We start from the raw sequence: 134,849 nt of genomic DNA, 5'->3' as shown, positions 1-134,849 counted from the left end.
GCTAATGCAGTGAGGATGGAGCCAAAGTACAATATTACATGAAGCTCATGAGTTTTGAATTGGTGCTTTTATACTTAGGAATTTTGCATTTATTATCGCTAAGTTATTTTACCGTAGAGAAATGATGCCTTTTCCTTTTTGGTTCTTTATAAATGAAATCTCTCTTTTTATGTTTTAAGGTATAAGAGACGATGATCTCCTCTCTTCATTTTGGGTAGTTGAGGTGAAAAGCACAATTTTCACCAACACTCACAATAACACTGGCTTTCCCATGTTGCCCTTGCACTAATGACAGTATTAAACGTCCCTCAGAGCCAATCAGCATGGGGACATAACATGCCTCTCCAAAATGGAGTTGCTCGATTAAAGGAGTTTGCATATCCATTAATAATAGTATGTAGAAGTGAATGATAGTATATGAAGCAAAATATAAGAAGAAAGAGAATAAAGGGATCTTCAAAACTACCAAAAATCCATTTAGAGGAAGTTTTTTTCCTCCATGATGGGAGGGTAAAGAATATTCACTTTTTCTAAGAGCTTGTGAATACCACCCTTGGCATTGATGCTCATCCATGCCTAACAAAGGAAAAAAACCTCACCACACACTCCCTTATTTGAAAATAAAGGGACATAGATGTTCTCTGCAAACATGGAAGATATTGTGTTGACAATGGTTTAGCGCATCTCCATAGCTACAGAAGCATGCGACATAGTGCATAGCTAATACAAGACCACACATTTATCAAGGATTTAGAATCTCAAGAATTAGAGAAGACAAATAAAGGTGAAGTGGTGGAATTGTTTCTTAGGATGGAGTAGGAGCTTTCTTGCACTCCATCATATAGCATGGAGATCATCGGAGCATCAAAATCTTGAGTAGCCTTGTGGGCTTCCTTGGATTATAGCCCACACCATTTCTAAAATTGAATTATAAAGTGAAAGACACAAATCTTGTGCTACACCACTTAAGGGTAAGCTATTTCTACATGGGTTAAAGGGTTAAATATTAATAGTGATGAATGTGTAATAAACAGGTGTTAGATGGTTGCGTAAACTGGCACCAAATAACTTAGTATTCTAGGTTTAAAATAAAGCGGTTCTAGTGTGTGTGAACAATTGCTAGTGTGCGGGTTCTTTTGTGTGTAGGAACATGTGGCATATGTGGTGGTAGAATATGTACATACCTTGTAAGGGGGTTTGTAAAGGGGTAAAAGGGCCATCATTATAATGTTGTGAGTACGTTCACATGGCCTCTTGCTTAATCACTCTTGTTAAACCCTTATGATTAACTTCTAATCCCAACATCTAGCATCAAAGCTAGCCTGTCACCTCTCCCCTTCTTTTCCCTACTGTCCTTCCACTTTTGTGCATGCGACTCCAGTCCGCCTCTAGTTGCGCCTCTACTGCCAGTTTTCGCCACGTTGATAGTTTTTTTGTCCATAGAAAAATCCCCAAATGATATGTCCACCCTACCCCAAATTCTCTCTTCTAACATAGGTGGGATAGGCAACATTGATGGCATATACATCCAGGTTCTTGCCCAACCCCTCCTTTGCTAATGCATTTGCAGCTTGATTCTGCTCTCTCTTCACATGCAGTATCTGTACTTCCTGGAACCTGGGTAGCATCCTCTTTATTTGAAAATTCCATTTCTTTAATTTAGGATTCTTTGCTTTCCAAATAGCCTGCAGATGTCTAATGATCAACAAGCTATCTCCCTTGACGATAAGCCTTATGATTCCCCTCTTGATACATTGTTGCAGACCATACTCCAAGGTAGCATACTCAGCCTCATTGCTGGTCTGCACCTGTAATTTAATTCCTTCTTTAAATACTTCCTTGACTTTTGGGTTCAACAAGACTACCCCTCCATTGGCCACACCTGAGCTTCTCTTGAAAGCCCCATCAAGAAACATAGTCTAAGCATCTGACAGCGGGTCCTTCCATTTGGGCACCTTCTTCTTTGCCACCACTGTCTCTTCCTTCAACACTACTGGATTCTTCCTATATGTCAGAATGTCAACTAGTGTAGCCCTAGTGCTGTCCTCCACCATGCAAGTAAACTGAAACTCCTGTAATTCAATCAACCACTTGGACAACCTCCTAGAAGGAATGTCAGACTGGATCAGATGAGGAAGCAAAGAATAGTGAGTAAGAATAGTAAAGGGCTTTGGGAGTAAGTAGGATCTAAACTTCCTCAAAGCAAACACTACAACCACCATCACATGTTTTACCTTAGAATAATCTCTCTCCCCTTGAGTTTTTGTTTTGCTGACAAAATATATAGGCCTCATGTAATAGTGTTCTTTCCTCTACTTCAAAACAGTACTGCTCCCACAGAATCCTCACCCACACTAGGGTTTACAAAAAATTCCCTGCTCCAGTCAGGAGACATGACTACTAGCAAAGTACTTAAGATCTCCTTCATCTGCATAAAGGCCTCTTCCTCTTTGTCTTGCCAATTGAAAGGATCCCTTTGGGATGCCTACTGTAGTGGTTATAAAGCTTGAGACAAAAGAAAGATAAACCTAGCCATATATCTTACCTTGTGGTGGGTAAAAGTCAGCAATTGCTTCACATCTTGAGGAGCTTTCAATAAAAGCAAAGCTTTCACTCTTTTAGGATCTACTTCAATCCCATTCTGTGAAACCACATGACACAGTGAATCCATCTTCCACTGTATATACAAAAATCATCAATGAACACTCTGATAAAGAACCCTAGATAGGGCTCAAATACTAAATTCATAAACCTTGGAAAGGTTGCAGGGGTATTTGTTAGCCCAAAAGGCATAACCCTGAGCAAAACACCCCCAGGGGGTAATAAAGGTGGTTTTCCTCTAGTCCTCTAGGGCAATCGAGATCTAAAAGTATCCTGAGACATACACTATATCTTTCTCATGTCCAGCCACACTATCCAGATCTCATCTTGAAAAGTGTTATGTGAATATATTTTAAGCCCTCTTAAAAATATTATTCTACCCTCTTAGATAATTTGGGGACGCTTGGGGTCTCCAATGTTTGTTTCAGTTGGTTTGTATGTAGGGGTGATTCTTGGGTTACTTGCACCTGGCAAACATGTGTGTAAAGATGGTTTATATGCTTATGGAATATTTATTTCACCAATTTATTGTTGGTTATTTTATAGGTGAAGAGAATTCCGAGGATTGAAGAGAAGTCGCACAAATTTATTACTTGGCACACACCATTTTTGTAAACAAGCTTTGTATATACATGTGCTAGCTTGTGCACATTTTGATTTATTTTGAAAAAGCCATAGTTTATGAAGCATAGACTTGAATTTTAATATTTGGTAAAGCATGATATGCTTTAAAGCCAAGCCTCAATTTATGGGCACTCTATTTTTGAAGATAAGAGAGTGTCGTGCAAGAAAAGCATGCTTTTTGTATTTTTGGAGGCTATGGCCTAAATTGGAATAAAGTATCTCATAAATACTCGTGTGGGGAGAAAATAGGCCATACACACATGAGGGGGAATGATTGCACCCAATCTTGGAGTCTAGCTTTTGTGAGCTAAGTATTTTTATTTGTTTTTGAATATATTAATCATGATCATGTGGTGTTTGATGAATTGTTTGAATTTAAATCAATTCTTGCAAATTTATTTAAATTCTATCTTCCTAGAAATTTAGATCAATGTCATTGGTAAAGGTGGTAAAGGTTAGTAAAGGTTAGTGGTAAAGGTGGTAAATGTTAACAGAAGGGTGGTAAGGGTGGTAAAGGTGGTAAAGGTTAACAGAAGGGTGGCAAACCACTTGCAGAAAACCATGAAACCACTATATAATTGAAAAGCGGTTTTCCAGATTCTTGATCTCATCCTAATCCGTCTGTATGGATGAAATCTATAATTGATAGGGAATCCGGTTTAGCTTTTGGATTGCTAAACCACTGTTGGAGGGAGAAATCTATAATGGACGATGTTTGTGTCTCCATAAGTCAATTTGTGAGAAATTTACAGACTGGAGGGTTTTTAGAAAAATACGTTTAGTTAATTTTTTTTTCTTTCTTCCTTTCCTTTCTATCCACGGTGATGGGACTGGCAAAGAGCCTCCAAGAATATATATTTTCTCTTCTTCAATAATCAAGCCGCGCTGTGCGAATTACTCCAGGGAGGAGAAGGAGTCGACTTAAAGTGTAGCGATAAATAAGCTTTATAAAACAAGCTTTATATATATATATATATATATATATATATATATATATATATATATATATAAATCCACTTTACTTCTTTTTTTTGAGGGCTAAATCCAAGGAGAGAAACTCCATTGTTTTTCTTAAAGCAAGCTTTGCAATTAAACTTTGCCAATAAGCTTTAAAAACTTATAAAGCCTATCCTTAAAATACAATTTAAGAGAACTCATCACTCCCCACAAAAGGCAACAATTCAAAAAAAATCAAAAATTTCAAATCTTTTAGAGGACTGAATTGAGCCAATTATTTCGTGACTAATTCAAAGATTAAATTGTTCGTCTTAATTTAGTTGCAATGGCTACTTTACCCATTCCACCCACCACGGTACAAGAACAAATCTTAGCACTTCAAGAACAAATTGCTAGTGAACGAGAACTCCAACGCAAATTAGAGCGTCAAGTCAAGTGTACCAAATGCAACGCAATGCTTCTAATTCTTTTGACTCAGACGAGGAGGAAAGTGACCATGTTAGACACACTGTTAAAGCTACATTCATGCTCAAAATTCTAAGAAAGGTTCACAAATCAGTAGAAAGGCATTCACTTTCCAAAATTATGATGGCAAGTAGGATGCACGAGTCCTCATTGCTTGGATTAGCCAACTAGATGACTATTTCTCTGGCGAGAAGTTCTCAAAAAAGGATAAAATTAAATGTGCTTGTAATCACTTGATCGAAAGTGCGGCTTTATGGTAGAATGTGATTAAGCAAGGTAAACAGTGACCTTCAACATGGAAAGAGTTTTAGGAACTCTTAAAGAAACATTTTCTACTATTGCAGTACAAAGCTAAAATGGGACACTCTACTCCAGATTGATAAAGAGAATGTCCAAGCTTATATTGACAAATTTTGGGATATTCTTTTACAAGTTCAAGTAATTGAAAAAGTCTAAGGAAAAAGAGCAACGAAGAAAATTCATTGTAGGACTTAAGTCTACCATTAGGACTGACGTTGACATGTTTCATCCACATGACCTTAGCACTGCTATGGACCTCGCCTTAAATTCAGAACGTAAAACAACTATATCTAGAGATTTCAAGATGCAGGATAAATCTTTTACAAAATCTACAAAATCTTCTTCCCTTCTAGTACTTTTGATAAATCCAGGATGCAAAAGGGTAAAGATATGGATAAAGGAGGTACTCGAAAGGACGACAACAACAAACCTTCGAATAGACAACCAAAGAATCGAGTCTTCAGATGCTACAATTATCATAAGGAAGGACACCTTGCGCAAGATTGTCCTGACAAAAAGACGAATTCCATGTTGGATAGGTGTCATCTCCAGATGGTGTCACACTAGTGGCACACTCTTTAGCCTCTAGGCATTTTTGGGATTTATAGTATTCATTTCCATTTTTTCCTATTTACACACTTTTTGGGTGGAGGAACTTTCCTATATATATGAGGCATTGTAGTTCATTTCTAATGAAGTTGGCTAGTGGTTCATTGATGAGTTCTTGAGTACATTGTCTCTTCTCTCATCTCTTCTTTCTCACATGGTATCAGAGCAAGGTGGTGGCGCACATAGAGCCTCCTTATCCTTCTTCCTCTCTACCTCTAGTCCTCTTCAACAACCCCGCTTTCAATTGTATTTTTTCATTCGTGATTATCTGCTAAACGGATGCGTTTTTGAGGATTGTGCCCGCGTGAACCTACTGGAATCATCGTGGTCTACAACTTTGCAAAAGAAAGTTTTCGCAAATTCCTCACTGTTTTTGAGTTATTCTTCGCAGACTGCTTGCATGCAGAATTTCTGCTTGCGTTTTTTGTAGAAGCCCTTACATGCTTGATTATCTGCTAAACGGATGCGTTTTTGAGGATTGTGCCCGCGAGACCTACTGGAATCATTGTGGTCTACAACTTTATATAGGAAAGTGTTCGCAAATTCCTCACCGTTTTTGAGTTATTCTTCGCAGACTGCCTGCATGCAGAATTTCTGCTTGCGTTTTTTGTAGAAGCCCTTACTCATCATCCTTGCACTCATTCAATGATACAAGAGGCTTGAAACCAGCCCCTTACCATCCTCTACAAGTGTGCTTTTAAAGCACTTCAATCCGACTCCTACAACTCTACTTGCGTGGTGAAAACATTGCCACTAGTTTTCCCTACATGCGGTAGCGTTTTTTTGGAGGCTTCTTGTGGAGAGATTTCTTGGCAGCGTTTTCATCATCAACTTCAGCCCTCTTCATGGTGTTTTGAGGTACATATTCATCCTCTTTTCTACACCTTTCTACCGACTGAAAATTCCACTTTGCTACACACTTTGTGTTTGCGTTTTTGTGGACAATCAACTCCTCCATACTCCTTCTACCTAAGGCTACATTCTCAGCCCTCTTTTGGTGGTTTCTATGGAGTCTATTGGTTCATATATTGGCTGCGTTTTCACACTTTGTGCATATTTTGGAGATACTTCCTTGGTGGATAGCCCATCTATTGGCTGCGTTTTTTGGAGGTACGACACTTCTTCCCTTGTGTTTTCACACCCTCCACTCCCTATGGGATCTCGTAAGTCCTCTACTCCAAAAGACAAAGACAAACTTGAAGATACTATGGATCCTACATCTCCTACGACGGTTGGACCGGCAACTACTACAACGGAAGTTGGTGCAATTCCTTCTTCGGTAGGTGCTTCTACTTTCTCTTTTCCGTCGTATCCATTACCTTCTACGGATCCATACACTCTTTCTTCTTTGTCCTTTATGCCTTCCTATCCACATACTTCTATGCCCTCTATGGTATATCCCCCTACATCATCTATGCCTTTTATGGCAACTTCATCTACTATGATTCCTCCTTCTACTACTTCCACTACTACTCCTCTCCCCACTCAATCATATCAGCCCTTTAACCCATTCACTCAATCTTTGAGCCTTCCAAGTCTTTCCGATTCACAAAAGCTTACCCCAAACAACTACCACACTTGGTCCTTGTTTATGCAACTTCTTTTGGAAAGCGCCGGAGTGTGGTCTATAATCACTTCTCCTCATATGGTGCCTTCTCAATATCAAACCTATATGGATGCACGGGCCAAAGCTTTACTTGTGCATGGCATGTCTACATCGGTTGTGTCTCAATTTCTCTCTACAAGGAGTACGGCTCAACAATTATGGCACGCTATACAAATGCAATATGGAAGACTTTCAACGGTTAAGATGGCTAAGTTGGAAGAAGATTTGGATAAGCTTTCTATCTCCGAATCTGACAACATAGTGGAGAAGCTTGGAGAATTCAATCGAATCAAGCGGCAACTTGAAGAGTTTGGTACATTGGTAAGCAATCCGGTCCACAAGCTACTTGGTAAATTGCCTTCTTCTTTTGAATCGTTCAAAGATAACATCTTTCTTCGAGTTCCTTTCCCTTCCTTTGAAGAGACTATGGGTCTTCTTCATGATAAGTGCCTTACTCGCAAGCAAAACAAAAAGGACTCGGCTTTTGTAAGCCAAGGTAAGGGCAAAGGCAAAGGCAAGGGGCAAAGGCAAGGGGAATGATCAACGCAAAGGCTCTAATTCCAATGCTAAAGATTCTTTAACCAAAGGCGACAAGGACAAATCAAAGGATTCTTCCAAGGAGTGCACTTTCTGTGGTCGTAGTGGCCATACGGAGGATCGTTGTTTTGATAAGAAGGCGGCATCCAAGAAGGTAAAAGCTGAACTTGAATCCAAATCTAAGGGTTCTTCTACATCAATATCTTCTCACGGCAAAATCATTGATAGAGAGTCACTTTCTTGTGTGGCACATGGTTCTCAAAATGCTGGGCCTTATCATATAAGCTCTTTTATAGCACAGTTGCCACCACATGAGTCTTATCTTCATCAATTATTTGCTTCTCCTAAAGCACTTGTTTCTAATGAAGATAGTGATCTATGGCATTTTCGCTTTAGCCATGTTCCTCTTGCTACTTTTTGCAACATCTTGTCTCAAATGACATGGTTACAGGTCTACCAAAGCTTCAGAAACCTCGCCATCATATTTGTTCTTCTTGTGCTCAAGGAAAGCAACATCGGGCTCCTTTTCCAGAGGAGGCTACTCATAGGGCCACACGCATACTTGAGGTTATTCATGCTGATCTTGCAGGACCTATGGAAGTACAATCGCTTGGTGGATCCAAGTATTATATGCTTCTTGTGGATGACTTCTCTCGCAAATCATGGGTTTATTTCTTACTCTCTCTCAAATTTTGAATCACCTTGGATGTTCATCTACTCCGACACTCACCTACTCAGATTCACAGAGTGCTATTGCTTTAGCCAAAAATCCAGTTATTCGAGGACGATCCAAACACATTGATGTTCATTTTCATTTTGTTCGTGATTGGATTTCTGAAGGTCGCTTTCAGCTTGAGTATTGTCCTACCAAAGATAATGTTGCTGATTTGTTTACTAAGCCTCTTCCTCGACCTCCCTTGGATTATCTTCTTTAGCGCGTTGGCGTTGGTCCTCCCATCTGGACCTGAAGAGGAGGTGTTGGATAGGTGTCATCTCCAGATGGTGTCACACTAGTGGCACACTCTTTAGCCTCTAGGCATTTTTGGGATTTATAGTATTCATTTCCATTTTTTCCTATTTACACACTTTTTGGGTGGAGGAAAGGGTGGAGGAACTTTCCTATATATATGAGGCATTGTAGTTCATTTCTAATGAAGTTGGCTAGTGGTTCATTGATGAGTTCTTGAGTACATTGTCTCTTCTCTCATCTCTTCTTTCTCACATTCCACATCGATTGCTCGACTCAACGTTATTGAAGAAGATGACGAAGATTCTTTCAAGCAAGAGGGTAACTCTGATCTCGGCTATTTAGATCAAGGTAAGTCTTCAATTCATGCTTTATTGAAAATTCAAGGGAAAATAAAAGAAAAATTAATTTCTATATTGCATGATGATGGTAGTTCGCATGATTTTATTTCTCAGAAAGCATTGAAAGCACTTAACCTAGATGCATCGTACTCTAATTACAAAGTAAAAGCACCATTTCAAGGCATGAAGTACAACTGCACCAAGGAGGTTAAACATTTAGAATTACAGATGGGTTCACTAAAAGAAAAGAGAACATTCTTAGTGGCACCTTTACAAGGTGTGGATGTCATTTTAGGTATGCCATGGAGACATGAGCATAACCCCCATATTGATTATGACACCCATACCATATGGTTAATAAAAGATGACCAAGACATTTATCTTCAATGCCAAAACAAAGGTAAATTAGGCCCATTTTTGACTCATACTCAAGCAAAAAGAGCCGTACAAAAAAAGAAGAAATTTTTGATTTTTGTCAACCAGCTTACTGCCCAGAATGACTCCAAATCAAATATGTCTCATGACCCTTTCGTCTCTAAATTTTCTAATTGCTTCATAGATAATTTACCACCTGGCTTACCAAGACCTCATCCAGAAGACCATAAAATTGAAATAATTCCTGGTAGCTCACCGCCATGTAAAGCTCCTTATAGAGTTAACATGCTTGAGCAAAAGGAGATTTAAAGGCAAATCAAAGAACTATTAGATAAATAATTGACTCGACCCAGTAGTTCTCCATTTGGTGCTCTAGTTCTTCTCGTTAAAAAGAAGAATGGTACATATCGATTATGTATTGATTATCATGCACTAAACAAAATTACTGTTAAGAATCGATATTAAATACCTCGAGTGGATGACTTGCTAGACAAACTTAAAGGAGTCCAAGTATTTAGCAAGATCGACCTAAAGTCCGGTTATCATCAGATTTGAATGGACGAAGGAGATATCTACAAAACTATCTTCAGGACCCAAACTGGCCATTATGAGTTTTTAGTTATGCCATTCGGTTTGACTAATGCTCCAACTACTTTCAACACAATGATGAACATGATATTCTTGAAATATTAAAATTTTGTTGTAGGGTTTTTCGATGATATCTTAGTTTTTAGTAAGAATCATCAAGAGCATGAACAACATTTAGAAAAAGTATTCTCACTTCTTCAAGAGAATCAACTCTATGTCAATTTTAAAAAGAGCAAATTCTTTCAAGAAGAAATTGAATATCTAGGACATATTGTCTCTGCTGATGGTATTAGAGTAGATCCTAAAAAGATCGAAAGCATTACGAATTGGCCTAGACCATGTGATATTCACGAACTCCGATCTTTTCGTGGATTATGTAGCTACTACAGGAAGTTCGTTAGAAATTTTGTATATATTGCACATCCTTTGACTGAACTTCTTAAGAAAGCTAGACATTTTGATTGGACTAGTCGAGAGGATCATTCCTTCACTGAACTTAAGAAAGCATTGACCCATGCACTAGTTCTTACATTACCAGATTTTCAACGACCATTCTTCGTTGTAGTTACTGATGCTAGTGGACAAGGCTTTGGTGTTGTTCTTATGCAAGACGGACATCCAAATGCTTATGAAAGTCATAAGCTTAAACCAGCCGAAAGAAATTATAGTACATATGACAAAGAATTAGCGGATTGCCAAAAGTCATTGTTTCTGACAGAGATTCAAGATTTTGTAGTAACTTTTGGATCACATTATTCTCCAACTTAGGCACTAAAGTAGATTTCTCAACAGCTTTCCATCCGAAAACAAATGGAAAAACTGAGGTTACTAATAACTCTATCTTAGATCTACTCAGAGCCTATGTTGCCCAACAACCTAACTCATGGGAAAAGTACATTCATCTTCTCCAATTTGCTTACAATAATACTCCTCATTCAGCTACTACTGGTCGAGCACCTTTCGAAACAGTGTATGGAAAACTTTTGCCTATTTTGGCAACTAGACTTTCTCACAAAATCAAAGCTACTGATCAATTCGCTATTGATTTTACTACCATTCTAAATGAGATAAAACATTCTATTGTTCATGCTCAAGAAAAGTATGTTAAGCAAGAAAATCATAAACGTAAAGCTATATCTTTTGAACTTGGAGACTATGTACATTTGAAAATTGAAAAGCGTAGACTTAAAAGTGTTGACAAATTCCCAGCTGTTAAGCTTGCACCAAGATTTTATGGACCTTTTAAAGTGATCCACAAAATTAATAATGTTGCATATAAACTTGAATTACCTTCTCATTGGCATATTTATAATTCATTTCATGTTAGCTTATTAAAACCTTTCAAAGGACCACTTCCCACTCATCCAAGTATATGAAGAACCACCTCTTATTGAAGGAGACCAAGAAATTTTACTCTAAGATACTATCATTGACCATCAAATTACACCAACTTGTACTGGAATCCAATATAGCAAATATTTAATAACTTTCAAAAATCATCCTCGTGAAGATGCAAGATGGGTGCCTGAGAAATATTTTTGTGCTTTCCCTGAAATCCTCTATTATTTTCAACAAACCAGTAATTGAGGGCAATTGCAAACTCAAGCAAGAGGAAATGTTATGGAAATATATTTTAAGCCCTCTTAAAAATATTATTCTATCCTCTTAGATAATTCCGGGATGCTTGGATTATCTTTGCATCATGCCAAATTATGTTAATATCATGGGTGATACCATTATAAGTATTAATACGTTTGGTGGATATTGACGTATGCTTGGGGTCTCCAATGTTTGTTTCAATTGGTTCGTATGTAGGGGTGATTCCTGGGTTACTTACGCTTGGCAAGCATGTGTGTGATGATGGTTTCTATGCTTATGGAATATTTATTTCACCAATTTATTGTTGGTTATTTTATAGGTGAAGAGGATTCCGAGGATTGAAGAGAAGTCGCACAAATTTATTACTTGGCACACCATTTTTGTAAATAAGCTTTGTATATACATGTGCTAGCTTGTGCACATTTTGATTTATTTTGAAAAAGCCATAGTTTATCAAGCATAGACTTGATCTTTAATATTTGGTAAAGCGTGATATGCTTTAAACCCAAGCCTCAATTTATGGGCACTCTATTTTTGAAGATAAGAGAGTGTCGTGCAAGAAAAGCACTCTTTTTGTATTTGTTGGAGGCTATGGCCTAAATTGGAATAAAGTATCTCGTAAATACTCATGTGTGGGGAGAAAATAGGCCATATACACATGAGGGGGGATGATTGCACCCAATCTTGGAGTCGAGCTTTTATGAGCTAAGTATTTTTATTTGTTTTTGAATATATTGATCATGTGGTGTTTGATGAATTGTTTGAATTTAAATAAATTCTTGTAAATTTATTTAAATTCTATCTCCCTAGAAATTTAGATCCGTGAAAAAAAGGCAGTGGGTAATGATCTCTTTTGGTGGTCACTACATTTAGAGGTTTAAAATCAACACAGACTCTCCATTTTCCATTTTTCTTCGGGGTTATCACTACTGGTGCCTTGTTGGCCATAGTTTAAGTGTGTCAGTTTCTCTCATAACGCAATATACTCTCCCATTCTACAATAAAGTCTTACTCTTGTGCCAATCCTCTCTCTAATCTTCCTCTCTAACACATGCTAGTGAGCTTGTATGAGCGTTGTGATGTGAGAGGAGGGACGAGTAGTCTAACGTGTCAACGGCGACAGTGTGATGTTTCTCGCACGAGAGACGATGATGGAAACTGCTACTCAAGGAAGTGTGGAGCTTGGAGACCTTAAGGGTTAGGAGCTCGGCCATTGGAAAGATCCCCAGATATTTGTAGCTTGTCAAGGAAATATTTTGTGATTGTGTTTCTAGGAGAGGCCGAAGTGGGCAATAACATTATTGATGGTGTTGATGTTGTCAGAGGCCGCTCCAATTGGGAATGTAGAGAATAAAAAAAAATATAAAGCCAAATCTTGGGGGGCGTAATAGGCTCCCCTATCTAGAAATAAGAGAAGCATTTTCCTTGAAAAAAGTAGCGTAGTTTTCTCAAAAAGAGACTTTTCTAATTGGAAATAGGGAAAATTTATTGCTAATCAATGTACTTGGGAAAAAATCCCTCGTGCTTTTCCAAAAAATCTAAGACATTTATTTTGGAAAAAGAGCCCACATGTTTTACAAAAAATCTAAATGTATTTTGAGAAAAGAGCCCTTGTGCTTTCAAAAAAGAGCTTCATTAATATTTAAAGAAAATATATATTGAAAAAGAAAAAGAGCTTTGTTGCTAGTTAAACCAGGCTATGTATTTTTGGAAAATGAGTAAAGAAGATGTTTTATTCTCATGACGTTTTTAAAATTAATGTCATGAGTATAAAAAATGACATTTTTACTCATTTTTTGAAAATGAGTAAAGAAGTTGTTTTATACTCATGACATTTTTTAAAAATTTGTTTTATGAGTCGGGATTTACTAGGCATAAAATGTGTCACGTTTTATACTCACGTGAGTTTTTTAAAATGTATGCCAATGTATATATATATACCATGACTGCCAAAAAAATTTGTCACGATTATACTCATCTGAGTTTTAAAAAACTTGTGCCAATGTATATATATACCATGACTGTCAGCGTTTGGATTTTATTTATAGTATACGCTCAAGGGCCTTGGCCTAATTTCACTAAATTTTGCAAACTACTAACATCCATACTCTATATGGGAGATCAAGTCGTAATAAATATTCATTCTACTCATTGTGTTGGTGGATACGGTACATCATTTTTTAATTCTAATGTCTTTTTTGGCTTATGGGGCACTTTAATCTGTGTGTTTGATCCACTTCACTCTATGGATAACTTGTCATATGCGAAGAGAGTGTCATAGAGAGTCTTGGAGGTATCCTCTCTTTTCACATGGTGGGTCATCTAGTCCTAAAGATAATATGGGTAATTTACCGTGCAAAGAGAAGGCCCATGTTTCTCTTAAAATTCTTCTTTTTGGATGGTGAGACACCTTCAACAAAGAGATACTAATAATATATAATATTTGTTTGAAATGCAAGTGCTTCACATGATGTAGTCCGTGGATGTTGAAGAGTTAATTGAAGAAGAGACTTCTGGGGAGAAGCTATTCGGTTTTCTTTACAAAGTTGGGACATATTAAAGATTTACATCTATCAAAGAAATATTCAATCCCAAGATTAACCTTACCAATATAATATCGAGAACTTTTGATTACTACAAAGGCCTCTTTTTGGAATTTCACAGGATTACATATGGTCATTCGTTGGTTATTGAATCTAAGGAATATGTGAACATTAGTGATCTTGTGTCAACTACCAATGAGAAGTCAAGACTCACAAAAAGATATGTTTCCCTGGTAGAGGATATTAAGTGCACATAGATATGTACTACACATGGAGTCAGAAGGTGCCAGTTTCTATTAGAGGATGTTGCACTAATGTGCTACATATACTTAAAAGTTGACACAGATGACAACAATGATAGTAATAAAGGCCCCAACATGCTGCTAATATAGTATTAGAGATGCAATAGAAGATGAGAAGATAGAGAACCCTCTGGAGCTCAAAGTTGAGGTAGAGCTCAATAAAGAACTTGAAATTGTAGAACTCAAAGCAAGCATAGTAATTAAGGAGGAGAATGTCAGTAGAAAGAAAATAGAAAGACCAGTGAGCTTGCCATACTTACAATCATTTAGTATCAACGACAAGGACTTTGTCTTGCTATCAGATATAGAAATGATATTCTCCTCTAGGGAAGATTATTGTATTGCTACTATTGCGCAGGTGACTAAAGATGAGGAAGATTGGGTGGATTTTAAGACCAAATTCTCTTTTTGGGACATAGATACAAAAAATTATGTTGGTGTATCTACGGTCCTCATTATCTTATTCTAAAGAAGCAACACATTTTGCATGGTTGGGCAACCTCATTCTACCAAGCAAAGAGATGGCCAAGGGGTTCTTGGACACCTTTGTTTTACATGGAGAGGCTTACATAGAAGGTGCTCTACTATATGAAGAGGAAGTGTTAGGTCCCTTAGATGCCTCCTATCATGTAGAGGGTGCTCTTTGACCCACGGTAGGGAAGGTGCTCTAGCATGCGAAGAGATAACATTGGGGCCCCTTGGATGCTTTCTTATCGCACCTTCAATTTTTTTAATTTCATAAATTTCAAAATTAAATCTGATCTAATGAATTTTTATTTTCTCTAGCTTGAGATTGAAGATGCTAATGGGTTTCTTGGACAAGAGCTGGTGCAAACCGAGGAGGAAGAATTAGTAATGAGTCTCAGCTTGGTTATTATATATTGGTAAAATATACAAAGAAGTCCTTGATATTATATTGGTAAAATAAATAAAGAAGTCCTTGCCATTTTTTTCTTATAAATACTTCGATAGCCTTGAGGTTGCATTAGTAGCACTTAAGGTAGCTACAAGGTATCTACATTAGTCTATTGTCCCCTTAAATATATGAAAGAGTACTTGTAGAGGAATATGAAGGTATTGGGATTTTTTGGTATGCACTTGGGATTTGGGCTATGAGATCATCTTATTTTTCAAATTACACCACACATGCTTTAATGGTTGTGGTAAGATGGATATAGATTTCCAGGCACTTTTGATAAAACACATATTGAATATCCTAACATAAGTTCTGAGGATATCACTGAGCTCCAAGATTTTATGAAACTCCAGAAACCTAGCCACCCACCCCCAGTTCAGGTCATGGTCATCACCCACTACATGGTAAGAAATTTTTTTAACTTGTATAAAATAATATCTAAAATTACGTTAGTTTTTCTTAAAGTATAAAAGTGCTTACGATATGGACTTTACTTTGCAACACATTTTGGAGGCTCATGAACCTTTTCCAAGGAGGGAAGTTTAGCAATATGGTCTACTCAAGGCGGCATGGAACGATTTCATTGGCAAGCCCGACGTGGTTCGTTTATTTCCCAAAATACATCTTCATGAAAAGCTATGACCAATAACTCTTATGCTTGTGGTTTACAAACTGGTTACAAAAATGCTGGTTAACTGTTTGAAGAACATCTAATATTGGGGTCTACACCTTGCACAATATGGTTTAATGCCTAGAAGGCGAATAATGGATAACATTGCCAATGCTTACATTGGCATTGAATATGTGAAATATACTCAGCAGGATGTACTCATAATGCAGATAGACATAGAAAAAGCATTTGATATAGTACAATGGCAGTTTATTGCAAATGTTATGGAAAATATGGACTTGGGCCTAAGATGAGAAATATGATTTACTGGCTAAATGAAGGAGGCACTCCTTGATGTATATTACACAAGGGTCTTTCATATATTTGGTCTCTAGGCAAATATTGGGCTTTGGGCCTAAGATGAAAAATATTATTTACTGGCTCTATGAAGGAGGCATTGCTTGATGTATATTACACAAGGGTCTTGCATATATTTGGTCTCTAGGCAAATCAGTGCGACAAGCTTGCCTCCTCAGTGCACTACTCTATGTAATAGCCACTCATCCCATGCTCTTATAAATGGACAGAGAACAAGCTACATGGCATATAGATTTTGGATGTAAATCACTTTGTTAGCCAAGCTTATGTAGATGACTCATTTTTCTTTCCAAGGAATACTCAAGATGATGTTAAAATAATTATGGATTCTCTAGATCTGTTTGGTCTTGTGGCAGGCTTGAAAATTAATTTTGCTAAGCCAAGCTCCCATCGCTTTAAGCATTGTGATTGGCACTCTATTCTTTGGCCGGAGGGCCATAAAATTTCACCAAATTAGACGGTTAGACATCTTGGGTATCCTTTGGGCTGGAATGTCTGCAGCATTCACACAACCCCCACACACCCACACAACCGCCCAAAAAAAAAAAGGGGAAAAAATTCAACTCTCTATATATTTGCACAGGCCAACTTAACTAGTAAACCTGTACTGTCCTCCTACGATTCTAGACAGTATGGCCGATATCCACGACAGAAAGAAGAAGAAAACGAAGAAGGGTAGCAAGCTGAAAGGGCAGTTGGAGACTGGCTCCATCCCGTGGAAAAATGTCACTCCGGAGGACTCCATCGCGCTCCTTGCTGGCTCCAACGAAGGAGGTAAGAGCTTCTGCTCATACATCACGCTAGAAACACCCTTGTTTTATGATACAAAACACCATAGCTTCTTTGCATTGCTCCCTGTATATCCATGGACCCTTGTGCAGAAGCTAATTACCTTACCAAAGCACCATGTAGAAATACCCTTGCATTTTTATATTGAACCCTATGGCCATAGTTGTCAAAACTTGGAATTTGCAAGCTTCCAACCCCCTTCTCTCGTTTTTATGTTGCATGCTTTCGCCCTTGCCAACCCCGTGGAGTTATTTGCATCCCAACTTGGGAGCCAACCTTTCCTAACGCCATTGACAACAAGGCTAGAAAGTGTTCTTTTCCAAGTTGGGAAAGGCCATATTGGTTAGAATGCCTTATCACAATAAGCAACGATGTCCTAGTTGTTGACGAGGATACCGTTGTTGACGAGGATATCAAGAGTGCCGCCATTGGCTTGGTGGTGTACCTTCAACCAACTCTTCCTTGCACTGAAACCTTAACTTGATTCTGTGTCTGTGTGAGGTGCATGTTGACATGGTGCTGGGTCCATTTTCGTTTTCATCTTGTTGTTTTCAATAGGAAAATCCTTGTATTATCATATCAAGTCCTATGACCTTTGTGTATCAACATATCAAAACACCCTGTAGAAAAACCCTTGTATTATCATATATTAGCAAAACATTTTAAAGAGAAACCCTTCTAATATCATAAATTGCCAAAACATCATGTAAGAAACAATGTGTATCACCCCATGGCTTCCGGTATTATTGTATGCAACAGCATGGCTTCCTTTCTAATATTATCACAAACACATGGCTTTTTACAATGTCAAACCCTTTTGCATTTTGCACAGGATTCATGTGCTTGGAAGAAGTCAATGGAGACTTCTATTCACAGCTCAATGGGGATGCCATGGAACCTGCTGTAGAAGAAGAGCATGCTAAGCAGACACATGAGGCAACTCTACCTGATTCCTCTACAAAGCTCAAGGGTGCTAAGAAAAGGAAAAGGACCAATAAGAAGGGGGAAAAAGAAGACAGTACTAGCAGTGGTTTCGATGAAGCATCCACAAACAAAACAAATAGTAAGACAAAGAAGAGAAGAAACGAGCAAGCTATACAGGATGAATTGAATACTTTCAAAGCACAAAAGTGCTCTATGGCACAAACAGGTAAATCAACAGTTAATGCTATTTCCATATTCTTGTCTTAGGTGCAAGCAATTGTACTCCTATTTGAGAATGAGAGTCGATTGTGCTTTTTGTGTTTTCAATCGAGACATCTGGCTGGTCATAACTGTGTTTCACGCTCCATGAATCATTGTGTGCAATGCTACCTAAGCTTACTTAGCTCATGTACGCATCTATGTATGTGTATATATGCATATATGTTTGTGTATGTGTGTTTGCATGTAATTTGCACATTGTATGTATATATGCATGCTTTTATGTATGTATGCATGTATGTGTGCATATGTATCTGTTTATGTATGTGTGTTACTCTCTCTCTCTCTCTCTCTCTCTCTCTCTCTCTCTCTCTCACACACACACACACACACACACACACACACGACATTATTGTGTCTGCATGCTTTTTTGGCACGAGCAAACTTGTTGTAGTAGAAGCAGTAGACTTTGGGATCGAGGAAGGTTACCTTTGTAATCCTAACCATACCCTTATGTCCCCTTGCCCTTCAATTAAGCATTGATCACTTAACTTACCTTGTAAGTTATTTTTGAAGGTATTGGGAGAGTTCTGCACAGTTTAATGGGGTTGCCATGGAACCTTATGGATAAGGAAAATATATCAATTAGTCAGCTGAAGTCCCACCACCTGACTGCTCCATTTGTGGCTGGTAGCCTTCACTATGCTGATGATGAACTTGATAATCTGAAGCTTAATGAGTAGTGTTTGGAATAAAACCTGAACAGTTTATTGCTAGATAATGCGCACATGACGGCAAATCAATTGGTGCATGTGACATCCCATTTGCTTAACTTCGAGCACAGGGAAACATAATTCACCTTTGCTCCATTTCCACCTGGATCATCCCTCCCTGCTTGTGTCCTTAAATCTTTTGTTGGGTTCTCGAATGGTTCTATATGATGGCAAAGGACACAACAACCCAATCATCACAAAACTTACTGAGATCTGTTTTCTACATCATGTGGCTCTAGCTTCCGAAAATCTGACTATCCAAATCGACAAAACAGAGGAGTTTTTTTCCTCCCTGAGGTCAAACTGGTTACTATAGGCACTGCACTTTAGGTTCTACTTTCAGCTGTGGTTTCTGCTTTGCCAACTTCACTGGAATCGCTGACACAGGACACATTGTGGGCCTTCTGGCCCTTCTGATTCGTGCCTATCTGGCCTCTAATCTTGCAGACCATGTCCACTCATGCTTGGACTTCACTCCATTGGAGGATGAAGTGAGTAGCTGTATGGAGATCCCAAGACAAGGCGACCAAGTATGAACACCCCTCTATGGGGCTCTGTGGTGCTAGCAGACCAGCAGGACAGCCAACCAGCCTGCCCCAAAACAGTCGACCAGTGTCAAAATACGCAGCGGAAATGATAACCAAACTTGGGTCCACAAGAGCAAGTAGAGTGCAGAAAATAGACACCACAAGAGACACTGAGAGATAGGCGTGTAAACTCTTCTCTATACACAAGATCCCGTACAAGACTGGGTGAGGAGCATGGGGCCTATTTATATGCAGTCGGCCACAGTGCTTGATGGCTCTCCACGACTGCATAAAGCAGTCGGCCAGCAGAATATCTCCACGACTGTATAAGAACAGGTCGGCCAGCATAAAAGCCTCCACGACTGTATCATAGGCAGTCGGCCAGCCACCAGGAGCACATGAGGTGCAGTCGGCCAGCACCATGGGCTCCTGCCAACATGTGGCATCCATCCACACCATGAAAAAATGGGGAAAAAATACGGGGAGTGAGGAAAAATGATAAAACACCTATACAGGGCGGGCACACCCACAACAGAGGCCCTGGTGTCTGATTAAGACAGGAGATGACTTCTAACACCCCCTCTCAGCTCCTGGCTGTGCAATCAACCCAAGGGAGCTGGAGTGCCGCCTGAGCGTAGCCTGAGGTAGAGACTTCGTGAAGAGGTCCGCCGCATTGTCCTCCGTCGAACAATAAAGTAGCAAGATGTCACCAGCCAAGATCTTCTCACGTACAAAGTGATACTGTATCTCTATGTGCTTGGTCCGGGCATGGAAGACCGGGTTCCGAGCAATAGCTATACAACTCTGGTTATCGCATTGGATGACTGTGGGCTCCTTGTGTGGAAACCCAATCTCGCCTAGCCGCCTCCGCAGCCACACAACCTCACAAGCAGCACCACAAGCAGCCCGGTACTCTGCCTCTGTCGAAGAGAGGGCAATAGTTGGTTGCCTCTTGCTGCTCCAAGAAACTACTCCTGAGCGGAGAGTAAAACTGTATCCTGAAGTAGATCTCCTCGTGTCTAGATCTCCTCCCCAATCTGAGTCACTCCAACCTTGGAGTCTGACTCCATCCCCTCCTGTGTAAAAGAGTCCTAGATCCTTCGTACTCTGCAGATACCGCAAGATCGGCAATCTTGCGTCCCAATGAGACTTCAATGGCGTCTGCATGAAAGAGCTCAATAGCCCCACGGAGAAGCTCAAGTCCAATCTGGTGTTCAGCAACCAGATCAATGAACCAACCAACTTCCGGTACTGCGAGGCATCAACTGGCTCACAAGGATGAGTAACGGTTAACTTTGTGTTTGGGTCCATTAGCGAAGTAATAGGCTTGCAGTTCTCCATCCCAAAGGCCTCAAGCAACTCATGAACATACCGCTGCTGAGAGATGAAAAACCCCCTCTGGGTCTGCTAGATCTCCAATCCCAAAAAGAAGTGGAGTAAGCCTAAGTCGGTCATCTCAAACTCCTTTGACAAGGCAGCCTTCGTCACACCAATGTGCTCCACATGACCGCCGGTGAGAATGAGATCATCCACATAAAGGATGATAATTGTGACCATGCCGCGTTCCCGAAAGAGATACAGGTTAGGATTTGCAACCGATCTCTGAAATCCAGTCCGAACAAAGAAGGAATCAATCTTCTGATTCCAAGCCTTGGGAGCCTGCTTAAGACCATACAAGGCCTTACGTAACTTGTAAACCATCCCTTCTGATCCTGGAACAATAAAGCCTGGAAGCTGCTCAACATACACCTCCTCCTGCAGGTCACCATTAAGGAACGCAGATTTTACATCCATTTGATACACGGGCCACGTCTGAGAAGAAGCAAGGGCAAGAACGGTCCGAATCGTGGACATCCGTGCTGTCGGTGCAAAGGTATCCTCGTAGTCGATGCCTGGCCGCTGAGCATAACCTTTAGCCACAAGTCTGGCTTTGTGTTTGTCCACCGACCCATCAGACGCATATTTGATCTTAAAGACCCATTTGACACCAATGACTGACCGTTTCGACGGCCTTGGTACCAACTCCCATGTGTTGTTCTTCTCGACGGCATCAAGTTCCACCTGCATGGCTTTCCTCCAAGTATCTTGTGAGGGCTTCCTTGACGGAAGTGGGCTCCTTGTCCCGCATAATACGAGACATCAGAGCATAGTTTACCTGAAGAAGCTCCGTTGTATTGCTTTTATCTCGGACTCTGTGTGATCTTCGAGGGCCGTCCTCTGTGGTCCACTCGGAGGGTAACTCCGTGACACCGGACTCCCGAAGGGTGTCCAACAACCACCTAGGTACTTGAACAGATCGTGGAGCCTCCTGTGGTCGCGGGGGCTCAACCTCCTGCACTGAATGAGGTTGATCAACTGGAATAATGGTTTGGGAATCATCATCAGACTCCTCTGGATCTCCAAGAAGTGGCGGCTCCTTGACAGTGGATACTGAAACATGCTCGTCAAAGACCACATCCCGGCTGACAACAATCTTGTTCCTGTCTGGATCATACAATCTGTATCCCTTGGAAAGAGAATTATACCCCACAAATATAAGCTTGCGGGACTTGGAGTCAAGCTTCCCCCTTTGCCTCTTCGGAATATGTACATACGCATCACTCCCAAAAACACGGAAGTGCGAGACATCAGGTTTCCTGCCGAAATATGCCTCAAATGGAGTCATATGAGGTACTGAAGTCGTCGGAGATCGGTTGAGAGTATGGATAGCCGTTGCCACAGCCTTTTCCCAAAGTGGACGAGGAAGATCACGATGCTCCAGCATGGTCCTCGCCATCTCCACCACAGTCCTGTTCTTGCGTTCTACAACTCCATTCTCCGAAGGCGATCCTGTATTGGCCAGTTCCCTCTTGATGCCATGATCTGCACAAAATCTGAGAAATACAGTCGAGGAGAATTCACCTCCTTTGTCAGCCCTGAGAGTCTTTACTTGAAATCCAGACTCCTTCTCCACCATCACGTGTCAATCCTTGAACCGTGCAAAAGCTTGGTCCTTCTGGGAAAGAAAGTAGACCCACGTGAATCTGGTACAATCATCAACAAGCAGCATAAAGTAGAGAGATCCTCCCAAAGATGGTGTCTGCTGAGGTCCACACAAGTCAGTGTGAATCAACTCCAATGGTTTCGAAGCCCGCCTGGAAGCCTGCTTCGGAAAGGATTTCCTGTGCTGCTTACCACGTATGCAAGAACTGCAACGCCCTTGCCTACTGCCAACATCTGGCAAGCCAACCACCATCTGGTCTTGGAAAGCTCACCGCAATGCATCCACATTTAAGTGGCCAAAACGAAAGTGCCACAAATCTCCGACCTGAGAACCTGTCAACGAGAAGAGTGCAGAGAGCTTGTAGATACCATTCTCCACACCGCCTTCCCAAACAACCTGGGCAGTCTCACGGTCCTGTAGAGCAACTGAATGCTCCTCAAATTCCACCCGAAAGCCAGTCTTGCATACTTCATGCACTGACAAAAGATGAAGACCCAGAGCAGGGACATAAAGAACACGGGAAGCATGCTTGCCCCCCTTGCCGTTTGGAATAATCTCCATTCGGCCCTCACTATGTATCGGAATAGTGGAGTTATTGCCAATAAAGATGCGACCTGACTGCCGTTTCAGATCTAAAAAGAAGTCACGGGACGGAGTCATATGCCTGGAAGCACCAATGTCAAGAATCCATTCTCGGGTATCCTTTGCGGTGAAGCCAACTGCCTCCTCGCTTGAAGACGATGAAGCGTCGGAGTCCATCATCTCTAAGTGCACAAATGCAGGAGTCTTTGCAGTTGAGGCTGAGGAATCAACACTCTTCCCAGTCCGCTTAGGACAGTGGCCTTTCTCGCCACAATCATTGCAGGATCTTTCGGCCTTCAGCTTCTCTCGTTCTGAGTTAGGCTTCTTCTCAGAAGACTTCTCTCCGGTGAAGCCTTCCCTTTGTCCTTGTTGTTATTCTGGCCTTTCGACCGTTGGCCAGTTAAGGCCTCCGAACCGCCGCTGTGAGGAGGGTTCGTGAAATGTTCCTCCTGGTCCAAGACCATTGGCACAAGCTCCTCCCAGGTAATGGTGCTGAGCCTGCCACCCGTATGCTGCCATATGCCTTTGGCCAGCGTCATGTGCTTTATGTGATTGATTACTTGTGGTGTGCAGTTGAGGAAAATAAATGACCGGACCCTGGCGTTGACACGATCCCACATGTGTGCCTGTGCCTCTCGGTCCTTCTTCATCGATAGTAACTCCCCTTCCTCTGCTTCCGGCCGTGGAACCCCGATGACGATGAAATCCGCAAGGTCATATGACTCCAGCACAGGCTCCATCATAACCTTCCAGATGCCGTAATTGTTCCCGTCCAACTGACGGTCCATAGGGAACGTGGGGAGAGTCGGGATCTTCACGTGCTTCTCAGCCATCTCTAACAAATCTGCCATCGCGGGGATTAAACTGAAAAAGGGTGGGTGGGTGGGAAAAAAAACTTAAACCTGCAAGTGGCTGTCCAGCACCTTAGCCCGCCTTCCTCTTGCAACTTCTCTTCCCGAACAGTCCAAAACAGTCCACCAATCAGCAACTTAACTATCCCCCTCTTGTTCAGAAAACTCCCAAGATCTATCAAGAGCCTAGGGCTCTGATACCATGTCAAAATACACAGCGGTAATGATAACCAAACTTGGGTCCACAAGAGCAAGTAGAGTGCAGAAAATAGACAGCACAAGAGACACTGAGAGATAGGCGTGTAAACTCTTCTCTATACACAAGATCCCGTACAAGACTGAATGAATAAATGGTGAGGAGCATGGGGCCTATTTATATGCCCCATGGATGTAGTCGGCCAGCGCTTGATGGCTCTCCACGACTGCATAAAGCAGTCGGCCAGCAGAATATCTCCACGACTACTGTATAAGAACAGGTCGGCCAGCATAAAAGCCTCCACGACTGCATCATAGGCAGTTGGCCAGCCACAAGGAGCACATGAGGTGCAGTCAGCCAGCACCATGGGCTCCTGCCAACATGTGGCATCCATCCACACCATGAAAAAATGGGGAAAAAAAAACGGGGAGTGAGGAAAAATGATAAAACACCTATACAGGGCGGGCACACCCACAACAGAGGCCCTGGTGTCTGATTAAGACAGGAGATGACTTCTAACAACCAGCCCTAAAGGAACCTATAAATAGGCAGCTAAGGGACAGATGAAGACAACCATACACCAGATTTGCAGTCTCAGTCGAGGAGTAGAAGGGAGGTGAGTCTTGGGTTTTTGTTCATGCATGTAGCTTACACTTGCACAGGTGAGGTGTCCGGATATGAGTCTAGATTCAAGTTTGGCATTGTATATATTCATGTTTGGGCAATATACATCTGGTTCAGTCTCTAGTCTTCTTGTGTACTTGCAGCAGCATGATGTGATTAGGTCAAGGAGGTGGGGAATGTGCACGGTCTTGGGTAGGGGAAAGCTTGTTGTCACATGAGTGCCTACAGTGGAAGACTGAAACACGATTAAGGCAAACTAAATTAACACTAATTCAAATGATATGGCAAATACACCGGATCCTACTCATGCATGCCTATCTATTGATACATACCAAAGGTTCATGGCTGTCCTCCAGGTTCATGGCTGTCCTCCTCTTGTGCATACCAAAGGTACATGAGGACTGCCTTCTTGCTGACTCACAGCTACTTCTGCTGATCCCGATGCCTTGGTTGTATGCTCTAGATAGATGCCTTGGCTCTTTTTCCCTCGGTCTTGGCTCTCTTGTCCTTGTTCTTGGCTTTGCAACCTTTATCTCTGAATCCCCAAGCATGACCTTTTCTTCCTTTATATAGGGATCTGATGGCAAGTCGGAGTCAGGTCTTCAGGTCACAAAACATCATCAAAAAGGTCATAAGACACGTTCATATTGTGCCTAATAAATGTCCCAACCATTGTGCATGTCTTGGGCCCTTTAGGGTTGTCAAAATTGCTCCAATTTGCTGATAAACTGCCCTGTATTTTTCCTAGAAGGTGGCTGCAAGTAGGATGCATGTCCTTGTGGCACTCATATGGGGGATGCAAGTGACATCCCCTCCTGCTAAACTTGGAGCATTGGGGCAAATAAGGCACCTTTGCTCCACTTGTGGTCTGGTCTATTTGCAAAATCCGCTCCATATCCATCGGCTCGATCTCCAAGCTATGTGGCTTGGTAGCCTCATCCTACTCCTTATTGGATTTTGGAGAGACTTCCTTGAAGCTCCTCCGGAATTAATAGACTCCGCTCCATATCCATCGGCTTGATCTCCAAGCTAGGTGGCTTGGTAGCCTCATCCTACTCCTTATTGTATTTTGGAGAGACTTCCCAGAAGCTCCTCTGGAACTTTTAGACAAACCCCATCCTCCTCCTCTTGGGCTTAAGATAGATCTACTTGCCGGCTCTTTGGTTTGGGTTTGGGCATTTGGCAACATGGGCAATGAAACCTCTGCTGAAAATTGTGATAGTGTCACTTCCTCACTCAGATCAAAACTCTAAGTCTTGGGCTGCTCCTCAATCCTAGGCGACTTCATTTTGTCCCTTACCCATGCTGCCACTTACTTCATCACGTCATTGTTCTCCATCTTGGTGATCTGTGCTGTCCATTGCTTGTCTTGGAGCCACGCTTCAGGTGATTCCTCCTCTTGCCATTGTCGTTCCTCGTGTTACCAAGATTCTCGTTCCTCTCGCATCCGTTTGTACTAGGTTGCAATCTCTTTATCCATATGACAATACCGCTCTTGGAGCTCTCCTTGTTTTTGCTGAAACTCCTTCCGTCGGATCTCCGACTCCTGTCGATGCCTCTTCTTCATGTCTTCAAGGCTCTCCATCAGTGTCTTGTTCATGTCGGGGAATAGATTGAAGAAATAGATGGTTCACTAGGCTTGACCTAGATGCAACACCTAATTTGCAAGAAATCTAATGCCACATGCAAGACTTATGCAAATCTATGGAGGACTTGGATCCAAAAACCCTAAAACACATACATCCACTGCAAAATGGCTGTTGCAAAACCTAAACGCAGCCCTAAATGCAATGTGGGATGAAAACGCAAAACCCAATACATGAATCAGGTTGGAGGACTTAATGCACATGCAAAAATCTCCTCTATCTGACCTAATGCACATGCAAAAAACGTGCTGCAAAGGCAAAAACACAATCCCTAATTGCCCATCATCAAGGCAGCCGATAGAGCAAAAATGCAGCCCATCTTCAGTGCATCAAAAAGCACATCAGGGGTGGCCTGTAGGGCAGCAAAAAGCACCCAAAAGGGTCGCTCAAATTAGGCACAATCAGAGTGGCTCTCTGTAAGCAGCCTAACGTGAGAGAATGATTGAAGGCAGCAAGCGGATGCAGAGGAGAGACTTGGAGCAGCCAACAATGATCCAACACTTGAGCAAAAATGATGAATGAATTAAATGGCAAAAAGCCTGTTCTTATATACATCATGAAGGGGCTGGTTGGCCAAAGGGATCAAACAGGGTTGGAGATGATCATTCCAACACCTGCCTGCCAGAATTGTATCCTTTTTGTATATTACGAATATACTAAAAATTCAGCTCTCTCTCTCTCTTCTCTCCAATTGGCTGGGACTATCATGACATTCATAAAGGCGCCTATGTAAAGTGACTTACGGGCACACCTTTTGAGGCTACTTGTGCCAACCCTAGCCCTTTGGATGCCTGAATAGAGGGCTTACCTGAGGCCCAAGAGATCATCTTGATAGCCATCATCTTGTGGGCTTTTCTCCCAGCCAAGAAGCTAGTGGAGTTGTACTCTCTGCATCAAGGGCAAGCTAAGGTGGGAAACACACCAGGGCAAGAGGGGGACCAAGTCATGCTTGTGCAGAAGGAGTCTCAGCCCAATAACGCACTTCATCATCAGCTCCACATTAAAACACAGCCCACACAGGTGCTGCAATTCAGCAAACAAGGGCGGCTACAGGGCAGCCAAACACCTAGGAGTAGGGTGAGGTCCAATTCTGTCCCATAAGGTCTTAGTCCAGTGCAATTCCTTGGACAGCACTTTCAGTCATTGTTTGTCTTCATTTTCTTGCAATAGGCAAATACAACCAGCAGTGGGGGCCTTGAGAGGGTACTTGGGACCCAATACTGTGTCTTTGCGTATGTTCTAAACCCTAATCTCTGTGCATATTCAGTTTTCAGCAAGTGTGATTGCATTAATCTTATCTCAAAAACGCTTCCACACTCCAAGGGGGTTTGTAGATAGCTATGTCGTGGGCAGTGGTGCGTGAACACTCTAGGACTAGCTGGGGTACTTTTTCCCTCTTTAGGAGGTTTTTTTTTTCCCGTGCATGTGAACACCCTCTTAACACTTATCATTTGGGGTGTACTTATCCTTTGTACTTTGTACCACTCATTCTACTTGGTAAATCATCATCGAGTTGTGTGCCTCTCACTCTAGGACTAGCTGGGGCACTTTTTCCCTCTTTAGGAGGTTTTTTTCCTGTGCATGTGAACACCCTCTAACACATGGAGTATCCTTTGTCCCTTGTACCACTCATTCTACTTGGTAAATCATTGAGTTGTGTGCCTCACTCTTACTCTGTGTGAGCTCTACTGTGAGTGTCTTGGTGCTGGTAACCCTGACCTGTAGGTTCCAACACTAGCCTTGAGTAAGTCAAGAGTAGGGTGGTTGTACAGTTGGCAATTGTGGCTGTGCCTGCAGGTGTTACATCATACTTTCTCGTCTTTAACATACCTTTTATGTAGCTGGAAGAGGGACTTCATCGATTCTTGTGTGGGTGACCTACATGGGTTATGGAATACCTGCAAACTTGCATACCCAAAGGGTTAGCGTGGTTATACAAGTATGTTTTCATCCATAGGCATAGCTGGTGGATGCACACCTGTTTGTGTGGTGCATGCACACACATATACATAAATCCATACATACATCTATACATACACACAAACATACATACCTACATACATGCATACATACATACTTACACATACAACACACACATACATGCATACAAACATCCACGTGCATGTGCGCCTGTGAGCGCGTGTGCACGCGCACACAGGCACACACAAACACATTTACAGACATACATATGATCTTAAAGTAAAGTATACTGAATTACTTTTCTTAATGTTAGTTCTCTAGTGTTCAAGACTTAAGATCTGATAAACTACTGAAATTTGCAGGTGATGCATCTTTAGAAGTCTACGGTCAGGGGAGTGCTTGCACAAGCTATCAGGATGTTGGCCTAGAGGGTGAAGAGACCCTAGATGAGAAACTTCCAGCATGGGTGGAGTTGCGTCTTCATGGGAGTATCATGAAAGCACTAGCCACTTTGAATTTTACACAGCCGACATCGATTCAGAAGGCTTGCATTCCTGCTGCAGCTCATCAGGGAAAGGTTGACACTCCTGCTTAGCTGATGCTATAGAGGCTTGCTTTTTCTTTTATTTTGTCCTTGGTAAAATGTTTTATTATATATGTGCTGGCCCTTGTTAGTGGGGACCTGAGACCAAGCAAGTTGCAGCTCCTCTTGGCATCTTGCAGTGGCAGCCGCCCAAAGGCAGGTCTTCACACAAAGAAAAACTCTTCTGTAATATGAGTATCCAGCTTGTGCATCTACCACAGCGCCAGACCTTCTGCACCTTTCTTGCTATTGTTGTGCCCAGTTGCAAGGTCAGAGCCAAGCACAGAATGACCAAATCAGGTGTTTACACAGCATATGCAGTGCAGAACCCACCCAATTTTCAGCACGGGGGGAACCCAATCTCAGCAAAACTCTCAAAATTGAGCTCAACTTGCCAATTCACATGAAAATGCCATTAGACAATCCATGTGTACATGTTGGTGGGCTAGGCATAGATAGACAGAGATTAAAGCTCTAAAATGAGCCATGTTAAAGGAGTATGGGAAAGCCCTTAAGGGCTTGCGGTGCCAAGGACAGAGGGAACATTTATTTGTAAAATGGAAAGAGAGATAGAAGGGGTGGGGGGCTAAAGCCATATTGTTTGTCTAAGTTACCCTACGAATTTCTATTTATTTTTCTTTTCAATGTTAACTTTATTAGCTTTGTTTTTTCCTAAAGTGAGATTTGAACCCTTCTTGTCTTTCAGGACATCATAGGAGCAGCCGAAACAGGCTCCGGTAAAACTCTTGCCTATGTCATCCCTATTCTACAACGTCTTTTGGATGAAGAAGAGAAATATCATGTTTTTGAAGAGAATGGAGATGTGGATGATGGAGACTCTTCAAGAAGAAGTAGAACTAGAGGGCCTCTACGTGCATTAATTTTGACTCCTACCAGAGAGCTCTCATTACAGGTAAGCAATGAAGCTTAGGTTACTCATTGGTTTTAGAAAATTGTGAATGTAACACACCTGGGACAATACGAGCTTTCTCTCTCACTAATGTGTTCACATTACCAAGTCTTTTAAAGAGTTGGCAACTTAAAAATACCATTCACTTAGCATAAATTGAGAGGAGACACACACTGTTGCCAGAATGAACCAACCCCTGATTGGGAATTCTTATTTTCCAAAAAGTGTATTTTACAGATACAAATATCAGGGTGCCAAGCACCACATTTCCAAGTGCATAAAAACAAATCAAACAATAGCTTCAAACCCTAGCCACAGGGCTGGGTCAAGAACCAAGAATCAACCACTGCCCAAGCCTCTCAGCAAGGGCAAGGGGAGAACCCCTTGCCTGCCTGCTGCTACTCAAGCCACTCAACAGGAGTAGAGGCACCATTGCCCAAGCCACTCGCAAGAGGAGACACCTTCCTGCTACTCAAGCCACTCAATAGCAGTAGAGTCACCATGCGTGCCTGCTACTCAAGCCACTCAGCAGAAAGAGTAGAGGCACCACCACCCAAGCCACACAACAAGGGGGGACACATGCCTGCTACTCAAGCCACTCACTAGGAGTAGAGGCACCACCGCTCGAGCCACTAAGCAAGGGGAGAACTCTAGAGCTTTGTCTAAAAGATCTTTAGTCTTCAAATCTCCAAATCACTAGGCATCCTTGGCAATTGAAACACCTTCCTAGCAACCAAAATAGGGTTCAACTAAGCAGCAAGCCTCGAATCAGCACCAAAGATGAGGGGGCAGCTTGTGACTCCTCCAAATATAGGTTTAGTGGGAAAAGTGATAAAACAACATGTTTTATTGATTTTCAAGTGATAGAAACTCTCGAAGTAGCCAATGAGGTGATAGCTCAAGTGGTAAAGGTGTTTGCCTAGGACGAGGTGTTTGCCTAGGACGAGGAGATCCTGGGTTCAAAACCCCACAAGGTGCTTCCTCGGCGGCTTTGCCTATGGGTGGATTAAAAAAGCGTTCTGTGCGGTGAAAAATGCTAAGTTCTAACTATGGAAGGATCTTGGGCCTAAGTCTAGTTGAAAAAAAAGAAACTCTCGGAGCAGCATTTTAGGGTTTCTGTTCAGATTGACCAAGTGGCGGGCCAGCCCTAAAAGCCCACACTTGCTAATAAAATGCTTGGGCACCTCAAACTAGTAGCCCAAAAGAGGGCGCTTGGACCAAAAGAAGTGTAGAGGATGCCGCACTTCCGTAAGTGCCCGGTGTCCACATAAAGGTGTCCACACACATTAATAAGTGCGTGTAAACACATCAATTCATAAAATTTGTCAAAGTCCCCAACAAGGTTTTTGAGCGGAGTGCTGGCATAACTTTGGAGTCCTGCAAAATGACCACCACTTGTCAACAAGTAGGAGCACTCGCACATGCCAACATGTGGGTGTCCGTTGCACCGTTGGACTTTAGCACGATATCACAAGCGGTACATGAAGACCGGTCAAACCCCTAGCAAAATCCATTATTCAAGCATGCAAACATGAGTAGTGCAAATGCATATAAACTTGGAACTTGCATCTGGACGTCCAGTCTTACTGGGAGTCTCTCTGGGCACCATTCAGGAAAAAGGGGTCAGGACCAAATGGCGACATCTGCCCCTTCCTCTAAACAATTGACCTCGGTTGAGAAGTTCCTCTTACTTCACTAAGAAGCAAGATTATTCTCATTTCTAGGAACGAGCCCGGATTGTGAATCACTGAGATTCTCACCATGTCACGTGCATCCTACAATTGGATGCGAGGTGGACATATATGTACAGCAGCAGGTACAAGACTGAGAGTGGTAACCGGCCCTTTGTGAGCCCATGTCCAGGATGAGTCAGCCAGGGATCCACTGTAGAGCATCATGACTAGGTGTACAAGTTCCGTACATGGTGATGGTCAGGTGTGCATGTCCCGCACATGAAGTCAGTGCATGTCGTGCACATCTTTGTAACCCTCTGGAATGATGTAGAGGTGTACCGGGCATTTATTAGGCTTCCAGCCAGATGACCAACCTAGGTTTAGGAGACAGGTCTTGAAGAACTTGAACATTGGCATGGGTGCTAGCCGTAGGCTAGCCCATTGCCCAGTCGGTCAGCTGTAGGGAGACTAGGCCAGCACTAGGCAAGCCATTGCTCAATTGGCCAGTCCCATAAAGGCCTGTCGACCAGCAGCAAATGCAGCCAGCCACACATAGGAAAAGCATCATATGGAAACTGATCAGCATCTGTGTGTTCATATATAAGTACCTTCAGTCCCTTGCATAAATCATCTCATATTTTTTGCAAGTGCCAAGGTTCAAGGGCCTAGACAGCCAGGAGTCAAGGGCAAGGTGGAAGGTGAAGATCAAGGGTCATCTTCAGGCTGAGAGTTACCTCAGCCAAGTGAAGGGCCGCTAGCTCGGTTCAGTCCTGGTTATTTACAACGAGTAGTCAGTCATTCTACTCATTCAATAAAGCAAATACACCAAACGTGGTGGGGGCCCTTCAGGGGGTATTTGGGACCCAATTCTGTGTATTGTCTCTCTTTTCTCTATGCATTTTCACTCTCATTACATTGTGCTATACATTGTCAAGAACAAAGGTGCTGAAAGCTATTTAATCCTCGTGTGTAAGCTTCCACATATTATAGTGGTAATTGGGCTTTGCCTTTTGGTGAAGAGATTCAGCTAAGATTTTTTTTTTCCCCGCTTGTGTGGTTAGTTTATAGAGCACTCCCTATTCCGGTGTGACTCCTGTCGCTCGAAGGATGGTTGGTATTGAGCCGTTGGAACGCGATCGGAAAGGTCTCCCACACATGTACTGGATGGTTTGTTTGCGGTTAGGAAGAACGTTAACCACTACCACTATGGCGACCTCCGACGATAAGAGAGAACAACTAATCTAGGAAGCGATGTCACTTCTACAGCAACGGCATAAGGGAGCACTGCTCTCAGTGGGGACCAGATGACATTGATGTTCCAGAATTTCATGCAACTCATAAAGCAACAGGGAGATCAATTGCTTGAGCAAAAAGCTATGATCCAAGCCCTAGAGAAGCCATAACCTTTTCCAGCCTCTTCTTTCCCAATTCACTTTTCCCTTTACCCTTCTCCTTCTCATGCTTCATTTTTGTTGGCATTTCTTCCATTGATACTTCCTGTGGAGGTCTGCTATGCGGTGGAGGCATATGTGATGGCCCAGGATCCTTCTTTTCACTACCACGGGTAACCTTTTTTGATGGCCCTCCTTTCTCATTTTCCCTCTTACGCTTTTCCTCTACCTGTGCCTCATTATTCTGGCATTTTGCAATGTATGCATGAACAGATAAAGAATCCACAGGCTCTTCCCAGCCAGTCTCAAGACGTATACAGTCACCTGCCTCATGCAAAGCCTGCTTAGACACCTTCTTTGACGCAATTAGTTCCATTGTTGATGGCCAAAAATCTTCATTCTCATAATCTTCATCATTCTCAGATTCCTGTTTTGATTGACCAGCCTTTAACCCATAGGTTGCTGCCTCAACCATAGAGATGGCATGGCTAGCAGCCATATCCTCAACCAATAGCTTTCTTGAGCGTGCAAGCCAGGCTTCTTTAAAAATAAGTGTGAGCCTTGAACCTTATAAAAGTGCACATATCTTAAAAAATCAAATATGTACAAGGGAGCTTTCACATGTTCCAAATAATATATACACATTGCTAATAAATATGAATATCGTCCAAATGAATTAATGGCACTTGTTGTTACAAAATTAAATATTATTTGTCGACATTCAAAATCGGTTATCTCAAGATATTATCAGCCCGCCTCCATTATTATGTCCAATGATCTGTACTTGCATCAACTAAGCTAATTAATTAATAAATTAATTGATTAAAAATAAACATCCATATGAAACTTCATATTAATAAGATGATGCAACTAATACTTCCTCGCATGTACGGATTCACTCGCGTACAAGTAAAGTAAGCTACGATTGCCCGGATTTAGAAAGGCATTCCAATCTAAACCTGTCCAGGAGAATTCATAACATAAACACCTGGGAATAAAATATTCCATGAATTCTTTTAAGAATCCATAAATAGCACAACATGGGAATATATAAAATATTTCATGAATTCACTCTCATAACATGCCTCAGGGGTGACAAGTAATTGTCCTCAATTGTCATAAAATCATCAATAATAATCATGGACTAGTATCCTTGTAAGATGCAATCAAGGATGGATAGGTGACGAGGGCATGATGAGGTAACCATTGAGAATCTTCGATGGGATGTTCTTTATAATGTTTGGTGTTGGCTATGGGTATTATGACGTAACATGATTTGTGGTCGTTTGTGCATATTTTTGTCCATTCGTCCTCTTGTTTATCATTGAAGATATGGAGTAATGCGTGAAATAAATGTGCATTGCATATAGAAATATATGTGAGACGCAGACATTCAGCCATAAGTTGTAGTAGCTCGAGTAGTAGTTGTTGATTTTGAGGATTTGGATTAGTCATTGCTAATGGTACTAATTGATCTGGCAAAAAAAAAGAAAGTCAAAATATGTTAGTCGTAAAAGAAATATGAAATAGCCAATGAGGTGATAGCTCAAGTGGTGAAGGTGTTTGCCTAGGACCAAGAGGTCCCGGGTTTAAAACTCCCCTTGATGCTTCTTTGGCGGCATCGCCTATGGGCGAATAATTAAGCGCCTACGGGCGGTGACAAATTGGTAACTAGAAGAGGATCTTGGGCCTAAGGTCAATCGAAAAAAAAAGGAAAAAAGGAAAAAAAAGAAATATGAAATAACATTACCTTAATTTTATTTGGCACATGTAAGTTATCGAGAATGTATCCAATTTGCTGTGGAAACTACATTGTTGAGGAAATAATTGTGTATTTTTGTATAAAAGAGTGAGCTATGGGAAGATAAAATAAATTGAGATTCTAGAAAATTGAAAGAAAATTTTAAGACTTTTAAGGTAAAAGCTTTAAACAATTTAAAACTTTGGAAAGCTTTAATAATTAAGCTTTAAAAGCTTTATTAGTTGAAAAGCTTTTAGTGAGTAGGCAAAAAAAGACGGGTCAGTCGGTTGGAGCGCTAAACAAAGAGAGAAAGACCGATAAATCGACAAAGAGAGGGAAAGGAGAAAACGCTAGTGAAGAGAGAGAAAGTGGAGGTGGAGATGCGCAAAAGAGAGAGGAAAAAATAAACAGGTGGTAGCACGTAACAGAGAGGGAGAGATAATTTTAAAAAAAATATTTTAAATCTTTTAATTCTAAAGATTGCAAACTTTTAAAGCAAAGCTTGTAAAAGAAAGAGGAATCGTGCAGCATGCAGACGGTATTAGAAAATGTAATTTAGGAAGAAGAGTTCGCCCGTTGCTGTTGAGAGGAAGGAAAAGATGAATTGCAATAGAAGACCTATTTAAGAGTGGTTTGCGGGCCTCTGGGTTGGGAGAAATTCATCTGCGGCGGTGGCTGATTGGAAAGAGGGATTGAGAATAGAAAAACCACTTTGGGATTTTGGGTGGTTTTGGCAGGTTGTTTTCAAATTGGAAAATTAGTATTTCATCTTGGAAAGAAAAGATTTATGGGTTTTTGTTACCTATTGGACAAAAACATGCCTTTCTTGTAAACCTTAGACTTTCTGTGCTTTGTATTGAATTTTATCTTTGGCCAACCTCTTCCACTTCTTTATCCACTAGCTCTTCACCGCTTTCAATCAATTGCAGTCACTCTTGGCTTTCTTGTAAACCTTTCTGTGCTTTGTATTGAATTTTATCTTTGGCCAAGCTCTTTCACTTCTTTATCCACTAGCTCTTCACCGCTTTCAATCAATTGCAGTCACTCTTGGCTCTGATACCACTTTTGTGGGAGGTTGAATTCATAATAGTGATTGCAATAAATAAAATATTAAGAATAAATAGAAGAAATAGGATAAATAAATACTCAATACACAATGTTGGGTCTAATTTATCTCCACATAAGAGTGAGTCCACACTTCCTCTTGGTGTACGTAAATATATTTCATGGGATAGCTTTTGGGACTAAAAAATAGTATATTTTACAAATATGTTGACTTCTTCAAGAATAGTATTCTTCAACAGTAGCTTGCTTTAAAAATAGCTTTCTTGAGCGTCTAAGCTAGGCTTCTTGAAAAATAGGTGCAAGCCTTGAACCTTATAAAAGTGCACATATCTTTAAAAATCAAATATGTACAAGGGAGCTTTCACATGTCTTAAATAATATATACACATTGCTAATAAATATGAATGGCATCCAAATGAATTAATGACGCTTGTTGTCACAAAATCAAATATTATTTGTCGACATTCAAAATTGGTCATCTCTAGATAAGCTCACCTTGCATCAACTAAGCCAATCAATCAATAAATTAATTGATTAAAAATAAACATCCATATGAAACTTCATATCAATAAGACGATGCAACTGACACTCCCACGCATGTACGGATTCACCCGCGTACGTGTAAAGTAAGCTACGATCGCTTGGATTTAGAAAGGCGTCCCAATCTCAATCCATCTGGGAGAATTTATAACATAAAGACCTAGGAATAAAATATTCCATGAATTCTATTAAGAATCCATAAATAACACAACATGGGAATATATAAAATATTCCATGAATTTATCCTCATAACAGCCCAAGCCCTTTTGCTACATAGGTGGCCCTGAAATTTATTGTGTTGTTTGACAACGATAGTATGGAGAATGTGATTATGGAACATGTTGCTCGGTTGGCCCGTTTTCCATTGGCTTTGGTAGACAAGCAGGTAGAGGGACTAAGCACATGTATGACGAGGAGTATTAAGTTTGAGGCTTGTAGTGCTAAATTAATCATGTAGGGCACATAATTTGTGCAGGATTTCATGGTTCTCTCTCGTTGGTTTCACAAGTTTCATCCAAAAATTGACTGGGAGCGGCACACTTTTTCAGATTCTCTCTAGAATGTATGTGTCCAAGGCTCTTCTGATCATCAAGTGTGAGCTAGGGAAACCTAACTTTCCTCATGCAAGTTAAACAAGAAATTGAGAAAGGTGCACATTGTGCGGTGATCTATATGTTCAGATCACCTAGACAACCACCAGTGCTTTCAAGAAGTACCAGGCTCTAGATAATCGGTTCTAGGAGATTTTTCTTCGGGACAATCTCCCTCCCAAGCTTTCCTTGTCTAGATCGGAGGATCACAAGATAGATCTCCTCCCAGGCTTGGAACCACCGAGCAAGTTTCCAAGCAAGGCTACCGAATCGGAGTTGGACCACCAACTCCAAGAATTGTTGCAAGCTGGTTTCATACGTTCTAGTGTGTCTCCTGAGTCCTTTTGTAGCACTGATCCAGTCGTTAAGAAAAATGATGGATCTTCTAGACTTTGTATGGATTACCGTGCTCTTAATAAGTTGATAGTCAAGAGCAAGTTATCAATGCCTTGGATTGATTATATCTTAGAGAGGCTGAATGAAGCCAAGGTGTTTTCGAAGCTTGACCTGAAAAGTGGATACCATTAGGTACGGATTGTCGATAGGGACATCCCCAAAATAGCATTCCGCAGTGAATGAAGCCAAGGTGTTTTTGAAGCTTGACCTGAAAAGTGGATACCATTAGGTACGGATTGTCGATAGGGACATCCCCAAAATAGCATTCCGCAGTGAATGGACACACTACAAGTTTGTGATCACGTCCTTCGGATTGACAAACGTCCCGGAGACATTTAACTGCATGATGATGTGTTTTTAGGGACTTAATTGGAAAGTGTGTCTTCATTTTCTTAGATGACTTACTTGTATTTTTAGCTACAATAGAGGAACATGACATTGACGTCGAAAAAGCGATGAAGTTAAAAAAGCTTTATGTCAATGAAAAGAAACCGGAGTTCTATTTATTCGAGATTCGTTACCTTGGATATATTATTAGTGCCGATGGCATTCGATTAGATCTTACCAAAGTAGCAAGTCGTTAGTGAGAATTCGCTAGGCGTATTCCACCCACATCGACAAGTTTTCTGACCTCTTGACAACTCTCATAGATCTACTCAAGGGTGTCAAGACTCGTAGGTAGCATGTCCACATAACTCTGCAGTCTTTCAAGGGCCTCAAGGTTGCTTTAGCAGAGGCTCCTTGTTTAGTGCTTTCCTCATGGGATGATTCATTCCATGGTGATGGAGTAGATTGCCATTGGAGCTGTTTTAGCAGAATGGTCATCCAGTTGCTTACATGTCTCGTAAGTTGATCCCTATTGAGAAGAATTACTCGGTCTATGATCGGGAATTCCTTGCTGTGATTGAGGCCTTGAAACATTGGAAATATTTTCTATATGGCGCGACTTAGGTTCGCACCGATCATCAAGCATTGGGTTGACTTTAGATAATGCCAAGTGTACCATATCAAGCATGGCTTTTGTCACGTGCACGCTTGTGCCATGGCTAATCTTCAGCATGAACATCTTAATCCTTGATTATGTTAGCACATTCATCCCCAGATTCTGCTCATTTATGGTGCCCATTTGGTCCCTTTTGCATGGTCCTTGCTCTATAAATAGTGGGTGTTGGCCTCTCATCATTCATTCAGTCTTGTACATATTTGCTCCCTGACTTATGAGACTTGTAGTGTCTCTTGCTCGGGACTGTTTTGCTTCAGTATATTCAGCATAGTTTGCTCCATCTCTCTCTCTCTCTCTCTCTCTTGCACTCTCTGTTCAGCACATTCTAGTGACCCTTTGCTTCCGCTATGTGCACTCTTTCTGGTATCATCGCTCCCGGTTTTGCAACCTCCTTTCTGCCCTAGATGCAGCCCTGTTTTCAGCACCTCTCCTTTGCGTTTTCTCTCAGATCTGGCGCCCTTTACTGCTGCGTTTTCTGGACTGAACCTGCTGGTCGCTTCGCTTTCAGATTGGCTTCATCAACTCAGCCGTCAGGTACTTGTTGACCAGCGTTTTCTTTTCCACGTGGAGTTTGGGACATAGGCGGCCTGTTTTCTTCAGGACAGCAGCCTTCTATGCTGCGTTTTCCTCTCCAGTGGGCTTGCTCCTTTGCAGAGGGGGTCTTTGGTGTTGCAGGCTTTGGTGGCACTCTTGGTACCTGTGGAGGACACTTCTTCTTCAGAGATTGTGCATTTTCTTGAGGAGAGCCCAAGCTACTGTCCTTGTTGTTGCCTTTCCCTCTTGCACCCTCTTACAGCATATTCCCAAGCCCTGTGTGGCTGCCTTTCCTTTCTATATCAAATCTGCATTTTTTGCTTCCTTCTTCTGGTGACCTCAAGGTTGGAGGTACAGTCGACAGAAACTTCTGCGTTTTTTGCTACCCGAGGATTCTCGGGTGCTGTCTAGCCTCATAGGGCTGCGTTTTGGTGGGAGCAAGGTAGGTCCATACGTACGGTACGTATGGTACGGTACGAGTACGGTACGCAGTACAGTACGGTCTTCGAGCAAAAGTACGTAAAGTGCGTCAATATAATATATATATAAATTAGATCCACTAGTACATATCATTGAATGTCATTCATGAAACATAAACTTTGAATGGTTTAAACTTTAAACATTGAACATTGAAAGAGTAGAGATTCAAGAAGGATACAAATGAACATAAGGTAAAATCATGATTACAGAAACTCTGAGCATGCGCAAAGCGCTACAAGTAAAGAAACCAATACAAAGGACACGGGGGAAAAAACCTCTCCTAAAGAGAGTAAAAAGTGCCCCGGTCAACCTAGGTCCTGCAAAGGCTACTCATCATCATCAACACCTGACGATGAAGCTGAATCAGATGGGACGTCTCCATCGGTAAGGACATTCCCATCAGAATCATACTCAGGCTCTACATAGGGTACTCTCTCATGATCATCTAGCATCTCCTCTGTAGCTACTGTCGATGTCTCCGCATGTGATGTGGTAGATGTGCGTCGTCCTCGTCCTCGACGAGTCCCGCGCCTAGCGCCTCGTCTACCTCGCCCGCTCGACTGCACAACATGCGCATCACCACTGGGCTCAATGTCATACGCCCTGGAAGAAGCCCGAGTCACCCTGCGGTCTATACTCTCCAGCTCTCTGTGCAACATGCGAATTATCTCCTCCTGCTCGTTTCTCAATGCGGTCTGCGCCTCTTCTGCGGTAGCAACGTGCTCCAGAGATAGAGGATCAACCTGTCAACAACAATAAACATGTTCAATGCGAATTGTCTGTGACCATGGCATGCCAAAAATGCTGGCAGCTGCATGCATCATAATATTGTTACTTGTATATACTAATGTCTACACTCTATGACACAATCAGTCACCTGTATAGGATGCTCAAGTTTCTTAAGATTTTGAACCAATCGAAGATTGGCTCGGCAATAAACCAAGCGTTCCAACTGGCTGGTCTTGAGTTTATTGCGGATCTTTGTATGAATAAGAGAGTAGGCACTCCAATTACGCTCACACGCACCAGCTGAACAATCCTACAAGTAATAAAAGTCTTAAAGTAATCAAAACCTATTTATTATCACACATCGTTTTCCAAATTCCATTTAGGGAGTTATTGTCACTCACTTGAGAGAGGACGCGCAATGCCACTTGTTGGAGTTGGAATGATTGATAACCATAAATCAACCACCAGTTAATCGGGGCCTTTGCCTCGTCTTCCTTGTTGCATGAGGTTCTGCTAAAAGCGGCACCCAAGCTATGCATGTAGGATACCATGGAGTTGTTTACCTCTGACTGCTGCTCCTGAGGATAGGTTGCCTCCAAGTACATGTCGCGCATGGTAAGAAGCTCTGGATTGCTTATGGTCTCATCCTTTCGATAAAGAGGATGAAGGAGTGCAGCCATGCCATGAATTGGGCGAGACATGTACTCCCAACGCGTCTCTATAATCTGATTCAGTTCTCTAATTCTAGAGAGGAAAAAAGAGTCAAGACCAAAGTTATAATAAGAGCAATTTAAAATGATTGGTGCGATAAACATGTGACGTGCACTTGACAATGGCTTACCTGTCTTGAGACACCACTGTGGACCGGCTAATCTCTAGCCGCATCCTCCTAAACATGTGGTAGAGGAGACCCATGGTAGATCCCTCCATGTCTGTCATGCGCAAGAGAAAGAAGAGCGGCTTCAGCAACTTGACAATCTTTGCTGTCTCCTCCCAAAAATTCTCGTCCAAGATCTTACGTTGGACATACTTTGTAGGCTCTGAATTGCAATGTCGTGGATCTTTCCACGTTGGATCAACCACAGTGGCTTGTAGAGGATCATGGAGCCTCTGCAAACGCTCCAAGACCATGTATGCATAAGCGAATCGAGTCTTGGAAGGCCGTACCATATCAAGCCCGGGGCTCTTGCTGCGAAAGAGCGCCAATGCTTTGTGTTTTTTTCTGAAAAAGGTGGTGATGCGATTGGCATCCGCCAACACTGGCTGCACCCAAGTAAGCTTCCCCACATCCTCCATTAATAAATCCAAGCAATGTGCAGCACATGGAGTCCACACAATGCTTGGGAACTCACCTTCTACCAACTCTCCCATCCTCCTACAGTTGGAGGCATTGTCAGTGACCACCTGTACAACATTTTCTGGACCCACCTCTATGATGGCTTGCCTAATGTGCTGATATATAAATTCAGCTGTAACACTCTCACCTGCCTTACCAGCATCCACCGCACGCAAGAAATAGGTGCCAAAACATGATGATACAAGAATGTTTATCATGTGGCGCCTTCGGATGTCGGCCCATCCATCAGACAAGATGGTGCATCCAAACTTTCTCCAGCTGTCCCGTATTGGTTGCAGCGCCACATCTATCCTGGCTTTCTCCTCATCTAGCATGCGTGTCCTCATTTGTTTGTATTCGACCCCGTGCCAATCCTCGCACGAACCCACAGCGGCTATTGCTTGAACCATCTTCTTCCATTGGTCCGTGCGAAGCACATTGAAGGAGATATTGCATTGTATAAGTGTGCGTGCAATCTCTATCTCGGCAACCCTTTGCCGCTCCTTTACCCATGCGGTGCTAAAGATGCGAGATGGGAGAGTGGTCTGCTGTTTAGAAGAACTATCACAATGCATGTCGGAACCTGCACCTTCCTCCATAATGCTCTCCTCTACTCTTGCCCTCTTTCTACTAGGCTGCCCCATTGCACTAGAGGATCCTGTAGCAGCCGTTGGATTAACAAATGCAGCTCGAGGAGGAAGAGGATCCAACAAATCCTCGTCTTCAGCTGCCATGGCTGCACCCTGTGAAGCCTTCAAATTTTGCTCGGCTATCACCTTATTTGCTATGTCGCGTGGCACAGATTTGCAAGCTGAAATGCCATTGCCACCGAGACCCGATACATGAGAGATGAGGCGAGTAACTGAACTTTTGAAGTCACCTCCACAATACCGGCATCTCCATTGGTTGCTCTTCTCATCATCTTGGAGTGTGTGAAGCTTCCAATAGGCATGTCGTTTCTTGCCCATGGCACACAGAGAGAGAGAGAGAGAGAGAGAGAGAGAGAGAGAGAGAGAGAGAGAGATGTGTGTGTGTTATTTTGGAATTTGGATGTGTGTGTACAGTGTACACGCTTGTCACTATGTGTGTGTGTGTGGGGGGGGGGGGGGGGGGGGGGGGGGGGCAATGAGGCTATGAGCTCTTCAATGTCATGTGAATGTCAAATAAAAAGGTTGAATTTTCATGTTGACAGTGTATAATGTAGAGGTATATGGAGAGAGAGAGAGAGAGAGAGAGAGAGAGAGAGAGAGAGAGAGAGAGATTATTCAACCTTCAGTCGTGTGTGTGTGTGTGTGACATGTTTGTGTGTGTGTGTGTGTGTGTGTGTGTGTGTGTGAGAGAGAGAGAGAGAGAGAGAGAGAGAGAGAGAGATTATTCAACCTTCAGTCGTGTGTGTGTGTGTGTGACATGTTTGTGTGTGTGTGTGTGTGTGTGAGAGAGAGAGAGAGAGAGAGAGAGAGAGAGAGAGATTGCTTGCAGCCTTGTTGAGTGTGTGTGTGCGCGCCAATACTCTGCGCGCTGCTGGCTGCATGTGCGCGTTGTTTTTTTTTTCATTTTTCTTCCCGTTTTTTTTTTCTCTCTCCCGTTTATTTTTTCGTTTTTTAATTGGGCCCGTTTTCTGCAGCCCGCCGAACCCGTTTTTTTTTTGTTTTTTTCTACTTTAAGTTTGGCCCTTTATTTGGGCCATGCCTTATAAATAATAAAGGCTAATGAGCCCAGCGGCGGCCAGCCCAGCCCCGCCCCAAAAAAATGACGACCGACGCGCAGCATTAAAGAGACGACGCCGCGTGGAAAAAAAAAATAGCACACGCCCCTAACGTTCCGTACGTACAAAAACGTACGTACGTCTAGAACGCCTCACATCCAAGTGTACGCGTACCTGACCCAACCCTGGGTGGGAGGAAGGGCCCTATATCAGCGTTTTCTGATTTGGACATTTTTATCTTATGAGGGTTGGTCCTATTGATTGGATCAATGATGACAACTTCAGATTTGGCTCCCGTACCACTCTCTTGTTATTTCCTTGATGAGGCAGACAAGTTGGATGGTGGTAACTTTCAGTCATGGAAGTTGCAGGTTACTTCTATTCCTAGGGAGTATTGTTTGGAGTTTCTCTCGTACAAGAATTGGTGCTTGCCGGACCTTGCCTCTGCGGAGGATGTGTGTCGGTGGAGGAAGAATGACGGACAGATCTATGGCTTTCTCCTCTTGAATTGTCAGGATTCGGTTCTTCGACACTTCATCTATGCTCTTGATGATGCTTCTACTTTCTATGTGTGGCAGTTGCTTTGTGACCTGTATGGTGATGCCAGTGATCGGTAGATGCTTTCTGCTTCTGGGTGCTCTGCAACCAGTGATCTTATGGATACTTCTTTTGGAGATGTTCCTGCAGGAGTGAAGGATAGTGGGCCAGTTTTGCTCATTGCATCTGAGGAGTTTGTCTCTCCTGTTGCCTTGCCTTCAGTTTCTGTGCATACTTCTCCCTGCCAAGATGATATTTCTGGTAATGTTTTTGAGGATGACAATGGGCTGTCTTTGCTCATAGCGTCTGAGGGGGATTTTTCTCCTATTGTTTCGCCTCCGATTCTTTCTTCGTCAACCAGTGACCAGGATGTGTTGCTGGTCCCTTTGCCTTCTATGGAGGAGCTTGCTTCTTCGCTCTGTGATGCTATTGAGGAGGCTACTACTACTTCAGTTACCACTACTGTGAATGTTCCTATTTCCCTTACTCTGTGTGAGGATTCTGGATTGTGGTCAGGTGTGTCCGTGACCATGCCTGGGACACAAAGGTACTTCCAAGGATTGAAGGATTGGGATTTGGATTTGGTTGGGCTTGTGGAGTCCCGACATCAGTTTTCAGAGGGGGCAGTTGAGTTCTTACATTTGGCTACTCTTGGTACAATGTTGGAGCAGATGGACTCTATTTCTTTTGAGGAGGGTGCTATTATACAGCATTTGGCTACTCTTGGTACAATGTTGGAGCAGATGGACTCTATTTCTTTTGAGGGTATTATCTTCTTGGAGCTACAGGCTTCTAGAGATTCCTGTGACACTGTGTTTACATTTGGGCTTGGCACCGATATTTGGAGCAGCACGACGCAACCTTCATGGTTGTTTTCTTCTAGAGGAACAGTGTACCTGGTAGCTTGTTCTGTTGCTTTTGTAGCTGAGTTGCTGTGGAGATTGCTTGTGGAGCTTTCTTGGTACCTGTTGTTGCTGCTTTCTTTTGTCTTTGACAGAGGACGACTTCTGTGATTGGAGAGCTTCTCGGAGTTATGTACAGCATCTAGTGCTGAGAGGGGGTGTTAGCACATTCATCCCCAGTTTCTGCCCATTTATGGTGCCCATTTGGTCCCTTTTGCATGGCCCTTGCTTGCGGGCTGGCCACCCCTTTTTCTAGTATTTTTTTGGGATTTTTCCCAGCATTTTTGGCATTTTCCAGTCGGCATATTTGCAGCTCCAGTCGGCCATATTTGCAGCTCCAGTCGGCCAGCTTACCTCTACTATAAATAGTGGGTGCTGGCCTCTCATTGTTTATTCAGTCTTGTACATATTTGCTCCCTCACTTATGAGACTTGTAGTGTCTCTTGCTTGGGACTGTTTTGCTTCAGTATATTCAGCATAGTTTGCTCCATATCTCTCTCTCTTTTGCACTCTCTGTTCAGCACATTCTAGTGCCCCTTTGCTTCTGCTTTGTGCACTCTTCCATGTTGGCACATTCATCAATAGCGGTGCTTGGTACTAGCATCCAACTTGTCTGCCTCATCAAGGAAGTAACAAGAGAGTGGTATGGGAGCCAAATCTGAAGTTGTCATTATTGATCCAATCAATAGGACCAACCCTCATAAGATAAAACTGTCCAAATCAGAAAACGCTAATATAGGGCCCTTCCTCCCACCAAAACGCAGCCCTAAGAGGCTGGTACCAAGCCCGCAGATTGTTGATAGCGGTGCTACTGCTCATATGACACCCCATCGAGATTGGTTTGAGGACTTCATTGCCAGATCAGGCGAGATCACTTTGGGTGATTCTTCTTCTGTGCCAGTGCATGGACATGGCACTATCCCCATCTTCTGTTCTGACGAGGACAAGAGGTACTTCTCTGACGTTTTGTATATTCCAGATTTGGCTTTTAACCTTTTGTCAGTGAGTGCTCTCACAGCTTCGGGTGCGGAGGTGATCTTTTCTCGTTATGAGATTACCATTCATGATAAGGCGACTGGTAGCATCTTGGCTTAGGGAGTCCAAGATAGTGGTCTCTACAAGTTGACCGCTCTGCTTTCTTCTGCTCTTTGGCATGCTCGGTTTGGCCATTTGAGCTATCAGCTTCTGCAGCGAGCTTCGAAGGATGGGTTGGTTGAGGGATTACTGACCATCAAGGCTCCGTCTTCTGCTTGTTCCTCTTGTTTACAGGGGAAGCAACACCGAGCCGTCTTTCCGAAGGAGGCGACACACAGATCTTCGACATCACTTGCTCTCATTCATGGAGACTTATGTGGTCCTATGAGCACTGCGTCTTTGAGTAAGGTGTTGTACATGCTCGTGATGGTGGATGATTTTACCAAATATACTTGGGTTTTCTTTCTAAAGACCAAGGATGAGACTTTTTAGCACTTCTGTGATTGGAGAGTTGAGGTGGGAAAAGAGACTGGTCACTCGGTCAAGGCTCTTAGGACCGGCGGAGGGGGTGAGTTCACATCCTAGGAGTTTAAGCAATATTGCAAGACACATGGCATTCGGAGACAGCTTACTACATCATATACTCCATCACAGAATGTAGTTGCCGAGAGGAAGAATAGGACCATTATGGAGATGGCCCGTGCTATGCTTGAGCATTCTTCATTACCTCAAAGGTTCTGGGCTGAGGCGGCTTCCACTGTTGTCTACATTTAGAACAGGTCTCCTACTGCTGCTCTTCCCGATAAAACTCCACATGAGGCTTTCCATGGTGAGAAGCCCTCCGTTGTTCATTTCCGGATATTTGGGTGTATGGCGTATGTTCATGTGCCTAAGGAGCATCGCTCCAAGTTGGACTCCAAGTCTCAGCGCATGACTTTTCTCGGATATAGCACTGTGTCCAAGGCATATCATCTTTATGATCCTCAGGCCGGCAAATTTGTTGTGAGCCGTGGTGTGGTGTTTGACGAGACTCCTACATCTTCAGAGGGGGGTGGTGAGCTTCTTCTTCCTCCACACCTCCGTCTCCGTCTCCGCCTCCTTCTCCTACTCCTCCTGCTGCTGCTTCTGTTCCACCTCCAGCTGTGGATTCTCAGTCAGATGATGATGACTGTGCTCCTCCTCCAGTGAGTTCGAGCAGATCTGTGCCTGGATGGTATTATCAGACAGTTCGTGATTCTGGGTTACATGAGCTACCTTCTGCTCCTCCGCGTGGTTCTCTCCGGCGTTCTTCCAGAGTTATAGGGAAACAAATTCATGAGGGCAACATGTTTGTTAATTACGCTCTTATGTCCACTATCATTAATGGTCCTTCTGATCCCACTTCTGTGGACCATTAATGGTCCTTCTGATCCCACTTCTGTGGACGAGGCTCTTTCACATGAGCCTTGGTGTCGTGCTATGTAGGCAAAGCTGGATGCTATCGAATGGAATGGCACTGGGATTTTGGTGCCTCGGCCACTGCAGCGTAAGGTGATTGGTGTGCGTTGGATCTTCAAATCGAAGTTATGAGCTGATGGCAGCTTGGACAAGCACATGGCGAGGTTGGTTGCCAAGGGTTATGCTCAGCGCCCTGGTGTCGACTTCAATGAGACCTTCGCTCCGACGGCCCGGATGACTACCATTCGCACTGTTCTTGCTCTTATAGGTTATCATAGATGGCCCGTTTTCCAGATGGACGTCAAGTCGGCTTTCCTGAATGGAGAGCTTACATAGGAGGTTTATGTTGATCAGCCGGGATTTGTTGTTCCAGGCAAACAGGATCACGTGTACTGGCTGAAGAAAGCTTTATATGGTTTGAAGCAAGCTCCGCGGGCTGAGTTCTTTCAGGGTGAAGTAGCATCAGCACAACCTGTCGGCAGCCATCGGGGGCTCTCAGCCCATAGTCGGCAGGCCCTAGGTGAACTAGACAGTAGGTGGCTAATGCCCAGACAGTGGCCGATAGCAAGGGGTAGTAAGCGCTGCATTAAATAAATTAAAATATGAATTCTTGTCCAGTCTACAGGCCAACAGCATGGCGACTGGCCGACTGGCACTCGAGAAACATTCAAACATACATAAGCATTAGACATAATTCAGCATGAAGCAAGTCATTTTCAGCAGTTTATTCTTTCCATAGTCAGTAGAAGTCATGTAGAAAGGGGCCAGGGTCACCCCTATGGGGCTGACCAAGGCTTAAGTCATGTACAAGCATTAAAGCAACCTTTTTGTACCATATGAATAAAAGAAAACCCTGAAATGCAATTCCTCTTCTCTTCTCTCTCCTTTGTCTTAATCATCTTAATTCAGCATCAATGTTCTTAATCAGGCTTAGGGATGTGGGGCAGCACAGCAAGGCTTCTGTGCATGCAACAGCTTTGGTTGAAAAGAGTATCAATTCCTCATGAAGTTTCAAGACCGAGAGATGCATGAAACGGTTTGGCTTGACAAGAACTTCTTTGAAGACTCTTGGGCATTATTGATGGACTATTTGGAGGCTATGTAGTGTGTGGGAGGATTAGAATTAGGGTTAGAGTTCATGTGGGAGACATACACAGAGAGAACAAGGGAGAGAGAAAGAGAGAGTTGTGGGGATAAGTCAACTCATCAAGTGAGTGTGTGACTCCCCTATCACACATGTATATTGCACTAGTACACATAGTGCACTTAGTACATTAAAAGTACTAAGTGTACTATGTACTATAACTTATGGGCTTGTACACACTATAAGGGTGGGCATTATGCCTTTACCCCAACAACCTCCCACTTAAAGGCAAAGTGCCCTTAAGTAAAGGAAAAGAAAAATCAGCATGTACATGATAATATACAAGGCCATATCAAGGCTGAAACTGGCCTCATCCAATGCCCATCAAGTGTCTGCAATGAGCAAACCGCTCCGGAGGCAAACTCTTTGTCAACAGATCAGCCGGGTTGTCATCCGTATGAATCTTAACAAGCTGAATTTGCTTGTTCTCTATCACCTCTCTGATGAAGTGATACTTCACATCCACATGCTTCGTCTTTGCATGAAAGACAGGGTTCTTTGCCAACTGGATGGCACTCTGACTGTCACAATGCAACAATGGAATATCCCCTGTATATCCCAAATCAACCACTAACCGAGATAGCCATAATGCCTCCTTGCAAGCCTCTGTGGCTGCAATATACTCGGCCTCTGTAGTAGATAAGGCAGTGCACTTCTGCATCCTGGATATCCATGACATAGCACCTCCTGTGAATGTAAACACATAACCGGTAGTAGACTTCCGGTTATCTGGATGACCGGCATAATCCGAATCCGTGTGACCATGCACTAATGCATCCTGTTTGCCAAAACAAATGCACATATCCTGTGTGCCCCATGACACCTTTCACTGCTTCCCAATGCTTCTTGCCAGGGTTGGCCATGTATCTAGAAACCACTCCCACTGCAAATGCAATGTCCGGCCTAGTAGCAACCATGGCATACATGAGACTGCCACAAGCTGAAGCATACGGAATCTTGGCCATATCAACCCTGTCTCTATCTGACTGTGGGCTGTCCATAGCACTGAGTTTCACATATGGAGGCAAAGGAGTACTAGTCTTCTTCCCCCCGTCCATATTGAACCTCTGCAAGACTTTGCCAATGTATTCCTTCTGAGACAAATACAACACATGCTGATTTCTGTCCCGAAGTATCCGCATACCCAAGATGTGATTTGCATCACCCAAATCCTTCATATCAAAGGTTTGATGCAGCCTCTGCTTCAAGGTATCCATCTCCTTACGAGATTTCCCGGCAATCAACATATCATCAACATACAAGATGAGGATCAATAGACTGCCATCCAAAGCTTTCTTGGTGTACAAGCAGTGATCTATGTCACTTCTCCTGAATTTCTGGGATTTCATGAATGTATCAAATTTATGATACCATTCCCTTGGTGCCTGTTTGAGCCCATAAAGACTCTTTTTCAGCTTGCATACAAGCTTCTCCTTTCCACTTACTGCATAACCCTCTGGCTGTTGCATATATAAATCCTCATGGAGATCACCGTGAAGAAAAGCAGTCTTCACATCCATCTGAATCAAGTCCAGATCATCATGCGCAACCAAAGCCAACACAGCTCTAAGTGTGGTCATTTTGACCACTGGAGAGAAGATCTCATCAAAGTCCACACCATATTCCTGCTTGAAGCCCTTAGCCACTAACTTGGCTTTGTATCTTGGCTTTGCATCTGGTGCAACTTTGAGCTTGTAAACCCACTTGCATGGCAAAATCTTCTTGCCTGCAGGCAAATGCACTAACTTCCAAGTTCCATTTTTATGCAGAGAATCCATCTCTGACTTCATGGCACGCTCCCAAAGAGCCTTGTCTACCCACTGTAAAGCCTCCTTATAACATGAGGGTTCCCCACAGTCAGTGAGCATCAAGTAGTCAACCCCTGGAACAAACCTGTCAGGGGCTCTGGAGGGTCTAGTGGACCTCCGTACCCAATGACCATCATTTGCAGGTTGCTGTCCAGCCTGCATATCACCCATTGGTGGCTCCTGTTCCATGCCATAAGGCTGAAAAATCATGCCCGGTATCTCCTCTAACTGTGGTATATCCATAGGGATATCTTCTGCCATCTCTGGCTGTCCATTTGGACCATTTTCAGCACCATTTAAGGGCTGGTTTTGCTGCTGTAATGGCTGATTTACAGCCCTCTGTTGTTGTCCATGATGTCCATCATCATCAAAGATGACTCTGCTAGGCTCCTGTTGCCTTGCAGGCTCCTTATACATGCATGTTTCATCAAAAATGACATCATTGCTGCGTATAATCTTTCTATTCACGAGATCCCAAAGTCTATACCCCGTTTCACCTCTGTCACCATATCCTAGGAATATGCATTTGTGAGACTTAGGATCAAGTTTGGTGCGCATTTCCCTGCGTATGTGCACGTACGCAACGCAACCAAACACTCTCAAGTGCTTGTATGACGGAGGCTTCCCTGTCCATACTTCTTCTGGCACTTTCCCACCAAGCCTCGTGTTAGTGACCTGTTTATAAGGTGAACGGCTGTCATAACAGCTTCAGCCCAAAAACCATGCAGCATGTGACAACATAGAACGAACCTTCTCTTGAATGGTCCTGTTCATCCTCTCTGCTGTCCCGTTTTGTGGAGGATCATAAGGAGTAGAGAGCTCCCTCTTGATGCCTTTAGCATCACAAAAGTCCTGAAACTGTTTGGACATGTACTCTCCACCATTGTCGGAACGCAAAGCTTTCAGTGTTTTGCCAGTTTGATTCTCAACAAGAGCAACAAACTTCTCAAACACTGAGAATGTATCACTCTTCAAACGAAGAGGATAAACCCACACCTTGCGTGTGGCATCATCTATAAAAGACAAAGTATTTTGCCCCTCCCAAAGAAAGCTGAGGCATCTCACATACATCTGTATGCACAAGCTCTAACTGAGCATCTTTCTGTCCAAGAGCTTTCTTGTGGGGGCACTGTAGTTGCCTACCATATATACAATGCTCACAAAATTGAAAACTTGAAAACTTTAGAGAAGGCAAGTAACCCAAACGAGACAATTGCTCTATTCCTTTGACACTCATGTGTCCCAACCGGCTATGCTACATAGAGATTTCCGGCAGCTCGGTTGCATTTACATGAGCATGGTGACAAACACCTGCATGCATAAAGTAAAGAGTGTCCACCTTAGAGCCTCTGGCAACAACCAGTGAGCCCTTACTAATCTTCCACTTTCCACGACCAAATGTGGTAACATAATCAGCATCATCAAGCTGTCCAATAGAAAGCAGATTCTTCTTGATCTCAGGCACATGCCTGACATCATGGAGCATAAGCTGTGAGCCATCTGAAAACACAAGCCTCACATCACCTCTGCCAAGAATCTTGCATGCATGGTTATCACCCAAATAAACCACTCCTTCATTGCCAGCAGTGTACCTGACAAACAAGTCTCTGCAACCTGTGACATGAAAGGAGGCACCTGAATCAATGATCCATGAGTGCATACCATGACCACCTGTAAGAAGTGAATGGGCATCAAGTGAAGACGTAAATAGGACCTCATCCTCATTGCCATCTGCATGTGACACATTGATTTCTTCAATCTTGACTCCACTTTTGCCCTTTGGCTTTACATCTTTGGCTTCATCTTTCTCTTTGTCTTTGCCTTTTCCCTTTTCCTTTTGATCATTTTTCCATTTGTAGCATTGCTTTTTAATGTGTCCCTTCTTGCCACAACAATGGCATTCCAAGTCCTTTTTGGAGCGAGACTTGCTCCTTCCCCGTTCTTGGCTTTTTCCCCTTTGCTGGGATCTCCCACGTGCATTCATTGCATTGGACTTTCCAACAGAGTTGTTTTTCTTGTTCATCTCTTCTTGAAGAAGAGCACCCTCAACATCTGCATATGACAGCATAGCATGCGAATTGCTAGTGGCTGTCCTGAATGTGTCCCAACTCTCTGGCAAAGTGCATAACAGAAAAGTGGCTTTGAACTCATCGTCCATTGCCAACTTTTGATTAATGACCTGGCTGACAATACCATTAAACTCATTTAGATGGGCTGTCATAGACGCCCCTTCCTTCATCTGAAGACCTATGAGTTTCTTCAACCAATACACTTTGCTTGAGGCACTTTGTTGGGCATACAAGTCCTGCAATCTCTGCCACATTCCCCAAGCTGTCTTCTCTTCACGAATGCTGAAAAGTAAAGAGTCTGACACAGACAACATGATAGTAGATCTTGCCAGCTCATCCATATCTTCCCACTCTTCAGCAGTAAGAGAAGCGGGCATTACACCCCTTTCTTTGATAGGCTTGTGCTGCTTCTTCTGGAGCAACACATTATAGCACTGGGTTTGCCAAATATCATAGTTATGTGAGCCTTCAAGCTTCTTGATGTGAAGCAATGAAGAGCTCTCACCTGTGGTTGCCATAGCAATATGCAACCTGTCAATGCCTGACTCCCTGCAAAATGTGCAAACACTGCACCAAAAGCACACAAAGTGCTCACAGTTATTCTCCCAAGCTTTATCTCCCATTGCGGAAGCACGAATGCAACTTTACTCCCACTTTATGTGATGAAATCACCAAAATCTGGTTGCTGCAGATTTAGGACAGCACCTTAAATGTGCTCTGTTGCCCTTCCAAAGTACTGTACAGCAGTACTAAGTGCTCACCAATGATGTACCAAACCTGTACCGGCAAGTACAGCAGCTGAAATTGAACCTTTTCCTCACTCAAATCAGTGTACAGCCATGCCAAAACTTGCACAAAGTTGTGCCAAATCTGTACCAGCAGGTACAATAGCAATAAATGCTCTCCTGGCTGTCCAAATGAGTGAAAATCAGATTTTTACAGTCCCGAACACTGCATACAACAGTTCCGAACAGAAATTGGGCAAAAGCCCCTTGACTGCAAGCTGATTTCTGAGGATTCAAGGCATAAATGTCTTGTCTGCTGCTTTGCCAAGCTTAACAAGTATAAAATCTTGAAAAGCCCCTTGATTTAAGATCAATTGCTGATCATACATGGTACATTGACGCACATAAAGGCATCCAAAGTCTTCACGGTGCTTCCCTCTGGCCACATATACATCAAATACATGAAACCCCCTTGATTTACAGGCACATTGAGTGCTTGTCAGGCATCAACACATTGCCCAAAGCATCAACTGCGAGTGCCTGCATGCAAATCAACCAAATCGGCACAAAAGCCCCTTGATTTGCACTGCAATTTGCTGCAATTTTGCCCGAATGTGCGATTTCTCACACCATACAGCATGTATGAGTGCTTAATTGCACAATTACATCAAAAGCCCCAAATTTCGACATCCAATTTCCTGCAAATTGATCCTGATTGTGACCAATGTCACCCAATTTTGCCAATTTTGCTCAAAAATTGAGCAATTCGGCACCTATACCTGCTCAATTTTGCTCAGAAATTGCTCAATTGCAAGTCCCAAAAAAAAAATTGAAGCAAAATACCTTGTAATTTCTGAATTTTTGTTGCAGGAAAGAGGGGTTTGCTGATGCTGCTGCAGTATTAGTGCAGCATGAAGGACTCCTTTGCAGCAGCTCGTGCGGCTATTGAAGCAGTACCACACTATTGGGAAGCAGGCAGGTTGATGTTGGTGCGCCTGCAGATTGCTGTGCGTGTACGGATGCTAGGCTGCATAGCTCTCCTCGTGGGCAACACAGTAGACGTCTCCTCGCTGGCCTCCTCGCTACCTCTGCCTGGCTGTTGACTACGCGGCGAAGTGATACCAGGAGAAGGTGACGTGGAGTATATCAGCTATGTCACGGCGCTCACGTATTGCTGGCGGCGTTTAGCTCCTCACCTGCTGCGAGCGCTGCTGTTGACGGGTGCCGGGAGTTGTGCGCGCTGGCCTCCTCGCTTATGCGCTACCCTGTAGCCCGCGCCTTCGTACGTGTTCGCTCATTGACGGCGCCTCCGACCGGTAGCTCTACGCCGTCTAACGCCCAGCGCTGACACCCCTTCTTCGCTCGCCTGCCTGCGACCTTCTACGCCATCGCTCCCAGCTGCCTTCACGATTACACGCCTGCGTATGGACACCCGCCACCTGCTCCTGCTCTTTCCGTCAGGCCTCTATTCGGCTGTGGTCATCGCTTCTACCATGTGCACTACACCTCTGTAGCCTTCGCTTCACACACCTTGGCCTTTCCAGAGTATACACGGACGAAAGGGAGTCTTGGGCTTTCTTTGCTCGATCAAACAGAGAGGACGGGCCTGCTCTAGCTTCAGCTTCAGCTACGCGTTTCTGAAGAAACTCAGCGTCAACCCCTAGTCGACCTGCAGGCTCTGATACCAGTTGTGTGGGAGGATTAGAATTAGGGTTAGAGTTCATGTGGGAGACATACACAGAGAGAACAAGGGAGAGAGAGAGAGAGAGTTGTGGGGATAAGTCAACTCATCAAGTGAGTGTGTGACTCCCCTATCACACATGTATATTGCACTAGTACACATAGTGCACTTAGTACATTAAAAGTACTAAGTGTACTATGTACTATAACTTATGGGCTTGAACACACTATAAGGGTGGGCATTATGCCTTTACCCCAACATGTAGCTTCCGTCAAGTGAAGTAGAAGGAGATGTCACGTGCATCCTGCACTTGGTTGCCACTACATATCTGTACAACAACAGATACAAGACTTAGAGTGGTAACTAGCTCTTTTTGAGCCCTTGTCGGGAGGAGTCAGCTAGGGATCCACTGAGCGTCATGGTTAGGTGTACAAGTCCCGCACATTGTCATGGTTAGGTGTGCATGTCCCACACATGAAGTCAGTGCATGTCCCACACGACTTTCTAACCCTCTGGAATGATGTAGAGGTGTAGTGGGCATTTATTAGACTTCCAGCCGGATGCACGGGCACCAGTCTAGGTTCAAGAGACATAGGTCTTGAAGAACTTGAACATTGGCATGGGGGCTAGCTGTAGGCCAGCCCATTGCCTAGTCGGCCAGCCCTAGGTAGACTAGGCTAGCAATAGGCTAGCCATTGTTGCCAGTCTCAAAAAGGCCAGTCGGTCGGCAGCAAATGTAGTCAGCCACACATAGGAAAAGCGATAGCATTTAATGCTAATTTTCTGCAAGTCGTGAGCATATTAAGAGGCCGGCAGCATCATCTGGAACCCAACCAGCATCTGGGTGTTCATATATAAGTGACCTTCAATCCCTTGCATAAATCATCTCATATTTCCTGCAAGTGCCAAGGTTCAAGGGCCTAGACAGCCCAAAGGAGCCAAGGGCAAGGTGGAAGGTGAAGATCAAGGGTCATCTTCAGGCTGAGAGTTACCTCAGCCAAGTGAAGGTCTCCGAGGTGAGTTTAGTCTTGGTTATTTACAGCCAACAGTAAGTCATTCTACTCATTCAATAAAGCAAATACACCATATGTGGTGGGGGCCCTCAGAGGGTATTCGGGATCCAACATTGTGTATTGTCTCTCCTCTCTCTGCACTCTTACTCTCATTACATTGTGCTTTACATTGTCAAGAACAAAGGTGCTGAAAGCTATTCATCAAAGTATAAATCCTCATCTATAAGCTTCCACATGTTACACACAAACTCTACTCAAATTGGAATAGAGAGAAGGGCTGTTCAAACCAGTATGTCCTAGTTACACTAGGCAGCTAGCTCTCTCTCTAGCTAACTCCAGCCAAACTGGAAACATGGCTCTAGTAGTCAAACTAGGGGGTACCATGGAATGTGTTCCTGGTCAAACCAGTAGCACACCAACTCTTCTACCCACCTCATTCCAAGCCACTCAGAGGGAAAGAGACTATCATCCAAGCCACTCAGCAAGGAGACAATTGTTCTTTGGACTCTACCGTATGCACCTAGTGTTTGACTCCAAACACTGAGGAGGCTTGTGCTCGAGTCAGCTCTACCACATGTACTCCGTGTTTGAATGCAAACACATGTGAGTGGTGGGCTCAAGCAAAGGGATGCTCTACCACATACACTCCATGCTAGGCTTTAAACATAGAGGAGAGGTGGGCTCAAGAAGATACATCAAAAACAGTCTCACGGGCCTACTAGTGCACTTGCACTCCCTCATGACACAAAATCCAGGGTGTACATCCAACATGGCAAACTATCACCATACATCCCTTCTTTGTGAAGGTTCTGTTGCCATCCCTGATTCCTTGCTGTCATGAGCTGCATAGCCTCTAAACGTCTCTGCATTCACAGTTTGCTTTCACAATGTACCAACGGTGAACCTTTCCAACATCAGCTTAGGTCCCGCAAAGGGGCATTCTTAAGGCTGAGTTATAGCCTTCTCAAAACAATGCTATTGCTGTCCATAATCTACTTCAAACTCAGTGTCTCTCCTCAATACATATGCTGATTATGCCTTGCAAAACAAAGTCATCCATTGGTTACGAACTGCTCGACACTTCGTTGCATAAAACATGCCTCTACTAATGCTTAAGATATCTGCAAAACAATCCACGTACTCATAGCCCATAGACTATACACATGATACAAAGTATCCATAGAGTTGATACCCATTGTATACATCACACGTTCATATCATGATGTCACGTGCATCCCGCACTTTGATGCCACGTGGACATATTTGCACAACAGGTGTTGGACTTGGAGTGGTAACTGGTCTCTTGTGAGCTTGAGTCCGGGACAAGTCAGCTAGGGTTCCACTCTAAGCATCCAAGGTGAGGTGTACAAGTCCCGTACATGATCTTGGTTAGGTGTGCAAGTCCCGCACATGGAGCAGTGCGAGTCCGTACTGTGAGTCACCCTTTGGAATGATGTAGAGGTGTATTGGGCTCTGCCTGGGACACCGATCGTAGGATTAGATGTCTTGTGGCATACCTTTTTGGGGATGTGGGCTGGTAGGCAAAGGGGCAGCCCTATGGGTCACCCCACAAGGGCTCAATGCCCTTGCCTACTTGAAGGGTAGCCTTGTGGGCCACCCTAGGGGCCAAAGAGGCCCCGTGGCCAAGCCCAAACAGCGCATGAAGGGCTGGCTGGGCATGCTGCCGGCCAGGCCTGGAAGGACCTACAAACCCATGGCAAGGACCATATTCTTGGGTACTGACAGACCCATAGCAGCTGCCATAAAAGTTATTGGCAACATCACACGGCTGTCCCATATGCATTCATAGCATCACATGCCTGTCACATTGTAACATGGGTCCTTGCGGAAGCATGTTTATGAATTGATTGATTGCGATTAGCACCTAATGAAAGAGTTATACCCATGTTCAAATGTTTCTTCTTCATGCTCAATACACAATAGAGAGAGATGACCTAATCTACCATGTATCACTGACATGAAACGTATACAATGCTGAACAAAGATACTCAATGGTAGCACTGCTCCTGAGTTCTTAATGACTCAATGATGATCAATGAATGAATATGGCTAAAGCCTAGATTCCTATTTATAGTGTCTAATGTTGGTGATTTACCTTCTTGATGGTCCGAACAACTTACTATGGAGCTTCATGATGAAGAGTCTTTTGATAGCCGAGGAGCTGTGGGAGATTGTTACAGGTAAAGAGCCACATTGTGCAAAGAGTAGAAACGACTACCTCTTTGGCAACATCAACCACAACACGAAGGGGACCCAAACTACAGCTCAAGTGGTGGCAGGTACTCCAGCACGGTTGCCTCCACTTAGTGAAGATCAAAGATGGTGGGATGTTCGTGATGCCGAAGCAATGGCTTGATAAAGTTGCACAATGCAGAAGCAAAACATAGGAGAAAAGAAAAGATATATTAACGTCTACGGAAGGCCAGATTGACCTATGAGAGGGAGAGCAAAGGAGAGAGAGAGAGAGACATCAGACAATGAACATCATGTTATGTAGCAAGAGGCTTTTACCCAACAGATGGTGTAGAATACATATACATACATACATGCATGCATACATACATACCTATGTGTGTGTGTGTGCATGCAAGAGACAGGCTTCAAGATTGGCATCTTCAGTCTTCAGGCTCAAGATTATCCTCTCAATCTTTGCATCAGTTGACTTCTATACAGGCTTATCGATTGATATTACCTCCTCCATGGATTGCTCAACATGCTAATTCTCTTTGGCATCTGGATAAGTCTTTAGCTTGGTGGAAAGCAAAACTGACTTTGATATGGAAGTTGAAAATGCCATTGAAACAGAGACTCTTTCTCTGGAGATGCATTGTTGGTATTTTTCCAGTGGGAGTGAAATTGGCTCAAAGAAGGATTGCCTCTCCTATTTGTCCAAGATGTCATCATACTACTGAGAGTGTTCCGCATTTATTGTGGTCTTGTTCACGTTCCAGAATCCTTCTAGACAAGATCTCCTATTTTTTATCTCTCAGATTTCCTGCACACAGATTCTACAAGTTTTTCTGGATGTTTGGCACCTTATCAGCTTCATTGTCACAGTATTCTCTTTTCTTCCATTGGATCAGATACTGGGCCTTGTGGACCCTCTGGCTACAGCGAAATCATACATATCTGAATTCACCCCTTCAGCAGCCTTATGAGTTCTTCCGAGCCTCGTTGCGGCAGTCTTTATATGATGCTGTGCATGAGGGAGATTTGGATGTTTCTTGTATTCAGCTTTTCTTTTACTGTTTCTGATAGATAGGGCATAGGCTCTTTTCTTGAGCACTGCCCTGCTCTTGCATAGAACTTTTTTACTGCTGTTTTTTGAGTTCTAGGGTTTAGACATCCTCCTGATGCCTAACCCTTTTGTACATTCATGATATAATGCAATTTCAACTAGTTTTACTAAAAAAAAAAAGTGTGTGCATGCATGCATGCATGAATGTGTGTGCGCGTGTGTATTATATGTATGTATGTATGTTTATGTAACTCACTAGAAGAAAAGAAAGCCACAAGAGCTCCTTGATGTAGATCCAGGTTTTTGATCTGAAGAGAGACGGTCGATTACATTATTTGTTCTCATTCTTTTGCTTTGGTTTTCTTCTCTTCTCAAGAATTCATGAGAACTTTTGATACAGGTTTGTGATCATTTCCGAGAAGCAGCAAAATATACCACTATCAAAGTGGTTCCGATTGTTGGGGGGATGTCTCTACAAAAGCAAGAACGACTCCTAAAGCAAAGGCCACAAGCTATTGTGGGGACACCTGGGCGACTGTGGGAGCTCATGAGTGCCGGGGAACAACACCTAACTGAGGTATGTTCTTATCTTATATCCCACCAAACACACACGATCCCCACCCCCCCCCCCCCCCCCCCCTCTGCAGCACTCCTCTCCCCACCACTCTTTCCAAATAAAAAGCACGCGCGCTTGCATGCAAAGAATGACAATTAGTGACTGCTTCTGTCCTTGCTGGTTTCTAGAGATTGCCACCAGCTTTTGTCACAAACTTCCGAGTCCTTACAAATGATGGTGATTCTAAGGGTCAATCTAGACATTCTCCTTATCAACTTTGAGAAGGCATACGATAGGGTTGATTATGAATGTTTGGACAAGGCTATGCTACACGTTATTTTTCCCTTCAAGTTGTTATCCACAGGTTGTAGTTGTGTTGTGATTCAAGGTACTGGGAAGGAGTGGTTTGCTATTTCTGAACTTATCTCTCAGAGTTATCCCTTTGCTCCATAATTGTTTCTGTTCATGAAAGAAGCAATGAACAACTTTGTGGTGGCTTGTGGCACAGGGCTTTAGGGCTTGTGCTCACCCATTTAAGAGGCTAGGAGTTGTCACAATGCAGAGTTTGCAGATTATACTTGTACCTATCTTGAGGGGGAGAGCAAGGCTTCTAATCTGTTATAGAAATGCTGAGCTTTTTATGTCAGATGCTTGGATTAATTTATATATCATGAACTTTGGGTGATTCCCACACCCCTCCGGCTGTTTGATGCAAAGGTGGGCATACAATGTGTGCGTTTTCACATGAGGGTCAAGTACTTGGCTATCATGTGGGGATTGATGTCTCCATGATGTAGGTTGCCCCACTTCTCACCAGCATTTGCAAGAAGTTTGTGACTAAAGCACAATGAATTTGTTCTGGGCAGGTTTGGGTAACCAGGTGTTGCTAGCCATCATGCAGTATATCACATTTGGATGTTGCTTCTTGCATGCCTGCATTTTTATTTTGCAACATGATCTTGCACTTGGATGCCGTGGACAAGACTGAGCGTAATGTTTTGGTTACCAAGGGCTTTGGAATGTTGTTAGACTGTGGCATCCATCTCCGCGCTTCCCACAACACAACAAGCGAGGTGGGATGGCGGGCATGCACATGCATTGGCGGCACTTTGTGTGAAAAGGAGCATTATTCATTATATTTGTCCATGTAAAATTGTCAAGCAAGCTTGGGATGCGCTTTACCAGGTGCGTAATGTGGCACAGGTGGCCTACTTGCGCAAGCCGTTAGAGTTCAAACATATGAACAAGGAAGGCCTATCCGGACACTTCATTGGTGTCTACTATTTCATAGCTTTACCGGATTCGTACCAAGGTTTTGCATCCACACTTCGGCTCAAGGGTAATCCCAATGCCCTTACGTAGAAGTTGGTTGTAGTGCCCTTGTAAGAAGAGAAATCCCGGCAAAACCAAACTAGTATGCGTGTGGGAGATCAGGCATTCGCTACCCGTCAGAAAGGTAAAGGCAAAGCCTTTTCTCAAGGTGGCTACAAGTCAAAGGAAGAATCAACCTAGTCTTTTGGCAAGGATGTTGAGAAGGGGGGTGATAAGCTGAAGAAAAAAGGCAGATGTAACTATTGTCGGAAGCTAGGTCATTATATCGATGAATGCAAAAAAAGATTGGAGAAGGAGAAGAAGAAAGAGTCAAGCATGGTTGTGGCTGATGCATCAATACCAAGTGTTGAAAAGGAGTCAGCGAACTATGCACAGGATGATTGGATTCATTGTGCATTGCAGTTATGACTCCTCTGTCCATGATGTATCCATATTAGTGTCGGATTAGCATGTCTAGTATTTTGATAGTGGTACTAGCAAGCACATTACTTCTCTCTTGAGTCAGCTCCTCAAGGAGGCACACTCACATATGGAAACAACTCCTTATATCCAGTGAAAGGAGTTGGTAAGGTTATGCTCACTACTGTAAATGGTGGGTTTGTTCAAGGCATTAAAAAGAACTTGGTGTCAGTCTCTATCATTGCTAGGGTTTTCTAGTGGTTAGATTTGTTGATGATAGGTGTACAGTTCAAGACCAGAGTGATGGAGACATGATTGTGGTATTCGGTACTCGAAGCCATGGGCTTTACAGGTTGGACATGTTTAAGAGGTTGACACATAATGCTTGTTCAGTTACTGCCACATGTGCTATAAGTGACGTGGAGCTATGGCATGTCTGATTTGGTCACTTGAATTTTGGTAGTTTGTTGTGTCTTAAAAGGCAAGAGATGATGTCAGAGTTGCCAAGCTTGAGGCCCTTGTTAAACATGTATGTGAGGGGTGCAGTTTGGGCAAGATGAATCATTCCCGAAAGATGGATCAGTAAGGGTTACCTAGAAATTACCGCTTAAACATAGTGACGTATGTTGGGTATATCGGAGTCTCGTGTACGTGTACGTGTACCCCTGTTTATGTACCCATATGTGTGTGTGTGTGTGTGTGTGTGTGTGTGTGTGTGTGTGTGTGTGTGTGAACAATCCCTAAAGGGGTGTGAACACTCACTTGTGCTTATTTGTGTGAACCCACTGTTAGGTGGATAAGATATTGTGTGTGTGGTAAGCAGGGTTGTTCGAGGTAGAGGCGTTTGGTACGAGGCAGGTATCGTATGCAACCCGAAAGACTCATATTTTTTAGAGACGTTAGAGATGTGTTAGAGGCGTATGTTGTATATTATATATATATATATATATATATATGTACGTATGTATGTATGTATATACATAGTGATAGAAAGAAAGAAAGTTATATTAAATGTCTTCAAAAGACCCAGTGGGTGTATGAGACCAAAAGTGATACAATAGTGTCCATGTAATCTCATCATGGTACAAAAGAAAACACTAGAGCTATGAGCTGGGAATGTCAAATCCGAGCCATATGATACAAAGCATAGTAACATAAAAACCCGTTTTTCCCTCTCGAAACGGCATGAAACGTTTCGAAACAAAACGAAACCTGCCCATCGAAACGGTGTTTCGCCCAAATGTAAAGTGAGGTCAAAAAAACGGGCGGGAGGTTTTTTTTTTTGCAAATGTGATTTTTGCCGTCGTTTCTGTCCTTGTTTGCTGCCCATTTACCACTTCACGCATCCGACGCTTCTTCTCGGTCGCGACCTGTTGCTCCGTCTCTTCTCCTCGTCCACTCCTCCTTTTCGCTCCTTCACTTCTTCTCCTCCATGCCTCCTCTTCCTCTTCCCCTCCTCTTCCCTCCTCCTCTTTCTCACCTTTTCTTGTCTTCCAACTTTCTCTCCTTTTCTTCTCATCTCCCTCTTCCCTTCCAACTTGTTTCTTTCCTCCTCTCTTTCTTCCCTTTCTTGCCCAAATTTTGAAAATACCAAAAAACCTACTTCCAAAAATGATGAATTTCATACCCACTAGTCCCAAAAAATGCATCTTCATCTTTTTGTTGGCTATGTTATAAATTTGGTATGTGTATATAAGAAGTGTCATTTCGAAACCTTTGCGTTTCGTCCAAAACAGATGAAACGAAACCTTCGAAACGACGAAACAACGAAATAGACGAAACGTTTCATGTTACTATGATACAAAGTGGGACTATCATCATCATACAACCTATGGAGCTAACCCCCCCCCCCGTAAGAGGAGGGGGGCATCAAGGATATCGAGCATGGGGTTAGCTTGTAGAAGGCTCTGCAGATCCACTGAGCGTGGAAAGGTGGCTCTCCAAGGTCTCTTCAAGCTGGGGCTGATGTCTGTGTTGCTAGCAAGGTCTAGGGAGTTTGGGGCATTGGGCTCACTGTAGTGATAGATTATTAGAGAGAGAGAGAGAGAGAGAGAGAGTTATATTAACGTCTACGGAAGACCCCAAGGGCCTATGAGACCAAAAGTAATACAATGGTACCATGGATATACTGCGCCATGGAAAACTGAAAGAAAAAGTAAAATGAAAACATTTGACAGTACATGTGATCAAGAGATGATCCTGTGTAGAGTGAGATATGTTGTGATCAGCTAATGACGATACCCGCCTTGGCCAGAACCGATCCAATGGTGGAGTGAATGTCAGGCCTTTGTGATGGGAGTGTGTCATGTCGGCAGAGAACCTCATGAATTTGTCTCTGTGTGGTGGAGGGACCTGATGCTCTGGGTCGGGGACGTCTCTCTCGCAGAATGGATCGAGCTCTCTCGCTAAGAAACTTTTATTAACATTTCAAAAGACCACTAGGGTGTATGAGACAAAAAGGTGATACAAAGTATCCAAGTGTTACATTGATCCTGGTAAGACATAAAAATAAAACATTGGAAAAAAGACTACTAGCTACAAATACAAGTAGCAGGACCCAAGGTCCAAGGAACATCAAGCTAGGGTGGGTGGTGGAGAGGTCTCATCATCATCCCCAAGAACTGTGTAAAGGGCATCAATGTCCACGTCTTGTGTGGACATCTTTGTATCGCCGGTGCATCTCATCGACTTGGAGTTGACGGGCGGAGTGCCTAGGTGGCCCTGTAGGCCTTGGGCGCCTAGTTCGTTGCATCTGAACCGCTTGATCTACGGTAACCCCGGGGAAACGGAGAAAAGAAAGAAAGACCCCAAGGGTCTATGAGACCAAAAGTAATACAAGGGTACCATGGATATATTGAGCCATGGAAACTGAAAGAAAAAGTAAAATGAAAACGTCTGACAGTACATGTGATCAGCAGATGATCCTATGCAGAGTGAGATATGTTGTGATTAGCTAATGATGATACCCGCCTCCGCCATAACCGATCTGATGGTGGAGTGAATGTCAGGCCTCTGTGATGGGAGCGTGACATGTCGGCGGAGAAACTCACGAGTCCGTCTCTGTGTGGTGGAGAGTCCTGATGCTCTGGGTCAGGGACGTCTGGCTCGGGGAGGGAGAGAGGGAGGGAGGGAGGGAGGGAGGGAGGGAGGGAGAAATGAAATGAAATGTTATATTAACGTCTTCAAAAGGCCATAATGACCTATGAGACCAAAAGTTACATCATGGTGGATCTGATACAATGTCTGGATAAAAAAACCCAGAAAATGAAAAATAAAGATGATACTACTGGCACCTAGAAAATGAAACTGGAACTGGAATATAGCGAGGGGGGGTACACTATGGAGGTGAGTGGAATATAGTGAGAGGATACAATATCATGTGGGACGGAGGGGTACACTATGGAGGTGCCTCCATCTCATAATATGTGCCGCATCGGACACTGGCGGATCTCCTCAATATCCTCTGTGGTCAGCACCCTGACTGGGTGTCCCGCATGCCTCGCAAGAATAATCCGAATCTGCCGCTGCAACCTCCGTCTATGCTGGGATGCCCCCCTCCGTAGTCGTGGGCGTCTAGACCACCCAAGCTCAATCGCACGATCAATCAGTGTACCCCTAGTGTGGGCGGTATCCATGTCCTGCTGCTGCTGTGGTCCATCTGGCGCAGTGATGGCTGGACTAAAGAAATCTGTAATGTGCCTCTGAGTCCGGCTCTCTGTGCGCCTAAGCAGGCTATCTCTATGTCTCCGCAGCTCAAGCAAGAACAATCCCAAACACCTCTGGTCCTGGTACCCCATGACTCTGGAAAGTGGTCCAAAACCCTCTCTGAATAAACAGTGGAAACGACCACGTATCTCATAGTATGCAGTACAATGGCATATATAATGCAGCTCTGTCTCTGGCTCCCCATGGCATACTCGGCATATCCTGGCCTCAGCTGGTATACCTCTATATGGGCCAATCTCAATCTCAAGCTGGTGTGAGGATGTGTGAATCTGACCAATAGCACATCGTACTGCATGAGACAAGTGTACATCCATGTAACTGGGTCTGATCACAAAACCATCTGCTGTGAGCTGAAGAAAATGCTCTCTGTAGAAAGCCATCTTCGTGCCCAGCTCCTCAGTCGGCTGTATCCATGTCCTCCTAATGTCCAGCTGAACTAAATCCTGACGGATGAGTCTGGTAATCTCTGTCCGTGTGAGAGTGAGAGAGGGTGCCTCCAGAGAATACTGGAAGGGAGGCAATCTGTCCATGCTAAAACCATGTGCCTGGAACCAAGATGTCATCTGTCCATACCAACAAGCCGTGTCTCCCTGTAAAGCTAACTGTCGGGAGGACTCCAGGGCGAGGCGTGCATATCTGTCTCGGGGGAGATCCCACAAGCCATGTATGTAGGAGACTGATCTCGTAAGAGCCTCAATCACCAGAGGGGCAGCCGCCAGCTCTGCTCGAATAATCTCATGAGGTACCACGGCCTTGGCTCTAATAATCCTAGCAATCATAGATACCAAAGGCCTCTCCATACCTCTCCACCCGCCTGCGCTGTGATGGCCCACTGAAGGTCCCCATATCTGCACTCCATAAAGCATAGCTGATGTCACTAGAGTGTCAAAAAGCCAAAGTTTCGTTCGAGGTTCCTGAAACTGAACATGCGAACACATCCTCTCCAAACCACCCAGGGCTGCATGTGCTCTAGTCAATCTAGTCTCTGCTGCTCTCCTCATCGAAAACACTGGCCCACTGAATACTACCCCAAGATATGTATATGCATCTGTACACTCCACAATCTCTTGCCCATATGTAAACGTGGAAGCTGATCGCCTAACCCACTGTGGCGTGGTGTTAAACACCATAACCTTGGTTTTGCCAAGGTTGACAGACAATCCACTATCATGTGCAAACTCATGTAAAGCATCCAGATGACGCTGCATACCCTCAGGGGAATCAGAGATCAACACAATATCATCAGCATATAACAATAGTGGGATCCATGTACCTGCTAGCTGGGCTCCTCTGACCCCCAATCTCTCAATGTAGTCAGAAGCCTCATCCACATACATACCAAACAGTGAAGGAGATAACGGGCAACCTTGCTTCACTCCTATAGTGGAGTGAACCAAAGTAGAGACCCCCTCTGGGGTGCGTACCTGTCCTGCAACTGATCTATATAAAGCCATAATCCCCCATATGAGCTATGTGGGTACCCCCATCTCCTGTAATCGCCTCATCAATCTGGCTCTGGGCACTGTATCAAATGCTTTGCGGAAGTCCACAAAGCTACAATAAATCCGTCGCCCATGCGACCTGCCCTCCTCAATAATGGCCCGGAGAGTCAAGATGTGGTCAAGAGTAGAGAAACCTCTCCTGAACCCTGCCTGTCCCTCTGCTCGAATGCCAACTCTCTCTACCCATCTACTCAACTGCTGCTCAAGAATGGATGCATACAATCGTGCTAGTGTGTGACCAATCATAATAGTGCGATAATTCCCTGGCTCCATAGGGTCCCCTGACTTGAAGATAGGCACGATGGTGGACCTACTCCAAGTCTCGAGTAAGCCTTCGCACATAGCACGATTGAACATCACTGCTAGAAGCTCTGCCAGCATGTCTCTCGCATGAATAAAGTGCTCAGCGACCAATCCATCATGATCATATGCTCTCCCAGTCTTCATCCTATCAATGGCCTTCCTTACCATCTCTGCGGTAAAGAAAGTACATGTCTGTGGGCATGGTGCTGGCGGGTCAGGAAAAGGTGTCTGTCCAGGAACTGTATATAGAGATGCTGCATAACTACCCCAGACCTCTGTAGAAGTGATGGCCAAAGCAGGGGAGGACTCATGAAACAGACGCCAAGCCTCCCTCGAATCCTGGCTCAAGAACAGCTGGTATAATTCCTGCTCTAGCTAAGCAAGGCCGGCCCGCTTCTTCCTTCGCACAAGACGTCGGAAGGCAATACGTGACTGTCGGTGAGTAGTGACTCCCAAAGCAACCTCCCGCTGCAGTCGGGCTCTGGTCTCTCTGCACTCCTCATCATACCAGCTGTTTTGGGGCATACATCTAGAACGCTGTCTCTGTCCAGGCTGAGTATGTGGATATGCCTCTCTCGCTGCATCATGTAAAGTCTCTGTCAGTATATGGGTCAACTCCTCCAAAGGTCTCTCTGGCTCCTTTGTGTACAGACGTTTGTAAATCCCATCTGTGTAGACAGCATCAGTCTCTGAGGTAAAAGTATATCGAGTGTGATCTGCCCCTCGTGTCCTCTGAGCTGTGGTAAAGTGAAAAGAGATGGTCAATGTCAACAATGCATGATCCACTACTACCCCAATGGGCCGAGATCCAACTGTGAAGTCCTCAATGCATGAAACAAAGCTGGGCATAGCCATAACATAATCCACTGTGCTAGCACCATGTCTATGTGGAAAGCAAGTAAATCCAGCTGCTGACGGAAACCTCTGCAAGCCATTATGTATGGCCAACCCATGTGCAGTCCCCATATCTACCAAATATCTCCCATACTCTGTGCACTCCACATCCTGTGAGCGTCTGTCTAATCCCATATCCAGAGTGTCCAACTCTCTTAGCATCTCCTCCGAGGTATCATAAAAGGCTGTCTGGCGGTTGCCCGTCCGGGCATTAAAGTCCCCTAACAGGATGATGTCTCCATCCCTAGAGAACTCCCACATGTCATCATCTAGCACAGAGAAAGGAGACTGCCCTCTAGGTGCTGCATATGTCGATGTACTAGGAGCAAAATAGCATATGGCAATATACAGGAATCTGCCTGTGTCGGCCCTCAGTCTCACCCACATATATCTGGCCTGATCATCTCTCCGAACGATGTGTAGAAGCGGTTGCAGCTCCTCCCTGAAAAGAACTGCCACCCCTCCTGATCCTCTACTACTGTGTACCGATCTCGTCCCTACTCTGCAAGCTGTCTCCCATCTGTATCCTGTCACCTGTGGCATCATCTGACCAGGAGGGTGAGTCTCCGAGTAGAAGACTATATCTCTATCTCTAAAGCTGTCCTCAAAGGCACCTACATCAAGTCTGAGGGATCCATTGCAGTTCCAGGCTGCCAGCTTTAATTTGGTCCCATAGGTCTCGCACCGTCATGTAGAGCGTCGCTCCACGATGACCACCCTCCCTTCTCTATAAAATGCTATCTTTCCCTTTTCTCTTGCCGCTCTAATCTCTGGCATAACTTCCTTCATATGTGCAAGCTGTGAAAGAGTAAGATCATCACCAAGAAAAATGCCTGTATTCTTTAAAGTGGGTCGTCTCTTCAAGAACTCCTTCTTCGCCTCAATAGAGGGGAAGCGAAGTATGAGAGCTCTTTCCTTTGATGTTTCCCCGTTGCCTCCGCTTTTTTTGCCCACTCTCCAAGCTTTTGCGTGTGCCGGACTGTCAATCCCCATCAACACCATAAGCTCTTTCACCTCCTCTTCAACTTTATCCCTGTCTTTAAGGCCGGTAATCCTCACATGCAAAGCACGTGTACGTCTTCGTTGTTCCTCTTCTAAAGTCATGTTAATGATTGTAGGTGTAGGGGTTGTTATCTCCTTACCTTTACCCTTCTTGGCGACCTCTATCCACTTCTCCGCTTCATCCATCTTCTTTTGCGTCTTGGTGATGACTTCCACCCATGAGGAAGTTTTGCTTCATGTTGCTTCTCTTCTTCCTTAATTGCCCGTACTTGTTCTTTGATAACCTTGAGCTCTTCTATCATTGATAGCTGAATTTCACCTTCTTCAAGTCCACCATTTGCCTTGGCCTCTTCAAGCTCCCTCTGAAGAGCTGAAATTACGCCTTTGAGCGTGTTGACTTCCCCGTGAAGGTCTTTGACTTCCGCTAAGAGGTCCTCCTTCTCCTCTTTCCACCGCTTACCCTCATTGAATACCATCTGGAGAAAGTTGGCTTTCTCCTTCCACCATCCCTCCATCTCTGCCTTCCATTCCTTCATTTCCTTTTCCACATTTGTTATCCTCTTGTTTGTGACCATAAAGGTCGCCTTCATCGGGTTGCGCAAGGGGGAAGCCATGGAAGAAGCGAGAGAGAGAGAGAGTTATGCTGCTGCCTTGGGGGCCTGAGCAAGGGTGGGTGGCGAAAGCAAGCCGGACAGCCTAACGGATAGATAGACTGGCCATTGCCAGCAGAACTGTGCGGCGTACAGGGCAGCAGGGGGGAGCGAAGCAGGCGGTGCTAACAGGGCGACGGCGGCGAGCAGGGAGGGAAGGCGGTGGAAGCGAGCAGGCGAGAGGGGGTGACAGAAAGTTCGAACAGAGAGGGGGCGGCGAACAGCAGGCGGGAGGGGGAAGCGAAGCAGGCGGCGCTAACAGGGCGGCGGAAGAGAGAGAGAGAGAGAGAGAGAGAGAGAGAGAGAGAGAGAGAGAGAGAGAGAGAGAGAGAGAGAGAGAGAGAGAGAGAGAGATTTTATTAACGTCTTCCAAAAGACCGAACTCGGCCTATGAGACAAATCGGAGTACCTGTATGGGGTATCCTCTGTCATCCCAACAAAATGAAGAAGTACTGAATAAAAAAGCTGAATCTGGGTGTGCAGGGGATGGAGCTCTATTACTAGGAGAATGCAAAGCTATATGCATGGAGTATACAATCATGATATGCAACCTAGCTAGCTCCATCCTGTACCATACTGGGGGTATAAAATGGTATACATCAGTGAAGGGGGTGTCCACAGCTCCCTGAAGAACATGCCTGGGAAAAGAAAAGAGGTAGCCCCACAATACATCAGTAGGGGGGAAGCTAATGCTACTAGTCAAAATGGGGTACATGAGTACATGGATACATGAATAAATGAATATGGGGGAGTACAAAAGTGACAGTGAGTACAACAGTATATGGCTGGAGTCGTAATCATCCTAGGAGCTCTAGCATGGGTCTCTACCGGATGGCCTAGATATATGCCATAGTGAGATGCCTGGTCGGACGAGCCCGATGCCTCGCAATGATGCTCTGAATCCTTCGGTGTAGGCACCGTCTCCGATGTGAGGATCCGGAACCCTCAGGCGTCTAGATCTGCCCAACTGGATAGCTCTCTTAACTAGAGTCCCACGGGGTGCCCACTGCTGGGCTGTCGGCTATGTGTCCTCCCTGGTAGTCCCTCTAAAGAAGTCAGTAACCTGTCTCCGTGTGAACTCCCTGCCAGTCGGGCGTCTGCTCCTGATAATGGACTCTCCGAGCCTGCAGATCTCCAGGAGATAAAAACCCAAGCATCGCTGATCACAATAGTCCATGACTCTAGCCAGTGGTCCAAATCCCTCTCTGAAAAGGCAATGGTAGCGCCCTCGAATCTCATAATATGCTGTGCAGCGACAGATGTAGTGCTCCTCCGTCTCTGGCTCTATCCAACAAATCTGACAAATCCTGTCCCTTGGAGGTATGCCTCTAAATCTGCCTGTCTCTATCTCTAACTGATGCATACTGGTGTCGGGGAAGCTCCCAGGTGCTATGAATGAAGGACACTGATCTGGCAAGAGCCTCGACTACGATCGGTGGTGCTCCCATCTCGGCTCTAATAATCTCATGGGGTACCGAGGCCTTAGCCCGAAAGAAAGAAAGAAAGATTTTATTAACGTCTTCCAAAAGACCGAACTCGGCCTATGAGACAAATCAGTATACCTGTGTGGGGTATCCTCTGTTATCCCAACAAAATGAAAAAGTACTGAACTAAAAAGCTGAATCTGGGTGTGCAATAAGTACAATGAGTGGGGGAGGTGATGGAGCTCTACTACTAGGAGAATGCAAAGCTATATGCATGGAGTATACAATCATGCTCAAAAGGCCAAAATGACCTATGAGACCAAAAAGGTTACAACAATTGGTGAATCTGATACAATGTCTATGTAAGAAAAGCTAAAACAACTAAACAACTAACTGAAACTGAAACAACAACTATGAGGAAAAGTAAGGTACTAGGAGCTCCTAATGGATAACATCTGGGAAGGAAAACTCCAGCAACAAAGATAAGCATTATATACATCACTATCCAAAGATGTCTCTCCTCCATGGTGAGTACTCTGACACTCTACGTCTCCCATGCCGTGCTAGTATGGTCCTGATCCTCTGTTGTAGTCTCCGTCGGTGTTGGGATGGGCCTCTCATCTTGGGGCACCTAGACCACCCCAGCTCTATAGCCCGATCAATCAGTGTACCTCTGGTGCGGCTATTCTCTGGGGCTAGCTGCAATGCCTGCTGGCCTGACTGCTCAATCTCTGGTCGAAAGAAGTCTGTAATCTGCCTCTGTAGGTGTCTCTCCCTCTCTGATCCCCTCCCTCTCAAGAGACCCTCTCTATGTCTACGTAGCTCCAGCAAGTATAATCCGAGGCATCTCTGACCCTGGTATCTCATGACTCTAGAAAGTGGTCCGAAACCCTCTCTGAACAGGCAGTGAAAACGGCCTCGTATCTCATAATATACTGGACAGTGACATATGTAATGTAACTCTGTCTCTGGCTCCATCTGGCACAGCTAACAAATCCTGGCCTCAGCTGGTACTCCTCTGAATCTGCCAGTCTCAATCTCTAGCTGGTGTGAGGATGTGCGCATTTGACCAATAGCACAACGTACCCCATGAGAAAGATGAGTATCCATGTAGCTGGGTCTAATCACAAACCCATCCTCCGTGAGCTGGAGAAGATGATCTCTATAGAAAGCCATCTTCGTACCAAGCTCGTGTGTCGGCTGTATCCATGTCCTCCTAGTGTCCAGCTGAGTCAAGTCCTGCTTGATAAGTCTGGTCATCTCTGCCCGTGTGAGAGAGAGGGAGGGTGCATCCAGGGAGTACTGAAATGGAGGTAGCCTGTCCATACTAAAGCCAGGCAGTTGGAACCAAGCTGTCATCTGTGCATACCAACATGATCCGTCTCCATGTGATGCCAAGTGTCGTGAAGACTCCAGGGCTAAGCGAGCATATCTGTCTCTAGGGAGAGCCCAAGTGCTATGTATAAAGGAGATTGATCGAGTGAGTGCCTCTACTACCAATGGGGGGGCAGCCATCTCTGCACGGATAATATCATGTGGTACGGAGGCCTTGGCCCTAATCATCCGGGAAATCATAGAAACCAAGGGCCTCTCCATACATCTCCATCCATCAGTGCTACCAGCTCGGCTGTGGTGATCCACTGAGGGTCCCCATATCTCCACTCCATACAGCATGGCTGAAGTGACCAAAGTGTCAAAGAGCCAGAGCTTTGTTCAAGGTTCTTGAAACTGAACCTGCGAACACATCCTCTCTAGTCTCCCCAATGCTGCAGAAGCTTTGGTCAATGTGGTCTCCGTTGCTCTCCTCAAGGAAAATAGTGGGCCACTAAAAACCACACCAAGGTAAGTATATGCATCTGTATACTCCACTGTCTCTTGACCATATGTAAAGTTGTGTACTGACCTCCTAACCCACTGTGCTGTGGTGTTAAACACCATCACCTTGGTTTTACCAAGGTTAACAGACAATGCACTGTCCTGTGCAAACGTGTGCAATGCATCCAAATGACGCTGCATCCCCTCTGGAGAATCTGAGATCAGCACAATATCATCAGCATACAATAACAGCGGAATCCATGTCCCTGCTAGCTGTGCTCCTCTGTCACCCTCCGGCTCTACATAGTCCGAAACCTCATCCACATACATCCCAAATAAGGTGGGAGAAAGGGGGCAGCCCTGTTTCACCCCAATAGTGGAGTGAACCATCTCAGATATACCTTGAGTAGTACGTACCTGCCCCACAACTGTCCTGTATAAAGCCATGATTCCCCAAATCAGCTCTGTGGGCACTCCCATCTCCTGTAGTCTGCGCATCAGTCTGGCTCTCGGTACTGTGTCAAAAGCTTTGCGGAAATCCACAAAGCAACAATAAATCCTCCTGCCATATAATCTGCCCTCCTCAATAATAGCTCTGAGTGTCAAGATATGGTCAAGAGTGGAGAAACCTCTCCTAAACCGTGCCTACCTTGATGCACGTATGCCCTCTCTCTCTGCCCATCCACTCAACTCCTGCTCAAGAATAGATGCATATAATCTAGCCAATGTGTGACCAATCATGATGGTACGATAATTCCCAGGAAGCATGGGATCCCCTGACTTGAAGATAGAGATTACAGTTTCACCACAGAATTTGAGAGAGAGGGAGAGATTTAACACAGAATCTAAGAGGGAGAGATTTAACACAGAATCTAAGAGAGACCACAGCATGAGAGAGAGATAGATATATAGAGAGAGAGGGGGGGGGAGATGCACCACAGAATCTGAGAGAAAGAAAGAAAGTTGTATTAACATCTTCAAAAGGCCAAAATGACCTATGAGACCAAAAGGTTACATCATATCCATGAGGTACATCATCCTAGGTACAAAATAGTAATAAAGAAAGAGAGAGAGAGAGAGAGAGAGAGAGAGAGAGAGAGAGAGAGAGAAGAAAGAAAGAAAATAAGTTGTATTAACGTCTTCAAAAGGCCAAAATGACCTATGAGACCAAAAGGTTACATGAGAGAGAGAGAGAGAGAGAGAGAGAGAGAGAGAGAGAGAGAGATTACACCGTGAAATAGAAGAGACCTAAAATGGAGAGAAGGAGATGGTGTGTCGGCTCTTGAGAGAGAGAGAAATGAAATGAAATGAAATGAAATGATATATTAACGTCTTCAGAAGGCCAAAATGACCTATGAGACCAAAAAGGTTACAACATCAATGTACCTTTGTGGGGTATCCTCTGTCATCCCAACAAAATGAAAAAGTACTGAACTAAAAAGCTGAATCTGGGTGTGCAATAAGTACAATGAGTGGGGGAGGGGATGGAGCTCTACTACTAGGAGAATGCAAAGCTATATGCATGGAGTATACAATCATGATATGCAACCTAGCTAGCTCCATCCTGTACCATACTAGGGGTATAAAATGGTATACATCAATGAAAGGGGTGTCCATAGCTCCCTGAAGAACATGCCTGGGTTTGCTCTGAAGCGAGCCAGTCGCTCCGCACCCTCTATGAAACTGAGCTCTGATCTCTGTCATCTCTCTTTGGTATAGGCGTGGTGTACGAAAGCCAGGTGTCCTCTGTCTCCTGCGGGCTCTGAGTGTCTCTGCTCTCTGGAGAGTAATTCCCTGCTGTGTGTAGGGGCTGGGAGTGGGGTGGATCTCTGAAAAAATGTAGTAATCTGTGTCTGTCGTTCCCCCTTTGGAGCTGTATGAGCCTGTAATGATGTCTCTGTGATGCTGTATGTCTAGAATGAATCTCTTCAGTATGCGCTGGTCTGCTGCCTCAAAGAGCTGGCGTAGGGAATGTGGCTCTTTGAATAAAATGGGATATCTCTCTCTGATGGTTGTATATGCTCTGCATCTGCATACATAATGCTCCTCACTCTCCACCTCCTCTCTGCACAATCTGCATACCCTCTCCTCTCGGGGGATCCGTGCTGCTCTGCTAGTCTCGATCTCCAATCGATGTGATGAGACTCTAAGCTGACCAATAGCTACTTGGGAACCGTGTGGTAAAAAGCCCTCCATGTATCTAGGCCTCTCTATAAATCCATCATCAATGATACTCATGAAGTGATCTCTGTAGTACAGCATCTTCGTTGGAAGAGGCTGTGTAGGCGATATCCATGTCTCTCGTGTATAGAGCTGCCATAGGTCGTGTCTCAATACTCTGTTCCTCTCACTATGAGAGAGACGGATATGTGGTGCATCCCTGTCATACTGGAATGGTGGTAGATGATCCATGTCTAGGCCATGCTGTGAGAACCAATGTGTGACCTGTGCATACCATGATCCTCTGTCTCCTGCCTCAGCCAGCTGTCTAGATGCCTCAAAAGCTCTGTATGACAATCTGTCCTGTGGCATCTCTCTCAATCTGTCTAGCAGGCATATAGTCTGGAATATGGCCTCTACCATCATAGGAGGCGCAACAAACTGTGCTCGGATAATGTCATGAGGTACTGACGGTTTACTGCGTATCATGCGTGCCATCATGAGGGCCTGTGGTCTCTCTATCTGTGTCCACCAATGGGTAGCAAGACTTGGCGCCCATACCGTTGCTCCATACATCAGTGCCGGTGTGACTAATGTGTCAAATAGCCACCTCTTCGTCCAAGGCTCCTGAAAATGCCCCTGGTGGCACTGTCTCTCTAGCATAGCCAATGCTACATATCCCCATGTCAATCTAGCTCTGGCTGCTGAACCCATGGTGAAGCGCGTGGCTGCTGCAGAGAAGGTAACCCCTAGGTACACGTATGATGTCACCACCTCCACCTGGCGTCCTGCGAGAAGACCCCTCTGTGTGCAGAAATCATCGAGTGCATGTAGATGCTGTTGTAGACCTCCTGGAGACTCAGACACTAATACAATATCATCAGCATAAAACATAATATGTACTGAGGTACCTGCTAGATCAACTCCATCTCCGCCTCCCTGTGTAATGAAGTCAGCCACCTCATCAATGTATAACCCAAATAGCGTGGGGGAAAGTGGGCATCCTTGCTTCACACCAATGGTGCTAGCAATAGTCTCGGACATACCTCCTGGGCATCTGACTCGCCCAAAAAGCTGCTCATATAATGCATAGATGCCCCATGTCATATCTGCTGGTATGCCAAGAGACTGCAGGCGCTGAAAGAGCCTCTCTCGTGGTACTGTGTCAAATGCCTTGCGGAAATCCACAAAGCAGCAATAGAGCTTTCTCTTCCTCACTCTGGCCTGATCAATCGTACATCTCAAAGTGAATACATGGTCAGTGGTAGAGAAAGCTCTCCTGAAGCCTGCCTGCCCTGATGAGCGTAAACCTTCTCTTTCAGCATATAAGCTAAGCTCTTGCTCCAACACTGCACCATAGAGTTTGGCCAACACGTGGCCAACCATAACCATCCTGTAGTTGCTCGGATCGAGCATATCCCGTGTTTTTTGGATCGGCACAATGGTGTGCATCGTCCACTCCGCAGGCAAACCCTCTGCTAGTGCCCTGTTAAACAAGTGTGCAAGAAAAGGAGCCAAAGAATCTACTGCATATATGAGATGCTCACCCTATAGGCCCATATGGTCGGCGGCCCGTCCATGCTGTAGGCGGCGGATAGCTTCCTTTACCATGGAGTGGGTAAAGAAGCTAGCTGTGGTAGGTCGAGGCTCCTGTGGCGTGGCTGAGGTATAGGTGGCTGCTGTGGGGCATGGTATAGGCCCTCTGCATATGTGTGCCATGTCTGTGGGTCTGCAATGGGTGTCGGTGTCCGGGGCTCTCTGAAGTGCCGCCATGAGATAGGGCTATCTCTACTCATGAAGAAATGGAAGATCTCTAGCTCCTATATCCCTGCGAAGGCGCGCCTTTTGCAGCGAGTAAGTCTCCTCATCTCTCTCCTCGACTCCTGCTCTGTGATGGCTCCCAAGGCTCTCTGTATGCGGAGCCGTGAGTATAGGGCTCTGCACTCGTCATCATACCATCTGTTCTGGGGCATAGTCCCAGATCTCGTAGGCTCTCCTGAGTGGACACGATGTGGGAAGCTTTGTAATGCAGCCGTGTGTAGGAGTGATGCCAGTTGGGCTGTAATGGTATCCATAGGTGCCAGGGATCCATGAGTAGGAGCCCATCCTCTACTTTGCGAGTGTATTGAGAGAGAACAAGGCTCTTAGAGAGTATTTGCACAACTCAATGATAGCTTGATTGGATGTGTTGAGCTTACACCAAGTACATGCTTTTGTAGGCTGTAAGCCTTACTCAAGGGTATCATACACATACTAGACAAGTGACACATGGCACACTTATCCACACCTAAGAGTGGGTTCACACACACTAACACAGGCGAAGAGGCTTGTGAGAGTCGGTGTAGGTCTTCTTTGCAAGAATGAATTGCTTGGGAAGAGTTTTCAGCCCAAGTCTCTTCTCTTTTTCAGCTTATGGTACTTAACACTATTTCATGAAACCAAGCTGAGAATCTGGTGAAGGCCATTTGACCCATCTATTGTGTGCTCACTGCCATTTTGAGTGATTGTGAAGGTAGCACCATTGGACTCCTTTATGAGTTCATGGATAAGATTGGATAGGCCCTTGATTATTGCACATACTTGTCTCGAGAAAGGTAAGCAAGATTTTTGTTTGTATTATTTTATTTTTTGCTTTCTGAATTCGCTTTTGCTTGAGCTTGAAATCAGATGGTGTCTTTGATTTCAGACTTAGTGCAAATCTTGATTCATGGTCTTTTGTTCTCGATGATTGATGAAATTAGAGGATGGAACTGGGATTGGTTCCATAACTCAGGTAGCCTCTTGCGTGCATGGAGGCTCCTTTAGGCCAAGCTTTTTGAGACTCACAGCTAGCTTTTTGTGTGCATGGATGCACCTTCAGATCGGTCTCTTTCAGTTTTCTGCTGGCATGATTGATGAGTGCTCCTACCAACCCTTGATGCAGTACCTCGGTGGACTGGCCCCTTAGCAAGGGCTCTTATGGCTGTTAGGAGGCATGGCCATTTTTCTGGGAGGATCTCATGCAGTGACGGGGTTTTCTTGCAAGCTTAGAGCTTTCTTGTGGGGTGATCCAAGGTGACAATAGGTCGGTTCTTGGTTCTACACACACAGCTGCTCTCTTTTTTTGAAATCGTACTTGGGGTGGGAATCCCTCTATGGCTGCTGTGACTTCAGGAATAGTCCAATGGTCCATATTGATGTCCATCTACTCAGTTATGCTTCAAGCTTGTCTTCGTTTTCTTTGAATGCACTCAAAATATATGTATGAAGCCAATTAGGCATCCTGCGAATATATCTAATGCAGATAAAATTTTCTGTGTATGTGGGCAGCTCCATTCTCTCTCCTTCTTTGTGCTGGATGAAGCTGATCGCATGGTAGAGAAAGGCCACTTTCAAGAGCTTCAGTCAATCATGAGCATGCTTCCGGTGATGGACCAGAGGAGGGGTGGGGTGGCAAGCTCTGATGGAAAGGGAACACAAAGTGATCCTTCAAGTTTGGAAGCAGCTAGCACTGATACCAAAAGGATGATTCGGAGGCAGACTTTTGTGTTTTCAGCAACTCTGGCTTTACCTCAGGGCTTCCGAAAGAAGCTAAAGAAAGGGCATCTTCAAGCAAAACAACAGTCAAAAAGCGATGAATGCTCTGTGGCTTCTCTTTCAGAGAGAGCAGGAGTGCGGCCCAATGCTGCGATCGTTGATCTAACATCTCAGAATATAGTAGCAGACAAACTCGAAGAATCAATCATTCAGTAAGACGCCTTTCCTCTTGCCCCTAAGCTTTCTTTTCAAAGGATTTTCCTTCGAAGTTTGTACCGGAGGTCTTCTGTTGCTGTGCATGTACTCTTGAGGCAGTGGGGATTATGCCAAGTGGCAAGATCCCAGCCTCCATCGTGTGAGAGGTTGTTATCCTGTAATCATAGGGCTAATCCATCACGAATGGTTTGTGCAGATGCAGGGAAGAGGAGAAGGATATGTTCTTATACTACATACTTAAGCTGCACGGGCGAGGGCGTGCCATAGTTTTCTGCACATCCATTGCAGCTGTTCGCCGCGTAGCTGCAATATTAGATCTCCTGCAAATTCAGGCTTGGTCTTTGCATGCTCAAATGCAGCAAAGACAGCGGTTAAAGGTGATTGTTCCATGCTATACCTGCTTTTGGAGATCAAACTACTTTTACGTTTATAGGGGGTCTTTTTTTGTGGCCCAAGCATGAAAGATTTTCTCTGTGCAGGCTATGGATCGCTTTCGCAGTGGGGAAAACTCTTTTCTTGTATCCACTGATGTGGCTGCAAGAGGTTTGGATATACCAGGTGTTCGGACCATAATCCATTACCAGCTTCCCCACTCTGCAGAGGTGATACTTGTTTAGAGTTACTGGTATGTGGCTACTTTATAACAGGTCTTACAGGCAGTTGTAGGTTTATGTGCACAGGAGTGGAAGGACAGCCCGGGCATCAAGGGATGGATGCAGCATAGTACTTGTTTCTCCTACGGATCAAATGAAGTATAATGCTCTGTGCCATGCTCTTTGTAAGGTAATATTCAATCACACCCCTGTCATGCAGCTGACCAATCTGGTTGTCTGTTGCCTGATACTCTATGCATGTATATTTGTATGTATGGATGAAACTTTCTATAGTATTTTGATGCCTGTCCTGCCTTCCCTTATCAGAAAGATTTAAACGTTTCTTTTGTCATTTAAATGGAGGATATCAGAAAGATGGAATTCCGGCCTTTCCTGTCAACAGCGCTTATATGCCTGCAATTGTAAAACGTATCCACTTGGCTCAGAAGATCGATACCCTTCTGAGGAAAAATGCCCAGGTAATATGCTATTTTTAAATTCTTACTTGCTGTGGTTCTGATAGTGTAAAAAGCTTTCTTGGTGTTAGCTTGTATGCATTTTGGTGCAGCCTTGGTCTCTAATTTTCACCTCTTGGAATGACTCATATTTCAACTCAGGCTTCCTGTAAGGGTAGTGAGATGATAAGAAGGGTAGCATCGGCAGGCATGGAGATAGAGGCAAGAGGAGAGAAGGAAATCAGAGCCAGACACTAAACACATCATTCCTCCAAAATGGTGGGGGCCGAGTGAGAGAACTAGATGCTGAGGAGGTGACATAAGGGTACCAGAGCACCCCACCACTAGGAGTCCTTGTTATGACATCAGACAGCTAGCTGCCTCTGCAATGCATCCAGGTGTCAGCCCTTTCATAGAATCAGAGATTCGGAATATGTCGTCCGCATTAAGCAGAATGGACACAACTGCTTGGGCCAACCATGAGGTGGTCGTCCCAAATCTGTCCACATCTATATGCAGCCTGAATATAGTGAGAGAGAGCGGGCAACCCTGTTTGACCTCAACGGTGGTACTGATGTCCCCCGAGAGCCCTCGTGGTACCTGAACCCTGCCAGTCACGGCCTTGTAGAAACCCATCACTCCCCATATCATGTCTGATGGAAACTGAAGCTCCTATAGGTGATCTAGAAGTGAGGATCAGGGGGGACAGAGTCGAAAGAAATCCACAAATAGGAGTATACCTTTTGGTTCCATGCCCTCACCTCCTCAATAATGGTTTGGAGGGTAAGGATATGTTTCCGAGTAGAGTACTTCCTCCTAAAGCATGCTTGGCTGGTGGCTTTCTCTGCCAAAAAACTAATCTCAGCCTCCAATACCACCCTGTAAATCTTGGCAATTGTGTGGCCTATTATGATGGTCCTGTAGTTGTTGTGATCGATGGGGTCTCCTGCTTTATGGACGGGAACGATGATTGCATCTAGCTCTCCAGAAGTGCCAGGAAGCAAAGCTGCCACAAATCTCCCATCTTTGGCACGAACCTGGAGTCCAATGATCAGTAGATGGGGCTGGGACTGGTATTGCTGCAATGCAAAGGTCATAGACCTGAAGGGTTAGCCCCCCACCTTCCTCCTCATAAACGATGATAAACTCAGCCTCAGTGGCCCAAGCGACAGTGCCCCATGAAATGATACAGGTCGAGGTCCTGTCCATCGTGAAAATGCGGAGAATCCGCAGCCAAACCCGCTGAGCCTTCGGACAATCCCAAAGACAATGTCTCTGAGACTCCTAAGGGTGGCCGCACCTCGAACAAACTGCTGGTCGACCGCCTATGGCCAACCACGTGCCAACTGCCAAACTCGTGTGTGCCAGTAGCCAAAGCAAGAGGGTGATCTTTCGAGGCTGAAAACTGTCCCATAGCCTCTTCCAAAACTCTAAGAGAAAACGCTTTAAGAGGCCTTGTGATGACTGCCAGTGTGCTGCTGCTGCTGCTGCTGATGAGGTGCCCTCAACCTTGGGCATTTAGATCCTGCGGCCTAGCCGTGCAGTGTATGCAAAGAAAGGGGTACCCATCATCTCCTCCCTGTCAGCTGGATCGTGCCAAGTCCGCTCCCCCGGGTCCCACTGGCTCTCACAAATCCCTGGCCAAGTCCACTCCCCCGGGTCCCATTGGCCGGCTCTCACAAATCCAAAGCCGCCAGAGTCTCTCCCTGGCCACCTTGGTCGGTGGGGGGTCAATGTGCCACTCATGTGCTTGAAATCCAATCACCCTCACCCTCTGTAAGGTGCAGCCACTAAAGTCATCCAGAGGGGGCTTTGATCTCGCTAATCTACCATGGGGTCCAATAGAAAAAGTGAGCAAAGCACAACTCTCATCCACGCCATGGACTGCCAAGAGAATATCATGCCTAGTAAACACACCCAATCACTGCCGGGGGGGGGGGGGGGGGGGGGGGGGTGCGCGGTGGGTTTGGCATAGGGGTTAGCTACTCCGAGGGAATAGTAGAGTTGATGTCGAGGCTGAGTCTGTCTCTACCCCGGATCCTAGCCAAGCCTCTCTCCTGAGCCTCTGGGGGAAGCTGTCTGAATGCAATCCAATCTCCAAGGGACTTGGCAAGTCCTATGCTCAACGCTCCCCATGATACATGAGGTCGGGCCCCCAACATGTGTTCACCGGGTAAATGGATCAGGGAGTTCAAGATCAGGGGCTGCTGAAGACGCTCCTCGGAGGCTACCGGAGACTGTTGAAGGGCCGGCCCGAGGCGATCCCAAGCGCAGAGTAGGCTGCCTGCAAATCTGTCCTCAAAAGCTGGACTAAAGCCACGGGCCCGCATCGCTGTGAAGATCCATTCCCCCCCAGGCTCGGTGTACAGGCTGAAATTCGGGCCAAGAGGAAGTCCTTCCAAGGCTCACCACTTGGAAGAAGTCCTCTAACAATCAACTTGCCCAGCAAGGTGCAACTCTGAATGGTGGGGTCAATGATGCCTAGGCCCTCTCTGTGTCAATGATCACTCTTGAGGCCACCTTGGCCCAAGCAAGCCTCCCATCATTGCCAGCCCACAAGAAGTTCCGAATCAACCACTGTACCTGACCAATGCATGCTCGGGAGAAGGCCCAACAAGAAGTAATGTACGACATGGTGACAAGGACTTGGTTCGCCACCACCACCTGGCCGGATAAGGAGAGCCTCGCAGAATTCCAGTGCAAAAGCTTCTTCCGAATGCTCAAAAGAAGAGGGGCAAGCTGCTGCTCTGGGGAGATATTGATGCCTACCTAGCATCCCAGCTAGCCGATTGGAGTGCCCCTTGGGATCCACTGGAAAGCCTCAACTGGACGCCAAATTGGGGCGGGTGTGGATCCTACCCAAAAACTAAACGACTTGTGCTAGTTGATCTACGCTCCTGATGCGCGACAAAAGATCTCAATGGCCTCTGCGAATCTCTGGAGATTCCCCACATCTCCGGATAAGTATATTGTTGTGTCATCTGCAAACTCTGAGTCCAGCAGCTCCTCCTTGAGTAAGGATCGGGAGACGCAATCCTTGTAGCCTCGTCCCCTGAGCTGGAGAATATTGCTTATGGCCTCAGCGACAAATAGAAAGAGGTATGGTGCCAGTGGATAGACTTGGCGGACCGAGCGAGAAAGGGGAAATCTCTCACCTCGGGCTCCTTAAATGAGAACCTGATTGTGAGAGGCTGAGTAGAGGCCTGAAACACCGTAGATCCACTCCACTCGGAACCCCATCCGGTGCATTGTGCCTTCTAGAAAGCTCCAGTCAACTCTATCATAAGCTTTCTCAAAGTCTAGAAGGAGCACAATGAGGTCTTGCTGCCGCATCTTGGCCGAAGCCGTCTCCTCCCAGAAAGTGAAGATGTTGTCCAGAATGCTCCGATCCTGAACAAAGCTTGTCTAAGTGTCATGGATCAAGTCAGGGAGGAAAGGCTGAAGTCTTCGGCTGATGGGCTTGGCCAAAATCTTGTAAGTGGTCTCGAGGATGGTGATGGGTCTCCACTGCCTAATCTTAGATTTGTCACCACCCTCCTTAGGAATCAAGTGAATCAAACCCTCTGAAAGCCTCTCTAGCATGGCACCTGTAGTCATAATCTCATTGAAGGTTGCTCGAAGGCCGCCTTCCATGAGATCCCAGTGGCGAAGAAAGAAGGAAATTGGAAGCATGTCCGCTCCCAGGCATTTGTCCCTAGGAAGAGCCGTCAATACCTCCGCCAGCTCCTTTGCTATGAAGGGAGTCAATAAGAAGGTCCGGAGAGCGCGTCCACCTCCTGTGAGGATAATGGGGCACCCGTGAGGGGGGATCTAAAAAATATGTGGCAATGACTCTCACATGGGGAGGGGGGGGGTCAAAAACGATAGCTCCATCCTAGCTATGCAACCTGCGAATACCATCTCTCTGCCTATGGGGGCCTGCAATCTCAAAGAAGTCTCCAATGACTCTTATCTCCAGCCTAGGTCCAGAAGGAAGATATGGCATGGTATCTGTACTCCACCCTCCTCTCCTCAATGGATCTGATCTCCGTATGGGCGGCAGCAAGTTGACTCTCAATCCACGGGCTATCGGGGGGGAACTCTCTTTAAGACGCTGAAGAGAAGCAAGACCTCTCCGAATGCTCCTCTACTGCTCACAAAATCCCTCCAATCTACTCTGTGCTGTCCCCTGCAAAAAGCTACTCATCCCACCGAGGCCCGCGTCCATGGTGCGCGCGGCAAAACCCGAGATAAAATCCAGTCCCTCTCATATCCGCTCTATCTTGCTTCAGATCTTAGGGTCCTGTATGAGGTTGTCGAGAATCCTAGTGCTCCTATGCCTGTCCTACCTCTAGGGGTCTTCCAAGGACATAATAACCGGAGCATGATCTGAGAAAGTGGTGCTCGCCAAGATGCCAATCAGTATGGGAGGTAGAGCAATGAGTCCACCAAGAGATGGCTTCTCCTTCGATGTAGTAACTAGCTAACATCACGTTCTCTATGTCAAACTTCCTACCAACGGTGGCAGAGTAGGCTTCAAAGTTCAAACTGATGAATCTAGGAATACAAAGTTGTGGGATCGAGTTTACCGTTATACTTACTAGTGAGTTGAAGAAGTTGTAGGTACTATCCTTGCGTCGAGAGCTGTAAGGTATCGCTTGTGCTCCACGTGCCGACATTTTTCCTCTTGTGCGGCAACGCGGGCTATGCCGCTTGTATTCGAAGGGCCCAAGCTAATTCTAATTATGAAGTTGTTGCCTACAAGTGGGACCAATGTCACTGACCTGAAGAAGCGGTTTCTACCACCTCATTATCTTGAGCGACTAGAGGACGAATATTAGGGATTGCGCCAGAACGCGCTACTAGTCCTCCAATTTGCAAATAAAGTCACTCACTTGGCTTTACAATTGCAGAAATCAGATGAGGACAAACGAGGTCAATTGCTCTACGGTTTGGACACGCAAATCCAATGGGACGTGCGCATGTTTAAACGCTAGACTTTTAATCAGGCACTTTCACTTGTGTACAGTGCCGAGATGAAATACGACGACGGAAAACCAAAGGTCTCCTAGCTCAAAGTAGCCAAGGCAGCCACTGCCACTAGTAAGAGCCAGAACCAGACCCAGTCAGGATCTACCTTGGGAGCATCGGTCTCCAAGAACTCGAACAATGGACCTCAAACTAGAAGGCTCTGGCCAGCAAGACAGGTGGTAAGCTCAGTCCCGAAGAGCACGAAGAATACAAGGGGCAATGTTTCTTTTGTCATACAAAAGGATATACATCTAAGGCATGCCCTAAGAAGACCCTTGCTCAGACCCCCACCCCAGCCTCGACGGCTTCCGTGGTGAGCCAACCTCCCACACTGACCCCCTAGGTTGTCGCTAGTCTTCCAGCTCCCCCTCCTACAGTTAGCGCCATTGTCAGCCGAGAGCTCAAAGATAAGCAAAAGGGCAACCATGACTAGGAGTATGAGCTAAATGAATTGCCCAAGACATTTGGCTACATAGGTGGCCAAAGAGTAATTGTCTTGTTTGACAGTGGCAGTATAGACAACGTGGTCATAGAACAGGCCGCTTGGCGAGCCCGGTTTTTGTTGACCTCTGTAGATAAAAAAGTGGAGATTTTTAGCATAGGTATGACAACGAGCATCAAGTTTAAGGCTCATCGTGTTAAATTAGTTGTTCAGGGCACATAATTTGTGTGCGATTTCATTGTTGCTCCTCTTGTTGGTGCAAACATAATCTTAGGGATCCAGTGGTTTCACAAGCTCACGTGGTCATTAAGTGTAAACCAGGGATACCTAACTTTCCGGTCATTAGCCATATACAAGCTAAACGAGAGATCCGAAAAGGTGGGCAGTGTGTGGTGATCTATGTTCAGACCACCTAGACAGTGACGAGTGCTTTGAAGAAGTACCAGGCCCTACATAACCGGTTCCAGAAGATCTTTCTTCGGGATAACTTGCCTTGTAAGCTTCCCCCATCTAGACGGGAGGACCACAAAATTGAGCTCCTCCTAGGTTCTGAACCTCCCAATAAGTTTCCATATCGCCTGAGCAAGGCCATGAAGACGGGGTTGGATTGTCAACTCCATAAATTGTTTCAATCCGGTTTCATATGCTCTAGTGTGTCTCCATTCGTATCCCCAATCCTCTTTGTAAAAAAGAAGAACGGATCCTTTGGGCTTTGTATAGGTTATCGGACACTCAACAAGATGACGATAAAGAGCAAGTTCTCTATGCCTTGGATTGATTACATCCTAGAGAGGTTGAATGGAGCGAAGGTGTTTTCCAAGATTGACCTCAAAAGTGGGCACCATCAGGTACGAATTGTGGGTGGGGACATCCCCAAAACCGCATTCTGAAGTGAGCGGCAAGTTCGTGGTCATACCCTTTGGTTTAACAAATGCTCCAACTACATTTAACGGCATGATGATGCGGGTTTTCAGGGACTTTATAGGCAAGTATGTCTTCATCTTTTTGAATGATATACTAATTTTTTCAGCTGCAAAAGAGCATCACAACATTGACATGGAAAAAGTGATAAAATTGTTGGAAAGCAATGAGTTTTACATAAATGAGAAAAAATCAGAATTTTATCTAACGAGGTTCATTACCTCGGATATATAATGAGTGCCAAGGGTATCCAATTAGACCCTGCAGAGGTGACGGAAATCCTTAATCAGGAGATTCCGGAAATTGCGTATGATATTCGGTCATTTGTGGGTATTTGCTAGGCATATTCAACCCACATCGACAAGTTTTCTGATGTCTCGGCACTTCATTGATCTACTTAGAGGTGTCAAGACTCAGAGGCAACGGATTAGATCGAGATGCCAAGTTTACCAGTCATTTCTGGAAGGCATTATTTGATAACTTTGGAACTAAGTTGAATTTTTCCAGTGCATTCCACTCACAGAAGGATGACCAGACAGAGATTTATAATCAATTGGCGTTTGATGTGTTGAAGTATTATGTTCATGACCAGCAAGGTAAGTGGGAACAATTTTTGCCTTTAGTTCAACCTGTGTTAAATGACTCTTTTTCTTCAGCTTTTGGCAAGATTCCATACGAGGCAACATTTGAAAGATAGCTCTAGTATTTTTTGGGCATGACGTCGTCCTCAGTGCATAAAGCTAACAAACTGATGGAGTCTTATCAGGAGATTTTGGAGTCTGTGAAAGATAGGTTGGCTAAAGCAGAGCAGACCTATACTCGATAGGCCAACAAGGATAGAAGAGATGTGATCTTCTCGGAAGAAGATTCGGTATATCTCAGGATCATGAAGCAAAGGTTGAAATAGGTGCGCAAGCAATGCCCAAAGTTGTTGTTTGAGAGCTTTGGACCCTTTCCCATTCTAAAGAAGATCAATGAGGTTTTTATGAAGCTAAAGCTACCTCCCACTTGAACCATGCATGATGTGTTTCATGTCAGTTGGTTGAAGCCTTATATTGGACCTCCTCTCTCCAGGATGTCCACGATGAACAGGAACCTGACATAGTGGACGAATCTGAAGTTATGGTTTCGGAATAGACCCGCTTGCATCGTTTCAAGCCAGCCAAAAAAAAGACAGTTCCTCACAAAGTTTCAAGTCGAGGGACACATGAAGCAGCGTGGCTTGACAAGAACAACTTTGAAGATTATCCGGCATTATCAACGGACTATTTGGAGGCTTTGTAGTTTCTGTCAAGTTAAGGAGAAGGGGATGTCACATGCATCCTGTACTTGGATGCCACGTGGACACATCTCTACAGCAAGTACAGAACTTGGAGTGGAAACTAGTTCCTTGTGAGCCCTAGTCCTAGTTGAGTCAGCTAGGGTTCCAACTTCCACTCTAAGCATCCAAGGTCAGGTGTACAAGTCCCGTACATTGTCTTGGTCAGGTGTGCAAGTCTTGCACATGGAGCAATGCTAGTCCATACTGTGAGTCACCCGAGCATTGATAGGCTTGTAGCCAGAGTCAAGGCACCTAGGAAGCATATAGATTTGCATAGAGTGTGGGGGCAAGGGTTTACCCATGTTGCCCCACAATTGGGCTACCCGGGGCAGCCCATGCTCCATGACATTGGCCCACAAGAATCCCTAAGCATTGTGGCCAGCCCTTATAGGGCATAGGTCTTGTTGGCCAGCCTCTAGGAGGCAAGGGCCCAACCGGCCAGCCCCTAGAAGGCCTAGGCAGCCAGTTGGCCAGCCCATGAGGGCGTCACAACTAGTCGGTCAGGCCATGAAGGACCAGCACATAGGCACCCAGCGATAGATTCAAGGCATCCAACATTGGGTGGCCTCCATATGAAAGGCGCCTATTAAAGCACATAAAACAGGTCGTGGGAGAGAAATAAGCAGGCTGACAGCTTATTAACCCACTGACCAGTATATCAGAAAGTATATAAGCATGGGCTGGTCGAAGGTCTTATACATCTCATATTCACAAAGTGCTAAAGGTATTCAAGGGCCAGGACAGCCAAGGGAATTCCCAAGCAAGGTGAAGTTGAAGGTCAAGAGTCAGGTAACTCAGGCTGCAGATTTACAGCCAAGGTGTCCTACAAATATTAGTCTTTTTCTTATCATTCAATAAAGCAGATACACCAATCCTTGGTGGGGGCCCTTGAGAGGGTATTTGGGACCCAAGCGGGTGTACCTTGTTAGAAATATAAGCCCAACTTGTCCCTTAGCCATAAAACAAATGTGCATAGGATGAAATGTTCGCCTAAGCTAAAATCAAAGTGTGTTAGCATACTCCACATGTCCATCCTTATGTGAAGGGGCATCCCTACATCAAAGGAGTCGTGGAGCATCTTTAGGAGAAGCATCTAGCTCATTTGCATCATCAGTGATGTCATCCAAGACTAAATCCAAAGGCTATATAAAGCCCATGTAGCACTCACATTGGATATGAAGCAATGCAGTTATTTTTCATATTATGAATGGCTCAAATCTCTTCCCACCTTGATTTCTTTCATGGTATTAGAGCCGATTATGTTCCCAAGGCCCTCATTAATTTAATTTATTAGTTACTTAGCATATTAATTAAGTTATTAATCACCCACCATTAGTGGAGCCAAAATAGGGTTTTCCAAAACAGCACCTACTTGCATTGGAGGGTTTCCACCGCCTTCTTCAGGCATTATTGTGGCGCATTTTCTTCACAAGAAATCTTCCTTCACTCAGGGTGCAGGTTGCTATCGCTTCAATTAATCGATTTCGCTACTGTGGCGCATTTTCTTCACAAGAAATCTTCCTTCACTCAGGGTGCAGGTTCGCTACTATACGACCCGGCACGGCCGTTTCCCCCAATTCGTCACGGTTTCTGAATACGCAGCTGCTGCAGAGCTTTGTTCTCTCTCCACAAAAGGAATTGCGTCAATTCCTCTAAGCTACAAGTGCGCCCCAAGGTGCTCTAGCTTCCCCTAAAAGGGCTTGCCAAATGGTGTAGCCAATCTCCAATGCCAAGTTGATTTGCAGAGGGGGGTTCTACTGCAGATTTTCCACATAAGCATTTTAATGCTTGGTGGTAATGATCTTGCTTAATCCTTTTTTTAATGATCATAATAATGTTATCTCATGCACTAAAGGCTAATCCTCTACTTTGATTAAGCATTATCATATCTCTATCCACATAGATAATATATGTGTATGTGGTTATCATGCTTGAATGCCATCTCTTGTAAAGGGATTATAGACACTGCCCTGAGTCTATCTTCTTAGTGGGGTAAGACCTCCCTATCTATGGCATCCACATCAATCATGGCTTCTAATTCTAAGTGTCGAGATAAGTTCAATGGTATAGGGTTTCACACCTGGCAAATGAAGGTCAAGGGCCATTTAATGAGAAAGAACTTATGGAGCTTAGTCAAACCACAAGTAGAAGGAGAGGGAGAAGGAGTTGTCACTAGAGCTACCACTGTTGCTTTGCAAGAAAAGGATGAACAAGCTTCAGGGATAATAATCACAGCATTAGATGATAATTTTATACATTATATAGATGATGCTGACATTGCAGCTCAAGCTTGGGAAACACTTGAGAAAATCTTTGGTGCTAAAGCAAAGCATTCTAAGATTAGTCTTAAAATGCAACTCTATGGACTCACAATAGAAGCAAATGAAGGAGTGGCTTCACTCATCAATAGGTTAAAGAGTCTTATGACTCAACTTGTGTATGTCCAATCTCCTATACCTAATGAAGATGCTGTTGCTATCTTGTTGAAGACTGCGTCTTCAAAATTTGATCAACTTGTCACTGTGCTTAAAGAGAAGGAACCTATTCCTTCTTTGGAAAGTGTGATGAACTCTTTGCAGGTTGAAGAAAAAAAACAAATCAAAGACTTCTAAGAAGATGCCTATGCGGTCTCCACCATCAACAAGAAGAAGAAATGTGCAACCTGTGAGAGGACTAATCACCAAACAAAGAATTGCTTCACCAACAACCCTTGTGTGCACTGTGGAAAGACAAATCATCCATCACAAAGATACTATCTTAAGGACAAGAAGAAAGAGATGGTCAACACTGTTGAAGAAAATCACTTTGTAGAAGTCTCTGATATTGTTGGACCTAGAGATGATAATGATTCCTATGCTTTGTAAAAAGGTTGTCATTGTCCACTCTTGTATGGTCAAAAAGCCTTAGTTGTTTTCTTTCCCTTGTTGTTTGTAAAGAGTACTCAAACCTTGTTATTGTATGGTTGAGACTCTAATGTATCAAGGGGGGATGCTGGTAGGCTCAAAACTTTTACTAGAGTGTCAAGTTTGGCTTAAGGGGGGGTGTTAGAATATAAACCCAACTTGTCTCTTAGCCATAAAACAAATGTGCATAGGATGAAATGTTAGCCTAAGCTAAAATCAAAGTGTGTGGCATCACTCCACATGGCCATCCTTATGTCAAGGGGCATCCCTACATCAGAGGAGTTGTGGAACATCTTTAGGAGAAGCATCCAGCTCATCTGCATCATCGGGATCCAAAGGCTATATAATATAGCACTCACATTGGATATGAAGCAATGCAGTTATTTTTCATATTATGAATGGCTCAAATCTCTTCTCACCTTGATTTCTTTCATACCTTGTCTTTATTCTTCTTCTTTTTCCATCTCCCCCCCTTTCTCTTGCACTCTTATCTCCGCTACATTGTGCAATGGTCAGGAACCAAGGTGTTGAATATTCATAATCAAAGTATAATCCTGTCTGTAAGCTTTTGCATGTTACAACATCCTCAAAAGAGTTGGTATTGAGCAGCGGAAGAGGACCACCACATCCACGAAAGAGCTGGTAGTGAGTAGGAAGCTTCTTGAAAAAACAGAATCCACCGGATGTCCCATGAGGCAAGACGGACGACCAGCTGACTTCCGAAAGAATCAAGACTGGAGAAGAGCAGATGACCATCTCCACCGGATTCGAAAACTGCTTCAATGAGCAGTACGGAGGATGGGAAGGATCAATGCCATAGGGGGGCGGTGAACAACTGTAGAAAACAATGAAGTGGAGGCTATGGTGGATCATAGAGAAATGTGGCTATGGCTATGGCATAGGGAGAGAAAAGAAAGAAAGAAAGAAAGTCATATTAACGTCCACGGAATGCCTTGAAGGCATATGGGACCAAAAATCGGTACCTCGCAGTCATTACAATCCACTTCGGGGTGCACTTAGGCACAAGCAAAAGATTAATGAAAACCCTAGGATGATAAACAACTATCTGTGATACAAAACATGCCGATGGCACATTAGAATGCTAGTCAATTGGGTTTAGGCTTACATAAGTCCTCGATTATTGTGTCAGAATACGCAGCGGAGATGATGACCAGATCTGGGAACACACGAGCAAAAAACGCAGGCAGAAAAACAGCACAAGAGAGAGAGAGAGAGAAGTAGGCGTGTAACTCTGCTCTGATATACACAAGAAGATCCCGATATGATACAAATAGTGGTATGGGGCTGGGGGCCTATATATATGCCCCCACATCAGCAGTCGGCCTGCTGTAGGGCAGTCGACTGGACACAGGAACCTCCACGACTGGATAATCACAGTCGGCCAGCATCTGAATGGGTCGGCCAGCACCAGTAGAGTCCCACGACTCATGCACTGCAGTCGGCCATGTCACAGATGCAGTCGGCCAGGCTCAGGGTCCTCCTGCCACTACTAGACTGCCTCCCATGCCACAGAAAAATGGAAAAAAATAGGGGAAAAATACGGGGAGTGAGGAAAAATGATAAAACACCTGATAAGGGCGGGCACACCCACAACAAAGGCCCTGGTGTATAAAACTAGACAGGAGATGACTTCTAACACCCCCTCTCAGCTCCTGCTGTGAAACCATCAACAGGGAGCTGGGGTGCCGCCTGAGCAAATCCTGAGAGAGCGACTTCGTGAAGAGGTGCACCGTACTGTCCTCCGTCGAACAGAACTCTAGCAAGATGTCATCAGCAACGATCTGTTCACGAACAAAGTGCCTCTCGATGACCATGGGCTCCTCCAGTGGAAGCCCAAACCTGCTATGCAACCTCTGCATCCTATCCACCTCACAAACATCATCACAAACAGCCCGGTACTCCGCCTCTGTTCTCGACAAGGCAAAAGATGACTGTCTCCAACTGCTCCGTAAAACTGCTCCTGGGCCTGAAGTAGATCCCCTCGTGTCCGGATCTCCTCCCCAAACTGAGTCACTCCAACCGTGGAGTCGGACTCCATCCAACAACCCCCCTCCTGTGTACAAGAGTACCTGATCCTTCGCATGCCGCAGAAACCACAGGAAACGCAATCCTGCCTCCCGAAGAGTCATCCGCAACCATGAGCTCAATTGCCTCATCAGGAAGCTCCCGTCCAATCTGGTGTCCATCAACCAGATCAATGAACCGTACAGCTTCTGAGTCAAAAAGGCATCACACTGCTCACAAGGATCAACACCTGTGTCGGTGCACAAACAAGTCCTGGAAACCTCTTGAAGACCACGCAAGGCCTTCTGAAACCTGTCAACCACCCCCTCTGAATCCGGAACCTCAAAGCCTGGAGAAACCACCTCCTTCTGCAAGTAATCACCTGCCACCTGCCTGGCTTTCCGAAAGGTCCCCGTGGAAAGAACATCCTCAACTACTGGAGGTTCTTTGTCCCGAATACTACGAGACATCAGAGCATAAGTGACGTGTTCAGTTTCCTCTGACTGACGAACACAAGAACTACCAACATCAGTACTGGAAAGTTCCTGCCAACTGCTGCCTTCTACTGGCAAGCTATCCACCATCTGGTCCCGGAAAGCCCGCACCTGCAGCGTATCCACACTTGAGTGGCCATTACCAGACTGCCACTCATCACAAACCTGAGGACCTGGGAGAGAGTGTGCTGAAAGCTTGTAAACTCCATTCTCCACTCCGCCTTCCCAAACCACTTGGCCTGTTGCTTTGTCCCGGAGAGCAACAAAATGCTCATCAAACTCCACCCGTACGCCAGTCTTGCAAACCTGATGCACTGACAACAGATGAAAACCAAGTGCCGGAACATACAACACCTGGGAGGAATGCTTCCCCCCTCTGCCATCGGGAACTATCTCCATCCTGCCCTCACTGTGAATTGGGATAGTGGACGTATCCCCAGTAAGAATATGACCAGAAAGCCTGCAGAGATCCTGTAAACCGGAACGGGAAGGAGTCATGTGCCTAGAAGCACCACTATCGAGAATCCACTCCCGAGTATCCATTGCGGAGAGTCCTCCAATCTCCTCCCTGCCTGAAGAAAATGAAGCATCGGTGTCCATCACCTCCAGGTGCACAAAAGCCGGAGTCTTCATGATTGCTGCTGAGGAGTCTTCACCCTTCTCGGTCTTCCGCTTGGGACACTGCCTCCAATAGTGGCCTTTCTCGCCACAATCATTACAGGTCCTCTCTGCCTTCAACTTCTCGCGGTCAGCGTCGGACTTCTTCTCAGAAGACTTCTCCGATGAAGCCTTCCCTTTGTCCGAGTTACAGCCTTTCGACCGTTGGCCAGTTAAGGCCTCCGAACCTCCACCCTGAGGAGGGTTCGTGAATCGTTCCTCCTGGTCCAGGACCATGGGCACAAGCTCCTCCCACGTGATGGTGCTGAGCCTGCCACTGGTAATCAAAGACGAGTAAAATGCTGAGTATGAAGAGGGCAAATGCGACGGCAACGTTATGGCCATGTCCTCAAACGATATCTCCTTCCCAGCCTAAAGAACTTCCTGCTGAAGAGCCTGCAGCTTGTTAATATGCTCCCACATCGTCGACGACTTTGCAGGGCTCATAACCCGCATCTGTACTTCCAAGGAAATCCTCTTCATGGGCGATACCCTGTTGTAAAGTGAGGCCAAATGCTGCCATATACCTCTGGCCAGTGTCATATGCTTTACATGATTGATTACCTGCGGTGTGCAATTGAGGAAAATAAATGAACGGACCCTGGCGTTGACACGATCCCACATCTGTGTATGAGCCTCCCGGTCCTTTCGGGTTGACGGTAACTCCCCTTCCTCAACTTCCGGCCGTGGAACACCAACAACGACGAAATCGGCGAGGTCGTAAGACTCCAGAACAGATTCCATCATCACCTTCCATATGCCGTAGTTGCTCCCGTCCAACTGACGGTCCACCGGGAATGTGGGGAGTGTCGGGATCTTCACATGTCTCTCGGCCATCTCGAACAGATCTGCCATAGCGGGGATGTACTCTGAAAGGGTGGGTGGGTGGGAACAAAGAAGAACGAAAACCTGCACGTGGCTGTCCAGCAAATCAGCCCGCCTTCCTCTTGTTTCTCCTCTTCCCGAACAGTCCAAAACAGTCCACCAATCAGCCACAAAACAGTCCCCCTCTTGCTCACACAAATCCCAAGACCTATCTAGAGCCTAGGGCTCTGATACCATGTCAGAATACGCAGCGGAGATGATGACCAGATCTGGGAACACAAGAGCAAAAAATGCAGGCAGAAAAACAGCACAAGAGAGAGAGAGAAGTAGGCGTGTAACTCTGCTCTGATATACACAAGAAGATCCCGATATGATACAAATAGTGGTATGGGGCTGGGGGCCTATATATATGCCCGCACATCAGCAGTCGGCCAGCACCAGTAGAGTCCCACGACTCATGCACTGCAGTCGGCCATGTCACAGATGCAGTCGGCCAGGCTCAGGGTCCTCCTACCACTACTAGACTGCCTCCCATGCCACAGAAAAATGGGAAAAAATAGGGGAAAAATACGGGGAGTGAGGAAAAATGATAAAACACCTGATAAGGGCGGGCACACCCACAACAAAGGCCCTGGTGTATAAAACTAGACAGGAGATGACTTCTAACAATTGCCCTTCCGTCACGGTAGACTGCCCACTTTCCAGCTTGGCGGGCTGCTCAGATTTTGGTGAGTTCTGCACTATTGTTTTTAAGCTGTAGGGGAGTGAGTTCATCAGCTAACCAGAGCCTAGTGCCCTGTAATGATTTGGACTGTCGGAGAACTTGGATCTTGTCCTGTTTATTGTGATATTTCGGAATGGCATGCTTCCCTTTCTTGACAATGGTCCATGGGTTGCCTATATCAATGAGGGGGAGGGCCTTATTGAGTCGCCTCCTCATAATCTCCGTGTCTGAGATGCATTCATCTTCATCAATTTCCGTTTGCTCTCTGACTTCTTGCTCGTCCCAACCCTCCGAGAGTCCAGCTACTCGGAGATGCTCAGCAATGCTTTCTCGGAGTTCTTCGTCCTTGATGGTTGACATGATTTTTGTGGTAAGATGCTGCTCCATACCTTCTGTAGCTTCAATGAACTCTGCTTTGGCTGCATGAATCTGCTCCTGAACTTCCGAACTAGGTCGGGCTTGCCCTCAAGGGAGGCCAGCTGGGTTTCAATTTCAGTGAGCTGATCCTTCAGCTTGCCATTCTCCTCTTGCAGCTTATCGATTTCTGTTAGGAGGAACACCTCCCATGAGATCGAGCTTTGACTGGTTAGGGTTTTGGTTGGTGTTGCCAGGGCACGAGCGTACAACTTCTTTGGCATCGTGGATCGCTGGTAGGGCTAGGTCGTCTGTACCACCTGCATCTGTATCATCAACTATGACAAGGCGGGCCCCCTATCTGAGGTAACCGCCTGGCCTGGCGATGCCCTACACCAGGCCTGGCATGAATGAGCAGAGGCGAGAGGCAAGGGCGAGGAGGGTAGGCGAGAGGCGAGAAGTGAGAGGGTAGGCGAGAAGCAAGAAGCGAGAGGGTAGGCGAGAGAGAGAGAAAGAAAGAAAGAAAGAAAGATTTTATTAACGTCTTCCAAAAGACCGAACTCGGCCTATGAGACAAATCGGTGTACCTGTATGGGGTATCCTCTGTCATCCCAACAAAATGAAAAAGTACTGAACTAAAAAGCTGAATCTGGGTGTGCAATAAGTACAATGAGTGGGGGAGGGGATGGAGCTCTACTACTAGGATAATGCAAAGCTATTAAGTAAGAAAAAATATACAAAAAGGAGATTTCAAATCAAACAAGGGGGAAATCTCAACCAATCAGGTGCATTGTGCTGCCAACAAGGTCCCATATGAGTGGCAGTGAAAAAGATGCCATAATCCCACTCTCTCATAAACTCACAATGCTTTCTCTCCGCAACCCTTGAAGATTCCTTGATCTGGCCCACAACTCCAACTTCATCCTACAGTTTACCCACCTGTCTATGTGAAGTGATATTTGCAGATCTAATCATATATTAGGATTGTGGACTTGAATTTTTCTTGATTTCAAGTAAGATCTTATCACATTCTTGTATTTTGGACTAGACAAGGGCGAAGACAAACTGGTTCAAAAGGAATGCAGATGCGTTGGAACTTGAAATAGAAGACAGTGACAACAAGGATGAGGAGCAGCATGACCTGGCCAGAAACTCTCCTTCTGGAAAGAAGGCATCCTTTGAGCTCAAAAAGCTACAGCAGGTTTTTCCTCAGATCTTTGTGGAACTTAGTGCAGATAGCAGCTGAGCAAATAAAAAAATTGCAAAAACTGATTTACAGTGACTGGGTTTGAGCAGGAGCTGAAGGATATGTTGGAGCAGCCATTGGAGCCAAAGGCATTTTCTCACCGGTTTATAACAGGGGTGGGTTCTTTTAAAACACTTGAATATGTTAGTTTATCTTTTGTGGATGTATACTGTTTAGTTATATCCCATCTAGCAGGTGTAGGTTGGCGGGTAATGAACAAGCTTTTTACCCCTAGAGGTGAAACCCTTCTCCACCATCATGCATGTTACATGCCCATGGACAAATTCAGAAGTAGACCGGTCCCTTTGATGTCCTCAATGAAGTGCCCAAGCTTTGACAACTTAGAATCCATAGAATTGCATTGTGGTCCTCCACAAAATATTTCCTTTGTGCAGGCTTGGGATGTGACCTGCTCATATAATGCTTCGATTTCCCATAAGACCTTCTCTACCAGCTAGCGTGGCATGGGAATCTGTTTTGAGAGAGAGAGAGAGAGAAAGAAAGAAAGAAAGATTTTATTAACGTCTTCCAAAAGACCGAACTCGGCCTATGAGACAAATCGGAGTACCTGTATGGGGTATCCTCTGTCATCCCAACAAAATGAAAAAGTACTGAATAAAAAAGCTGAATCTGGGTGTGCAGGGGATGGAGCTCTATTACTAGGAGAATGCAAAGCTATATGCATGGAGTATACAATCATGATATGCAACCTAGCTAGCTCCATCCTGTACCATACTGGGGGTATAAAATGCAATTGTCTCGTTTGGGTTACTTGCCTTCTCTAAAGTTTTCAATTTTGTGAGCATTGTATATATGGTAGGCAACTACAGTGCCCCCACAAGAAAGCTCTTGGACAGAAAGATGCTCAGTTAGAGCTTGTGCATACAGATGTATGTGAGATGCCTCAGCTTTCTTTGGGAGGGGCAAAATATTTTGTGTCATTTATAGATGATGCCACACGCAAGGTGTGGGTTTATCCTCTTCGTTTGAAGAGTGATACATTCTCAGTGTTTGAGAAGTTTGTTGCTCTTGTTGAGAATCAAACTGGCAAAACACTGAAGGCTTTGCGTTCCGACAATGGTGGAGAGTACATGTCCAAACAGTTTCAGGACTTTTGTGATGCTAAAGGCATCAAGAGGGAGCTCTCTACTCCTTATGATCCTCCACAAAACGGGACAGCAGAGAGGATGAACAGGACCATTCAGGAGAAGGTCCGTTCTATGTTGTCACATGCTGCATTACCTCATGGTTTTTGGGCTGAAGCTGTTATGACAGCCGTTCACCTTATAAATAGGTCACCTAACACGAGGCTTGGTGGGAAAGTGCCAGAAGAAGTATGGACAGGGAAGCCTCCGTCATACAAGCACTTGAGAGTGTTTGGTTGCGTTGCGTACGTGCACATACGCAGGGAAATGCGCACCAAACTTGATCCTAAGTCTCATAAATGCATATTCCTAGGATATGGTGAGAAAGGTGAAATGGGGTATAGACTTTGGGATCCCATGAATAGAAAGATCATACGCAGCAATGATGTCATTTTTGATGAAACATGCATGTATAAGGAGCCTGCAAGGCAACAGGAGCTTGGCAGAGTCATCTTTGATGATGATGGACATCATGGACAACAACAAAGGGCTGTAAATCAGCCATTACAGCAGGAAAACCAGCCCTTAAATGCTGCTGAAAATGGTCCAAATGGACAGCCAGAGATGGCAGAAGATATCCCTATGGATATACCACAGTTAGAGGAGATACCGGGCATGATTTTTCAGCCTTATGGCGTGGAACAGGAGCCACCAATGGGTGATATGCAGGCTGGACAGCAACCTGCAAATGATGGTCATTGGGTACGGAGGTCCACAAGACCCTCCAGAGCCCCTGACAGGTTTGTTCCAGGGGTTGACTACTTGATGCTCACTGACTGTGGGGAGCCCTCATGTTACAAGGAGGCTTTACAGAGGGCAGACAAGGCTCTTTGGGAGCGTGCCATGAAGTCAGAGATGGATTCTCTGCATAAAAATGGAACTTGGAAGTTGGTGCATTTGCCTGCAGGCAAGAAGGTTTTGCCATGCAAGTGGGTTTACAGGCTCAAAGTTGCACCTGATGCAAAGCCAAGATACAAAGCCAGGTTAGTGGCTAAGGGCTTCAAGCAGGAATATGGTGTGGACTTTGATGAGATCTTCTCTCCAGTGGTCAAAATGACCACACTTAGAGCTGTGTTAGCTTTGGTTGCGCATGATGATCTGGACTTGATTCAGATGGATGTGAAGACTGCTTTTCTTCACGGTGATCTCCATGAGGAGATATATATGCAGCAGCCAGAGGGTTATGCAGTGAGTGGAAAGGAGAAGCTTGTATGCAAGCTGAAAAAGAGTCTTTATGGACTCAAACAGGCACCAAGAGAATGGTATCATAAATTTGATACATTCATGAAATCTCAGAAATTCAGGAGAAGTGACATAGATCACTGCTTGTACACCAAGAAAGCTTTGGATGGCAGTCTATTGATCCTCATCTTGTATGTTGATGATATGTTGATTGCCGGAAAATCTCGTAAGGAGATGGATACCTTGAAGCAGAGGCTGCATCAAACCTTTGATATGAAGGATTTGGGTGATGCAAATCACATCTTGGGTATGCGGATACTTCGGGACAGAAATCAGCATGTGTTGTATTTGTCTCAGAAGGAATACATTGGCAAAGTCTTGCAGAGGTTCAATATGGACGGGGGGAAGAAGACTAGTACTCCTTTGCCTCCATATGTGAAACTCAGTGCTATGGACAGCCCACAGTTAGATAGAGACAGGGCTGATATGGCCAAGATTCCGTATGCTTCAGCTTGTGGCAGTCTCATGTATGCCATGGTTGCTACTAGGCCAGACATTGCATTTGCAGTGGGAGTGGTTTCTAGATACATGGCCAACCCTGGCAAGAAGCATTGGGAAGCAGTGAAAGGTGTCATGAGATACCTGAAGGGCACACAGGATATGTGCATTTGTTTTGGCAAACAGGATGCATTAGTGCATGGTTACACGGATTCGGATTATGCCGGTCATCCAGATAACCGAAAGTCTACTACCGGTTATGTATTTACATTCACAGGAGGTGCTGTGTCATGGATATCCAGGATGCAGAAGTGCACTGCCTTATTTACTACAGAGGCCGAGTATATTGCAGCCACAGAGGCTTGCAAGGAGGCATTATGGCTATCTCGGTTAGTGGTTGATTTGGGTTATACAGGGGATATTCCATTGTTGCATTGTGACAGTCAGAGTGCCATCCAGTTGGCAAAGAACCCTGTCTTTCATGCAAAGACGAAGCATGTGGATGTGAAGTATCACTTCATCAGAGAGGTGATAGAGAACAAGCAAATTCAGCTTGTTAAGATTCATACAGATGACAACCCGGCTGATCTGTTGACAAAGAGTTTGCCTCCGGAGCGGTTTGCTCATTGCAGACACTTGATGGGCATTGGATGAGGCCAGTTTCAGCCTTGATTTGGCCTTGTATATTATCATGTACATGCTGATTTTTCTTTTCCTTTACTTAAGGGCACTTTGTCTTTAAGTGGGAGGTTGTTGGGGTAAAGGCGTTATGCCCACCCTTATAGTGTGTACAAGCCCATAAGTTATAGTACATAGTACACTTAGTACTTTTAATGTACTAAGTGCACTATGTGTACTAGTGCAATATACATGTGTGACAGGGGAGTCACACACTCATGCTATTGATGAGTTGACTTATCCCCACAACTCTCTCTCTCTCTCTCTCCCTTGCTTCTCTGTGTATGTCTCCCACATGAACTCTTAACCTAACCCTAATTCTGTTCCTTCTCCCATCATATGATAATCTGTCCTGTGGCATCTCTCTGAATCTGTCTAGTAGGCATATAGTCTGAAATATGGCCTCTACCATCATAGGAGGCGCAGCAAACTCTGCTCGGATAATGTCATGAGGTACTGACGGTTTGCTGCGTATCATGCGTGCCATCATGAGGGCCTGTGGTCTCTCTATCTGTGTCCACCAATGAGTAGCAAGGCCTGGCGCCCATACTGCTGCTCCATACATCAATGCCGGTGTGACTAATGTGTCAAATAGCCACCCCTTCGTCCGGGGCTCCTGAAAATGCGCCTGGTGGCACTGTCTCTCTAGCATAGCCAATGCTGCATATCCCCGTGTCAATCTAGCTCTGGCTGCTGAACCCATGGTAAAGCGTGTGGCTGCTGCAGAGACGGTAACCCCTAGGTACACGTATGATGTCACCACCTCCACCTGGCATCCTGCGAGAGTGAATGTCAGCTGACTCCTGCCCTGTCTCGATGTATGAAAGACCATAACCTTGGTTTTCCCAAGGTTCACAGTAAGACCCCTCTGTGTGCAGAAATCATGGAGTGCATGTAGATGCTGCTGTAGACCACCTGGGGACTCAGACACTAATACAATATCATCAGCATAGAGCATAATATGTACTGAGGTACCTGCTAAATCAACTCCATCTCCGCCTCCCCGTGTAATGAAGTCAGCCACCTCATCAATGTATAACCCAAATAGCGTGGGGGAAAGTGGGCATCCTTGCTTCACACCAATGGTGCTAGCAATAGTCTCGGACATACCTCCTGGACATCTGACTCGCCCAAAAACCTGCTCATATAATGCATAGATGCCCCATGTCATATCTGCTGGTATGCCAAGAGACTGCAGGCGCTGAAAGAGCCTCTCTCGTGGTACTGTGTCAAATGCCTTGCGGAAATCCACAAAGCAGCAATAGAGCTTTCTCTTCCTCACTCTGGCCTGATCAATCATACATCTCAAAGTGAATACATGGTCAGTGGTAGAGAAAGCTCTCCTGAAGACTGCCTGCCCTGATGAGCGTAAACCTGCTCGCTCAGCATATAAGCTAAGCTCCTGCTCCAGCACTGCACCATAGAGTTTGGCCAGCACGTGGCCAACCATAACCGTCCTGTAGTTGCTCGGATCGAGCATATCCCCTGTTTTGTGAATCGGCACAATGGTGTGCATCGTCCACTCCGCAGGCGAACCCTCTGCTAGTGCCCTGTTAAACAGGTGTGCAAGAAAAGGAGCTAAAGAATCTACTGCATATATGAGATGCTCACCCTGTAGGCCCATATGGTCGGCGGCCCGTCCATGCTGTAGGCGGCGGATAGCTTCCTGTACCATCGAGTGGGTAAAGAAGCTAGCTGTGGTAGGTCGAGGCTCCTGTGGCTGAGGTATAGGTGGCTGCTGTGGGGCATGGTATAGACCCTCTGCATATGTGTGCCATGTCTGTGGGTCTCCAATAGGTGTCGGGGTCCGGGGCTCGCTGAAGTGCCGCCATGAGACAGGGCTATCTCTACTCATGAAGAAATGAAAGATCTCTAGCTCCTGTATCTCTGCGAAGGCCTGCCTTTTGCGGCGACTAAGTCTCCTCATCTCTCTCCTCGACTCCTGCTCTGTGATGGCTCCCAAGGCTCTCTGTATGCGGAGTCGTGAGTATAGGGCTCTGCACTCGTCATCATACCAAGAAGAAGATTAGTCTTTAACAAATTAAGGGGTCCTTAAGGGGGGAAGAGGGGGCTTTTTGAGAGAGAGAGAGAGAGAGTGTCTGTAGGCTGTGAGTTGACTGTGCAAGCTACTGTCCCTTTAACATGCTTGTACAAGCTAATGTCCCTGTAATATTCATCTGGATTGCAATATGTCAATGGTCTAATAATAGGCAGGGTTTAATCAGGCCTTTTACACGTCAGTGCCCCCTTTTTGTCTCTTAACTGCTGAACCCCGATTGCAGGCTGGAATGTCACCACTTGTTGCTGGCCAACTGAAAGACTACGCAAAGCAGAAGATGATTAACAAGCAGGCCAAATTAACAAAAAAGATGAACAAAGCAGGATTTGGAAATGAAAAACATAGAAGAGGGCTGGTGGTAATTGGCCAAGAAACAGTTGAGCCACTTACTGTTTTGCGAACATCTATCAAATATTGATTGTCCAACTGGTGATAGATTGTCTATGAAATGCAGTTCATGCTTCAAAGGCAATGTGTGCCGGCAGTTCAAATTTTGGGACTGAAAGGTTGATGGCATACATTGGCCTTTCTGAAAGTTGTGGGTGGTGCTCACCTATCTCACCTATGTGTGTTTCTGCTGGAGTGTGAGTACGAGCAAGTTGATGATAATGGGGTCTGCCTGATACCTAGCCTACAATCTCTTGGTCTCAATTGAGTTCATCTAAGTTTTCATGGTGTTACTTTTCTGTTTGTGCAGATTTTCCATCAGCTTGCATTAATGTCCTTAAAAAAAGCAGCAGCTGTGAGTACGAAAGAAAAAAAGCATGTACACCTGTGTGCATGCACGCATGTGCATGTATGTGAGAAAAGAAGTGGTCTAATGCAAGTCTTTTTTAAAATCCATTAGGAAATTGAACTCCTTCAAATACAGTGTCTATTATGCATAATGGCATGTCACAGAAGGCAACATCCTGTTGAGTGGCCCAAAAAAAGGCAAGCTACATGAATGAAGTAAGTTGAGGCTAGGGGATTGCTACATACACGCATGAACAGTAAATAGTTATTGTTTGAACAACGAGAAACATATTGGAACGGCATTTATTGCAATATGCTGGTCAAAATCTATCTTGGGGATTTGAGCGGTCTTGGACTTCAGTCCAGACTCCACCTTGTCTCTATCAAGTCCAAGATTGGGTGCAGTGATCCAGAAGTCCATCCTCTCCGTGTAGTGTAAGGGTGGATTTTTGTCCAAGCTCGTTAGTCTGTGTGGACTAGAAGAGATGATTTGGCTTCTTCTCTAAGGCAGACTTAATTTAATCTTGAGCAGTAGTTGGTGTTTCACTTGTCAAGCCACAACAAAAACTAGTGGGCTCTCAACTCTAGCCTGGTATTTTGAGTGGATTTTGACTAAAGTTTTGCCTATCACCTTTATATCTTACACAAAACTAGTGTCAGCTCACGTATGGCTTGAGATTTTGTGTTGTTTTGCACTCAAGTCCAACCTACTTTTATATACATGAATTTAGTGTTTTTGAGTGGTCTTGGACTCGAGTCCATTGTGTCTGTATACAGTACAAGGAAAGAATTTGTGACCATGCTGTGCATCCATTGTTTGAAGAAGAGGAAAAAGTTTAAGATCCAAGTGTGACATGATCCTATGGCTAGCCCACGTCCAACCTAGTGTTCTGAGTGACATTGGACCTGCCTGAGTTCAACCTCGCAATAGTGCAAGTTTTTATTTAGCCTTTTAGAGGATCTTGTACTCATGTCCGACCTCTCCCTATGTAGAGAGTCTCGAGGTCAATGGTAATGTCCATTGTTTGTACAAGAGGCTACGTTGCTGGACTAAAAGTCCAAGATCTTATTTACATGTTAATCATTTCCAACTTGTCACTTTCAAGCTATAGAGAAAACTGGTCTTGACTCAAGTCTTAACTTGAATTGTCATGCTGTTTTGACTCTTGCTTGTATGTGGGTGTAATTTAGCGTCTCCAAAGCTATTGTTTGAAAATGCCTTTTTGTGGACATGTTTCTTTTTCCACAACCAATAGGATTAGAGGATCTTCAACTCTAGTTCTCCATTCACTTTGAAGCTACTGAGAAAAAGAGCTTGGGCTTTATTCTAGCCTAGAGTTTTGAGTGGTCTTGGACAACCTCTCCATGTAGTATCAGTGTGTGTTCATTGTCAAGTTCAGTAGTCATTGCTTGAAAGGAGGATGCCATTTTAGGCTCACATCAACCTACTCCTATGCCTCCTTTTTGATGTGAACGATTTGTTTTAATCTAGAGTAATACATGGTCTTGGAGTTGGGGGTTCAACCTCCTACTATTGAAGCTAGAGTAGGTTGTGCACATGTGCCGAATAGTTTAGAGTGGTTTTGGAGTAATTAGTTCTCATGTAGTACAATTCTAGTGTCTTGTAATCAAGTCCAATCTCTTCACATGTATTTCAAAGGTGGATTTGTGAACAAGCTTAGAAGACTGCTTTTGGACAAGAGGTAATCACTTGGGAGTTGATTTTAGTGTCCTCTACTCTTGGACTTGAGCCTAACCTACGAATTTTAAGCCATTAAGAAAATCAGTCTGAAATTGTACTAGTTTTTGGCTTGAGTGCAATTTAGCTCAATATAGGCTAGTTCTCGTGTTTTGAATGGTCTTAGACGTGAGTCTAGTCTCTTTCTATCTAGTCTAAGGAGGTCTAATGCAAGCTTTGTGATCGCAATCCAAAGCCACTATAGCATACCCACACAAGAAGTTTCATTTTGTGGCACTACAACAAAGCACCCAATGGAACATGTTTCGGCAAATGCAAGGTAAGATATAACCTTGAACATAAAGCCACACCTCTAGTGCCACCCCCAAAGCTTTCTAGTGCCACCCCCAAAGCTTACATAGGTATGGAGGGCAGTGGCTACCGCTTCTGCTACTCTGAAGCCAATACCACCCGCAAAGCAATCAAAAGTTCTCGTAAGTACCACGCGTCAAGAGCAAATACCAAGGGGTGTGGTGGCCATATCCATTTCCACTGTATCATCAAAGAAGAGCCATCCATGGTGCCAAACCCAAGTGTGCTATTGTGCACCAACCACCGTGGCACCACCAAGGAATGTCAAGGCTCAAAGGGATCACCAATGTGTTACGCCGCAATAGCAACTCACCAACTGGAAAGCCACCAAAGATCAATCAAGCACGCTAGCAAAGCTATTAGGAGAAATGACATCCAAGCTTTTGTCATGGATGAGTAAGTGATTTTCTGCCTTCACCTAATAAGGTCATAGAATACTCTTGGAAACCTTAAAGTGATTTTCTGCCTTCACCTAATAAGGTCATAGAATACTCTTGGAAACCTTAAAGCCTCATTTGCACGTGTAACATAGCAACCCTTGTCAATTGTATAGATACACATACTTGGGAATGAAAAAACATCCCGTATCTTCACAAACACATCCACCCGTTGTCGCCTCGCCTATCTTTTCCCACTCTATCCTTTGCACACAATACATACACACACACAAACAGAGCCACAAAACACTCAACACACCCTACACCTATCCACACCTTGCTGCACTCACATACCCACAAACATTACCTATCCCACTCACACTTTCGCACACACCTACCTGCCCCCAGACCCACTCCAACAAGCTATTCGACCATTAAGCTATCACGTGGCCACACTATGAAGGCCACCCTTTGACTGTTCATGTTGGTTTTGCTTGACCATTAAAAGCTCTTAAAGAACGAACCTAGGGGTTGTCCATAAGACCATCATGTGGCCACACTAGGGGCCTCATCGCCTAACCATTAAGCCTATTGTTGCACCACACTAAAAGACACTTCGAAAGTGGGCACAACAACTCTTTGATGAGTACAACTTAGTGCTTGAGATGCCAGAATCTTCAGCAGCAAATGCACCACGTTGTTCAACGAGAATAGAGGAGCATAGAAGAGTATGCGATCTCATTGTTAACATAGCCTTAATGGTTGAGATAATTGGAACAGTGAAGGAGTCGGCCACTTTGGATGAGGCCTTAGCACATCCAAAGTGGAAAGTCGCGATGTAGTTCGAGTATGACAACATCATAAAGAATAATACTTGGGAGGTAATTGATGACCAGTAAACAAAAAGCTAATTGGTATCAAATGGGTTTGGAAAGCTAAATATAAAGCTGATGGCTCTTTTGAAAAATACAAGCCTAGGTTAATTGCACAGGGATTTTCACAAGTAGAGGGTTTCAACTTTACTGAAGTCTTCTTCCATGACAACTATCAAGGCGGTACTTGCCTTGGTTGCTCATAAACAATGGACAGTTTTTCATATGGATGTCAAATTAGCATTTCTAAACGGGCATCTCACAAGGAGGAGGTATATGTGGCTCAACCAAGTTTTGAGATGTCCGTATCTGAAAACAAATTGTGTCTTTGCTTCCAAGGAGCTCAAGATCACCCTCCCTTGAATTCTTCTCATGGTATCAAAGCGTCAGTTCATGTGGAGAGCTTAAGAGATTGATTTGATAGCAAATATCTACAAGTAGTTGCTAGGCAAGAGCAACACGCAGGCACAACAGTAAGGTGCTTTGTCACATCTAGAACCACCCTTCATGGTGAAGCAAAAGAGCATTATACTGTGGAAAAGTATGCATGTAGGACTATTGTGATTTTAAATTTGTATTTAAGGCCGTTTTGGAATACATTTTGGCTTTGTAGGTTTTTCATAGGCACTCGATTTTATGTGTATGCCTAATTTTTCGTTCGGTGCAAAGTTACAGCATAACTGTGGTTGCAAGACAGTTTGTGCAGAGAATTTGAGATTTACAGATTGGTGGTGGATGTATGTTTGTGTGGTTGGCTCACATTCAATTATAGTATAATAGGTTTACAATATTGTTGTGTTGGAGATTGCAAGTTTAAGTGTAAATTTTTTGTAAGCATTGTTTTGTAAGTTGCTTCAGGTAATCATGTTGGACAATCTATCCTTGATTGTGAGTGAGAAGCTGGACAAGAATAACTTCCAAGCACGAAAGTTCAGGATGTGAAATTTTCTCGTGGGTCAAGGATACTTGGAGTCTATTTTAAGAGCAAGAGCTTTTGAAAGAAAATGCCACTTCTCAGCAGACACATGCTTTTAAGTCATGGCATAAGAGAGCTAAAAAAGTGATGTATTATTGTCTATTAGCGTGGCAAATGCTATGATTGGTCATATATAGGATGCCTAAGAATGCGTGGGATACCTTGCTTAAACTATATAGCACAATTACCAAGGCAAGAAAGACAGTTAAATCAAGATTTGCATAATGTGCAGAGAAATAAGATAAGTATCAGTGATTAGTCATTGAAAGTTACTAGGCTTACATATTCCCTCTGCTCTATTGGAGCTTCTCTTGATCATGACTTGGTGTCAGTCACATTGAATGGACTTGTCAAAGAGTATGATGAGTTTCAAGTATCTATCCAAACTCAAGAAAAGTTTTCAAACTTTAAAGATCTTATATCCCTTCTTATCATTAAGGAGATGAATGTCGACAATAAATCATATTTTGAAAATATGCAAGAGCAGGCTTTCTACACAGACATAGGTATGGGTAGAGACATATCATTATCTAGTGGCCGAGATGTAGGCCATTCTGGAAACAAAAATCATGGGCAACAATAACAAGAATCCTAATGTACAAACAGGGGAAGAGGCCACTCTAGAAACAGGGCAAGTCATAGAGACCGAGGTAGATGGCAAGTCATAGAGACCGAGGTAGATGGCAAAGAAATCAAAGTTAAAATAGCATGGAGTGCTATTATTATGAAAAACTAGCTCGTATAGAAAAGAAGTGCTATAAAAAGCATAACAATATTAAAACTGAGAAGCCACAGAGAAAGGAAACTATACATCTTCAAGTATGTAAGCTAAAGATAAAGGTGCGCAGCGTTTTGTGATGCATCATCATATGCTTAGTTCTATGATTGTAGATGCAAGGGACCCTGGAGATGTATGGTATGTTGATTCAGGGACTTATAACTACATGCCCAGTTTCATGGAGAGTGGTTTAGAGATATGAAAATAATATAGAAAGTAGGATATGTGGAAACTATTATTGTACATCCTATTGTGCATGTTGGTAAGTTGCCATTGTCTATGCAGGATGGCAAAATGAAGTACTTGGTTGATTTACTTCATGTTCCAAATATTGTAAAAAATGTGATTTCTGTGTTGGACAAATGGTTGAGTAAGGTTTACAAGTGATGTTTAACTCTCATGTCTATTATATACATTAGGTTGAAATTTAGATGAAATTTGGACTAAAAAAGGATCTTATTAGAAAGTAATAAAAACAAAATGGTCCAGCTAATGAGAGCTAGGCTTCAAGATCCATGTAACGTGGATCTTTTTGAATCTCTTGTCCACCAACTCTCACAAGGTAAAGTTTCTCAAATAAAGTATTGAGAGGTTTATATTAAAATATTGGGAAGTGATATATGAACCTTGTGCTCCTGACAACAAGGGGATTTGATTGTAATTTAAAAAATTTACCTTTTTACTTTTTGTTTCTTCCCTTTTCATATTTTTCCCCTCCCCCCACTCCTCTCTCTCTCTCTCTCTCTCTCTCTCTCCTTTTTCTACTCCTCATTCAACTCTACCATAGCTTTTGCTTTTCTCCTTATTTTGTTAGGAAACATTTATAGATACATTGCTTATGCTACTAGCCTTCAAGTCTTTATAATTATAGCCTTTTATTACACCTTATTGATGTGTATGTCATTATTTGATAATACATGTTATCTTGTAGGTTTAAGCATTTGAAATTTTGATGTGCTCATAAGTTTTTTAGAGTAGGTAGTAATAATTACTCTTTAGGTTTTTAATTAAGTATAGACTTTAGATTTGGAGGTTAGTCTTCCATGGTGCTTATAGGATTTTTCTAGAATAGACCATATGAAGTCTTTAGATTTTTTTTTAGTCTACGGGTTTTACTTTTTCAAGCAATCTTAGATAATATTTGTCTTTACGTGGTTGTTGCTACAAATGTAAGAATTTGCTTTATTTATCAACATCTTCTTTAAAGAGCTATAAGATAACACATTTTATATTTTACATATTCTTTGATTCTTAGTCTTATTTCCCATCTAGATAGCAGAAGTCAAAAGAAAGATTGGAGTAACAATATGAGAGTATGAATTTTATCGGTTCTGCCGCCATGCAAACCCTTATCTTGGTTAGTACTCTAATTTATTATGATAATACTGCACTAATTGTTTAAAAATTTACTAAAACTTGACAATTCTTATACAATTTCGAGGAATCAATAGAGAAAACTTTTGACAATAGAACTAGTTAATGCAGAGGATATGAGAAGAGAAAAATGCTATGCAGAAACATCACAACTTGGAATTAGCGGATGAGTAAATACGTATATAAAGTGCTTTGTAGTAACATAGTCTCACCAGAAATAAAAGTATATGTCTTAAACAACCTCAATAGAATAATATATGGGCTTGATTAGGTGTTATTTAGAATGATTTTACGATAGAATTTTTTTCATGTGATGAAAAACTCTTGCTTATAGTTTTTACTCAAAGATTTCTTTCGGTGCAACTTTTCTTTGGGTCTCCTATGGGGACTTATGTGGAGATTTCCAAAGAGCATAACCCGCGTCTTTTTTGAAGGCAGAGAAGCAGAGGGCATTCCTTTTCTTTTCTTTGGTGTTCTATCACTATCTGTTGTATGTTGTGTCCCTTGTGGTCCAATGCTCTAGCAGCAACTAGAATATTTTTTTGAAGGCAGAGAAGCAGAGGACATTACTTTTCTTTTCTTTGGTGTTCTATTTGTATGTGTTATATGTTGTGTCCCTCAGTCCAATGCTCTAGCGCGACAACTAGAATATTTTTTAACCGATGATGTTCGAGTTAGCCACAAAGTCATTTAAATAAATATCCTACGAAAACTAAATAAAGAAACAAAATTTAGGACATCATTCTTTAAATAAAATACCAAGAAGAAAGATAAAACCATCATCCACTTGCTCACCTTCACATCATTCTCGTTTCATTAAAAAAATGGTGCTCTATAAATTTAATTGTGTTGGCGATTACTCTCCGCCCACATGTGTGAGCATTAGCTTGGATAGAGGTCTACTAAGCTGAAAGATTTAATATCATAATAGTCTTACTAAGTTAATTAAAAAATATTAAAATATAGACTTTAAGGTTTATTTAAGTATTTTATTGATCCATGCAAATCTTGTATTAATGTCATACGTTCTATTATTGTGACTACATGCTTTGCAATGAATACATTATAAATAAAAAACGAGCAAACATTAAAGGAGACATTATAAAATATGCCATAATTTTTCCATAGTACGATAGAAGGGGATGCACTTGCTTTAGGGTCTCCATTATTGTACGGTGAGGTACCTTGAAATAAACACTTACAGTTTTGCATCTCTATGAAGATCAAGAATCGAATTCATAAAATATAATGCATTTCGCTCAATATCAATTGCTATTAAGCTCTAGTGGCTCTTGAAATTTAATATACTAAATAAGGGATATTTTAATTAGAAAGTACTTTTTCATAAAGAGGGAGCACTTTTCATAATAAGGGAACAACAAAATTTTAACAGTGATAAAGGGGACATCACTCAACCATTATCTTAATTCATTTTTTGTTGTGTTTGTATCTCTGATGTAAGTTGAAAACATAGGATCCACTATCCAAAATTGTCTTTGGATGTCCTTTGGTTTCTCTGCCATCAACAAGCAATCAATATTCCCTCTCCATAGGTAGACATAATCTGCACATTGTTCGGTATATTGAATCCTTGAGACATACTCGAGAGTGATCCAAGAGTGATTTTTCATTGTCTACATCCAATATAATCACTCTCTGTTATGTTTCTTGAGCCCTTTGTTCTAGTAGTTTCTAATACTCTTCCAATTTTAAATCAATTGCCTTCCTTATGATTACGTCATGGGTTACTTGTTCAGTCTTTATCCCACCATCACGAGTCTTTCTGATTGGAGGGATATTTAGTATTTTAAAAGTTTTTTTTATATGTCCATAGGCCGATCTCAATTGATTTATCGGATCTATAATCCACTCTCCTTAGAGAGTGCTATCTTTATCCATAAGTGTAACCCTATGAGCGTGTGCAACCAATATATAACTATCTTATAGAAACTCCACCAAAAACTCTTCAAAAGCCTCTTGCAAACAATCAAGAGTTCTCTCTACCAACTGAAAAATTGTAAGATCTGATGTTTTCACATATACTCTTGTATATTCTTTGAAAAAGGTGCTTCAAGATAAGTGCCTTCTATGCTTTTTAATGTCTCTAAGCACCGACACTTTTTGTGAGAACCATTTGGCCCTTTTATGCTTCCTCAAAAGACCTATAGGCTTTCCCTTCATAGGTACATGTTTTACTTTTATAGTTGGCTACCTTGCTAGGCAAGACCTATTCCTACCTCCACTTTTCTTTCTATCTTCTTTGTTCTTGCCATCTCAGAAACAAAACAAAGAATATAAGTAAATTACAAAATAGGTACTCTACCATGCGCGATGAGAATACAGTCAAGGCCCCTACAGTCTCTCATATTGCATGGTGGGGTACCTTGATCGGTTTGTGGAAATTTAGCTCCTCTCAAGCCCTTCCAATGCCCTAAAAGCCTAATGAACATAAGATTTATGGCATAGATGTGGAAAAATGCAATAAAAATTTGTGGAACGTTCATATGCAAAGATATTATTGTTGCTCTTGGATATCGTCGACGATGCTAGAGATGTGATGTTTGTTGTCGATGTTTCCTATGCAGCTACTATTACCGATAATGCCATTGTTTCCACCAGCAACCCCCATTTTCAAATACCATCATGAATTTCCCCCTTTGCAAGCTACTACTATAAGATGCAAGTGAAGGTCATTACCCTTGTGTGCAATCCCCTCAGCTACCACAAGAGACATCATCACTTATGCTGCTAAAAGCTTTTATTTTGCAAGCAAAGGTGATACCATTGGATGAACCTAATGTGAGCTTACACACTTACGATGGAAAAACGCTTCTCAAGGCGAGTGTAGTATGCTACACAAGGGAAATCAAGAGTCAAGACCATGTGAGAAGGAAGAAGGGCCTACATTTTTTTGGTAAAGCCGGGCCTAGTCAAGGTGGCAATTTGGAAATACATACAGTGATTGGAGGCTCCTAATCAGGCTAGAGCTCTCATGGAAAAATATCACTAGGATCCCTACAAAGATTCACAAGACACACAAAACATCGGGCATGGAAATTTTTCATTGGATCCACAAGACACACCAAACATGCACTCTTTAGAGTTTTCAAATCTCTTGCAAGATGCCACTGTGCATTGTATTCACCAAATTCATCTACTTTCAGGACTTCTCTCCTAGTTTGATGTTCAACCACATTTGAGAGAGAGCAAGAGGGAGAAGGAGATTCAATATTTTAATATTATCTTTTGCCTCTCTCTTATCTATGTGGAAGGGAGAGAAGCTCTTAGACGGTCCTTTTTTGGTGTTTTGCCTAATAAAATATTTCAATAACTAGTGTTGTTGTGAGGTTGCAAAGGAGGGCAACATAATTGGAAGAATGTTAACATTGGATATAAACAAGCCTGATGTTCAGGGTGCATTGCACATGGTACATGTGTGATATACAGATATTGACATTTATTAGCATAAGCGTATTAGTTAGTCAATAAATATTCACTAGGGCTAAAAAATATGCAGACACAAAGTATTGTTAATAAGTTTGCCGAAGTTCAAAGTGGACAGAATGCACAAAGTATGTGAAGTATGCCAATTGAGAAAATAGTCTAAGCATGCATTTTCACATGATAGGAATGTCAACCAAAGATCTTTGGATGTGGTGCATTCTAATGTTTGGGAACTAACATCAGATGACAATAATCAAAGTATGCCACTACTATGTATCTTTCATTGATGATCACACTAGGAAAGGTGTGGGTTTACTTAGTGAAAGAGAAAAGTGAATTGATTATGCACTTTTTTTAGCTTCAAAAGGCAATGGTTGAGAAAGACAAAGGCATGTACATAAAATGCCTAAGATTAGATGGTGGGGGAGAATATTTCTCCAATGAATTTAGTTATTATATAATACAACATGAGATGGAATCAATCAAAGGATGCCACTACTATGTATCTTTCATTGATCACACTAGGAAGGTGTGGCTTTACTTCATGAAAGAGAAAATGGAAGTAATTAGGCACTTTTTTTAGAGCTTCAAGACAATGGTTGAGAAAGACAAAGGCATGTAAATAAAATGCCTATGGTTAGATGGTGGGGGAGAATATTTTTCCAATGAATTTAGTGATTATCAAGAGAGCATGGAATAAAGAGGATATTCACATGTAGGTACACCATCCCCATCAAAAAATGGGGTTAAAGAAGGAAGAGCATGCATATTACAGAAGTTACTTGTGCATTGATGAAAAGGAGAAAGGGACGCCTCATTATTTTTGGGCTAAAGCAGTAGCAACTGCAATTTGCATTATGAACAGAATTCCCATTACAACAGTTCATGGCATGACACCCTAAACAGAAGTTTACTAGTAGAAAATGAGATTTGGCACACTTGAAAGTATTTGGTTGCATTGCCTATGTACATGTACCAAATGAAGTAAGAAGCAAATTTCATCCTAAGGTAGAGAAATCTATCTTTATTGGATAGTCCCTTGAGTAGAATGGTGATACATGTTATAATCCCACTACTCATGAGATGTGAGTGAGCAGGGATGCTGTTTTTTTTGCGACGAGTAGCTGGTATACACCAGTGAAGGATGAGATGAGTAACCAGTCACAAGGATTCCATAGAGACTGATGTAAACAACAATGTGACTGCAACATAGGGAGAGCAATAATCACATGTGCTTAGTGGACCTAGAGAGTCCTCTAGCATCGGGTCTATGTAAGATTCCTCCTCAGCCTGAATAATGAAAAAGCTTTTACCTCAATCCCATGTAATCATTCCCTATTTCAGAATACAAGAAAATATTATTTTTCCTTGTTTTTGCCTAGAGAGAAGAAAAATTCTAGAGAGAGATAATTCAATATTAAGATAATTTTAGATATAAAGATTCTCCTAATATCTAAAATATATTTTTCCAAAATAGAAGTTCAAAATAAATTCTCTAAGGTGCATTAGAAATCAATTAAAAAAGATATAAGGGCCCTTAGTCTAAGGGTCTAGATTTTCAGAAATTTCTGGATTATGGTCCAATTAAGGTTCCGATGGGCCAATAGAATTAATCCAAGTGTTGGGATGAGAAAAATCCAATGAATAAAATAAAATATCCAAAAATGAGTAAATGCTCACATAAGATGAAGAGTTGACTGAGTACAAGATTTATTAGTTAAAAATTAAGAGATATTACTAAAAAAATGAGATATTTTAGAAAAATGATGAATTTTTGACACCTTGGTAAGGAGAGGGGGACCTTTGAGGTAGGCGCCTCCTGCGCATGTGTGGAAGGGTTTTTTAATTCAAAAAAATTGTGATATTTTTATCTCTCCTCTCTCTCATGGATCAAAATGGATCAAAAGGGGAGCCAAACTCGTCCAAATCTTGTCCAAATTCAGTCAAACTAAAGCTGGAAAATTCTAGAATCCAGTTGGACTCAGTTAGTGGCCTCCCTCACCTATAAATAGACCCTCATTCTTTTGTATTCTCATCTGTGAGCTATACCATGCCGTTATTACATTAAAATAATCATATTTTCTATTATCCCTTAAAAATCCTCTACTTTTGGGGAGCTTGGAGCTTCTCTCTCTCTTCAACAACTCTTGGAGCTCTCTTCTCCACTTGCTAAACCAATTGATTGGTCGGGGGCTTCACTTCTAGAAAAGAAGCAAGCTAATCCTTGAGGTAAGAAATGAATTTTATGGTTTTTTGTTAAATTTTCTCAAATGACTTCTCTTCTCAACCCCTCTCAAGCTTGAGAAGTTTTCTAATTGGTTGTTTTAAATTCAAATCAAGCCTTCCCTAAGAATTTTAATGTGTAATCAAGAAAAAGTTAATCGTTTATGCTTAATTAGAATGTTTTCTTATGTATATCTCTCTCTCAAAAAGAATAGTCATTCCTATGGCTAATTCTTCAGCAAAAGAATGCTTCTCATTGATAAATTCTTAATTCAAAATCAAACTCTAAGCTTGTTAAGCTAGAGAATAAGAAAATGCTATTTTTATGCTTTTATGTTAACAAAATAATGGTTAATTCTTTTAGATTATTTATAAGTAGTTATAAGTAGTTAAAAACTACTTTAATTGATTCTAAATGGGAAAAAGATAATCTTATCAATTTGGGAAAAGAGGAATAATGGAAATAGCTTAATCTAGTAGAATAATCATAATCAAGTTTATGGTTATGGTTAAAATTATGATTTAAATTCATAGTTTAGATTTAAGTTTAAGAATAGATCTTCCATCATATTTGCATTACAATGTTTTATTCTTTTAAGAAAAAAAAATTATCAGTAATAGCAACGAAGCTATGTCAAAATTTTCAGAAAATAATACATATCTTATTTTTATGCATAATGCTAAAAGAGGACTTCCTACCATATTCTAGGATTGGACATCCTATGCAAAAAGAATGATTTTCATCATATTCATGTGAAATAAATTTTAGTATTTATGCATAAATATTTAATTAAAAGAAAAGAGAAATTTTTGGTAAATTGATTTTTATGCAAAAAAAGAAATTTCCATGATAATTGAGATCCAAATAATTAAATAGTAAAAGAGGAATTTTTGGCATATTTAAAATAATAGATATTTTTATTTAATTTAAAAAAAGAAATTCTAAATAAATTTATTTTATGCATAAGAAATTTTAAAATGATAAAACAAGAATTTCCATGACATTTGGAATTCAATCATTTAAATACAAAAAGAGGGATTTAAAGCATATTTAAAAAATGGATATTTGTATTTAATTAAAAGAAGAATTTTTATGGTATTTTAAGTAGAGAAAGGTTTAAATTAAATTTTGGTGACAAAAGAGGAATTTTCACCATAATTCCACCTAGAAACTTAGGGTTGATAATTAAATTGGTAGAAAGAATATTCTTAGATATTTTAGGTGGATAAATCACCAAATTGATATTTATCCAAAATTAGATTAATGGAAGAAGAATATTTTTATAAAAACCTGATATTCTCATATAGAACCATTTCTTAATCTATAATGGCTAGGAAGGAATGAAATTCATAAAGTTAGAATTTTCCTTATGGTTAGAAGTTCAGTAGATTTTTATCTATAGAAAATCCTTAGGAATTTAGAAGTAAACCGAATAATTTTGGTTAGACCACGACTGTGAGAGGGGCGGCCAATAAACTACTTACCCATCTCTCGAATCTGAATCAAGCAAAAACCTCATGATCAATTCCAATTCTTGACACAAAGAATAGACTACCGTTGAATTAGCATAGTTTTCCCTTAACCGAAATCACCAAGAATCTAGTTGGAAATTCAGTCAAATGATGGGTAGATTATCCTGATGAGAGAATGATTCTCATCAAGAAAATCTGGATTAAGGGAAAAGGGTTTTGTAGAACCAATCTCCAACCGGGAATTCTACTTGCATAAAACCTCTGTTTTCTTTTAAAGGACTATTTTATGCCAGAATGCTGGAGGAAGCATTTGGTATGTGATTAACTAAGGAGAGACTCGTTGCAACTGGCGGGGAGTCGTCGAGGGACGTCGCTCGTGACAAAACTTAACCAAAATCACCAAGAATCTAGTTGGAAATTCAGTCAAATGATGGGTAGATTACCCTGATGAGAGATCAATGATTCTCATTAAGAAAATATAGATTAAGGGAAAAGGGTTTTGTGGAACCAATCTCCAACCGGGAATTCTACTTGCATAGAACCTTTGTTTTCTTTTAAAGGACTGTTTTACGCCAGAATGCTGGAGGAAGCATTTGGTATATGATTAACTATAAGGAGAGACTCGTGTTGTTGCAACAGTTGACGGGGAGTCGTCGAGGGACGTCGCTCGTGGAGCCTACCGAGGTCTTGACCAGCCTCGGTATGGTTAAAATGGTGCACTTCCGGTACGATGGGCGAGGACCGTTGAAGCGGTCCCTGAGTGAAGTGGTAGGACACCTAAGTAGGATCCTAGAGGGTTCTGACCAAGTGATGCACGGGCTCGCGGTTGCTCATGCATACGTCGAGAAAGATACAGATGAACTGAAAAGAATGACTTTTTTGAACTAAATTTTGATATTAGATCTTGTTGGTTGACCAGCTGGTCTTCAACAATGGAGAGTCCGAATGATATATTTTGTAAAACAATGGACTCAATATTTTGGAGGATTATGATCAGTAATACTATGATTTGTCAGGTATTCTCAATACTGCTTTGGCTCTTTCTACATCTAATGTATTACTTTGACCATAAGTATAATGATGGGCTATATACCCAACATATCTCAAACTGCGACCCTCATAGAGACATGCATACACTTAGATCACTCCTGCCAAGTATTCTCAACACTTCTTTAGCTTTATTTCATGTATTGCTTTGACCATAAGCATAATGATGGGCTGTATATTGCTTTAGCTCTTTGCACAGTGTAACAACAATTGAGATCCCAAACTCCTTATCAAGGCTATGTTCTGAGGCACTATCTCGATTAATAAAAGAATGACCTGTTGAAACATCAGACATTATAAACGGTTGATCCACCTTCCCTTTTTCCCCACGTGATACATGTGAATTTGCTAAATTTTTAACACTTATAGTACCACCAAATGATGTGTCAGAATTCCCGGCATCTTGCCCTCAATATCCTTGACCAAGATTTAATAATAGACTATGAGACCCCTGCCCCCTCCACGGGCGCTGGGTACGGAAGCAGCGTCAGTCTCTCGCATGGGGTAGGGATCCACACTCGGGGTCTCGCCCACGGATAGCCAGACAAGAGACTAGCCTGGTGGTTCCTCCAAAACAGAACCTGGAAAAACTTCCCTCGCCCGGAAGGCACAGGCGATTCCACTAGGAAAATCATATAATGGGAGAATTGATCTAACAAGTCAAAGTCTTAACTAACCAAACTGATCTGATCGAACCCGAAAGTCACATGGTCAGAGCAAGGAAGAGACTTGCACTTGGTCCATAGAATCACTGCTTTTTTCCTCCTTTAGCGAGACACAGCCGCCGCTGATTCCCTCCCACAGAACAAGGGTCTTGGACTTATTCTAACTAACATAACTTAATCGTAACTATTTGTATCGCAAAAATCCCCCGATCCAACCTAACCCCAACCAACCGCCCAATCACTGTATTGCTGGGATTTGTTTATAAAAATTTGGTTATGTTTTGCCCGGGTACCGAGGGAAAAGAGTTCCCAGGCCCCCTAGCTGGCGCTTCAAGAAAAATTCAAGATAGTAATGCCACTTACACACCCAATATGAAATTACCATTTTTAACAGATTTGGCTGTCTTTAAAACAATCTTTCAGTGATCCAAGTGTACATAGGTCTATGACAAGGGTCGGAGTTTGAGATATGTTGGATATACAAGCCATCATTATGCTTATGGTCAAAGAAATACATGAAATAGAGCCCACATGTTTTGAGGAGGCACTTGGACATCATATGCATTCAAAAGACACCACTCCCACGGATGAAGAGATGGCTTCATTGGATGCAAATGAGACATGAGAGTTAGTGACTTTTCATAAGGAGAAGAAGGCAATTGGATGCAAGTGGGTCTAGAAAGTAACACAAAATTTAGATGGGTTTGTGAGAAAGTACAAGGTAAGATTGGTAGCTAAAGAGTATAGGAGGTTGTAATCCAATCTTAATTTCATTGGAGCATAATATCAACTTGACTGCAAATGCAAGTGATCTTTTAGAGGACCTTACAATGTGCGGGAACATTATAGGGAGTTTGATTTATATGACTATCACCAAGCCTATATTTGAGCTACATTGGTGAGTGAGTTTATGCAGCCCTGAGGAAGCCACATTTGGATGTTGCTAGGAGGATACTTAGGTAGATAAAGTCCAAAGTACACTATGGACTTTTCTTTGAGGCTGGAGTACATGTACATGTACGTAGATATACAAATGTAGATTAGGATGGTAGTGTCTCAGAAATGAGATCTACTAGCAAGTTCATCTTTACTTTTGGAAGTGATGGGAGCAGCAAGAAGAAACAAACAGTTTCTTTGTTGAGTAGTACAAGGGTGCTGCTATGCCTGAGTACAAGGGCGCTACTATGCCATCATGTGAGGTAGCTTGCTAGGAGGATACTAAGGTATATAAAGTCCAAAGTACACTATGGACTTTTCTTTGAGGCTAGAGTACATGTACATGTACATGGATATACAAATATAGATTAGGATGGTAGTGTCTCAGGCACGAGATCTACTAGAAAGTTCATGTTTACTTTTGGAAGTGATAGGAGCAGCAAGAAGAAACAAACAGTTTCTTTGTTGAGTATAGGGGTGCTACTATGGCTGAGTACAGGGGCGCTACTATGGCAGCATGTGAGGTAGCTTGGTTACAAAAGCTACTGGAAATATAGGTGAGCTCATGGATAGGGATGTTGTCATTTATTGTGGTAATATACCTAGTGCCAATATGGATGACACACCAAGATGATAGCTCCACACTTACGTGTGTGAGAGACACTTTGGTGTACTAGAGTTACGGTATAGTTATAGCAACATCTCAAATAGTCATGTTCACACTATGGACCGACCATTTTGTTTGTTATAGTAGGAGAGTACTTTTCCACATAGTATGTACTTTTATCTTTATATTATAGCTATAGAGAAGACAAGAGAATAGAAGAAAATTCATCCATCCATCTCTATTGCATGCTTGTCTACTCTTGCGCGCACACGCATGTGTGTGCGTGTGTGTGTGCAAGGAGCTTAAGCTCCCCCTCTCCCCCGAATTCTTCTCATTTATATAGAAGACAAGAGAATAGAATAATCATCCATCCATCTCTCTTGTGTGCTTGTCTACTCGTGTGTGTGCATGCGTGCGCACTTGTAAGGAGCTCAAGCTCACCCTCTCACCCTGAATTCTTCTCATTTATATAGTGCCTTCTTACTTTATTCATCCATCCATCTCTCTTATGTGCTTATCTACTCGAGAGTGTGTACATGCTTACAAAGAGATCACCCTCTCCCCCGAATTCTTCTCATTTATATAATGCCTTCTTACTTTATTCATTGATATCCCTTTTTTCTCATCAATTTCTTCCCATACTTCTCATCCATAAATTTTCTTCCTATGTATTTAATTAATTTATGATTATTGATACAATGCCTTAGAATGAAGTAACCTTTTTAGAGCTTTTGAGAGATGATGATAGAGAGGTTGATCCAAGCATCAACTTTCTCCATGAGGAGTTTTGGATTCATTGCTTTTATGTTGAAGTGGATGTGAAGATAACATGAAGATTATTCTTTTCACTTGTGATGGTGTGTTAGCACTTTAATTGGCTAAGTAAAACTATGATGTGTGGGCTCAAATCAAATAGCATTAAAAATTTCATGGGAAAAATGGTGAGTTATCACTCAAAGCTTCTCCTATCTCTATATGACTCTAGTTTTAATTTTGATGTGGGTTCTTGTGGGGGATCTAGGTCTTCAATTAATGAATGTTTTATACTAATACCCCTAATCTAGTTCCATGCCTCTATTCACTTTTATTATTTTTCCTCCAAAAGTTATCATAGACAAATCTTTCTCTTATCGTATGGGGATTAATTTCTTTTTCCAAAGAGGCCCCTATTTCGATATAATCCTTAGATAAATCAGCTTATTATTTACGACTCATCCATATGAATTGTTAATTTAGAGTAGCTTCCTATGTTGTGCTCCCTATTTCTCCACGTAATTAGCACTCATAGTCACTACTCAGACTATAAGGAGCCATCTTGGCAATGTTTTTCTCCCTATTTCTCCATGTAATTAGCATACTCATAGTCTCACTGGTTACAACTACAAGGAGCCATCTTGGCTATTTTTTCATATAGTGCTATTTTCTCATGTTTATAATGGTGTGAATAGAAATCATTTTGGAAAAAAGGATGTATAATCTAATAGAGAATTCCATACAAACCTCATACAACAAGCTTGGATGCATGTGGAGAACTAGTTAGATACCAATTTTGCTTGTAACAGAGATAGTGATGAACTAGTTGTCGTTTTATGTGTTGACAAGGGAAGAAATTTTTTTATAGTGGCATTGTGTGAAAAATATGGGAATAAAGTAAGCCATATTTGATAGAAAGGCCAATGTGGTCATTTTGGTAAATAATTGAGTATATTTTAAAATTTTAAGCATCATAGTAGATGATTTCACTCTCCATTGCTTAGATCTCAAAAAAATGAATTCCATATGAAAAGAGGTCTTTAACTATTTTAGTATTTCTTATGAACCTCTTGCTAAAGTGCTACCTCAAAAAGTGTAGGTGGGTCTCAATAGACAGTTTTGTCTACCCAACCTTCTTTCAAACCCAACAACTTTTTATAGCAATTACAAAATTGGCCACCATTAATCCACAACAATGGAGTAGTAGGACATGAGAATTAGGGTTGGTGCAAAATTAGTGACTTTCATTTCTCCTCTTTATATTGTCCTAGACCATTCAAATTAGAGAGAAAGAAAATGTGGGCCTTATTTACATGGGAGTGTGTGAAGTGGTCAAGGCACTAAAAAGGTTAAGATTTCACTTTCTAGATTATTTATTCTTGGCTAGTTTCACATGGGGGTCACTAAGACCTATTATAAAATCAATTACTTATTCCTTAAAATACCCAAAATCTTATCAAGCTTAGTCTTGACACGAGAGGAATGTTTGGGTTTTTCTAGCCTAGGGAAGGGTTAGCCAAAATGTGAAGTCATAAAATTGGCTCTAATCCATCAGTGATGGACATAAGAAATTAACTAAATCTATATTATTATTATTGGCTAGTAGAGAATTGTTGACATTGGTAAGGTGGACTTTTGTGATGGCTTTACAACTAAAGACTCACACATGATAATAAGTGCAAATGATGTTTTCCAATCTTGAATGACAATTCTAGATCCAAGACACATTGGTTCACATGATTCTTTGGCCAAAGGAAAGGAGTTAATTCCAAAGAGTAGTACATTAGAAGAAGAAGATGAAGAAACTAGTTCTACAAAGGATTCTGAAATAGAGGAGGTCAATTCAGAGGATGATTAAGAAGAGGTCTAGTTTTGCTGGAGCCTGATTCTAACCTCATGTGTATGTCTGTATAGCTATGTATAGAGAAAGGGAAGAAACTAAAGACTGAAGATGAAGTACAGTCATGTTGAGAAGAAGTCTTACAAAAGATGCTAGCTAAGGATCTAATTGAGGCTGAGAGAAAGGAATATACAAATATGTTGTAGAAGTTTCCAGATTTGTTTATCTCCTCTTATACACAGGTTAGGGGAGTGTCTGCAGTGCAACATGAGATCCTACTAAAGCCAAAGGCTAAGCCATGTGTATGGAAGTTGAGAAGATTGGGGGTTGTACAACAACAAGTGTTGAGAGAGGAAGTGGATAAACTAGTGAAAGCTAGGTTTATATATCCAGTTGATAATTTTGAATGGGATTCTCCAGTCCCAAAGCTCATAAGTGACCTATTAAAATAGTTCATATAATGCTTAATCTCATAATATATGTGTGATATACATTCATAGGGAATCTATTCTAGCTTTTTGCCACATGCTATTGGAGCGAAAATCGCTATAAATATTCTATCGGACCATTTTATGTTGCCTATCCAAGTTGTAGATTTGGGCAAAGTTGCTTCGTAGATTGATGGTACATTCTTGTGGTGTCTCCATGTTTACTACTTGTGGCAAATGGCAACTCCTATTAACCCCAAAATGGGTTAAAATTTTCCCCTGATCGCATCCTTGATTGAGTAGAAGACTGTGTTGTGGGGAGAATTGAGAAGCTGTTTAGTTGATGCTTATGATGTTACATGAATGGTCAATGGTCATTGTTCCTCTAAAAGGAATGGGGAAGGCTAGTTATTAGTAAATGATGAAGTTAGTAAATGAGGTGCGGATTTCTCCAAGTGATTACATTTTTTTCTTTTAAATTTTTGGCAATCACAAGCATGCTTACATTGATTATTTTAAGTTAACAATGATTTTAAAGTTTATTGGAGAAGAGGTGGGGGATCCGGAGGAACATTGACATAATCATCAGAACAAGAGTAAATCTATGTTCCTCATTTGATATATTAAAATGATGCAAATGTAGAGTCTTAGTTGTTACTTTCCCTGTTTGCAGGTCTTTGTTAAATAATCTTAAAATGATATAGAAGTGGACTTGACCTTGTATTCTTCATCCCATGTACTTTTGATCTTTTTATCTATAAACATATTTTGCACTCTTACCAGTAGATATATAATGAGAAGAATTAAATGAGTGAATCAGACTCTTGAGGGTAACTGTTGAAGTCAAAATCATTGAAGAGGTATGAAAGGATATTTTTACTTGTGAGGTTAATAGAAGAGTTCTTCACCTTGTATGGAATTATATGGCGAAGAGATTATTGTTGAAGGTGTTCGATGGTGATGAGGTTTAAATGGGTGTCATTGAGGACAACCTAACGGCTTACACCTTTTAAGGGACATTGGGTGATAGGTCGTACCATTGACCAAGCTTTTGCCTATGGTCCCCCATCCAAAGATGTACCTGGAATAATGTCTATGATGATGCTACGGTGCACCCATCAGTGGGGTGGGTGAGGGCTTGTGGTTACTCCTACTACAATGGTTAGCCAATTGAAGAATGGTAAAACAATGAGCTTACCCATTATTGATGTAATCGGCTATTAATGACAATACTTGGCCTTGCATCCAAGTATTCCAGCGATGTAACTTGTGAAATTCTCTTCAATGTGTGACCTAGAGATATGAATGAAGCATGGCTAGTGGAGGTCAACCACAAAAAGTTTTTTTCCCCTTTCTTTTCTTTATCTATTCTTCTTTTTTTAATTAAAAAAATAATACATTCAAGGGATCTACACACTTGTGTAACGATCTTGAAGGGTTTCCTCTATGATAAAAAACTAGGTTGTTTTTTCACAAAAACCGTGAATATCTTGAGATATTTACGTCTAAAACAAATCATCATCTTGAGGCACAACTATGCTAGAATGGTTCACTTATATAAAAGAAGATGTGATCAATGTGAAAAGGACCATTCTAGAACCCTTTTCTTGATGTGACAAACCAAAGTGGTTTTTCATGGTATAAATATCTTCAGATATTCACATCAAAAAAATTTGCTATTTAGTGATTTTGATAAGATGCAGGCTCTTCGTATACCTTATGGAATCTTGTGGTCACCTCACTGGATAAAATTAAAGCATTTATTTAGACGTGAAAAACATAAGATGTTCGAGTTGATAGTGAATATCTATGATTTTTCTCATCAAAAAACCATTTAAATTTCATGTTTCTAAGATGATTTCTTGAAGTACCTGATCATTGTTGTGATGACCTTTATATGATTTAGAGTGCCTTTGACCACCTTTTTGGACATGAAAAACTACCGATACTTATAACCATGAACTTTGACTAGTTTTTCAAGTCAACTAAACTTTTGAGTTTTATTTTTTTGAGGATACCTTATGGTACAAGTGATTTATCAACAGGCTGGGTATGATTTTCATTGCTTTTAGAATAACTATTTTTTGGTGTGAAAAATTCACACTTATGAGTTTTCACTAGTTGTTGAGTGTCATAGAGCTGACATTGCACCAAGTACCCCAACTCCATCTTTGAATCTAGTGCCAAACCCCAATGTTATTCCATATGGAGGCACATGTTACTCTCCCCCTCAAGTGTTATCCATCCCATTAGCAAATGGGATTTAACCTATTTTGATACATAGATTTTCACCATTTTAATAATGGGTGATGTTTTACATAAGTAGGAGTTGCAGGTGGCGTAAAGAACTTTGAGGCTTTTAGAATGCCCAATCATCTTTAGCAAGGTTTTCCCCTTCTTCTTTCAAGCTCGAGGAAGGTTCCCCTTCTTCTTCATTAGTAATTTGTCTTGGGAAATGATGCTTCTCTATGTGATTGGTCGTCTTGCAGTAGTTGCATTTGAGTTTCCCCTTTGCTTTGTTTGGACCTTTTGGTAGGCCCTTTGTTGGAGTTCTTGCTGGAGAAGTATGCTGTGTTGAAATCTCCCCCTTCTTACTTGCTTTGGAACTTTATCACATCTCATTGAAGTGATGTAATCACCCCTTCTAATGTTGACTCTGGAATTTTACTCAAAGTAGTGATAATGTGGCCATAGATAATGTGGCCATAGATATCATCATCAAGCATGCCCTTAAGTAGCACAGATATGGCATCATCATCAAACATTGGTGTACCAATGGTTGGATCATGAGGCTTTGTTGAGATATCGAGCTCATCTAGTGAGGCGGTGGACACTAATGACCCGCCTGGGGGAGAGGCCCCACACTTACACCACTGGCATGGTTGGTGAGATCTTGGGTGATATGCGACCAGTGGGATAACAAGCTGTGTGACAGCCATTCTAGAGACTGGCATAGTTATAGCGCCAGCTCATTTAGTCGGGTTCACACTATAGAGAACCTGTGTATGTATTTGGTTGAGTATCTTTCATATTATTGTGTACTCTTATCTTGTATATGGTGTGTTGAGTGTTGAGTGAAGAAGAAGAAGATTTTCAGCCTCTCACCTTGTGTGTTCTCTATTAGGGTTTTGTGAGTGTGTGTGTGCTTGCAAGAGCTCAAGCTCTCTTTCCCCTTGCATCTTTTCATGGTATCAGAGCCTGGTTCATGCTAAGGGCTGAGCTGTAAGCAAGAGAACCACAGGAAGCGGTACGAGGGTAAGAGCTTCAACTACTTTTCCCTATTTGTGTTGGTGACTACACCCTTGTCGGGAGCTCTACGGGAGGCACCGGCAAATGATCTTTGATTAAGGAGCTTTCTTCGCGGGAGTAAAGCTATAGGGCAATAATACTATCCTATCGGACTATATTTTCTAGGCCGAACATACGTTTCGGGCGCATCTAGACCTCCGTTTTTCAGAAAGCAGGCGATTTCGAGCACTGCGGGTAAGTTCTCTGCAGAACTGTGTTTTAAGAACTGCAGGAAGACAGATTGACTGTGCAGACACTGTGGGTGCTGCAAAGAGGTCAACAGTTGCCATTGGGTGTATGTATGCACATTGAAGTCACTGGTTGTGACATTTGAGAGTACTACAGTACCGATGTGCAGAAAAATACAGCAGTTTGTGCAGAAAAATACAGCAGTTTGTGCAGAAAAACCGGAGTGCAGTTTCTGGTAAAATTGTGTTTTGGCAAGATGTCAAATGATGGGATAACTCAAATTGTGGCTAAGAAGCTTGATAAGAATAACTTCCATGCTTGGAGGTTCAGGTTGACGAATTTCCTAATGGGAAAAGGCTATTGGGACTACATAGAAGGTGAGCATGAAGAGGCACCGGAGATACCTGATATAAATCCGACTGCTTCTACTGCAGATGTGAAAGAGTTTAAAGACTGGAACCAAGGAGCCAGGAAGGTTATGTATTGGCTATCCATCAGTATACAGGACACCATGATTGGGCACATTCAGGATGCCAAGTCCCCCAAGGAGGCGTGGGACACCTTGGTAAAGCTTTATGAAACAAATACCAAGGCACGCAAGATATAGTTGAAGAATGAACTTCATACTGTGGAGAAAAAGAGCATGTCTGTGAATGACTATGCGTTGAAGATAAAGGGTATTGTGGAATCCCTTGCATCTATTGGTGTGTCAGTAGATGATGATGATAAGGTGGAGGTCTGTCTACGTGGTCTCGGGCCACAATACAAGGCGTTCAAGACGTCTATTCAGACTCGGGAAAACATTCCCAACTTTACAGATTTGGTGTCTATGCTAATTATAGAAGAAAAGAGCTTGGGTGAAGACCAACAGTCTTCAAGACCAACAGTCTTCACAAACCAAAAACAGTTCAGAGCAACAGGCCTTCTACACAGGTTCAGGAAGAGGACGAGGTAGAGGAGGCCGTGGACGCGGTCAAGGAGGTGGCCGAACAGGTAATCAGAATTATGGCCAGCAGCAGCAGCAGCAGCAACAACAGTCCCAGAATCAACAACAACAACAACACGCAGGTGGAAGAGGCAAATTCAGAGGTAGGGGGAGTCAAAGAGGCCGTGGAAATTGGCAAAGGCAATATAATGATACACGTGAATGCTATTATTGTGCTAAGCCTGGACATGTGCAGGCAGGATGTTATAAGAAGCAGGCTGACATGCAAAATGGGAAAGTGCAGCAAAACAATTATGCATCCTCAAGCAGAAATAATGAGGATAATGAAAGGTTGTTTGTTATGCAGCATGTCGTGAATGCCATGTCTGAAAATGTTGATGCAGCACAAAAAGATAATGTATGGTATGTGGATTCAAGCGCTTCGAACCACATGACAAGTCATGGGGAGTGGTTCAAGGAGATGAAGAACCCGGAAAGACCAAGTTTTGTGGAAACAGGGGATGACACTGCTCATCCAATTGCCCATGTTGGAGATGTGCCATTGTCTATGCAGGATGGCAAAGTGAAGTACCTTGCAGATGTACTTCATGTACCAAACATAACAAAGAATTTGGTTTTAGTTGGCCAGATGATTGAGCAGGGTTTGCAGGTTCGGTTTAACCCTGATGGTTGTTATGTCGAAGACTTCAAAGACAAGTGCAGGTTGGTTGCAAAAGGCAACAGAGTGGGCATAATATTTACGTTGAATGTAGACATGCCTGAAATGAGTACTGCGATGTTTGCAAATGGTTCAGGAATTGTTGCAGACACAGACATTTGGCATAAAAGGATTAGACATGTGAATGTGCAGAGATTGAAGTCTATGCAGACTAAAGGAATTGTGACAGGGCTGCCAAAATTTAAAGTGGAAGGTATGCAGAAAATATGTGAAGCATGGCAATTTGGGAAACAAACAAAGCATGTGTTTCCACGTAATAGATATGTGAGCAGAAATGCACTAGATGTTGTGCATTCAGATGTATAGGGTCCTACGAAGACCATATCTATGGGAGGCTGCAGGTATTATGTGACTTTCATTGATGACCACACAAGAAAAGTGTGGGTATATTTCATGAAGGAGAAGAGTGAGGTGTTCACTCACTTTCAGAATTTCAGAGTTTTGGTTGAAAAGCAAACAGGGGAATATGTAAAGTGCCTAAGGTCAGATGGAGGGGGAGAGTACTTCTCCAATGAGTTCTCTGAATATTTGAAGAAGAATGGTATTCGGAGACAGTTTACATGCAGATACACTCCGCAGCAAAATGGAGTTGCTGAGCAGAAAAACAGGCACATTGCTGAGATTGCGCGAGCATTGATGGAAGAGAAGAATATGCCGCATAGCTATTGGGCGGCTGTTCCTACAGCAGTATACATCATGAACAGGACTCCAACTGCAGCCATACATGATGTAACTCCAGAGGAGAGGTTTACTGGCAGAAAACCAGATTTGTCTCATCTGAAAGTTTTTGGATGCATTGCATATGTGCATGTGCCAGATGAGCTGAGAACTAAGCTGGATCCGAAAGCTGAAAAATGTGTGTTTATTGGATATTCCCTTGAGCAAAAGGGATACAGGTGTTATAATCCTGCTCTACAGGTGAGTTGAGGGTAAGCAGGGATGTTGTCTTTGATGAGATGAGCAGCTGGTATGCTCCTGAAAAACAAGCTGTTGGGGCTGATGTGAGTGGAAGTGTGGTTGCACAGAATGCAGGTCAGCAATCACAGTCTTTGAGTGGACCAGGAGAGTCCTCATCTAGTGGGTCTGTTGATAGACCATGGAGTGGCAGGCTGCATCATAATACCAGTCCTGCAAATGTGATTAGTACATCACGTAAAGGAAAAGAGAAAGTGGTTGAGCCCCTTGGTATGCCTAACATTTCTGCAGGGCATTCTCATGTTGATGGAGAGTCTAGTGGCTCAGATATGAGCCTTGATGAGGAGCTTGGGATCCCAGCTATGAGAACACCTGGTGTAAAGAAGGCTATGGAAGCCACGAATGAAAAGCTGCGAAGATCTGGGAGAGTGAAAAATTCTGTGCAGAGATTTACCTATGATGGTTATGTGGCACATCACTATGCATATATGGCAAAGGTTGTGCAGGTTGTTGAGCCCACATGCATTGATGAGGCTGTTGGAAATGTGTGTTGGGAGAAAGCTATGGATGAGGAGATGGATGCACTATATGGAAATGAGACTTGGGATTTAGTGCAATTGCCTGAAGGCAAGAAAGCCATTGGATGCAAGTGGGTGTACAAAGTAAAACATAACAGTGATGGAAGCATAAACAGGTACAAGGCTAGATTGGTAGCCAAAGGATATGCGCAGACATATGGCATTGATTATGAGGAAACTTTCAGCCCCGTTGCCAAGATGGCAACAGTGAGAGTTGTGATAGCAGTGGCTGCGTCAAAACAATGGTCTTTACATCAGATGGATGTAAAGAATGCATTCTTGCATGGGGATTTGCAAGAAGAGGTGTATATGTTGCAGCCACCTGGTTATGAGGATGTGAGTCACCCCGAGCATGGTTGCAGGTTGAAGAAATCCTTGTATGGCTTAATGCAAGCACCAAGAGCATGGTCTGACAAGATTTCTGAATATCTTGTCACTATTGGCTTTCATGTAGCCAATGCAGATTTCTCGCTGTATGTAAGACATGGTGATAGAGGGGTTGTGCTTGTTGTCATCTATGTAGATGACTTGATCATTACGGGGGACCATGATGTAGAGATCTTTGATGTAAAGATCTTGCTTAGACAGAAGTTCGAGATGAAGGATCTAGGGGAGCTCAGATATTTCTTGGGCATTGAGGTGATTAGGTCACCACATGGTATTGGATTACTGCAGAGACAGTATGGCTTGGTCATGTTGTCCAAGTATGGTATGATAGGCTGTAAGCCTATTTCCGTGCCACTGGATCAGAATGGCAAGTTGAGTGCAGATTCAGGAGAGATCTTGGAGGATCCTACTATGTATAGGCGCATAGTAGGAAGTCTGATTTACATGACGATTACCAGACCAGATTTGAGCTATGCTGTTGGGTTGGTGAGTCAGTTTATGCAGGTTCCACGGAAATCGCATTTGGATACAGTGAGACGCATACTGAGGTATGTGAGGTCTACTTTGCATTGTGGACTATTCTATGAGACTGGGACAGAGATATGTGTACATGGGTACACAGATGGTGATTGGGCTGGTAGTATCTCAGATAGAAGATCTACCAGTGGATTCATGTTTTCTTTGGGGAGTGCTGATGTGACTTGGAGCAGCAAGAAGCAGCCTACGGTTGCTCTATCCAGTACAGAGGCGGAGTACAGAGGAGCTGCTATGGCAGCATGTGAGGTAGCTTGGTTGAGAAAGCTACTTGCAGATTTCGGTCTATCAGTGGATAGACAAGTTGTCATTTTCTGTGACAACATTAGCAGTATACAATTGGCCAGGAACCCAGTCTTTTATGCTCGCACGAAGCATATAGAGGTCCACTACCATTTCATCAGAGAGAAGGTCTTGGCAAGATACCTTGACCTTGTTTATGTCAGCACAGAGGATCAGGTAGCTGACATCTTCACCAAAGCATTGGGTACAAAGAAGCTCCGCAGATTTAGGGCTTCGCTTGGTGTACATGAGATGGAGTTGAGCTCGAGGGGGAGTGTTGAGATATCGAGTTCATCTAGTGAGGCGGTGGACACTGATGACCCGCCTGGGGGATAGGCCCCACACTTACACCACTGGCATGGTTGGTGAGATCTTGGGTGATATGCGGCCAGTGGGATGACAGGCTGTGTGACAGCCATTCTAGAGACTGGCATAGTTATAGCGCCAGCTCATTTAGTCGGGTTCACACTATAGAGAACCTGTGTATGTATTTGGTTGAGTACCTTTCATATTATTGTGTACTCTTATCTTGTATATGGTGTGTTGAGTGTTGAGTGAAGAAGAAGAAGATTTTCAGCCTCTCACCTTGTGTGTTCTCTATTAGGGTTTTGTGAGTGTGTGTGCTTGCAAGAGCTCAAGCTCTCTTCCCCCCTGCATCTTTTCAGGCTTTTCATGTGATTAATGTGAGTGGCAAAAGAATCATGAGGTTTCATTTTTTACTCAAAGAATTCAAATTTAAGTGCAAATTTTTCAATTCTTTCCTCTTTGCCCAAATAGCTTCTCAAGCTTCTCCCATGCATCAACAAATGATGATTGAAGATCATAAATGTGATGTATGTAACTCACTTAAAGTTAATGCAATGATGGAGAATGCCTTGTCATCTCTCGTAGCCCATGAAATTTCTCCCTCTCTAGTATTTAGCTTTTATTCGTTTCCATTGGCTACATTCCATATGTTCTCTCTCATTAGATGGTATTTTCTTTTCATTTGCCATGTATGGAATCTATGCCCATTTGCCTATCAAACTTATCTAGATGCATGGAATGAGATTCCATAATGAAAAAGAGGGAATTTCTTACTTCTTGGTGAATCATCCCAAGGGCAGTGTCTAGTCCTCCTAATACAATAATGTTCTAACTCCCTTCACCATAAAATGCATGTTTGTGCTCTAAAACTCAGAAAACCTTCGTGATTTTGCATAATGATAATAGCAGAGTTTGGATTTAGTTTTGAAAAATTTCTTCTTGGGCTTTGAAATAAGCTTTTCCTCCTTGATTTGTTTTAGAGATGGGAACATCATGTAGTGAAAAAATCATTGAGTTGTTGGAGAGGCTTGATGAGGGTTGTTATAATGATGAAGCAACCTTATACAATGATGAAGCAACCTTATACAATGATGTAGATGATCCTTGATGTTAGCTTGAAGCTCAAAATACAAAGGATTAATTTGGGTATGTTGATTAATGTAAACACTCATTGGTTTGATTTTAAAAAAATGATCACTTTGGAATCAGAAATTAGAGGTTTTAATCATAGGGCTAATTGAATTTGATGAAATAGGCATGTATAGCATCCTCTAAACTAGTGATTAGAATCTTGAGATAAATATCACTTACTTTAATATTAATCACTCTATCTCAGAAGGCATCTTCTTCTGAGTCCAAAAACAGAGGAAGGAATGATTGATTTAGGTAAAATACCTAACCATTGCTCACAAAATTTTATTTGGATCCTCCTTAAAGCATTGCTAATAGGGGTTCATAGTCAATTTTGGCAATGAACACGTGGAAGAACTGATTTTACACTTTTATACAGAATTGTGTCATCAAAGAGTGAACTACTGGAGAACTTTGTTGTTGATGATGAGCTTCATGTAGCATAGAGTGATGTTGGGAAGCTTCTCCTTTTCTTTAGGTCCAATAGAATTTCCTCAAACTTTAGATTTGAGCTAATTAAGTCCCAGGGGTAAAGAGGGGAAAAAATATAGTTTTGGCTTAAGATGCTTAATTGAGATGATTGGGCTCATCTAGGACGAAAACGTGGCTTTAAAAAGGAAAGTAAAGGGGTGCACCAACAACACAAAAAATAAATTATATTTGCCCAAAGCACTCGATTTATGAGAATAACTTTCCCATCCATGTTAAGAAATGAAGTAGTCCATTTGTTAATTTTCTACTTCACCTTTTGTAAGACCCAGTCCCATATTTGATTGAGTGAAACATTTTTAACACCTCTTTTGGGATTGCAAGATATTTTAAAAATGGTTGTGATGGGTGTGGAAAGCCAAGGGAAAGTTGGGAGAATCGAATGGAAATGTGCATACATTCTTTTGGGGGGATTGGACATGATGTAGTAGGGTCAGTTTGGGCCCTAGTGACTAGTCAATTGTTATGGACAATCTGGTGGTTGCACAACCTAGATAGTCTTTTGGAAAGAAGTGAAGATTCGAGCAACACACCCGATGGATCCTTAATTATGCTACAAAAAAAATTTGTGCATATTAATTTAACCATCTAATTTAGGTTCTAAAATAACTTCTCTTGTACACGTTAATTTAGCTGTATAATAAACCATTGATATGTGGTCTTTGCCGTAATGTGTATACATTATGCTATCTTTTTCATCCTGATCATTGCAATGATTCAAGATGGTAGAGTGTTATTAAAGCTACTCTAAGGAGTAAATGAATATTTCAAGGCATCGAAGATAAGGAGCTTTCAAACATGCTAGATAGGCAATGGGTGGTTATGGATGATGAGCAAGTTAACATGGATGAAGTCATCTACCATCTGTGCTCCACCAACATAAATGTGGAAATTGAAGATGAAGCCACTAAACACCTTGTTGTAGACTAGAAATCTTCACAAGAAAGTGAAACTTTGGAATATGAGGTTGATGATGATGATACATTCTGTGAAATATCTATATTAAACTCTCAACATCCACTATCAATGTCAAACTTTCTAATGTCCTCTCTCCATAAACTTTTAAAAATTCTCTCTCTAATGTCAAACTCTCCAATGTCCTCTCTCTAATGTCAGATCTCCACAATTCCCACTATAGGCCTATTTATAGTTATAGAAAAATAACCTTAGACATATGCAACCTTCACTAAGACTCACACTAAGGATATATGGATATACTAGATCACCCATATTTCTCAACACTTTCTCTTGATCAAGTATCCATACCAGGCAGAGGGTGTGCTTGACCAAGAATACAAAAAACATAATGCCCACTGGCTAGAAAAGAACATTAAACATAAACACTATGAGCTTTTGAGATCTAAGACGATATGCCAAGGGTGATGGGCCCATGGATGATCGACCATGATTAATTTTTTTTTATCATGATTTTTTTTTGCATGTCTCAATATTTCATTTCATTCGTTTCTTATTTTTACTAGCACGTTTTAATGTTTGGTTAAGTATGAACTCAAAAAATAAAATAAACTTATTTGATTATGATCAATAGAGACTAAATCATGTCTCTGGAAAAAGCCTCGCTTAGCCCTAGAGTCACAATAAGCTCACCTAAACCTTGCTATAAGCCTCTCTATAACCCTCACCAATTTCAAGAGTTATTACAAGGAATTTCAATAGGTAAGACAATAAGCCTCACATCCCCTTACCTAAACCTCACTACAAGTCTCTAAAACTATGATTGATTCCAAGGCTTGATAGTTTTGCTCTGAAATGTTGGCTAACTTACAAAAAATCCTTGCAATACAATTGAACTATTAGGTGAATGAAGGATATTTTTCAAGTCACTATAACCATAATATATAGAAAAACAACTATCTTAATAAATCATAAACTCTACTTTACAATAATGTAGACTTATTAAAAATTGTGGTCCAAAAGAAGCATTAAGACTTCACAAATGACACGTTGGTCACATTTCACCATAGTAGCTAGAGAGAGAGAGAGAGAGAGAGAGAGAGAGAGAGAGAGAGAGAGAGAGAGAGAGAGAGCACAACTGTTTACACCACAAGCCTTTTTCATTTGCAAGAACAAATAAAAATTGAAGATCTATTATCCTAAAAAGATAATATTATATTACTCTTGTTTGAATGCGATCAAAACTTACCATAAATTTGAATATTTTATATAGTAAGCTAACATGATACCTTGTTGATACTTGATGCAAAATCAATCTATATAACTAGCTTTCTTGGGTTTGTTCATTTTGGATGTTTCTTTGGGGTATTACTTCTTGTTGACTTGGTGTTGTATAAAAGACATGCTTGATAGGGAGATTCCTTTATTGTTATATGAAATCACTTTTCCCAAAAAGGAATAATAATTAAGTATTGGGAACTTAATAGGGGACCCTACTTAGTCTAAAAATACTCTTTTGACATATTACATTATGGTGGGAAGATCCCTTGAGTTAGTAGTGCTCCATCATGGAGGCAATCTAAAACTTTACATGTAACTTTAGGAGTATACAAGTAGTCAACATCTTGATGTATTCTTTCATGTTATACTCATAGTCTTTAATAACATAGCAAGCTTTGTCCATCATAGCCATATTTACATTTGAAGTCCTACTAGGAACGACTTAACCTTTGTTTAGTATTCTTTCTTGTAAAGAACTTGAGAGTGCAATATCTCACATAATTACTTCTATTATTATAAGTATACAATAAAATTTGTAAGATTCCTCCCCAGTCTCTCAAGATATCCAGCATCTTTCCCTGTAATCAATTCCCTCTTCAGAATTATAAGAGATCTCGTCTCTGCCTGTTTTATCATAGAGAGAGAAAATATTCTAGAGAGAGAATATTCAGATTTTTAATATTTTTGGATAGAAAATTATCTCATCT

General features: G+C 43.0%; 2 protein-coding genes across 2 annotated transcripts; one reads left to right on the top strand and one right to left on the bottom strand.

The window, feature by feature from the left end:
* Positions 1–16,849: 16,849 nt before the first annotated feature.
* LOC147617076 (P-loop containing nucleoside triphosphate hydrolases superfamily protein) lies at positions 16,850–102,285 on the top strand. The gene is made up of 13 exons (XM_086776689.1): positions 16,850–17,092; positions 17,940–18,257; positions 28,715–28,929; positions 29,642–29,848; positions 58,979–59,155; positions 77,651–78,069; positions 78,270–78,450; positions 78,553–78,675; positions 78,740–78,856; positions 79,038–79,145; positions 95,846–95,998; positions 96,094–96,159; positions 101,829–102,285. Exons 1-13 carry the CDS (start codon positions 16,951–16,953, stop codon positions 102,021–102,023), a joined length of 2,421 nt encoding a protein of 806 aa, XP_086632815.1. The 5' UTR covers positions 16,850–16,950; the 3' UTR covers positions 102,024–102,285.
* On the bottom strand, positions 39,585–42,349 carry LOC147617077 (uncharacterized). Its single transcript, XM_086776275.1, has 4 exons — positions 40,829–42,349; positions 40,389–40,731; positions 40,136–40,297; positions 39,585–40,001 (listed from the first exon to the last, which is right to left on the bottom strand). The coding sequence occupies exons 1-4, from the start codon at positions 42,289–42,291 to the stop codon at positions 39,585–39,587; spliced, it is 2,385 nt and encodes a 794-aa protein (XP_086632401.1). The 5' UTR covers positions 42,292–42,349.
* Positions 102,286–134,849: the final 32,564 nt, after the last annotated feature.

The sequence above is a fragment of the Cibotium barometz genome, chromosome 37 (genome assembly GCF_041138505.1).
Source record: "Cibotium barometz isolate CiBa-2024 chromosome 37, ASM4113850v1, whole genome shotgun sequence".
NCBI lineage: Eukaryota > Viridiplantae > Streptophyta > Polypodiopsida > Cyatheales > Cibotiaceae > Cibotium > Cibotium barometz.
Note: the sequence above shows the minus strand (reverse complement) of the source record. Positions and strands in the feature narration are given on the sequence as shown.

Excerpts from the sequence above, each read along its gene's own strand:
- LOC147617076 (XM_086776689.1), top strand. The coding sequence starts at position 16,951 with ATGGCCGATATCCACGACAGAAAGAAGAAGAAAACGAAGAAGGGTAGC. Across the intron at positions 59,156-77,650 it reads GGGAACAACACCTAACTGAG|CTCCATTCTCTCTCCTTCTT; the intron begins GTATGTTCTTAT and ends GTATGTGGGCAG. Across the intron at positions 78,676-78,739 it reads AGCTTCCCCACTCTGCAGAG|GTTTATGTGCACAGGAGTGG; the intron begins GTGATACTTGTT and ends AGGCAGTTGTAG.
- LOC147617077 (XM_086776275.1), bottom strand. The coding sequence starts at position 42,291 with ATGGGCAAGAAACGACATGCCTATTGGAAGCTTCACACACTCCAAGAT. Across the intron at positions 40,298-40,388 it reads CATTGCGCGTCCTCTCTCAA|GATTGTTCAGCTGGTGCGTG; the intron begins GTGAGTGACAAT and ends TATTACTTGTAG. Across the intron at positions 40,002-40,135 it reads AACTTGAGCATCCTATACAG|GTTGATCCTCTATCTCTGGA; the intron begins GTGACTGATTGT and ends TGTTGTTGACAG.